Below are 113239 nucleotides of genomic sequence, written 5' to 3'. Positions count from 1 at the left end.
GGTGAGATTGCTGCCTGAGCTGATGGGTGGATATTTTCTGTCAAACCAGCTCGGAAGTGTATGACCGGACGTGAAGTGAAGATTTCTAAAATACACAAGAATTCCCACTTCAATGTGCTTTGGGTATTCAGAAATTACGAAATCGAATATGAGCAATGCAGCTATTGATCGTCCAGCTGCATAGAAGTTAATCGGCCGCATACCAGAAAAGACGAGGGCGTTTTATTTGGAAGTTTCACCGGATGTGTTGCACGCGCTGCGGGAGCGCGACGGTCCTGGCCGGGTTCAGCTCCCGGCCGCTAGGAGGAACAAGGAGGGATCCTTGTCTGGTCCTGGTGTGGAGAAGGAAGCGGTCTGCATCCTAACACAAGAAGGGACCAAGCAAAGCTACGACAGGACAACGCTTTCACTTTGACTTCGAAGACTTTCCTTACATGGGGACGAGGAATGACATCCACAGCAAGCGAAAGGAGGGCGTTTGCTCATAAAATCAACCGGTGAGACAGCAATCGAAGTTATTGTTTAAAGCTACAGTCCGTACCGCCCGTAGTGCGTGAGAGTGACCTGCTGGACCCTAAGTACACATAGCAAGTATGCTAGGATTTGAAAGGTATCACGAAATATAAAGCTTTTAGCTCAAAGGAAAGTGTATCCCCCTCTTTGCAGTAATGAAACTGCGGTTTAGAGAAGCGGTTTGCGTTCTCGCGCTTGGGCTCCCAACACTTTTGTGACTTTAATGAACTGCTTATCAGATGAAGAGCATTGTTGTGAGGAGCACAGTGGATACAACAGAATGCTCCTCTGTTGTGGTGCTATCACGCTTTTTAACTCGCCGCGCTTTTGCCGTGTGAACTCCTCACAGCAACCTGTTTCCACACGTTGCAAACCGGTTTTCCTTTTCTTTCAGGTGTTGCCTTGCGCCGACTACAAGTCTTGTATCGTTTCCCCATTAATCTGGGGAAACGATTGTCCGATTCCAGTAGAGACCATTAAGGCACGTATCTGTCAACTCTGGCTTGGAATATCATTACTGGTGTGTGTTGCAGTCAAGTCTCCCTCTTTGTTGTTATTGGTGCTTCAATCGGTCTGTGTTGGTCTCTGATGCTGCAGAAAGTCACCCTCCCTTTTAAAAATAATTTCATTAAGTATTAGAAAAGATAAATAAGACCCCTTGGCTTTCATTGCGAGATAACTTCTACTTAAAGTTGTGAAAATTAGCACGATGGTAGATTTATTTACCCATAAATAGAAAAAAAAAAAATATATATATATATATATATATATATATATATATATATAAAGCTTTCTTAAATGAATCCTGTGCTGTTGATGTTCTAAACTTTGGTGTATTCTGCATCCTAGAGTGGCCCGTATCACATCCTACAGGGATATCCTCAGTCTCCCGCTGCATTCCACAGATCCTGCCTCTTTAGTGAGTCCAAGACTATTGTTTTGTGCCGGATGCAGGAAAGGGTGGGAAAGGCTGTTCTGGCCATTGCCTTTGCAGTTGTTAGCTTTTCTTTTTCCTGTTTCAAATAGAGATGTGCAGAGCTGCAGCGTCCACATCGCAAAGAATGTAGTGCTGCCTCATAGAATGGAACACAAACGACAGTCCTGATTCATAAGCCCACGTCATAAGTAGGAAGAGCAGATATGATAGGTCTTCCTCTCTGTCTGAACAGTTCTTGTGTGTAAATGAAAAGCGAGCCCGAACCTCAGCTTGAGTGTGGGATCATGACGGAAATGTTGAAGCCTTTGCAGCTGTGTGTATGAGAGAAACAGACAGTTTGCAGATCCAAAGGAGCAGCTGCTTGCTATCTCTGTAAGAGGGTTGGTTTTTTTGCCCCCCCCCCCCTTGCTTTTGTCTGTCTCTATGCCTACAATTTGCTATAAGTCCATAACGACCAGGAACAGAGATCTGGACCTGTGCCCGCTCCTGGTAGCCAGCTCGCCACCTCTCTGTGAGATCTGAGTCCCTATTCGGAGCAGCTGCTGCCCTTCGGCAACTGGTAGCACTGGATGAAAGCTGGGTGATAGGAGAAGGGCCTTGTAGATCACAAGGATATGTCTTTGAACCTTATAAGCTGAACCACGCATGTGTAGATGGATCTGGGAATTCACTGAGAGTATAAGATACTGAAACCGAGAGATGGACCATCCCTCTAAGTGAAGATTTGTTTACATTGTCATCGTAACATAAGATCTATGTTGATTTTTTTTTTTTTTTTTTTTTTTTTTTTTTTTTTTTTTTTTTTTCTCCATCACCCCCGCATCCTGTAAAGTGAGGGACAAATCAGTTTTACTGCCGAATTAAATCACATTTCCATGACGGTTTTGATCTTTCTTTTACTTTAGGACGGTTGCTGCAGAAGTCAGAAAACAAGTGTCCAGAGACTATGGATCACCTCAGCTCTCCAAGAAACGAGGAGGTGCACATCACCCTGTGAGTCACCATGTGTTTAACATACCAAAGTTACAGGCCTGGAGGTTTGAAGACTAACTTTGTGAATTAGCAAGCAGGCTTTATGGGAGGCTGGCTTTGGAACTTTGTTTTCCCCTGTTCTTGGCACCCAGGAAAGCTTTCACCATAGATGTTCACAAAAAAAACGAAAAAGGGGTTGTGATATAGAATTTCTTTAGTCAAATCAAGGATCTCTGTATGTTTTTTTTATTATTATTTGAAGATAAATTTGCAAATATTCCATGAACAGCCAACAAAGGAATTTGGACAAGGGTTGTACTAATCTGTGGCAGATTCCTGGTCCAGGCAAAAACTGTCACTACACAAAAAGCCTTTTCTTTTATAAACAAAAAGTCTGCAAAATAAAGAGACGAGTAGTGTTTTTTTTTTTTTTTTTAAAGTAATTTCCTCATTATCTTTGATTTGTTATTGTGTGGATGCCAGAAAACCCGTACTGGTCTACAATAATGGCAGTCTGTCTCCTTCTTGTTCCGTGCTATGTAAATCACTCTGATCCTGCTGATCAGATTACACTCTGCCATGATGTTGGCGTTATAATTATGGGTACGTAACTCTCTAATGCTGACTGACAGTTGCCCCTGACGGAGGTGGTTGAGCCCGTGGATTTCGAGGAATATGTGAGCAGTCATGCTCCTGGTGTGGAGCCCGGACCCCTCAGACAGCTAATGGAGTTCCCCAAGGATGACCTGGAGCTCCTCCAGTTGGAAAAAGAGTGCACTACACTGGAGCCCCCGATGCCTGAGGAGGAGGAGTAAGTCCAGCTGTCATTAGCCAACTTAACTCTTACAATTATTCTCAGAATCCCTCTATGGCCCTTACATTACCACACACACAGAGCATTAAATACACTGTAATGGAGGGCAGGCATCACTGGAGACAGGAATAGAGGTTTTCTCTTTGACACCAAATGTACATAAATATTACAAGCATGCTTTGCTCAATTATTTATATGTTTTTCTTTCCATGTAGCTCATTGGATCCCAGAGTGAGAGATGCCTTAGCAGTCTACACAGATGAATGGCTCGTCATTCAGAGAAAGTAGGTTGTTGCAGTTGTGGTGCCAACTGAATGAACAAATAGTTTAATGTGTTGTTAATTGTTGATAATGCGTTCTACTTTTCCCTGTTCTCTTTTCCCACTATTGACTGTTGCGTGAGTACTCTAAAGCCTTTTTCTGGTATCCCGTAGATACCAGCGCTACAGCACCACATACACCCCTCACAACTCTGAGCGTCAGAGGGAGAGGCAGCGAGGGCTGGTCAAACAGACCTTTGAACTGGATGAGGCTGCTGCTGCTGAGCGCCAGGAGGACCAGGTAGCTGATAGTGATGTCCAAGGGTCTATATTAAACACTTAGTGGCCGGCCAGTCAATTCAGGGACATTAAGTAAGGTTAAGTGTTACTAAGAGAGAAAGTCTAAAAGCAACCACTCCCCTGAAATTTCCATCATTTCATGCTTGGACAAAAAGATGGAGATGGTGGCCAGCCATAATGACGGGAAGGGCAATTTAAGTTGTATTCTAGTAGGCACTCCGATGGATAAGTAGATCTATCTTATCCATTACTCACTCTCCTTATGAATCATATTAAATGGGTTATAATGTAAAAGGATCTGTAGCATACTGTTCTACTTATAACACATCTGTGCAAGCAGGATTTCAAAAACAAACCAAAAAAAAGCATATGATCTCATCCATCCATCCTGTATGATTCAGGATGACGCAAAGCGGCGGTCAGTAAGCCTCGATGAGACTCCTCGGGGGAGTTGGGCCTCCAGCATATTTGATCTGAAGAACTCTTCCCCAGATGCTCTGCTCCCGTCTGTGCTGGAGCGAACAGCTGCAGAGGACATGGACCATCGCAATACTGAGGCACGGCTGCAGGGGCGCCACAGTGACCTCCTTGGCTTGTACCCTCCACCTGATGAGGTTTGTATTAAACCAGCCTGTGAAGTTGACCAAAAAAAAAAAATGGTGACTTAATCACGTACATAAGTATTCTCCATGACTCATTACTTTATTGTCATGATATTTATTATGCTTTGTTCAGTCAATCCAGGGTTTTGGTATTTTTGGTCTGTTCCAAACTCAGAGCACATGACATGTATGTATTTTCACATGTATAATGATGAAAAGGGGAATAATGATGCGTTTTATAGCACACAAAATGATGCATAATTTACGAATGCTACAGTATAATCTGATAAATCTGTTGCAGATTATAAACTGCTGAATTATCATTATGTGCTGTGTTCACAAAAGCTAACTTTGTACTAAACCGAAGGCGACAGCTGGACTAGATAGCTGGTTTACATTCGCACGGAGAAAGCCGTCTGCATCAATGTCAGCCCCCAAAGAATGTGGGAATTGTGGGTATTTAACCAATGCAGATAGACTTGCGTGTGGTCCTCTAAATTGTAAACACCCTAAAAAGACCCCATTGATGCCGTTAACTGTTGGTGGAGTGCTGATTGGTTAAAAGTTGGTGTTAACCACAAGGGAAAGAAGCATCATCAATCAAAGCTCACTTTAAAAAGGAAGAAGCCTGAAGATAATTGGAAGATAATAACGTCTTACTTTGATCACCTTTTATATCAGATTGCTGATATGAAATCCTTGCCTCTAACAAAGTTATTTGGTGCTGATCTATATATTTAAGCATTCGATTTTAATGCACATTCTCTTTCCACAATGGCCTCTTCTAGGGAAAGAGCCAACAAAGGAAAAAGAACAAATAAAACAGGCCTACAATACAAGTTTTTCCACATATCTTAAACAATGCCTCCATGTGGCAGAGACAAATTACAACAAGTAGCCATGCCTTTGGTGGGGTCTGCTGAATAAACACTGCAGTCTTTCGTAAGCGAAAACGTCATCAACAGAAATCCAAAAGTAAAGGTGTTTACTGACCACATAATGAAATGCAATGTTTTGACAAAAGTCACTTTAAACTACAACCAGCAGAGGACTGTGGTAGAACCGTTTGAGCACATAGTTGCCATTTGTTCGGCTCACAGTAACGTTAAGAAAAGACTACCATAATCTCTTCAGATTTGGTTGCATAGTTTCTCTTTTCTCAGTGCTCTTGCTTTCTCACCATCTCTATCTTTATGTTTGCATACACGTTGCCGTTTCACAAGCGCTACGTTACCATGACATCTGTGTAAATGTTATCTCTGTGTTCTGTGTGGCAGGATGAAGCAGTAGAGAGATGCTCTGTACCTGAAGTCCCTAAGGAACATTGTGGCCAGAGGATCATGGTCAAGTGTCTGTCTCTGAAGTGAGAAACATGTAGAACATAATGACATTTATATCTCCATTCTGTAATTATTGTTATTATTATTATTATTAATACCCAAATGCCCTTCCGTTTTGTTTGTTATGTGTTTTCTACAGATTTGAAATTGAAATTGAGCCAATATTTGGATCACTTGCCCTTTATGATGTGAAGGAAAAGAAAAAGGTATATTTGTGTCTATCTTCCGGTAAATTCTTTATGATCATTCTTATAATCAGTGCTTGGACACTCAGTGAAACAACTTACGTAATGCTGAGCTCATACTTGACTAATTGAATTTCCCTGGTCTCAGAAAGGTCTAAGTGGTTTTACAGTTCAGATCACTGAGTCAAAACTCAATTAGGTTCCTTTGATGTACATTTCCATGATCATCTTTCCGTCCCCTCCCTTCAGTGTTTCCCACTTATCTTTCCCCCAACAGATCTCTGAGAATTTTTACTTTGACCTAAACTCGGATCAGATGAAAGGACTCCTTAAACCTCATACGCCTCACGCAGCCATTTCCACACTGGCCCGTTCTGCCATTTTCTCCATCACATATCCCTCCGCTGATATCTTCTTGGTCATTAAGGTACAGAGAAAGTTTGAATGCATTATGTAACTTAAGAGAGGATGTTGCTTTGTAATGTGTGATTGTCTTTGTGTGACAAATCTTTGCCAATCGATTGTATTTCAGCTGGAAAAAGTCCTTCAGCAAGGAGACATTGGTGAATGCTGTGAACCCTACATGGTCATGAAAGAATCTGACTCTTCCAAGGTAATTGTGATAAAAACGTTTTTTGAGCTGTTGCAATGCTGAATGATTGCTGCCAAAATTGCACAAATTGAACTCTTTTACTGTCTAGTCACAAATATTACTCAATTTTTTCTGGGTAGTTGCAATTTTATCAACATCTTTGGCATGCCAACTCTGTCGCTGATATGTGTGATAGTTCAATATCTTTGGAGCATATTTTTTCCTCTGCAGCACAAGGAAAAGTTGGAGAAGCTGCGTCTTCAGGCAGAGCAGTCGTGTAGCCGTCTTGGCAGTTTTCGCATGCCGTTTGCCTGGACGGCCATTCACCTCCTTAACATTGTCAGCAGTGTGGGGGGTCTAGATCGGTCTGACCCAGACTCTGACTCTGGTATGTCTGACCCGAAACTCCCTCATTGTCATACATGCTGTTCAAAACCTCCCATTCTCATATAAACACAGGGTTCAGCCATTCACTTGAACAAAATGCTCTAATTTGACATGATTTGACCTTCTGCTAGAACGAAAGGGCCATGGAACATGGAACGAGAGAAAGAAAAAGGGGTTTGAGAGGATGAGTGTCGGGGACGAGATGTGTAACTTTGCCACTTTCCGCCCAGCAACCCTTACTGTCACCAACTTCTTCAAACAGGTCAGACTCTCTCTCGCAGCAATACCTCAGTGAGACTGATTTAATCGGTAATGTGGTTTCAGCTGTAGAGACCTCGATGTAAAATGGAAACGGTACCCATGATTTAACTGTTAAAGTTGATTATTCTCTTTGTAAAAATGTGAGATACCGTTGGCAAAAAAACTTGTGTGGACTTTTAATTAGATTGCATTGAGTACATTTCAGGAAATAGCTCAAAAATACTTGGTCCATAAACTTGAAACTGCTGGCTTGTTTACTGAAAGGACCAGTACACACATTGTGTCATTTATTAAGAAACAAATTGAATTCCTGTTCTTTAAGTGGCTGTAGAGCAATCTAGAAACTGCCTTTTTTTATGCAAGTGTCTGAAGAAAGTCAATTCAGTGCAGTTGATATTTGTTATGAATAATAAAAGTGCTTTTGACAGTGTCCACTCTGGTTTTAGAGCTCTTAATACAGCGGTGATAACTTGTTAAGGTGACTAATTACCTACAATTGACTGCACAAAAAGGCTAATTTTTTTCCATTAATAATCAACTTTAGGTCATCCTCTGACGTTGTTTAGAGTCCTGGTACAGAATCCAAGGTTTATGTTTGTCATGTTTAAGCCTCCAACATTTTCTATCACTCCGAATAACTCTACCATCCTTAGATAATCAGCTGACCTATGGAATGGTCAAATCTTGGTGCGTGTCTGTGTTTGTTAAACTGTCTCATGGCCGGTTTACCCAAGATCTCGCTGTACATTATCAGTTTTAGCAGCTGATACATGACTGTTGTAATGCTTTATGCTACAGCATTAGCTAGGACTCCCTCCACCATCTCCAGTTGGTTCCAAACACTGCTGCAGGGCTTAATCCCCACCACTGGATCCCTGTTAGATATAACATATATCTGAAAATCATAATGCTCTCATTTAAAGCCTCAAAATGACCTTGCTAATGGCCAAAACATTTTTTTTTTAAAGATTTGTTATGCACAAAATTATTAAAGTGTATAACTTTTAATTCTTTCATTGCCTTTTGCGATTTCGTCAAAACAAACAAACAAAAAAACCTGTGAGAAAGTCCTCTATATGACAGTCCTCTCACTGCAACTCATCCGACACAACATTTCATAGTCATGCTCTTAAGCAACCACCGCCCAACTCATTATTTTCTCCGTGTAGCTGAAATACTACTTGCTGCTGAGCTGATAAATTTCAGGGGCTACATTTTCCCTCAGGTATCCACCACTGGGTTGTGCAGTGAGTCTTTAGTTCAGAAAAAAGATTTTAGCCTTAACATAAAGGCCTAAGATAGGACATGTTACATAAAAAGTCTTTTCTGCTCAAGTTTTATTACTCGTCTGTTATCTTATTTCAAGTAAAAGCTCTGTGTCTTTGTGTATATGAAGGAAGGGGATAGACTTAGTGATGAAGACCTCTATAAGTTTCTGGCAGATATGCGCAGGCCATCCTCTGTTCTCCGACGACTCAGGCCTGTCACAGGTAAACACAACGCGCTGTAATACCCAAGATATCTATGTAGAAATTGCGCAGATTCATGTGTATTGTTAATGGATGATTTTTTATTCAATTTGCTGTGTATTTGTTTTTATTCCTCAGCTCAGTTGAAGATTGACATTTCTCCAGCGCCGGACTCGCCTCATTATTGTCTGTCACCAGAGCTGCTTCATGTGAAGCCCTATCCGGACCCCCGCGTTCGTCCCACCAAAGAGGTGCTGGAGTTCCCCGTCCGGCACGTATACACGCCACACACCACGTACAGGTGAGCGCTCAACTATCAAAGGTGAACACACACGCACACACAGGCTGTAAGTTGACCCTCAGAACAAATGCACATGCATCCGTTGCATGCATGCTTCACCCTCTGTAGCTGTGATTATTGATTTTTTTTTTTTTTTTTGAGCTAGTCGGTTGTTTTTTTTCGTTTTCTGCCTTCAAGTCAGTTTTATTCGAAGAGGACAGAGGTTCGCAGCATTGATTCCAAACTGAAACACCTTTTTGTTTTTGTCTGATATTTATTTAGTTTAATATATAAATACAAAAACAAGCAAAAATGTTTTCTATTTATTGTATGTGTTTTAAGATAAGGCAATGTTTGAAAACATTTTTAATAATTTAACAGCTTAATTTGAGTGTCTCTCTTTGAAAACAGTGTCATCATTGTAAAGACATCAAAGATACAAAAAAAATGTAACATGTGAAATAAACGAGAGCCACTATAAAAAAGGACAAACATATTTTCTTGCACTACAGTCGATCTACAGTATAGCAGGGTCGGAAGGGAGTGCAGTGACGTTAAGGAGTTAAGATCTCGAGGGCTTTTTCTCGTTCAAAGCGGTAGTGGGTCAGTTGTCCATCTTAAAATGGTCATGCCATAGCTTCACTCTGGAAGAAAGATAAAAATAACAAATAAGTTGTTTATACAATGTAGACAAAAAGAGAAAGTTCAGAACATCAAGTGTCTTCAACAAGTGATGTACCATCATCTGTAGTTTGGACAGCTCCTCATTCTGAGTCTCAATGTTTTCTTTTTGGAACTGGGTTAAAAGCAGTAAACCCTGCAGGACATCGGAGTGCTCCTCTGCTCTCTCCTAAAAGCAGGAATAAAGTCGAAGTGAATCAAAGACTGGATTTCAGATATGACAACAGTGAAAAAGTTAACGGTTATCAGGCTGGTGTGACAGCAACTGAGTGTTTCAATTTTCTTTTACCTGCAGCTCCTTGAGGCTGGTTGGTACAAAGTTGTTAAGAGACATCTCCAGTGTCTTTACTTTTGTCTTCAGTTGCACCTCGTCCTTCTCTATGCCGTTCAGCCGGTCTTTCATCATTTGGGTCTGAGCCTGTTGCGTGGCCACCTGGGCCTATCAAAAGAGCACATGTCTGTATTATTCTCTTCCTCAACAATGGTTCCAGTGCAGCTGGCATCTGCTTATCCTAAATAATAACATGCTGCACCCCGACACTCTTAATCCATATACAGAAGGAAAACACAATAAAGGAAAGAATAATACAATGTTTATGAGTTATAAAAGAATGGAATAGTTTCAAAACTTTAACATGAACATAGAATTGTTATTCCATGTCTTTTTGCAAATCATCAAAGAGCTCCTTGTTATGTCTCCCCAGAAGTTTAATCTGATGAGGGCTTTCTTGAGACACTGCCATAACTTTCCCCTGCCTCTGCAAGTTTTTCCTATGTTATCTAGCTTGGAATAATACCACTATTCAGCTTCACCTAAGGAATCCACTGTTTACATATTTCTGTGTTTTCTTACCTTTAACAACGGTATCACTTCTTTTATCTGTTTCTCCACCTCTGCAGCCTGCTCAGCCTGCTTCCCCAGCTTTAGGAGAGTTCCCTCATGTCTCTTCAAAGTCTGCCGGATTTTTCCTATCTTTCCTTCCATGCTTTCATAAACGTGGTTAAGCGATTCGCTCAACTGTATGACACCGAACATGAGAACATTGACTTCTTCCTGCGATGCAGCCTTGTCTTCTATCTTGCCGTTCTTCCTGATTGGGCCTGCATGGACTGCTCCTAAACTCCCGGCCACACAAAGCAGAAATATGCTCCTGATCATTTTTGATAACTATTGCTTCCTGAGAGCTACTGTTTAAAAGTTTCTGATTTCTTTTGTAGCAGCCAAGCCAGTCATCAGCTACTGGATGATAGATCGACAGAGTCCCTTGTGCCCCTTTTTATAGGGTTTGCACATGCAATACCGTGGTAGAACATTAGCTCGGTCGTCGTTCGATAACGGGTCGAGTGCGTGGCCTTGGTCTCGGCGACCTTCTTTTAAAGCTTAACCCCTAAGATTCTAATTTTGTCCAAAACTCTTGCAACATACGTACCAGCGCACGTCGCCCTCTTTTTTTTGACCTGAAAATAGGTCTGACAATGAGCTGTATCTCATTTCTGCTGTGTACATCATTGATATTTCCATCATATGTGATGAGTCAGTGCCCCTTGACATGCTTATAAAATCAGCTGTTTCAAAATGTGAACAATAGTTACCTCTAATGTTTGACTTGGACCGGAGGCGGTGACATTGACAGAGTGAATCCACTACAGGGTCGACATGAAACTCATTTTCTTACTCTTTTTCTGAGACTAAAACTAACATATACTTTCACAGTTTGTCACAATTGACTAATACAAAGTTACATATGTTGTTATTAACAAAGTCGAAAAACCGAAATTAGGAAGCAAATAGAATTCCCTAATGGCTTTGCAGGTGTCCATTTATTAAATGGTCTTGTTGTTGTTGTCTCCCGCTGTTTCTTTACCTTATCTCTCAGGAACTTGTTGTACATTTATCCACAAAGTCTGAACTTTAGCAGTCGTCAGGGGTCAGTGAGGAACATTGCTGTGAAGGTTCAGTTCATGGCAGCAGAGGACCCCAGCCAAGCTTTACCGGTGAGTTGCATTGTAGGACAGTCGTGACGTGACTTCAGTGTTCTCAGGAAGATTAAATCCCAGGCATAAAGAATAGCTTCAGGCAGTGAAATACTATATGATATCCTCTGGAAAGAGTGGATTTGAAAGTGTGTGTTCTTTACCAGCACGGGAGAGAAATGTAGTCGCAGCATATCTTTCATATTTCAGTCCAGATTGAGTCCATACTTATGCATCGTCATTCTTTGTCAAAGTACAGATAAATGCACTTTATTTTGTGTTGTGGTGGTGAGTGTTGAATGTAGAATTTTAAAATGTACTCATGTAAAATGTCTTAAATTTTTCAAAAAATTGTATTTAAAAAGTTATATAGGTTTGTAATATAAGTTTTTTTAACTTATGAGATATGAATAAATGAAGTAAGAATTACAAGTGATTGCTCCTTTAATCTTTTAAGTTTGGAAAAAGATTTTTAGCAAAATATGTGGAGAGCTTTGAAGTGCATTGTGTAACCTGAGAGTCACAATGACACTGTTAGAATAGTGGCCCCTGTTGGTCATAGGAAACTGCATTTACGTGCTGCCTTTTTAACCAGGTCATCTTTGGAAAGTCGAGTTGTTCTGAGTTCATGAAAGAGGCGTATACTCCTGTCATCTACCATAACAAGTAAGGCTCAGTCACCCTCTTCTTAAGTCTGTCCAACCGTTATCTCACATTGTTGGTCTTTAACATAGTTTAACTCTTGCTCATAAGGTCTCCTGAGTTCTATGAGGAGATGAAGATGAAGATTCCTGCCAATCTGACAGACAACCACCATTTGCTGTTCACCTTCTATCACATCAGCTGCCAGACCAAACAGAACACTCCTCTGGAGACCCCTGTGGGCTACACTGTGAGTATGCTCCATGAGCTCACATTTGATACCTCCACCCACACTTTGTTTGATAGCTCTTTCTGTTGTCTTGCCATCTGTGAGAGATCACACGCCTTTTTCTTTCTGCCTGCAGTGGATACCTTTGATGCAACACGGCCGACTACGCACCGGCTCCTTCAGCCTGCCAGTGTCTGTGGAAAAGCCTCCACCCAGCTACTCTGTTCTCACCCCTGATGTGAGTGTTTTTTTTTCAACAGACTGAGTGAATATCAATTCGCCCGCCGTCACCTGTTTCTTTGTGATGTGACTGAGTGTTAAATGAGCTGGATGTCACTCTATGGCAGGTTCAGCTCCCAGGCATGAAGTGGGTGGATAATCACAAAGGAGTGTTCAATGTTGAGGTGACAGCAGCCTCCTCGGTTCACACTCAGGTACACAAATATGTTTTTCATCCTGAGGTTCTGAATGTCCACGTGCTTTTTTTCTCCTATAGGTGAAAGCCATCAGTGGTGATGTTTAGGTTTTCAGAATAGAAGTATAAGAATAGTGAAATAGATCTTCAGACATATGAAAACTGTTCTGCCAAAGTCAAAATTCATCACGTTCACCCGGCACTGGTAGTAAGTCTGTATTGTGGCTGTCTCTCTAGGACCCCCACCTGGATAAGTTCTTCACTCTGGTGTATGTCCTGGAGGAGTACTCCTTCCCTTTCCGACTTAAGGACGTCATCATAAATGAGGCCAACATGGAGGGGGAGCTGAAGGCCAGCATGACGGCATTGAAAGGCGCTCTGCTTGACACCTGCGTCAGGTTTTTGCATCAGCTGCTCAACAAACTCATTCAGCTCATTGCATATCCCCCGGTCATTGCTGGCCAAATCGGTAAGCAAACAAGTGCTCATTTTGGAAATTAGGCTAAAAGGCCAATTTTTACAGTAATACAGTAGAAGTAAATTACAGTACATGAAAATAGGGAGACCACAACAATTTTCAATTTCCGCACAGGCTGATGCCACTGTGAGTAACACTGTGAGTAAGCTGCAGTTTTCAAAGTCTGTCTCATGCTGCTTTCTCTCTCAAATGATCTACAGTGAATCTTGGTCGGGCTGCTTTTGAAGCGATGGCTTTGTTGGTCAACCAGATCCACAAAAACCTGGAGGGGAACCAAGACCAGCATGGCCGCAACAGCTTGCTGGCCTCTTACATCCACTACTGTTTCCGCCTGCCCACTGCTGAACCTGCAGTGCCTCCAACAGGTGAGTCACCAGACTGAACTCCGCAATCTGCTCATAAAAGGCAGCAAATACAAGCTTTAAAGAGACCATGGGCTCTCATTTGACTGTTTATGTCAGTTTATTTGCTCATATCTTTGTTCCTTCCACGTCCTGAGTAGCAGGCCCCCACTCCTATGAGATGCCCATGCAGTATGCTACCTTATCCAGGGCAACAGCCCGCCCAAGCAGCCTGCTGCTGTCTCGTTCAAAGAGTATCAGCAACTCCAACCCCGACCTGGCCAGCACACCAGTTTCCCCAGACGAGGAGGTCCAAAGGATTATAGGAAGCAAGGTGAGTTACAAATGTTGTGTAAAGGTTCTTTTGAAAGGGACGAAAACAGTTAAGTACTTGCATTAATTATTAGCATCAGACCTGTGTCCCATAGTCAGCAGTTTTACAGTTGCTAAATTGTATGTTTCTTTGGGTATTCTTTTCAGTTTAACTTCGCATTGAAAGTCTTGTTAAATAAAATATGATCTGATCTTACTGTTATTGCAACACAATGATTATTATTATTTTTTTTAATGTTTTCATTATGCCCAATATTTAGTTTATAGATTTGCTCTAAGCAGTTCTTTTTTTATTTAATGATATTGTCTTGACTCTTCACAGCAGTATCAATAAACTCAAGTTGACCGAGAACTCTGTGCCAGCAGTTAATCGTGCTGTTTAGTCAATACAATTATGCTTTGTGCCTCTGCCCCTTGTGTTTCTTATAATTCCTCCAGTTCTTTGCTCTCCCCAACCCGCTTCCTTTCCTCCTCACTTTTCACGTTCTTTAGTTTTATTTCCAGCCTACTTTCCCCCCCAAATAATATTGTGTGTGATTATTACCCTCCCTTTACTCACCGTGTCCTTGCCTTTGCCACACTATGTTTGTGTGCATTTTGTGCGTGTGTCCCGTGGCTTATGGCAGGGCATTGACCGCTCCCACTCCTGGGTAAACTCTGCTTATGCCCCTGGGGGCTCCAGATCAGTGCTACGCCGGAACCCCAACTCCAGCTGTGAGCTCAAGCAGGTGCCAAATCCTTCCTCCTCCTTCCTCCTCCTCCTCCTCCTACTCACCTTCATGTCCACATTCTTCGCCACCTTCATCTTACACAGGCTCTGATCAGCTGTTGCGGGTCATTGCTTATCGCAGCTCTGTATGTTTGTCTGCCTCACTCTTTGCTAGCGTCATCCAACTTATCATGACTCCATGTTCTCCATCATTCCAAATACATTTGTTTCCCTGCTGCCTAACAATCAATATGTGTAGTGTTTGATTGACAAAAGCTCTGCCTGGTGCTTGTCAGATTTCTTGTCAGCCTTGCACGTATCAGAGTTCATAGAGAGTTCTTTGGCCAGTCACCCACTCCTATTTACCCATTTTTCACAACACTGTCCTCATCTTTGTGTGTTCACCTCACCATAACTTCATGTCAGGCAAGCGACCGCAGCTGCAATCGCATGTCTGCCTTTCTGGAGAGCGTGGCCTTGTTTTCAGTTCCCACAAGGCAGATTACTAAGAAGGTAAAACTGGTATTTACTGTAACAAACTGTTAAAAAAAAAAAATTACATTCTTTTTTTTGGCAAACTAACATATTAAATTCCACACGTTCAATTTCTTTCAATGTCATTAACATTCATCAGCATTCATTACATATTAACAACAGTATCTAAGGTGGTGTGAAAGTTTGTTATCATGACTGAATTTGTAGTATGGGTACTAATTGAACCGATACTTTTATTTTTGCAATCAGTATTTGACCAATCAGCTAATATGTAAATAGTGTTTTGTCACATTTACGATTTTGTCCCTAACTCGCTATCAGGCAGTTTGCACTTAGACCTTAACAGACCACGTATACATTTCATGACTCGGTGAAAAACATTAATCACATTCCTCTAAATAGCTCATCTGGTTTCTGAAATGGTTTCCCTCATGTAAGCTAAAACCTGGTGTTTTGGTTCATGTCTAGTTGCTCCACGAGGAGCTGGCATTACAGTGGGTGGTCAGTACCAGCTCAGTGAGGGAAGCGGCGCTGCAGCAGGCTTGGTTTTTCTTCCAGCTAATGGTCGGTATTCTTATTGGAATTTGCTGTCATTTTGAAAGACTCTCTGAACCTTTTTGCATCTCAAGAAAATATAACAAACTCATAGCAATTAAGTTCAAATGAAAAGGAAGATTTTCATTGCGTAATATTGTTTTCACCCCACATCCACAGACTAAGAGCATGGCTCATCACTTATTCCTGACCTCTAAGTTGGACGTTCCCAGGCGTCAGCGTTTCCCGGACCGCTTTGTTGATGACATCGCGGCACTCGTGTGCGCCGTCAGTGCTGACATTGCCAGCCGATATCACAAGGTACAGATCACACAAAGCTACACCAAAGAACATTCTTTTCTTATATGGAAGTTTAAAGTCTAATTGTAGCTTCAGTGCTGTCAGCCCTTTTATTAACGATGACTTTGGTGTGCTGAAGAACAGAATGTGAGCGGTGTTGATATTTTGTCAAATGACCTTATATCTAAGTCATGGATTAAAGATTGAATTATTGGTTGAGTTAAATAAAAAACGCAGTAATTTATGTCTTTATGTCTTTCTTATAATGAATGATCTCTTTGTTGATCTTTCTCTTTTGAAATCCCTCTCCCTCTTTCTCCCTCAGGATGTGGAGCTTGTGGAGAGGTTAAACAGCAGTCTGGCCTTCTTCCTGAATGACCTGCTGTCTCTCATGGACCGGGGCTTTGTGTTCAACCTCATTCGCTCCTACCACAAACAGGTGCCTTAAATGTCTCCTCATCATTTTCAGCGCATTTTAAGCACACCAGTGTCCCCACTCTATAATTTATGGTCTTCTGTAAATGTGTGTGTCTAACAGATTGCTAACAAGCTCCACACAGCTCAAAATCCCAGCTCTCTGAGTGCCCTGAGGATGGACTTCACTCGTATTGTCTCCAGCCATGAGCATTATGTCATCCTCAACTTGCCCTGTTCAACTCTGAGCCCTCCAGCATCCCCCTCCCCTTCCACCTCTTCCACCACCTCCCAGGTACGGGAGCCAGCTTGAAAATGGAATAAAACTGATTGAGAGTTCCAACACTTGAATGGACTTAAGAACTATAATCAAAAATTGTCTCGTATTTAAAACTTGTATTCACAAAAGTTGTTTTTATAGGTTATATTTTCATCTACTTTTTTATTTCATTTATTCATTTATTGTACATCCCTTGTATCTACAGAGTTCAGCATTTTCTAGTATGGTGCAAGACCAGGGTGTTGCCACCATGTTTGAGCTCTCGGTCCCTTTTCGGCATCAGCACTTCCTGTCTGGCCTCCTGCTTACTGAGCTCTCTCTCATTCTCGATCCTGATGGCGAAGGGTGGGTTCTTAGTTGGTGAACAGTTTTGATATATACTGATAAACACTTTCAGTATTTTTTTTTTTTTTCAGGATTGAATTATTAGCATGAAATACAAAGAAGCTCAAAGTTTTCAGTGAGAAATGCAAGAAAAAGACTGAACTCTTTCCGCCCCTGCAGGGTTTTCTTCCTTCATAAAAAAGCCATCAGTGCTGTTCATTCCCTGCTGTGCAGCCACGATGCAGACCCTCGTTATAAGGACCCTCAGGTCAGAGCCCACATTGCTCAGCTCTACCTGCCTCTCATCCCCATCGTCATGGAGACATTGCATCAACTCCACGACTTCTGTGGTCAGCAGATTAATAAGTTCACCTCTTTTTTTTTTTGCGTTCCACAGCTTTTCCAAAAATCTTTTGTTTTATTTTTTTACTAATATAACATACCTGAGAATGCTTCTCTTATTTCTTTGAAGACTCCTCGCCTGCTTGGGTCCGCCATACCTCTGCCCACACTGACGATGCTGACCCAGACAATGGAAACACTATCAGTCAGTCTGTTGCCATGGCAATTGCCGGCTCCCCTTTGCCGCATGCCAAAGCCAACCCATTTGCACTCCCCTCTGTGGTAAGTGATAGCGGCTGGGGTCAGACTGCTCCCCTGGGCCCTACAGACTGACGGGTCACACATTGGCCTCTGTGTAGGAGGCAGCTGCCTCAGTATGACAGATGCTCACTCCACACAAACACTCCCTTAAAAAGCATTAGCATTTTTCCCATGTTTTTCTTTTCAGAGGTATGTTTGCTCCTCTCAGCCTGTAGGTGGCTCTCTGTGCATTACTTCTTAATTTTCTTTAAACAGCCATTTTGTTCTATTCTCAAGCGGACTGCAAGGTTGGTACTGAGTTTGTATGTTTGTCTCCACCAGGCTGGGCGCCAGTCCAGCTCTCTGTCTGCCGAGTGCAGCAGGACTCTGCTGGTGTCTTTCCTCTGGGTGCTGAAGAATGCAGATGCAGCTCTCCTGGAGCGTTGGGTGTCGGATTTGTCTGTCCTTCAAATCAACCGCTTGCTGGACCTCCTGCATCTTTGTGTCTCCTGCTTTGAATACAAGGTACAATAACCAGGAACTGTCACCCAGTTTTGGAGTATTTCATCACTGTTACTCTATCACGCAATTACATTTGGAGTCAAATTCCTCAATTGTATTTCACCACAGAGAAGCTGTTTGCAGCAAATATTTATTTAGATTCACTGTTTATTTGACTGTTTAAAGTTAAGTAATGGCTAAGTCTAAATCATTGAAGCACTCTGATCACTGTTGTAAAAATCGAATGCAAAAACATTCGCTGTGGCAACACAATCTGAAACTTTTCATGTTCATCGCACTGCTGAAAGACATTTTGATACAGTATATATAATGCATTGTATGCTGAAGGTCTTTAAGCTCAGAGATCATATGTGGTTTACCACTTTAATTTCATTACTATTTGCACTGTACTGCATTTCAGTCTTTTTTCCCCTTCATTTTTGTTAAGAAAAATGTAATTCATAGATCAGCAGTGGTGCAGGAGTGTTTGTTTCTTAATGTTTTTTTTTGTTTTTCAGTACATTACAGATGACTTTTGTATTTTATTTCTTGTAAAGATTCCCATGTCAACTTACTCCTCCCAGATCTACAGCCTTGTACTGTTGATCTTTCAAAAACTGACATTTGCTTTATGTCCCATGATGGTTTCTGATTTTTTCAGGGGAAGAAAGCTCTGGAGAGGATCAACAGCCTGACGTTTAAAAAGTCTCAGGACATGAAGGCCCGGCTGGAGGAAGCCATACTGGGCACTATTGGAGCCCGTCAGGAGATGGTCCGCCGCTGCAGAGGTAAGAAGCAGCAGAACACAGTCGTCTCTGTGTTTTTCAATTGTTTATATGCGACTTGTTCACAGAAAACATGTTTATTCTTACAGAAAGGAGTCCTTATGGCAGCCAGGAGAATGTCAGATGGAGAAAGAACGTCACTCACTGGAAACAAAATACAGACAGAGTTGACAAGTATGACCTTCTACAGTTATGACATGAATGCTTACTGCAACAGTTTTGAAAATATTACCTGATTTGTGCACATAATACAAAATATTATTCATAGATTGCTGGATTAGAACTGAAATCAAACTCGAGCCTCTGTTTAAAATGCTGCACCCTCAGACAGATGCTGCTTGAATGTGACATAATGCTGATAGTTTTGAATGAACCCCTTCCAGAACTAAGGCTGAGATGGAGCAGGAGTCTGTTGTGGATGGAAACCTTGCTACTGAGGCCTCTCTGGTCGTACTGGACACATTGGAAATCATAGTAAAGGTGAAAATAACACAATAGAAAATGACCTGCACTCTCATAACTGTCAACACAGAGTAATGTCTCCTAGCGTGGAATTCCCTTGCTGTAGTTTCTTGTGTCTCTGTCCTCTTTTAGACTGTGGTTGCATCTGAATTGAAAGAGAGTGTTCTTGGCGGGGTGCTGCGAGTGCTTCTCCACAGCATGGCAGGCAACCAGAGCGCCCTCTTTCTGCAGCATTGCTTCACTACACAGAGAGCACTAGTTTACAAGGTAAGAGCAGTTTCTATCAGTAGGTCCAGTGTCTCCGGGTGTGATCCTGGACCAAAAATAAATTCAGCTTTTCCCTCTTAAGCCTCAATTAACAAAAAAAAACCCCAGCTGTTTCAAAAAGAAACAAACGCACTCAGATGTCTTGTGTATTTCTTCTTTTTTCTGGCAAATTTTTTATTATTCTGCACAGGAGAAAAAAAATACAGGATAAAGTAACCAGAGTGAAATGAAGTGAAATTAATATTTAATGCCTCAGTGTAAACGGTAAAATTTATAAATCGTAATTGTATGTTTTTTTTTTTATGTGCAGTTCCCAGAGATGCTGTTCGAAGAGGACACAGAGCTTTGTGCAGACCTGTGTCTGCGTCTCCTGCGACACTGCAGCAGTAGTGTCGGCTCTGTCAGAAGTCACGCCTCAGCTTCTCTTTACCTGCTAATGAGACAAAACTTTGAGATTGGAAATGTAGGTTTAGATGTTGTTTTGCATTGTTACTGCAAAGACATGTTAATGAACTAGAAAAAGGATCTTCATAACTTACTCAGGTTATTGATACAGACTGTAATGATGGAAGTAACGGTGTGATTTATTTATTTTCTTCTGCTCTTGCCTTAGAACTTTGCACGAGTAAAGATGCAGGTCACAATGTCTCTGTCCTCGCTGGTTGGAACATCCCAGAACTTTAATGAAGAACACCTTCGTCGTTCATTAAAGACGATCTTGACATACGCTGAAGAGGACGTAGAGCTACGTGACACTCCCTTCCCAGAGCAGGTTCTTAACAGCTTACTCCGTTGAAATGTTCATGAAAAATACTTCCCTTTAAAATCATAATGCTCAGTTCTAAATCTGCTCATATGGGAAGACTTAACAAATGCGATATGTGTGCTCTCAAAATTGCAGGTGCAGGATCTGGTGTTCAACCTGCACATGATTCTAACCGACACAGTGAAAATGAAAGAGCATCAGCAAGATCCTGAAATGCTCATTGACCTAATGTACAGGTACTGAAGTGCTTCTGAATGAGGCTAGGAAAAAAAAGTAAGGTCACAGATAAAACTTGACTTTTTTTTTTTCGTTCTCTGTTTCAGGATTGCGAAAGGATACCAGAACTCTCCTGACCTGCGCCTGACGTGGCTGCAGAACATGGCAGGGAAACACTCTGAGAGAGGAAACCATGCTGAGGCGGCTCATTGTCTCGTCCATAGTGCAGCACTGGTGGCAGAATACCTCAACATGCTGGAGGATTGCCGCTACCTCCCAATTGGTTGCGTTACATTTCAGGTTAGTGTGTGGAGTTTAATGGAATTACCCATTCTACTTAAACAGTTCATGTAGACAATTGAGGTAATTCAATAGCTTTATTGCTCATTCTGACTTTGTCATTTCTCCAAACAGAATATTTCATCCAACATACTGGAGGAGTCAGCTGTATCCGATGATGTGTTGTCTCCAGAGGAGGAAGGCATCTGTGCTGGGAAGTATTTCAGTGAGTCAGGCCTGGTGGGCCTCCTGGAGCAAGCAGCTGCCTCTTTTAACATGGTACCACTCACTTTCTCCGACTTGACAGGCTGCAATGTTAGCACAGCACAAAGTTACTGAAAGAAAGTTCTGTGATCCAGAGGTATATGACAAAATTTTGTTCCACTATCCTGTAACCACAGGCTGCTATGTATGAGGCCATAAATGAAGTGTACAAGATACTGCTGCCCATCCATGAAGCTAACAGAGACTTCAAAAAGCTGGCTACAGTCCATGGGAAGCTACAAGATGCCTTCAACAAAGTCTACAACCAAGTTAGTGGACAGTTTGGCCCTAAAATCAAATAACAAAGAAGCACTTTTATCCTGTTTTCAACCTAATGTATCTTTTCTTTTTTCCACCTTTGCAGAGTTCAGGGTGGGAGGTAATAAGATTTTTTTCGTATATTGATGAAACAAATTCAACAATAAGTTCTGTTTCGTATTGACAGTGTTTTTCTTCTCCCCCATTCCTTGTTTGTTTTTCTTGCTCCACTCCTGTGCGAATGACGTAACTGGTAAGTGATACAAAACACGCTTCAATCTACATTAGTAGCACCAAACCCTTTCCACTCCTGTTTGCTTCACTCCTGCAGTTCAAAACTACATCCCAGCCTACATTTGCATTTTCCCCTCTTTCCTACAACACTTCTGTTATAAAAAAGTAGATGTTTTAAACTTTTTCTTATATGTAATGATTCTCGTTCTGCCAGTTGATTCTAATGAATTCAATTTTTTTCTTTATGTCCCATTTATAGTGTTTAGAGAATGTTTGGAACCTACTTTCGAGTGGGTTTCTATGGTTGCCAGTTTGGAGACTTGGATGAGCAAGAGTTTGTCTATAAGGAGCCTTCAATCACCAAATTAGCTGAAATCTCCCACAGACTTGAGGCAAGTTAAATTTTCATGGGGCTGATAAAGGGGCTACTAGTGAATTAAGAGAAACTCGTAACAAACGCTGAATCTCTTTGTTGTGCAGGAGTTCTACTCAGTCAAGTTTGGGGATGATGTGGTTGAAATTATCAAGGACTCCAGCCCAGTTGACAGAAGCAAACTGGATCCCAATAAGGTATTGTGATGTGTGTATTTGTGGCTTATAGAAAAGCTTCTACACGTCTTAATGCTTCTGACCGTACTGATGACTGTTTCAGGCCTACCTCCAAATCACCTACGTCGAGCCTTACTTTGACACATACGAGCTGAAAGAAAGAGTCACCTACTTTGACAAGAACTACAACCTGCGTACCTTCATGTACTGTACCCCCTTCACGCTGGACGGCCGTGCCCACGGCGACTTGCACGAGCAATACAAACGCAAAACTATCTTGACAACATCTCATGCCTTCCCCTATATAAAGACACGCATCAATGTCATCCACAAAGAAGAGGTAGGTGTCCGCTTTGGAGGAATCGGATGTTCTGTTCTGTAAATGCAGCGCATGTTGTCTTGTTGTTTGTCTTCGCTCCTCCAGATCATTCTTGTACCCATGGAGGTGGCAATTGAGGACATGCAGAAGAAGACTCAGGAGCTCGCTTTTGCCACAAACCAAGACCCTGCAGACCCAAAGATGCTTCAAATGGTGCTGCAGGGCTGTGTGGGCACTACTGTCAACCAGGTGCCTCTCTCTACCTTTGCAGTTGTTGAAGCAAAGGATTATTTACTGTTGGAAATATTAATCCCATTAAGATGGGGCTTCAAGTCTGGGTCAGTGTTTTAGGTAGTTATAGACATTCCTCAGCAAATATGTAACAGTTTCTCCCCCTCACAGGGCCCCCTTGAAGTGGCGCAGGTCTTTCTTTCCGACATTCCTGATGACCCAAAGCTGTTTCGCCATCACAACAAACTGCGCCTGTGCTTTAAAGACTTCACTAAGAGGTGATGACACACTCCACACCTCAGACACAGACTGCTGCGTAAATGATAAAAGTAAATACAAACTGTGTGCGTTTTCTCTGCTATGTTTTTATGCAGGTGTGAGGATGCCCTGAGGAAGAATAAAGCCCTGATTGGACCAGACCAGAAGGAGTACCACAGAGAGCTGGAGAGGAACTACCACAAGCTGAAAGAGGCTCTGGGTCCTCTCATCAACCGCAAAATCCCCCAGCTGTACAGAACCCTGCCAGCTCAGGCAACACAAACACAACGGTAACTTGAGACATTAAGCGCGCACACGCCTACACACAGGGCCGCACAAAATGAGCTCATGCTGCTTCTTGAACAGCAATACAAGAGCAACATAAAACCTAATCACACTCCCGGAAAAAGACTCATACACACATTAGTCACTGGACATGCAAACGCATTTCACCAGTTTTTAGTCTGTCAAGCTTTTACAGTTCTTGATGGAAAGTCGATGCATTTCCTGAAGAACTTAAACCTGTGTAACTGTGGAAACTATCGCCATATGTTTTTGTTTTCATCATCTTTTGGCTGCAACTCTGAGTTAGCGTCAGAGCGCTGCTGGTTTATAATCAAAAACAAAACTAGAGACAATGGCACCTGCTAGAACAATGGTAGAATAACGTTGGAATTAAAGCTTTAGAGCTAGTTTGATCTTCTTAGCTAAATTGAAATCTGTTTTTTTTTTTTAAATACTAAATTGAGAATAGACTTCCATTACTGTGAATTTCTTATCATCATTAAAGTAACGTACTGCTTAGGTCAGGTTTTATACCCCAAATTAGTTCAAAACTAAAAAAAAAGAAACCCTTCATGCGTCACAGAATTCAGTCCAACTACCTTTTTTAAAAAAAAGGCCTCCAGTAACACGTCTCTTTTTCTTTCCCTCACAGGAACTCCTACAGTAGGTCCAGTCTCCGCAAAGTCGACTGTTGAGGTGCAGAAAACTGGAAGACGACGCAGAGCGACAAGCTCTAGAAATTAGCACCATCTCATCCCGTCTGTTGCCCCTCCCCCAACAACACCGCACACCAACTGTCACAAGCACCATCCTCTTCCTCATCTTGCCCGTTATTTTACCCCCTCCGGCTGCCTGGCCACCCAGTCATGACTTAACCCCCCCAATCCACCACACACAGCTAGTTGTCACCTCTTTTCCTGCTAAACCCCCCCCCCCCCCACACACACTCTCACACCTCTGTTGGAAAAAATCTCAGCTGTTTATACTGGAAGGTTATCTGCTCTGTAAACATTGTCATTTGGAGTGAGGCTCTTAAGATGCCTGCATTTAAAAAAAAAAAAAAAAAGGGCTTTCCAAAGTACCGTAATCTTCTCACTGACAACCTAAAGTAATCTCTGAGCTTGATCTGGCTTTAACTTTTACAAGACAAGAGCTACCAAATATTTTGTATTGAAAAGTTTTGAGGTGTAGCATTTTTCTTTTTGCCTTTTGAAGAGGCTGTAGGTGGTCTGTTTTGTGTCATGGCTTTTTTTTTTTTTTTTTTTTTGTATAAAATATTTTTCTAAACCATCCCTGGTAGCAGTCACTGCCAGACGTAGTTCTAAAATGTTCACAGGGAGTTTTTTTTCGTTGGTTGTCAGTAGACCAAATAACTGACATTCCTCCCTCAAGTTGTCACGTTTATCTGATCATGTCTTGTTATGATTATTCGATATTAAGTTAGTGGGCTCTTTCTGTGCAAGCGAGGGCCTCAGAAAATGGGATGTTTTAAATGAGTTGTTTTTTTTTTTTTTTTTTGTTTTTTTTTTTACTGTGAAATTTCCTCTGTAATGCACTGCAGTCACATGAGATGTTTATCGCAGAAGCACCCACACGAATATGTTCCAAGTGTGGCATCTACTATCAAGCTGCAGTGCTGTGTGATAACAGAATATGCTTTGCCTGTGTAGGCAAGTCATTTTTTTCTATTTTTCGTGAACTGCTCAAAATGTTTTGTATCCCTTCACCACTGCTTGCTGAAAATTTGCATGTAATGTAGCCTTTTCCTACTACTGTATCTGTTAAATTGCACTATTCTAAACATATTGTGGCACATTAACACTGTAACTACTATCCATGCTTTTGTTATTTTACAAGGCTGGAGACTGTTTTTTTTTTATTTTTTTATCAATCATATTTTTATTTATTTACACTGCCATCTATTAAATATCTCTTCCTACTTCACTGGCCAGCTTTTCACTCTGGTGCTGTACAATAGACACTGGTTACACATTGTAGCCTATTTAGCACTTATTACCACCACTGTAAGTTTATTAGTTATTCACTGTCACTAAAAAAAAAAAAAAAACATTTTTAAATGACTGTGTTTCCTTTATCTGTTTTTACCCATTTATGAGCTTTAAGTAGGTATTCTTAACTTAATACTCTTGGTATCACAGCGAGATATAATATCTTAATCTTTTCTGACTTTGTGAATTGCATCAAACACATTTGTGTTTCACAAGAGACTTAAATTTGGCAGAAATGCCTGCATATTATTGTCAATTGTTGTTTAGTATCTGTAAAATATAATGATTTTGTTAGAATGCAAAACTTTCTGTTAATAATTTTGCAGTGATGCTATATTTGAAAAAACAAAGCAAATGTTTACTTGAAGGTATTCTTGTGTTCTTAGGCTTGGAAGTTCTAGAGATACTTGATGTCCTGCTTATACTAAGAGTTATTCCTATTCTTACTTTTATAAAAGACCTGAAGATTGCACCATATTGGCTCTGTAGGCGGAACCCAAGGGGACTTTAAAGTCATTTGAAGTTCTTGGACGTCAGTAAGGTTCTTTCAGGTAATTGCAGACGTCCCTGATAGAGGTTGAGTGCACGAGCCTTCTGTTTGTCCTGGTGGCTGCTGGCCCTTTAAGAGGAGCGGGAGGGGGCCCGGAGCATCTTGGCTGCAGTGTTTTTGTCTCTGACAGTGAGCGCTCCTGGGCCGAGAAGGCTGTAAGGATTTCCAGAAGGAAGGTAAGAGCGGCAGATAAGTTCCATTTCCTCTGTCTGAGAAATACCTTTGACTCTTTGTTGAACTGTGTTTTAGAGCGCTTTGGACGACGCGCCTTATTGGGACTTCTTTTGTGAAGCGACGGTGCTTCCCATTACGCCGGTCCTTTTCCCCCCCTGAATTAACGGATCCTTAATACCAAAAACCTACCCTAGATACACTTACACCTTTGTAGTTATGCCTAAATGTTGAGACCAAGTGGGTTTCGTAATTTCCCATCAGCGTTTGTGAACCTTCAGAGGAATGTGTAACTGTGTCTCGTGGTCGCTCCTTGGTGCGTGTCTTTTTGTTCAGAGCATCATCGGAGGCGTCGCACGGCGACAAGAAGCGCCGTTAACCAAAGATTACCCTTAATAGCTTAAATCTAGACAATAATAACATTGCTCTCTGGCCCCAAAGTGCGTCTGCCACATCGAAGCGCGAGTTCATCCAAATCACATTTTCTTTGGGTTTCCTCTTGTTATTTCTTATCTCGCGAAAAGCGGAGCCTGTGTTGACCATCACTGTAAAATTCATTACATGAGGTCTGTTTGGTCATTTTGATAGATCATGCAAAGGACTTCGTCTCGCAACCTCGTCCTCTGATAAAACTGCTGCCTGTATTAGGCTACATTATCAGTTATCAACACCGTCTCTTCCAAAACAACTCGCTTGGGTTTATTCAGTCTTCGTAAAGATATCTTCCACATGTCTATTTGCAACATCCGAGCATTTTTCATTTCATTGAAAACTGGAAAACTCAATTAAGCCCGCGAGGACTCTGGGGAGAGGGTGGGTCTTAGGCATCCTGCAAGTTCTCATTACTTCCAGATGTTTTTCTTTGCGCTTCTTGCCCCTCACATTTGTTGGTCCCGGCGGCAGAGGCAGGCCTGTTGTCACCGAGAGTAGTTTTTATGGGTGAAGTTAATGGAGTTGTATGTCAACAGGGCAGGTGGAGTGTAAATGAACTCGAATGAACTGCTTTTGTATCTGTAACACTTATTTTTCTTGAAGTATATTGGTGATTCTTTCTCAAAAAAGCCAGTTAGTAAAACCTTATTAAGCACGTTACTAATACTAATACTAAAGAGTTCCACCGAAATCCTAGATATAATTCTTATGTATTATATTGATTGCATTATTTGTTTAAGAACCCATACTCTAGATTTTCATGAGACATGATGCTTTATGACGCAGCCTGAGTTGCTCATTGACCTGACTGGTCTGTAAACACGTCAGATGTTGTTTTCATGTTGGACATGCAGAACTTGGGCAGAACTTGGCAGGATGTGGGGGTGTAGTCATCAGCCTGCTACACTGCATCATACAATACACCACTGTCCTGCTGTTGTGTAATGGCTCGCAAACTATTAAATCACCTAACGCCGGGGAATAGCTTGGAGCAGCTGCATGGCACTGAGAGGGTCTTTACTCTTATGTTGTCTCGTGAACAGGATAGTAACAGTTCTGAAAGTGTACCATCATATTTTAGTGCAGTTCAGGAGCTCAGAAAGTAAAGTCCTGCAGAGTTTTCCTCCTTTTTCCACAGCAGTTTTAACAAAAATGGAACATTATTCTTCATGAAAGTAGTATGTACTCTTGGGCCATAAAATGGACCAAATAAGTCGTCGACAGATAATTCCCTCTAATTTGAGAGCTAGTGAGTATGATTGCATTAACAGTGAAACCCGTCTCTTCCTGGTGTATGAAGTACCCCAAGGAATTCCATCAGAGAATCCTGAGACTGCAATTTGAGAATCTATGGTCAGATCTGTCTGCTGCTGGAGTTTCCCTCAGCAGGTTTTTGGCCGAGCTGGAATGTGATTGTCTCATTACGGTGTTGGGACCCAGGGGTGCTGTGATGGCATGCAGGGCTATAAACCCCATTTGCACACTGGGCCACACGCCGGGCACTTAAATGGTTTAGCGAGACTAATGAAATTACACCCTGAATCTTCATGAGACTTTCTGTCCCAATTTTGATTTACTACAGATTAGTTTTTTACAGTTTTACTGCATGATTCATTTAATGATCTGTTCTGTTAAAACATTACAAAACATTATACTGTGTATCTTCCATCTCTTGATATGAGAAAGGTTTGTTGTATAAGTATCTATAACTTTGTTTAATTCCTTTTTTAGTTCATACAGAAACTGTCAGGTTGTGTTTTGATGTTATTGTGGCTGCAGGTACACTGTTTGAATCAGAAATTAGCGGAAACCCAACTAGTTTGTTGTTTTTCAACGTTTTCAAAGCAAACTACACGAGTTATTATCACCAGCACAATATAGTTTTTGGACACTAAAACAAGACATTTTTATGCAAGAGATGGGTTACTTTATAACTTAGAGATGAATATAAAACCCTATTATACTGTTCTAATGCACCATCTCATTAAGTGAACACAGCAAGTTAATACTCCTACTTAACACTGCTCATTTACAAAACCAGTGTAGGGATGTTTATAGTGAGCATATGGTCCAAATCTGGCTTTTGAGGTCCTAGGGACAGTAATGCATTCTCTTCTTGAATAATCTCACTGATCTCCTTTAATACATGAATGACTCAGAAGGCGGGTGGACTGCTCTGTCCTGTAAATGACATAAATGTACTGGAATTGTCTGTGAGGTGAATGATTTCTTGTCATGGTTTGTTGCCTTTGAGTCCACTGAGTATTTTGATCAACAGGTCTCTCCATATCAGGAAGTAATTGGTGAAATCCCTGAGAGGGATCCACTCGACTAAATCACTGCCGTATTAAATTTCCATTTCCTCTGCTCTGCTTTGCTGTGCTGTCCAGTCTGTACCACAACACAGACCGACGTGATCTTTTCACCCCATCATTGCTCTGTTTTTTTCTCCACCAAAAACCTTCCTGCTGTCTGGTCTTCACTGTCCTTCTCTCCAGACATTGCATTTTCCTGACAACAGTGTCGCACTCTGCTTCTCTGTTCGGCATCAGTCTTAATCTCCACCTCCACAGCTGCTCAGGAATTTTGTCCCAAAAGTTATTTTTTTGAGTGTGTCCTTTTTCCGGTGCCGCTCCTTGCCGCTCAGCCCCACCCTTGCTCAGTTTCCTGTTGAAGGTCAGCACAATGACCAATAGTAGACTGGCGGGTGTTTACTCTGCTCCTGTTCCAGGAGTAATGTGAGCTGGCCAGCCCCTCCTTTTGGCCTTACTCTGGCTACGACCAAACTGTTCCAGCCCAGCACCGTCTGCTCTTCCACACCACCGCTCTTTAATGTGAAAAACAGGGCTTTTTGCTAAAGGGCAAAGAGTTCTGGAGGTGACATCCCATATGGGTTATGATTTCACTGTCCTGAAGTTAAAGCTCACATTAGCCAAACACCACATGTGCCTTCAAGCATTATAACGCACTGTATTAATATGTTGATATGAGCTCATCTGGTTTCAGTGCACTCGGTGAAGGCTCATTCTGTTATGCGCTGACGTACTCTGCTCAGCCACATTATGCTTGGTGACAACAAAGAGATTTCTTGTAATTTTTAAAAAATGTATTATTCATTCAGAATAGGTTGGCTGAATGAAGCCCTCTGTGTTACAAAATATGGAGAAAAGCAAAGAAATATAAGTAGATATCTCAGCAAGTATGTCTTCTTTTGTGACCTTTGTGTAACATTTAAAGTGCTTGTTAGAATCTATTTTAAGGTCTTCTTTGTGGCCTCTTAGTCTGGGGAGAAAAACCTCAACAATAGTTTTTTTTTTTTGGTTGAACTTGGCACTGCATGTCAAAGGAATTCTCTATTGTCAGACTATTTTTGGGGGAGGAATATACAAATGATTGTAATCTTCTAGGCAGAGCCTTTTATGACTTTGAGAAAAGGTCAGACTTTATTTACTCTTCAAGAAGAGCACTTGTAGCTGTCTTTGTGAGCTTTCTGACATTACTCCTGCATTAACAGCAGCAGAGTAATTTTGGTGTCAGTAGCAGAACTTGCTGCAGAACTTGCTGCGATTCATACTGGTGGAGTCCAAACCTGAGAAGTGGCATGTTCTTCTCATTTGAGAAGTTTCCACCTAAAACTCTCAGCAGCCTATCTTTTTCTTTCCCCCTCCCCTTGCAGTTTCGCCTTTCTTCCTTCACATTCTCTCTCCCACTGTCCCTCACATACTGTACCGCTCTCCTCTGCTTTCTCCCTCTTCTAGCCATGCTCCATTTTTTCTTCTCGTTTGTGCTCTCCTTCTTGTTACTTTTTCTCTTGGGCTGGGAGGAAGTTACTGTGTTGTTTTTTTTTGCCCTTAGGGAATACATAGATGAAAATCCCTTTCCTGTAACCCTTTCTTCATCAGATCTCAAACTATCATCTCTGCTTTGCAACATCAATTAGCTTGGTATGATGATAGTGGCACATAAACTAAGAAAGCACTGAGAATCTCAGAGCTTTTCTATGCTTAGCTGACAGTAGAAAAAGGTGTGTTCTCCTCAGCAGGCTGTGGCTGAAGTTTTGTAGGCAAATTAAAAACGACTAAATCATTTGGCTTTCATATAATTTGTGCCCTTACGTGAATAAATCAGCTTAATAGCTACAGCTGTGTTTGTTGATCTGTGGGAGTCCTCAGACCTCAGACAGCGTTGATGTGTTGAGGGATCTGTGTGTTTTCATGTGTAGTGTGGGAGGTGATGGGAGTTTAGTTCGGCTCCTCTGTTACGTTTGGTATTTGTCTTACACAAGTATTTGCAATCTGTGCCAATATAGGGTTTATGACTAAGTGCTCTGCATAGATAAGTCTGTCGTTTATCTGTTTGACGGGAACTTTTTGCTTATTCCTGTTACAGTTAACTTTTTTTAAATATGGTGTACAAGTTCCTTAAATCCTATCAGAATATTTTCATAAAAATAATCAGTTTTGTCAGTTGTGTTGAGCCTTGGCCCTCTCTAGCTAAAGACATCAGCCACTTTGAGTGAGTCCTACTCTTTTATTTCCACCTTCTGTCAGTGTGTGGGCCCATAACAGTGCTGCATCAACTATTTGTTTGTTTTGAGGCAAATTTCCTTGCCGCACATATACATACTGTTTCTCTGAGTCTTTCTGTCTCTGAGATGCCCCTCCTTTCTTTCTATTAGAACCAGCTGTGGAACTAGGAGCTCAATGAATGGCTCTTTGTGATTTGGCTGCCGTTCCAGTCTAAAAGATCTATTTCTCCCACTACCCCTCCACCCTCTGTGGTCCTAGCATGACACCATTATGAAACAATGGAGTGAACAACAGCTTGTTATGTCATAATTTTATGCAAAGGTAACCCATCAGTGATTTTTAGGCTACACGGCCTTCAAACAAAATGTCGACCACTCTTACACAGCAGTCCGACTCTGAGCCGCTGTAGCCAAAGTATGAAAATCAGCAGACACCGTCATGCAGCTTATCCATGGACACTCACAAGAGTTAGGTCTGTGATGGGAGTGCATTAAAAGGCTCGTGAAATCAGTCTAGCCTGTGAAGGTGATGGTTGTTCCCACGAAACTGGAGGGTGTGTGTCTGTCCCACTGGATTTAGGAGTGTTAGACACATAAGTCAGAAAACTGAACACATTACCCAATCACATGGCAGGGAGTCTCCCGCTCCCAGCCTTGAATTGATTAGAGTGCCCTGAGCTGGAGTTAGGAAGGGGGTGGGGGTGGGGTGTTTCAATAAGCTGGGAAAGGAGCACTTAAACATGGATCAGGCTTCATTCTAATAGATCAGAGCCACTGGCATCTCATGGGGGTATAGTCTTTACATCCGGCTTGTCAGTCAAAACCACTGGAATGTTTTGGTACTTTTTTTTTCTGGCTTTGCAACCTGTATTTATAGTTTAGCAGAAGCTACTCTTGTAACCTGTCATAAGTCCGTCGTTGTCTTTGTGTCAACAGAGCTGCAAACTTTTAATGGTGTTTAACTGATGTCTCCTGATGACTGAGTCCAGATATCAGCTTTGTTTTCATTTTTTCTAAGCCTCAAACTTCTACAGTAAGACAGTGACAGCCAGTGTTCAAGTTTTCTTTATTCTTTTTTCCCACAGGTGCTGACTGTAAGTGGGCAAATAAAGGAAAGGAGAGGAAGGAGCCTGGGGAGGAGACATCCCATCCTCACAGCGGCTGGTACGAAACAGAAAATGAGTCTCTTTTCTCCTAATTCACAAACCATTCCCAAGTTCTGCAAAATAGCCATCACCAGAGTCTTAGTCAGTAAGGCAGTGGAAAAATCCATAAAGATCTTCCCTGGGTGTTGGAAACCGTGGTATTTCTTAGTTAGCAATACTGCGCTTTAATCCTTTGTAATGGTAGTAATAATTAGGTAACTGTTGAGTCTGATAAACTTAGGAGAGCTGACCTCAATATGCAGCCTGGCATTTGAAATGACTCGTCTGGGTGGTCTCAATCCTCTGACACAACAAAGAGACAAGAATGTTTATACATAGTGTAAATCATACCCAGTTTTTAAACCTTCAAATGTTAGCAAGAGTTTGGACATAAATTAAATGAATAAACCTAAAGCTTCACTGCATGCGCAAAAAACAGTTGTGCAATGCAAGAGAAGTCGCAGCACAATGCAGTTATTCTCGTTACATCTTACAGGACATACCACAGACATGTAATTTGTGCTGGATGACCTGCATCTTGCCCCCTGAGGGTAAGCTTAATCTTAATAGCAGGGAATGGAGGGAGTAGACCAGGCAGTGTTAGCTCCCTTTAGTATGGTATGCAGCTGTATAAGGAGGTAGGAGGGGGGGGGGGTATTTGGGGCAAGGCATTTGTCCTGGATGAGGCTAGTCAGGGAGAGTCATCCGAAGAATTGTAGTATGGCACAGGGGAAGGGCAAACACTGGTTTCTGTTCAGATGTCATCTCAAAGGAACTCTGTTTGAGAGCTGAGAGACCAGGGGAAAAAGGTCAGCGCCTCCGCCCCAGCCATACTCAGACACTCAGGGGAATACATACACACATGCTAACACATCTGAAACACCCAGTTAGCCACTGAAGGAAAAGCAGATGTGGAGGCCTGGTGGTGTGGGTGTTTCTGGGGAGTAATGTGGGCAGAATAGCTCCCACAGAAGTAAAGAGGGAATGTATATTTGAGGTAGTGAGTAATGAGTGTGAAGATATGACTTGAAGGAAAACAGAACTGCATTTTGGAATCAAAGAAAATTGAGTGGACAACGTCAGCCTTCATGTCTGGCAGGGATGTTTGGTTGCTAAACTGCCAACTCTAATTATATCTCATCAACTGTCCCCTGTCAGTACCGTCCTCCACCCTCCTTCCCACGTTCTCTCACCCAGTGTCTCACTTCCAGACACTCCTCTTGTCTGTGCCCTGCTCTCACTTTCTCACACATTTTGTCATAGTGACACTGTATGTGCCACATACAGTTGCTACCCATAATCAGTCTGACACTTGCACTGGAGATAAACAGACACTTGAAGTAAAGTATGAAGGCAGGGAGCCAAAATTAATTTTTAAAGTTTCGCAATAGTATTCAGATTTATTAAGAGCATCTTATCTGTGATGAAAAATGGATTTTTTTCAATCTGTCTTTTTTCTCTTACAACCTGCTACAGTATGTTCAGTATTTATGTCTGAACCATCTGATAAATGCCTCATGTGTAAGCTGAAAGATAGCTTATTCTTGGTGCTCTGTCAAATAAAAGTTTACCAGTGTGATTTGTTCTTACCACCATAGGGCCAGGAGTGCTTTAAAGTCCCAGTTTTAAAATGGGTCTATATGTGAATGCATTCAGTATTATCACAGTTCTATAACAATGGGTCATTTTGGTATGGGGGGGGGGGGGTGATTGATAAAAGGATACAGAAAAGGGAAACCTAACTTGACTGAAGCACTTCAAAATACCAAGTCAGTTTAGTCAGTCTTTCCAAGTGCCCTACTTTTCACAAATGAGCAAGCGTCACTGAGGGTCACAAGACAAGAGAGGGAGAGCAGAAGAAACGAGACATACTCTTAAACTGAATCAAATTGAGTATGCCTCTAGAAAGAAAGTGGTGGGTTTCAGCTTCTGATCTTGGCTCTTTAAAGCCTCAGCAATATAACGATGTTCAACTGACTAATGCTGTGGGTGGCTTAAACATTACATTCCCACAAAGTGATGACCTAGAAAGTTAATCTTTTCCAAGCAGACACAAACTGGCATGAAGGGGCAATACATTGTTGTTGGTAGCATGTTACTCTCCATGAAAGGAAAAAACCCAATCTTTTGTTTATAAAAAGTCCAAATGTTTAAGTTAACTTTGGAATGAAGAGTACATTGAAGTAACTTTTCAGCAGTTGACTGTTTTCTGTGTGAACGTAGTGAAAAAGTTAACTGGGAGAAAAGTAAGAGAAAGTGACCAGCTGAACTGCTGATCGTCAGCTGACGTTAAGGGGGGGGGGGCAGAAAAGCCCAGAGAAAAGACGAATAGAGAAGAAATTTTAGGTGGCAGATGTTGGGGAAAAAAAGCGAGTTGGGAGAAGGAGCAAAGACTGTGTGCAAACCCTAAATTGAGAGGCGAAGTTAGTGCGCACAGATGATTCCTAATAAGGTTGTAACTGGCAAATCTCTGTCCTGGAATTAGCTGCCAGGAAACTTTCCCTAGTAACTCTTGTCTGAATGCTATGAACAGAATCAAATACACAATCGACTGTGCTCCAAAAAATGAACAGATAAAATTAGGGATGGAGGCAGGAAGGTGACTCGGTCAGTAAAAGAAACCCAAAAACTTTCTTTCATTGTACAGAAAGAACAACATGGCCAAAACCGCAGCAATTTTTGGCAAGAACTCAAACCAGAAGCAGTGAAGAAGTCACTCTTTGTAAACACAGATCTTGTTGAGTTTGGTTTCAGGATACACAACTTGCATATGAGTGCTTTGACTTTGTTTTCCTATAAGTACATACAAGAAAAGCTTTATTTTTTATATTCAGTATGCTCTTTTATGATTTAAACTTCTCTGTGTCTCCACAGGTGAGAGTTTGTGTGTGACTGAGAAGCAGCCACAGGCTCATTATGGCTCAGGTACTGCACATGGACCCCGGCTTTCCAGGTACTGCCCCTATTTAATTTGACCAATAACAATAGATATAATGTCAAGAATTCTGAAATACCACTGAATCAAAAATAAATATATTATTGGATGAACAAATTAATAAATGCTTATTTCACTTATTTCTTAGCACTGGTTATTACAATCTCTTATCTTCAAATGAAAGGCATAGACCTCTGACTGAAGCAGACAGACAAAAGCAACTGCACCAAAGACAAGTTTGTTGTAGACCGCAGAGCTGATCCGATTTAGCACCAGCCCAGTAACAGTTTTAGCTGACTCAGTCAGATAACTACATCTCTTTGTTTGATTATAAGAGGTGGAAGTAAAAAGAACCGGGATATAAATGTGTCACTGGAAAATAAAAGTCCTCTGAAAAGTTCTTTGAAAAACGCCACTCTAAAAATGAATTTATTCAAGTATTTTGGCTCATGTATATAAATTTGTATTTGATTTAGATATATGTTTTTATAATGACACTCATTAATTACATATTTATTAATTTATGTATTTTTTATTTTTTGATAAAGATTATCTTTGTTGGGATTTAAACAGCCACACAGCCTTCCATTTAATTTAACAGTAATTTGTATAATATATGCACTTCTTGCAACGCCATGTTAGAGTGAGCTGCCTCATCTCTCTTCGTACCTTATTTTGGATTTTTTTTTCGAAATAAGGTACATAGGTAAATGCACAGTATTCCAGAGATGATACTGTTTTCTTATGTCTGAGCCCAAGATTAGACGCAGATTTCCGTTTGTTTAAAGTTGATTTCCTTCCCCTGCAGGGAAACTCAACCCGCCTGCTCCTCCTTCCCTGCACACCAAAGAGCAGGAGGCGCCCTACTCAGTGGAGACCCCCTATGGCTACCGTCTGGACCTAGACTTCCTCAAATATGTTAACGACATAGAAAAGGGGAACACTATCAAGAAGGTGCCTATCCACCGCCGGCCACGATATGGCTCCCTTCCTCGGGGCTATGGCTATACTGGTTCCTGGTGGACCTCCACAGAGTCTCTGTGCTCAAATGCCAGTATGGAAAGCCGGCATTCCTCCTACTCCTACTGTGCTCCGGGCTACCACACATCGCAGAGGCCCAGCTTTAGTACTGCTCGGGTGGAGAAAACCCTCTTAGATGCTCGCAGGAAGCTGGAAGAGGAGAAAGAGGGGCGGAGATTTTCCAGCCTAGGCAGCATGCACAGCAGTGTTGCAGGCTCTAACACCTCCCTCAGCAGTGCTCACAGCTTTAACCGTGCACAAGGTGGAGGTGGATCCTTTACTCCCATGAGCTCTGGCCTGTCTACCCCAGTGACTCCAACCCCTGCCCACTTGCAACATGTCAGAGAGCAGATGGCTGGGGCCCTGAGGAAGATAAAGGAGCTAGAGGAGCAGGTGAAGACCATCCCTGTGCTCCAGGTTAAAATTTCTGTGTTGCAGGAGGAGAAAAGGCAGCTCAGTGTCCAGCTTAAGAGCCAGAAGTTCCTTGGCCACACTCTGGGTTTCAGCCGAGGTCGTCCACGTGGGGAGCTCTACATCGACATCCCTGAAGAGGAGGCAAGCACTGGAGCAAAGAGCAGCAACAAGGCCCCAGGACCAATGTCTCCTACCTCACCTGAAGCCTCCAAGCAAGACTCTGGGTGTGAGATTGAAGACACAGTGATTGTGGGTGGAGCACGACCGGATGCAAGACGGGAAGTGCGCACCATCGGAGTGGGACCAGAGTTCACTAGAAGTAGTCGTCATGTTGGTGTCTGGGTTCAGGAGAAGGATCTGGGGCTGCTGTCTGAGACAGAGGCTCTCAAAGATCAAGTAGGTCAGCTTGAGGGCAAGTTAAAGAGGACAATACAGGAGCTGCAGGCTGCACAGCAGCAGGTCACAGCAGTGCAGAAGGCCCCTCAGCCAGAGCATCCAGTAATGGCAACCAACATGGGATGGCAGGAACCGCAAGGCTGCAGTCTGCACACCCTGGTCAGCTTCACACAGCAGCCACAGCAGAGGGAACAGAGAACTGTGGGGATCCAGGTGTACACACTGGAGAAGCCCACTGTGGTGGAGGTGGGCACGCGGCTCCTAGCAGAGACCTGCAGCACCCCGCCCGCTCAGCCAGTGGGTGGAGTCTTGGAAGGCCATAACAAAGGACAAATTGAAGGTCTGAGTTCATCTGGTGATTTGGACAAAGGATACTAAGTTACCAGTTAATTAGCTTAAATGAACAGTCAAATGCACTCCAGCACAAGAGCCTTTTGTGAAACATAACTATTTAATATATGTTGACAGTGTCAGAGATTACATAGGAAGTTTAATGAACCTTAGAAACACTTATCAACCTAAAATATAATACAACCACATCTAATTCCAGCATGAAAAAAATCATAGAGTGAATCAGCACCTGTTTGACAAATAAACCATACTTTATCAGATTATGTATGCCGTAATATTTATTTCATTGCATTTGTCCTTAAAAATGTTTAGCAAAGGTTTAAAAGTCTTCTCTCTGTCTCTCAGAAGCTCCAGTTGAATTGCCAATTGCAGTCAGCTCCAAGCAGGTACGCGATGTCCTGAAAAGCGGGTTGTCTTCCTCTGTACCTGTTGGTAATCCAGCCATCGCTGTAGCATCTGGTAATCAGATTGGTTTGGTACATTCCAAAGAAGAGGGGACACAGGCACATACAAATAATGAATCGATCCAGTCACAAGAGGGCTTATTGAAAGCAGGTAAGTGGATTAAACCCCTTCATCAACATGCTAAGCTGTTCTAACTACATCATACTCCATCTTTATGTTTGACTGGTGGTTTTTTTCTTTTTAGATTCCGCTCTACAGTCTTCTCTGAGATCAATAATGAAGCGGAAAGCTGAAGGTGAACCAGGCTCTCCCTCTACAAAGAAAAACCTTCAGTTCATTGGAGTCAATGGAGGGTAAGTGTCTATCACTGCAGACCAGCAATCAGCCATTTATATTCACTGAGCACTGTGGACATCAGGACTATACTGTTAGGGTTAAAAGGAGATGAGAAAAGTAAGAAATAAAGAATAGTCTAAATGTTACACTTCCTTCATAAACACATTGATAAAACAACAACATGTTACAAAATATATACAGATAAAAAGTACCTTGTTTTACAGCTTTGAGTCCACTTCATCCGATGATAGCAGCAGTGAGAGCTCAGACGAAGGGAGTGACTCCAGTGAATATCACGAGGCCAGAGAAAAACTACCGGAGTCTACTGTCCAGCACCAGCACACAACCCTCAACAAGGCTTTTCAGCCACAAGAAGAATGCACCAGTGTACCTCAGCAAACTGCAGTACAAGTACCAGCTGTCATTCCAGACTCACGGCAGAGTTCCAGCCAATCTGCAACTGTCGACACAAGACTGTCTGACAAAACTCCTTCACCAGCAACAGACAGTGTAGCACAATGTGCCTCACAGCCATCAGCAACAGATTTCACCTCAATTTCTCTATGTCCAGCAAGTGATTCTGCCTCTAACGAAACTGTCAACCAGTTGTCAGAAAAGCACACACCATCCCAGGAAGTCACTTCCAAATCCACTTCATCCAGCACTGAATCCACACCTGGGCAAAACTCCATTAAGTCTCCAGATACCTTTTCTCCAGCAACTAGTGTCACTAAAACCACTGAGAGTATCAAGCAGCAGGGTGACGTCCAGTCAGAAACATCTGCAACTTCCAGTCAGTCAGAGTCCAAGCAGGAAAATGAGAGCATTGCAAATGACACTGCAACTGCCAAACAAGTCAGGTAAATAAATGTGCAATTTACAGACAGTCTTGTCAGTCAGTTCGAATCTATGAGCATCAGTAATGATTGTTTTCTTCTTGCTTTTTACAGAGTGGAGCTGAGCGAAAGCCTGATGTCAGCTGTGTATGCCCTGCAGAAAGCCCTGGGGGAACCCAATGCCTTCAGCAAACAAGGAGCAGTATGTGTTAATTCTAAGTCTCTTATTATTCTTTTCTAAGAAATCTGAGAATTTCTAATGGCTTGGGACTCTTTTCCTATTGTTGTAAAACTGGGATTGTTTCTATTATATGATATTTGAACCTTACTGTATAAACAAAATGTGTTGCTTGTCTAAATGTCTTGGTTTTTCTCTGAAAACTAAGCTATTAACCAACTTTAAATGTGTTTTTTTACATAATTATTGGTGCTGAAAGAGCAAACAGTACTTTTTCTATGTTATTCTCCTGCTGTTTTGCTTCCTTCTAACCCTTATATCAATTTTGATTTCGCTTAAATGAGAATTCCTGACAAAGCCGTGTTTTTACATTTTTCTGGCAGTCTGTCACGTGTTTATTTGTCTTAAGCATTCTCACTGTCTCTGATCTCAGAGGGCGGCCTACACCACTGTGCTGCAGGAGTGGCTGCGTGTGTCCTGTCACAAAACCGCCGACACAGCTGTTGTCAAGGCCTACATGGACATTTTCGCCTCAATCTCCCCTCAGCTGCTGGAATTTGTGATCAACATGGCAGATGGCAACGGGAATACGGCACTTCACTACACTGTTTCACACTCTAATTTCCCTGTGGTGAAACTTCTGCTGGACACCGGTGAGCTCCTCTGCGTGTGTTTCTGTTTGTAAGAAAAGATGAAGATCTGGTGTGAAATGAGACTGTAACAAACCAGATGACACAAGACTGAATGAAAGTCAAGGGAGATAACTTTTGTTCATTTTTAAAAAACATTCAAAACCAAATCTCATCAGACATAAGCTCATAAGCTTTTCTTTGTTTCAATGAGTCAAGTATTTAAGTGCGTGTGTTCACGAAGCAGATATATAAACAGGATTTTATTTTAAAAATGGTTTTAATAATAATTTAGACATGGAAATGATTTTCTATCACTTTGAAAGTGTTGTGACTACAATTAATAACCATTAAACAATCATAATTAATTGTAAATCTGCTCCTGTTGAGGCTTAAGATTGTTTTTTCTTTTGACTGCTCAATCGGTGTCACACGTAGTCTTAAAATAAATCTGTCTCATACAATGCCATTGTCATTGTATGATCACCTGTCATAGTAATTGTCCTCTTTACCTGACAGGCCTGTGTAACGCTGACAAGCAGAACAAGGCGGGCTACACGGCAATCATGCTGACAGCTCTGGCCGCCTTCCACTCTGACAGCGACCTCCAGACTGTCCTGCAGCTGCTGCGCACAGGGGATGTCAACGCCAAGGCCAGTCAGGTGCGCCCTCTACTGCTCATTAGGGTTCACTGCATCTCCCCACCTCTTTGTCCAAGCCAAATATTATTTCCAGATGTTTCAGAATCTGCTTCTGCAGCATATATATATATATATGAATGTAGACTCAATGGCAGCTGCATATATCCTCATTGTGGAACCTAGAGTAAGAACTTTGAATGATGTGTGTTTGTAGGCTGGCCAGACGGCGCTGATGCTAGCAGTGAGTCACGGTCGAGGGGACATGGTGCGGGCGCTACTGTCCTGCGGAGCTCAAGTCAACATCCGTGATGATGACGGTTCCACTGCGCTCATGTGTGCCTGTGAACATGGTCATGTGGACATTGTTCGTCAACTGCTGTCTATCCCAGGCTGTGATGCAACTCTCACTGATAATGTAAGCAATTCTGTTTCACCACCTTCACAAATCCTGCCCAATTCCACCATCTTAGCACTCACATCTTCTTACATCTTGCAGGATGGCAGCACTGCTCTGTCCATCGCCCTGGAGGCCAGTCAAAACGACATTGCTGTACTTCTGTATGCTCACCTCAACTTTGCGAAGCCTCCTTCCCCTGTGAGTAAAATACCAGCACACTCTTATCACATAGTTACCATCTAGCATCAGCATTCAATAATTAATTAAATCTGTAAGAGATTATCAACTAGCTGTTCATGTCTCGACTCAAAAAGTATCTGACAAAGGAAATACAGGCCTTGTCTTCATGAGAAAAATGTCAATGAAGTTGCATATCAGCTTAAATTATATCTTGGAAAAGAGCAAACATAACAAAGTTGATGCCAGTGTTGAAGTATGTGAGAGATTTTTCTTCCATTAGCTGTAATTATTATTGAGATAATGTGGATGATTTGAAGCTTTGACCACTGCCATGGTAAGCTATGTTCAAACTGATATTATAATTCTTTTTTGTTTTATTAAACCTTCATTATTATTATGTATATGATAATCCAACATACGTTACTGTGAGTCTTTATTGATTTTAGGCTCAGAAACAGAGATGGGTAGCTCACAAGTTACAGCTATGCTAGCAAGATATCAAACATCTAGTTTTAGTCTTGGTCAGTAATAGATGAAGCTATAAAGTGCCATGTCAAAACTACACTAAGAGTTTGGTTAGGTTACCAACCGTGGCTAACTGTCTTATTGTAGGTGCATCTGCTCTCATCTGCCCTGTGAAACTCTGTTATGTTAGTGGATCATTTTCCATGCAACTCTAGGCAGCTGTGAATGTGACACAACACCAATCAGCCACAGCATTATGACCACCTAACCTGGTTCTCACGCAGATGGATGTTTCTCATCCATCTGGAATTTTGTCGGTTGCCTAGCTGTTCTCTGCTGTGAGTAGGCGGGGGTTGTATTCAAAAGAATTCAATGTGTGTGTCACGTACTACTTCGACCAATCATATCGAAAGCGGACGTGACGCGTTGGAGCGCGACCAGTCTCTCGGTCTGTGGTGGAAAATAAACAAAACACACAACAGCAGCGAGCAAAGCAGGAGCTAGCAGCAGCTAATCGTCCGGCAATGGCGGTAAATGATAGATGTTTGACTGTGTTCGTTGTCGCGCCGGATGCTACGTCATACCTGTTAACACCCCGCCCCACGATTGTGATTGGATCTAGGCATAGAGGCGGGCCCAGTTATGGGGTAACCGAAGACTTCGGGCTCAACAAGGCGAGCCCAGACCCTAGTGCGAGCTCACGAAGTGTAACGAAGATGCACGAAGCACGAAGGGTCTGTGTGAGAGCCAGGCTAATGACCACCTGCCTGATGTTGAGCATGTTATCCTTATGCTATGTGCAAACCTGAGTTTGAACAGAAGCGTTTGGTACTTGGAGGTTAGCAATAGGTCCTTTGGACCCTGGGGGATGTGCAGTTGGGTCTTTGTGGACTGGACTTGCTTCCCACAGATGTCATCAGAACCCCTTTGATTGGTAGGAATCACTGATTCATTGTTGTGTTCTTTGAGATCTTAAGCTTGTTTTTGCAGAGCACACTGTTTTCCTGCTGGGGGACACAGGGCAAGATGACAAAGTGATATCTATGCGAGTGCCAGTTTCCCAGCAGAACATTGCATTGTGCAGTGTTGCTCACTACACCCGTCAGTGGTTTTAATGTTGTGGCTGATTGGTGTATGTTTGTTATACAACTAACCTCCCAAAACACACTTTCATTGAAGGATTAAATAAAAGTTTGGAATATTCCTTTCTTTTTTTTCAACTTTGTCTAGGTTTCACCAAAGTCTCCTCTCTTGGGTTCTTCTCCTCCTGCTGTCGAACCAAAATAAACCACTCCCCTGCAGCTCACAGCAGCTACATGACTCCACATATGTTTTGTTCAGAGTTTTTCTGTGCATTTGTTTTCACCCTCAATAATTTAGGTACATTGTGATGTGCAGATGATGACATGACAGCTTGCATTATCCTCATAGTTTTTTTTCATACACTGTTGTCTTTTTGTAATCTCAGTGGTGATCACTAGTATGTTGAGTGATAAAGTGAGCATTTAGCAGCGGTGCAATGCTTACTCTGGTCTTGCAACAATTCACCTGTCTGCACTGTCTGTAGTGGCACTTACAAGTCAAAACTGTTTCTCAAATTTCATTATACTGGTCATGATTATACATTTTTGGTTTTATTCCATATTAGTTTTCTGTTAGTTTCTAATAGGCGTATGTGTTTAATTCTAATGTGTACAATAGCTCTTGCACAGTAGCACCATTATGTGTGACCATTACTGCCATTTGGAATAACAAAAGCCACCCTTTTCTTAGATAAGTGTCCTTGCATCAACTAGCTCATTGGTGCTACTAAATAAAAAAAAGACAACACCTCAACCGTATACACAAGATTTATTCACATCAGAGTATTTTTATATTGAGTTTTTTTTTAAATTCTGACTTAATTCAGGACTTCTGAGGCTCGTGATTTTTTTATTTTCCAAGCTGTGGAAGATTTATTACCAGGAGACAAACATTAATGTTATGTATTGACCACATTTCACAAATTCTCTGAAGGCTGCGGTACCATGGTCTTTTTTTTTTCTTTTATATGTGAAGGTATTTTGGTGGTAGGGAAAGATTAGAAAGTATCTGTGTATGTCATAAGTGCTTAGAAGATTTAAGATGACTTGGTTGCTAAATAATGGAAAGCACTGGTGAAGCTGGTGGGATTTGTCAGAGAACCAGAAAGTGACAGATTTGGGTTTAAGAAAGCATGTCCCATGTAAGATATGAATATTGAAATAATATATGTCAATACAAACTCATAATTATTTTGCCTAAAATGTAACTCTTTTAACAAAAGTACATAGGCTATTGATGTCAAAATTTCTATGACTTTTTTTCAAAGATTTTGCCACAATTTTTCTTATTCCCTTTTCTGTGATTGAATTTTATAAACTTTGAATTTTTTAATTTAAGTATCTATCTTTTTATACATGCAGAATTTTAAAGCTCACACTTGCTTTGTGTAATCTCACAGCTATGTAGTTTGTTTTCTGAACGTTTCTGTAAAATTCTTCTCTTCTAATTTGTGCATTTTGGAAAATAGTTACATAATAAATGTGGACCACAAGTCTTGCTTGCTTTCAGTCGGGATCATGATTTCCACAGTTGCGTGCTCACTAACCATTTCAGTTACGGGTAGTGCCTTTTGCAGAGTTTCCACCAGAGGGAGGACCAACACAACACGCGCGTGAGTTTCCCCTCAGTTCCGACAGCCTTAACTACTTGTCAAGCCCCGTGGATCATCGTGACATCATTTCATTTCGTGGGAACACTTAAACTTACTCTCACTTATTTAAATATCAGCATTATTATGATTAAAAATGAGAAATGTTTATCCCATGATGTCAACAACTAAGACATAATACTTTACTTGGTGTTAACCTTGTACCACCCTTACTATAATTTGAATACATATTATAAGACTGATAACACGATTGCATAGTTTACAATTCATTCAGATGAGGGGAAGAAGCTGAACACACTTAAATAACGATGACTTTCTATAGTAAAATAATGACAACTCTGATGAAGACAGACTGAAATTGTAAGATGAGGATAACTCAACTTTTAGATTGGCTGTTTGTGCTTTGTTCTTGCCTGGAAACAGGATGCTGCCACCAAAAATAGGGAAATATGATAACAACCCCTTAGTAATTGTGACCCTGATGGCCATTTAGGGATTTAAAGAAAGTACTGAGAGCATAGCTTATATGAAGTTACTACCTGCATTCCTAGAAAAAACTAAAATGATAGTTCTCCAGGTAATGGGGGACAGATTCCCTTCTACTGCAATGACTCCACATTAATTTGACCTCTTTTCACAAACAATAATACAGTCATCTGTAGCAAGTTTACACAAGTCACAATCTATGAGATAAACACTGTCACAGCAGCATCTGGTGTCCTCAGACAGCTGCTTGTTTGGGAGGAGTTGGGGAGATAAGAACCCACTGGATCCAGCGCCTTTAGTGTACACCTTAACAGTTGCGTCATGTTTGAGACCAAAGATGCCTGCCAGTCAATGAGAAGCGAGCCAGCTGTTTTTCTTTTTTTCTCCTTGTAAGAATTACACTCCCTTTCACTGACCACCACCGCACCTCTCACAGACTCAACCTCTGTATGTTTCAGTTTGTCTGCAAAAGGTCAATTATTTAGCTAAAATTAGCTTTATTGTCTGCCCAAGGAGGAAAGTCATGCCTTAAGCTGTATTAAACAGCCTGGAAAGAGAGCAGATTAAATGTGTTGCTTCACTTTTTCTTAATTCTGTCATTACCACAAAAAGGAAAATAAAACTACATATTGGTTCTAATTAGCATCCTGGTTTATTTATGCAGAATATATTCAACTAAGCCACCTTGCATTGTGTACACCACATATAAAAGTTGGTCAGACTTCTGGGAAAACCACAGTATTTGAATAAAAAAGTAGTAGTTCTCTGTATGTCTGCACGATTATTGTCCACATTATTTGTTAAAACTAAAATGTTCCATCATGAATCCAACATGGCAGATGGGGATGGAAATGTGTCTGTCGAACACATTTGTCGAAATATTTTATTCCATTAGATTCATTCAGGAGAAAATATATTATCTGCTCAACTATACAGTACAGAGTAATGTGGTCAAAATCTAATCCAAGTAGCTTCTTAAGATTTTTCTTCTGTGACTTAAAAAGTAACCGTCCACTACAATGGACGTCCCATGTCAGTGATTACAACCAGGCTGTCTGACATCATGTAGCAATTCAGTTAATTGACATTACTCAACCAGTATTTATACCCAATAGCATGTTCATTATCATTTATTTAAGAATTCATATAGTGATTTTGAATAATTTTATATGTTTACGCACTTTAAAGTTAAACTGATGGTGTTTCTAGGTATATACGTTTTTGTGCGTTTGTGAGTGTTCAAGGAGTTAAGTTTTCATTCGGACAAATATTACTTGTGTAGGTCAATCACTCAGCTGCTGAAGTTTCATGGTGATAGATTTTAGTTCAACTTTTGACATGTGTGTTTTACATTGTGTTTTAAACCAAAACAGGTCTCCGGGAACAATGCAGAATTTCACAAACAATGCACACTTGCATGTTTTCAACTTTCTAACTTTATTGCTTGTTTGTTCATGTCTCATTCATAGCCGTAATGATTTAAGATTTTATTCTGGTTATGATAGAAATCTTGAGGCCAAAGACATTACTTCCTGATTTATAGAGTAAAAAACAAAAATATCCAAAATTCTCTCAGTAAGAACTTTAGACAAGCATTTCGGCAAAATGAAACAGTAATTTTTATTGTCGCCTTTCCTTATATTCACATAACTATTGTGGAAATGTTTTATTTGTTGTGTATTCAGGTAGTACCTTATTTGTTCACGTGTAAAATTTCAGTAAAGTCGTCATACAAAAGATAACTGTTTATATGTAAATAGTCAGCTGTGGAAGTTTGATTTAGTGATGAGAACATTTATACTCAACTGTGCACCACTGTGGAGATTTGCCAAAAAAATACAGTTTTATTTCTGTTCATGTCTTCAGACTGAATCCAGAGTTGTTCAAACACATGTGATGACATCGTAAAAGCACAACACGATCAGCTGACCTAGAACAAGAGTTATCTTTTCACCATGTGTGAAGATCCACCCTTGGAGCTATAGTGTAATGGCTCAGATAAGACTTTGAAATGCAACACGTTATTGGCAGGGAAGGCAGACTTATTCTGGAAGGTTTCCAAACAAATCTAGTAATATTGTTTGGTTGCAGAGCCTAGATTTGAAATCTGGTTTGATAAGTGTTCTTTGCAGGTTTATACATTTTGTATTGATGAAAAAAGGTCAGGCCTGACCTGAATAACAACTGCATTCAGGCATTTACACCAACCCTATTATTTCTTTCTTTTTTAGAAAGTGAATATTTTGTTTGAGAGGAATTGCTGAAGGATCTCGTTTCCATGTGCAAGCTTTTTCTCACGTATGATTTATTCTAATAATAAAACAAATCAATATATAGTTGCTTATTTTCATTGTAAAGATGATGAGATTTGATGTATTGTGTAGCTAAAAACAGATGCAGAGCCACTGCGTGAAGGTTTTGCTTATCTCACACTCACTGCATCGCGTCGCTTGGACCGCCTCCCTTCTATTATCTTGGGGGCGGTTCTGGGTGTGCCTGTGCTCTGTCTTAAACATAAAACCCTCACAGTCATACTGCTCATTGTACTCAACTGACAATCAGAGACAACATGACTACTCTTACTGCCAAAGACAAGGATACCGTCAGGGCCTTCTGGTCTAAGGTGTCCAGCAAGTCTGCGGACATCGGCATGGATGCTCTGGCAAGGTAAAAGACCCAAAATCTACTAAAACTCTTAACTTTGACCGATTTATTGGTTTATATTTACACACTCATCCACTGTCACATTATTCCCAGGATGGTGATGGTTTACCCACAGACCAAGACCTACTTCTCCCACTGGAAGGATGTGGGGCCCGAGTCTCCCATGGTGAGGAAGCACGGAGTTACTATTATGGGTGGAGTTGCTGATGCTGTTAGCAAAATCGACAACCTGGCTGCTGGCCTCCTTAGCCTGAGTGAGCTGCACGCCTTCACTCTGAGAGTGGACCCTGCCAACTTCAAGGTAAAGATCCAAAGCCTTTAAGTGGATTTCTTCTCAATCTGTGCCACATCATAACATTTCCAGACTATTTTACCTTATGAAAGACTTTTACTACAACATACTGTCGGATGTAGATGGGGGGGGGGTCAGGCAAAGAACTAACATTTGCAAACATAACATCGGTCTGATTATGCATTTTTCTCAGATTCTCGCCCACAACATCCTTGTTGTCTTGGCCATCATGTTCCCCACCGACTTCACCCCTGAGGTCCATGTGTCTATGGACAAGTTCCTGGCCTCTCTGGCTCTGGCTCTGGCTGAGAAGTACCGATAAACAGCAGGAGAGGAAAAAGATGGAGATGCATGATTTTACTCTGCATATGACCAATAAACGCATCAATGCAATAAAAAAACCCCACAAAACTGTTGTTTCTTTTAGTTCTTTTGTTTTGTTCATCTCTTTACCATAACAAGGTCTTAAAATATGCGACCGTCGAACTCTACACAGCACAAGATCAGTTGCATGAACCCAATGTTTAATAATCATAATGCACGAGGGTAATTCAGGATCCTCTGAGACTTTTTTTCATTATTGACATCTACAGTTCATTCTGATGTCTAACATTAGAAATTATTTTAAAAAATCCGACATCTCTGAAATCCCTGAGATGTTGAAGACTAGTCTTGGAAAACGCTTGGCTACATCATTTTCCTTTACGGGCCAAGTTTAATCCCAAATCTTTCCAAGAAACTGTTGACACTCCATAACGAAGCCAGCATATTGTAATTCCCCGACATTTAACTTTTTCTATTTATAATGGAAATTAAGATATTTATGTAAACATCATAACGAAATAAATCAAAATCTTTAAAAGAGAATATCAATGTGAATAAACCGGAAAGGCTACACCTGATCAAAATTCCTGTCACTATAGCATGCGACACATGCACGATCTAAATGTTAATATGATAGTAATAACAGTAATGAAAATAAAAAGAAGAAGAAGACGAATGTTGTCGCTGTTCACTTAAACCAGCAATAATAATCTAATATTATGTACAAGTTAGAAAACGCCAGCATCGTGGTCTGAGTTTTAATATTAGTTTTAAGATCCCCTGTTTTCTCTTTTTTTTGTGGTTCTGGATAACCTTTATACTGATGAACGATTTTCATTTGTTTCAAGACAACATCTGAAGAGCTTCTAAGTGAACGGTCGGTTTATTTCATGTAACCTACATGATCAAGCCCGGGCACTTAAAGCAAACCATCGGGTTCAAGTCGCTGCAGCTCTTTAATGTTCTTTTTTAACGAGAAAACACTGAAAAACAGACTGTCAGTTTAAAATGAATTGCTCTCATTTAGGCACGAAACGACAGCAATAAATCTCTTTCTTTCTTTGTTTGCTCTGTTTTTGTTTGTCTTTATTTGGGTTTATATCGTATTCTTTTTTTATGTGTTGTCCTTCCATCAGTTATCACAATAACCAGGGACAGACAACAGGTTTGACCTATGATTTTTATTAACTTTTGGTGGTAAATAAATTCCTCTGCTGAAGCTGCTGGTACTGCTTTCTCAAGCGGGACCAGCCAAGGACCAAGGACCTTCTAAGAAGAGGCCCTGGCGTCAGCTGTGAAATATTGACCAATCTGAGCAGGCAGCCGACGAGGAGCTTTAACACAACAAACAAACACTGACAAGAATAGATGGTGCTTTGATTATTAAACATTAATGCCACAATCAGTCCAACTGAGTCTGAGTTATCTGAAGTTTGTCTTCTCAGAGTGTAAGCTCTGTTCATTGTATGCACTCTTGAAGTTGTTGATGTTCTTCACAGATACAATCTTTTCTTGAGCTTGAACCGTGGGGGTTGATTTGACACGAGTAGCACAGAGGTTTCCAACGCAGCCAAAAACAGAGTCAGACAGATCTAGAGAGACATCCAATGAGGCATATCACTTGTTAAGTATTAATCGAAGAAGTTCACTTTCCAAGGAAATAAGGATCTCTATGCAAAATGGTATGGATGCCGAGCCACGGGACGTACGATGTCATCATACAAACTATCCATTTGACCATTTTTCTGGCCCTATATTTTTCCGTATGCGGTGCACAAGATGCGATCTTTAAAGGAAACCCTATTGATAGCGCGGTGGGATGGACAAGAAGATGATGCCACTGGACCACTGTTAAGACAGGGGCGTATCTGTGATGTTCACGAGAAAATAGCGAGTTATTTTTTCCTTTGGCTTATTATTTCAGGAAACAAAAACTGATCAACTTCCTGTGGAGAATAATCACACATTTGTTTTTAAATTAAGGAAGTTGCCTGCATTGTAATGCCAAGTTAAACTGGCCTTAAAAACTGCTGGTTGGAGCTTTATTATCCTGCTTGAACCTGTGACTTAATTTTAGCTCAACTCTGCTGTTTTGTGATATCTTATCCAAACCCAAATTCTTCAGTGTGTGTGTCAGCTATTAAACCGCAGTAGGAAATGTTTGTTGTTTTTATACAGATACAATCCCCAAAGTGATTTGCATAGTAGTCCTGCTAGAATCAACACTTTTGATACAGTTATCGATAGTTGTTAATGAATAAAGTATTTTTCTATTCTATCATTTATAATTTTTAATCTTGGAAAGTGATTGAGCATTTTGTTGAAGAATCATTGCTGCAAGAGTTCGTTCTCCTGTCATCTGATTGGTCTAACATCTTGACGTCTTGAAATGCAACACGTTATTGGCAGGGAAGGCAGACTTATTCTGGAAGGTTTCCAAACAAATCTAGTAATATTGCTTGGTTGCAGAGCCAAGATTAGAAATCTGTTTTGATAAGTGTCCTTTTCAGGTTTATACATCTTGTATTGATGAAAAAAGGTCATGTCTGACCTGAATAACAACTGCATTCAGGAATTTACACCAACTCTATTATTTCTTTCTTTTTTAGAAAGTGAATATTTGTTTGAGAGGAATTGCTGAAGGATCTCGTTTCCGTGTGCAAGCTTTTTAAAATGGATTTTTCTGCGATGTTCTAACGTTTGATTTATTCTTATAATAAAACAAATCAATATATAGTTGCTTATTTTCATTGTAAAGATGATGAGATTTGATGTATAGTGTTGCTAAAAACAGATGTGAAGGTTTTGCTTATCTCACACTCACTGCATCGCGTCGCTTGGACCGCCTCCCTTCTATTATCTTGGGGGCGGTTCTGGGTGTGCCTGTGCTCTGTCTTAAACATAAAACCCTCACAGTCATACTGCTCATTGTACTCAACTAACAATCAGAGACAACATGACTACTCTTACTGCCAAAGACAAAGATACCGTCAGGGCCTTCTGGTCTAAGGTGTCCAGCAAGTCTGCGGACATCGGCATGGATGCTCTGGCAAGGTAAAAGACCGAAAATCTACTAAAACTCTTAACTTTGACCGATTTATTGGTTTATATTTACACACTCATCCACTGTCACATTATTCCCAGGATGGTGATGGTTTACCCACAGACCAAGACCTACTTCTCCCACTGGAAGGATGTGGGGCCCGAGTCTCCCATGGTGAGGAAGCACGGAGTTACTATTATGGGTGGAGTTGCTGATGCTGTTAGCAAAATCGACAACCTGGCTGCTGGCCTCCTTAGCCTGAGTGAGCTGCACGCCTTCACTCTGAGAGTGGACCCTGCCAACTTCAAGGTAAAGATCCAAAGCCTTTAAGTGGATTTCTTCTCAATCTGTGCCACATCATAACATTTCCAGACTATTTTACCTTATGAAAGACTTTTACTACAACATACTGTCGGATGTAGATGGGGGGGGGGTCAGGCAAAGAACTAACATTTGCAAACAAAACATCGGTCTGATTATGCATTTTTCTCAGATTCTCGCCCACAACATCCTTGTTGTCTTGGCCATCATGTTCCCCACCGACTTCACCCCTGAGGTCCATGTGTCTATGGACAAGTTCCTGGCCTCTTTGGCTCTGGCTCTGGCTGAGAAGTACCGATAAACAGCAGGAGAGGAAAAAGATGGAGATGCATGATTTTACTCTGCATATGACCAATAAACGCATCAATGCAATAAAAAAACCCCACGAAACTGTTGTTTCTTTTAGTTCTTTTGTTTTGTTCATCTCTTTACCATAACAAGGTCTTAAAATATGCGACCGTCGAACTCTACACAGCACAAGATCAGTTGCATGAACCCAATGTTTAATAATCATAATGCACGAGGGTAATTCAGGATCCTCTGAGACTTTTTTTCATTATTGACATCTACAGTTCATTCTGATGTCTAACATTAGAAATTATTTTAAAAAATCCGACATCTCTGAAATCCCTGAGATGTTGAAGACTAGTCTTGGAAAACGCTTGGCTACATCATTTTCCTTTACGGGCCAAGTTTAATTCCAAATCTTTCCAAGAAACTGTTGACACTCCATACGAAGCCAGCATATTAACCTTCTGGGCTAAAGTGTCCGCCAAGGCTGACGACATCTGAGAAAAACGGATTATCAGACAGATGTCATGAATGCAGATCATGCACATCATGTTGTACATGAATCACTTGGAGCTACCAGAAATATTTGGATTGTTTAAACCGTATGAACATAGAAAAAAAGCCTGCATTCATGACAGAAAGGACAAGTTTCCACAGTTAGTCCAGAGACTTCTCAAGTGACATAGTTTTAGGAAAACATCAGTTTATGGAGTTACCTTGAAGTTGGCAGGGTCCACCCGCAGAGTGAAGGCGTGCAGCTCACTCAGGCTAAGGAGGCCAGCAGCCAGGTTGTCGATTTTGCCCATAACCATCATGTTCCCCAAGGACTTCACCACTGAAGTCCACGTGTCCATGGACAAGTTCCTGGCCTCTCTGGCTCTGTCTGAGAAGTATCGATAAACAGAAGCTGAAAGACACAGCAGCATGATCACTTGCGTGTGAAGAATAAATGCAGTGACAACGTTGTCTTACTCTTTGTTGAATTAATCTGGGTATAAAGTTTTATTCATGTCCAAAACGTCGCTGTTGTCTGACTAGCAGCGCTCAGGGATGAATCAAAAGAATTTCTGACTCAAGAGGATACAAATGTTTCTTATGGGCTTCTATGTGTGAAAATAACGTAGATTGAATGTTTCTTGGAAGCAAAGTAAGTGAATGCAACTTGGGGCAAAATGCATTCAATCAAAACAGCAAACGCTAAACGACAACAAATCATGTAAAAATATGCCGTTGTATTCACGGTCGTGTAACAAGTTGTATATATGTGATTATATGAAGCACAATTTAACTTTTTCACTGTGGTCACGCCATCTGCGCTTCAGAGAGGCACGGTAGTACACTTGAAAATCGAGTGCCCGTCTACATCGCGTCGTACGGTAAAGCGTGTGAGCCCAACGCATGATGTACATGGGCAGATCAATAAACTCAACAAAAAAAACCTGATCAAATTGTTTTCTGCAAACACCACCAGACTCTTGTTCCCATGTCCCCAGCTACCTCTGTGGTGATTTCCAAGTTCTTTCACTGCATCATTTTCATCATCTGATGCTGAAATCATCGGTGACATCACCCCATCTCTATCTATCACTCTCCTTCTACTTTTTGCATAATGTGGTTTCATTTCACCATTTTTGCTTTTAACTTGCTTGATGTCCTTGTGTGTGTGTGTGTGTGTGTGTGTGTGTGTGTGTATGTGTGTGACCATATTCCTTACTGGACATCCAGCCCTCCCTGCACCAGCCCAAATCAACCAGTCATCTCTACCTTGTCTGCACCTCTCATCAGTCCAATAATGGCCAAACGGGGAAGAGACAAAACCAAACTGAAATTATCTCCAGAACACCTGACAGTGAGCAGGCTAAACAGTAAGGAAGCTAACTCAAAACTGTGTATCAATGAGGCCCCAGGCATGACCTGATTCTTGACTTCACTTGGAATGATGTGACCTTGTGGAGCACCATAGACAGTGGCAGATCCAGAGCTCAGAGCAACAGTGACAAATATATATGCAGCATGTAGGCTACAACAGATCTCCAGATACTCCTATCCTGGCTTTCCTGATGCTTTACTGCTGCATATTCCTAAATATTGAGATTTCAAACACAAGGTTCACGGGTACTTCTGACATGGCTTTTAATTTTGCTTTACTGCAGGAATTTCCTGTAAAGACATGTTAATCAATAAATATGTTATTAAATAAACAAAAAAAAAACATTTTGTCCATTTTTTCAGCTGTTGCCCAGATGTTAATACCATGTATTTTATTGAGATGTGGTTTTATGGGGTTAAATATACTGTATCTCTCCATTATTTAGCTACACTTCTTCAATTTTTTTATTTATTTCCCATTTTTAAATTTCACATCTCCATGTTAAACTTAATTGTCCAGCTTTTTAGAAAAAGTTTGGATTCATATGACACAGCAAATAAAATATTTCTTGATAACAATATTATGCTGTACACAGCTAAATAGATCGCCTATACCCTTAAAAGTCAGAGCCACACAGTTCAGTGTAGGCATTAGGATGGAAAATAAATTTTAGTTTGAGTTGTGTTACTAAAGTCTTAACTGTATGTCCTCATTATGTGATCTTCACTCATACATTGTTCTGTTAAATCACTTTTAAATATGTCGAGAATTGCTACATCAGATTTATCAATATTCAGTTTCTTTGGGAATCTGAGAGGACATTTTATTAAAATTGTCAACAAAATCTTCCATGCAAGTGGCCACTATGACAGGGTTCTTACAAACTTTCATGCTGCAATCCCCCAGAATGGACCATTTGCCCATTTTGATTACCACATGCTTAAATGACAAACCCTCCGAATATTAAATCTACAACTCCTCGTTCCTTCTCATTGGTAATTTCTCTTGATTTGATCTGAAAGAATGACAGAGAAAAAGGGAAAATATGGGTGAGTTTGTTTTTGCATACTAACATGATCTTTTTGTGCTTGCCTTTGATTCTTGTTTAGGCGCTGTTTGTTTTTTTAATAACAGTGTCTTGGAAAATATTTTCATGAAGTGGACTAAAAAATTCCCTAAGTTGCTGTTGTTACTAACTGTTCTACTTACGTTGAAAGTTAACTTAATTTAGCTTTTTCCTTAAATATTTTCCATCTAGAATTGTCTTCAAAACATTTGGAAAGGTAAGAAACAGACTCTAATGCATTTCCAAATCTGAATATGCACTAAGAGAGGCAAATCATTTTTGACAATAACATAACATTTTAAGCTTGCAAATAATTTTCTGTGTACTATTTGTGTGTAAAACATACCTGTTTACCTTTTGTGCAATTACATTCAAATCTGATGAAGACACCAGAAACCAGATCTGCTATCCATCTTTTTATCCTGATCTTGGGTCTACATCCCCATTGTTAAAATATGATAACATGCATTGAAAATCACCACAGAGGTAGCTGGGGACATGGGAACAAGAATCTGGTGGAGTTGGCAGAAAACAATTTGATTTGTTTCTTAATGAAGTTTTTAAATCTGACTATGCAGAAATGAATGGGAATGTGTGAATGAATGTGCTTCAATAATTTTGTTCTATCATTTTGTTTTAATGACCTGTCCAGGGTGTACCCCGCCTCTCGCCCATTGACCGCGGCTCCAGCCCCCGATTTAGACGGGCACTCGATTTTCAAGTGTAGATTGCGCGACTGTGCCTGTCCGAAGCGCAGATGGCGTGACGTCAGTCGCATTTCCAAGGAGTCAAGGCAGCGTTAAACTCAACCTGAATGTCAAATAGTGAAATTGGTCCACAGTTAAACGTAGCAGAATTTCAATAAAGGCTCAAACCCCCTAAAACTTAACGAAATACTTTCAAAACAGTAACACTCACATGCCTTGAATTACTGAAACTGCTGCAGTTGCTCAAAAATGGTAAAATTACATTTTCAGTACCCCAAACCGTCACATGCACATATGTTTACCTTTGCATATTATAACCCATCTATGTTTTTAATTACGTGAAACTGTCACATATATGATAGCCTACTCCACAGCTTTTACATTTTCAAAGACGTTCATAGGGACGTAGGAAAAGTCAAAGGTGGGAATCCTATTCGAGTCCCATTGTTGTCCAACTTTGCTGTCAATCCGGTTAATTAAAACGCGCGGTTATGCTTAAATGTGGATTAATAGATTCTTACAAGCTTTCAAAGGAACAAAACGTTATCCATTTCTGCTCCTTCGTCACCGCTTTGATTTGGGAAGGTTTCACTTGGTCGTCAGCCTCTCCCTTGCAAGTGATCTGCAAGCTTGCTTGCCATTTCATTGTTTTCTGTGTAACGAAAACTGGATTGATATCAAATTCGGAATACTTTTCGGTGCAAATGTTGTTATTGATCCTTTTTATCAGGACTGTGCTTCTTGGCGCTCTCCAGGGTCCTGATTCCTCCTGATTGGAGACACCTCAGAGGGCTCTGCAGCACGGTGCTGACACGAACACTGTAGTGAGAATGCAGTGAAGATAAACTAATCATGTACTTCTCCGAAAAATTACATTTTTTTGCCGGTATTTTTCTTTTTTTCTTTTCCTTTTTATTAGTAATCTTTTCTATACATAGATGGCTGACTGTTGTGGTGCACCCAAATGTCTTCGTTAAATCACCAGCAGGTGGCGCTGTAGTTGATGATTTCTCAGCATTCATTGCAGGTTACTTAGGATCAAATTATTGAATTTATGACAATGCTGACATTGTTTTGGATTCAATTTAATTTGATTGTTGAGCGTGCTCAAAGTGTCCCACCATATGTTCAGGGGGCTATTCCAGCTTTGAGTCATTTCTATACAAGGAACCAATGGTTTTCAAAATCTGAGACAATAAGTCTCCTGTTAGATAAAGTGTAGACAACATATTCAGTTCACCTTTTGGCTCATAGCTGATCAATTCCTGTATGGATCATGATTATGTTGTTCAATCCCATACACAGTTAGCTAATAAACTTATAACAACATATTGCTGTCTGACACATTGAGACTACAAAAATACATCAACTGTCTGCCCCTAGGTATTTATTTGTTTCTGACTCTGTAAAAACAGTCAGACTCCCCAGGGATTAATGTATCTGTGCTTTTCAACAACATTACAAACATTTGAGAAAAGCTTTTGCTAAATCATGCATACTCACCTCCATTCAATTAGCCTCCACCACCACGTCTGAAACTGATCAGTAAGAAGCTGCGCAGCACTCATCCAAGTTATCATTCAGTAACTTTCTGACAGTTGTTGCCATCACACCAATTAAAAACTGAAATATGTAAGACTCTGTGTATTTTTTTTTTTTTACTTTAAAAGTTTCCATAAAAGTTAATTAAGGTTTGATTTTTAGATTAAGTAAAAACAGTTTAGCCTACATGCACATTTAGTCATATTTGTGTTTAATTATCTGTAACGTAACATATCTGGATCTTAAAATTATGTTCTGTGCCTCGATTAAAAATCCTGTCCGTACTTTATTATTTATTGTTGTGAAACATCTTTCCATCTAGTACCAGACAAATAAGTAATAGTCTCTATAGTCTGTAAACTGATGTAGTGCTGCCAATGTTTGCAGCAGTTTTTAATTAAATTAATTTCATGTTGACAAAGTAGATTCAGATTTCAGTCAGAGTTTTAAGGAAAACTATGTTTTGTGCATTTTGTAAATGCACAACAAGGGGGCATTTGGGGAAAAATGGACAGGGTACTATAATTTGATAGACAAGACATAAATTATGTTGAGCTAAGTCACATAGGGGCGGCGATACCGTCATAGTTGAAACTATAAACATTTGGAGTTGGAGAGGAGTTGGAGAGGAACCATGGAGGTGGATCTTTGATTTAGAGAAGTGTGTGAGCCATGCAGGGAATTCAGTCAAAATACATGGCAGGATGACAGCAGTACGTCATCATATTTGGCTTTTGTCAGGGTGGAATCTGCTCGAGCGCACTTCCACGTTGCTGTCATCCAAGAGTGAAGCTATTTGATGTGGCCATCTATGCCCTCATGAGAGGCTCTCTGGTAAGGCTGCGATACAGTTCACGGAAAGCCAAGCTATTAGATATTGTTGATACATCCAGGAATCTACAGAACCTGAGCTTTTTGCATAGAAAAGGAATCAAGCACCTTATCCGAGTGCCTTATCCGTAAATCAGGCCTTTTTGTTACTTTTGTTTTATCAGGGATTCACAAATATTTAGAGACGTTTTGCATGATCATTCATAATTTCTTCAAAGAAAAAAAAACACACATCTAATAAATTCAGCAAAGCGAGGAGAAACGTTATTCCAACCACAATTAGTATCACGGTTCTTCAAATCCAGTTGATAAAAGGTCGTAAAACCAGAGAGAAAAAAAGTCGTCATCCGTTGGTTTTTGGTCTTAAAATCTAAAACGAATTAGGTCATTTGAGGCCAAAACACTAATGAAAAAAGTATGCATGAAGGCAATTGCAGAATGGTCCTTTGGATCATTTATTTGGGCGGGGTAAGCCTGAATGCCCAGATAAGGAAAGTTTATGTCACAATCTAAGCTGAGCAGCTGGTGGAAGCTTGCTAAAAACAAGACAGAGGCAAACTTTATGTTTGAAGACACTGTACAGCTTCCCTAAGTATCTCGATGTGTTTTGTACATGTCAGTTTATCCCTAATCGGTTTAATGTAAGGGGAGCACACTTAAGAAACTGTCTTTTTATTGATTACATGGCGCCATGGTCAAGTGGACAGACGAGGAGCGCCGCACTGTCAGATCAGTTTGGGAAAAAGTTGACATTGATGAGATTGGACCACAAGTGTTGGCAAGGTAGAGTTTGATTTTCAGTTATTCGTCTTTAAAGCATGCATGCCTCCAGCTAGATAATCGTATCTTGCTTGTCTCCCTTAAATAAAATAAAATAACAGCGAATTAGATTTTTGTTCCAAAGGGACGCAGAAATACTAAAGAGAAATTGCTTTATTTTCAAACCTTTATGTTATTTACAGGCCTTTCATTCATTCAGGACATTTCAGCACCATTTTAAAGCAAATTTCATGGCTTGAAAATGACTTCCATTTCCCTTGGTACCAATATGGATGGTTACAGTCTTACGTTTTTTCCTAGTTGTCAGTTGTGTTTTAATTTTTATGTGTTTGCGTGATACAAATTTGCCAGTTTCACACTTCTGATATTGACAGAACTCTGATTGTCTACCCCTGGACCGAGCGCTATTTCGGCATGTTTGGAGATATCTTCACAAACACTGCAATTTTGAGTAACGCCAAAGTTGCCGCCCATGGGAAGGTCTTGCTGAAAGCTTTGGACATTGGGGTGAAGAACATGGACAACATGAAAGCGGCGTACGCTGATCTGAGCAGGATGCACTATGAAAACCTCAACGTAGATCCCGATAACTTCAGAGTAGGCAATAAATATCCTGCATCTAAAGTGACAAATTGTTTAAGTGATACATTCCACATCCGCACAGACCGGATTCATTTTGCTTTCGTTTTATCCACAGCTGTTGGCAGACTGCATCACCATTAGCGTCGCCTGCAAACTCAAGAGCAACTTGGACCCTCGGGTCCAAGCAATCTGGCAGAAGTTTCTTACCGCTGTAGTCGAAGCTATGAACAGTCAGTACAAATGAGGAGCCACACACAGTGTTGGGTTAAGTCTACGAATAAAACTGATGTTTCAACCCTGGTCTGTTTTCCATCTTATCTTTGATGCCATAATCGTGAAATGTAACACTTCAGTATGTTTTATAACTGAGTAATTACTTTAAATGTGAGTTTTTATTAATTTCATGAGTGATGGCTTTCTACAAGTGTGCGTTTCAAGAAGCCTATTCAGTAACGTTGCAGTTCTTCATTCGGGATTTAACGACTCCTAGAGGCTTTGAGAGGTTTTACAGATTATTAAGAAACTAATGTGATTATTACAGGTCTTTCACTGTGGTTTCAATAACAGATTCAGATGAGCAACAGTCAGCTTCTTCAGATTGCAACATGCTTTTCATTCTGAATGGGTAAAATATAGCCGAGGCATCTGTTTAAACACAAAATGTGTCAGATTTGTTGCTTTTTTTTAGTGCTTGGGGTAGGCTAGAGTATCTGCGTTGGATTTTGTTGGTTTGTATATGAGGCAAACTTTTCAGTTGTTTATTATGAGGGGTAAAGATGGAAACTCATTATCACATTACTCGACACCCTCTGATTACACAATTTTACAACAATAAAGCTATACTGTTAAATTATTACAGTGACGCTATTGTGTTTGGATTTAATTAGTAAATGCCTGGATTTTGCTTCGTGAATTTTTACACACAAAGTATCTAAATTGACTTATATCATCGTCACACCATGTGGAATAGAGATCTGCGTCATGGCAGCAGGGTTTTCTCAGGTCCTTCCAGTGCAAAGCAGAGGATATTTGTTTGAGGTCTTCACGAGGCTGTGATATCATGAACCTATCAATAAGCCTGTTTTTGTAGGTAAGAATATCCCTTTTAATCACAATAGGTGTGGTACTGTTTTGTTTAAAGATGCTATGCAATTAAATTTGCGATTGCTCTGATGTAAACATTTCTGCAGGTGTGACCATCCAAGTTGGGATGTATTCATAAATTCATAAGCGATATTTCAAAGCACATCGTTTATCACGTAAGATACAAAATGTAAGATTCAATAAGAATAAGAAAAGATACGTCAAGCCTAAGGCTTGTATCTCAGTATTTAGCTTTTTATTTTTTGCAAAGACCAAAAAGTTTGATGTTTTAGATTTAAAAAAAAACGTTTCTGACCATGAGCACCACTCTTACACTTGATATTCTTTCATGTCTTTGACATATTTGGACATAATGGTAATATCAGTTTCCCAGTGGGCAACAGGAGTACAAGGAATAAGTCCAGGGTTGCTCCTCGCATTCCACTTATAAAATCTTGACCGTGGACTTTAGGTTCTTCTCACAATTGACTGAGTAGTTGACAACTATCTGAAGGAATATCAGTCATCATGAACAGTGTGATGTTCAGTATGCATGAAAGTACAACTGCAGTTAAATGAAGGAGGCCAAAGACACTGTCGAAAATAAACTAATATTGCCTTGAATTACGGGAAAAAGTTTTGTTGAAAGCAACAGAAACTATAAAATTATAAGGAAACAAAAACACAACTCAAAGGCAAGGCAAGTTTATTTGTATAGCGCAATTCAACAACAAGGTGATTCAAAGTGCTTTACAGATACATTCAAACAGTAGAAATAAAAAGCACGATTTAAATTTTAAACCAAAAGAAAAGAAATAAGAACAATAGATAAAATCAGATAGAATCAGTAGTTAAAATATGATTAAGTTTTGAAACTCAAGCTTCAGATTTGGAGCTTTATTCAAATGCAGCTGAAAATAGGTGTGTCTTCAACCTGGACTTAAATACACTGAGCATTTCAGCTGATCTGAGGCTTTCTGGGAGTTTATTCCAGACATGTGGAGCATAGAAGCTGAATGCAGCTTCTCCATGTCTGGTTCTGACTGGGAACTGATAAAAGACCGGATCCAGATGACCTGAGGGGTCTGGAAGGTTCATACTGGGTCAGGAGGTCACTGATGTATTTTGGTCCTAGACCATTCAGAGCTTTATAGACCAGCATCAGAACTTTAAAGTCTATCCTCTGATGGACAGGCAGTCAGTGTAAAGACCTCAGAGCTGGACTGATGTGGTCCACTTTTTTGGTCTTAGTGAGGACTCGAGCAGCAGAGTTCTGAATAAGCTGCAGTTGTCTAACTGACTTTTTAGGTAGACCTGTAAAAATGCTGTTACAGTAATCAAGCCTACTAAAGATGAATGCATGGACTAGTTTTTTCAGGTCCTGCTGAGACATCAGATCTTTTAACCTTGATATATTCTTAAGGTGATAGTAGGCTGACTTTGTTACTGCCTTAATGTGTTTTTCCAAATTTAGGTCTGAGTCCATCACTACACCCAGATTTCTGGCCTGGTTGGTAGTTTCTAGGTGTATAGATTGAAGTTCTGTGGTGACCTGTAATTGTTTCTCTTTGGCTCCAAAGACAATTACCTCAGTTTTGTTTTTGTTTAGCTGGAGAAAGTTGTGGCACATCCAGTCATTAATCTCTTCAATGCATTTACCAAGAGCCTGTACAGAGCCTTGGTCTCCTGGTGACATTGTAATATATATCTGCGTGTCATCTGCATAGCTATGGTAGTTTATTTTGTTGTTTTTTATAATCTGTGCCATTGGGAGCATGTAGATGTTAAACAGAAGAGGTCCCAGGATGGAACCTTGGGGAACTCCACAAGTGATTCTTGTCTGCTCAGATGTAAAGTTACCTATTGACACAAAGTACTTCCTGTTCTCTAAGTATGTTTTGAACCAGTTTAGTATAGTTCCGGAAAGACCCGCCCAGTTCTCCAGTTGTTTGAGTAATATATTGTGGTCAACTGTATCAAATGCAGCACCAAGATCTAGTAAAACTAAGACTGACATTTTTCCACCGTCTGTATTCAGACATATGTCATTAAACACTTTGGTCAGAGCAGTCTCAGTGCTGTGGTGCTGTCTGAAACCTGACTGGAAGGTGTCATAGCAGTTATTTTGTTTTAAAAAGTAATTAAGCTGTTGAAAAAACGCTAATGATCTTACTTAAAAATGGGAGATTTGAGATGGGCCTGTAGTTGCTCATTTGTGCCTTGTCAAGATTGTCCTTTTTCAGCAGAGGTTTGATTACAGTTTTTTTTTAGTGGCTCTGGAAACACACCCGACATTAAAGACAAGTTCACGATCAGTAAACTCAAGCTTCAGATTTGGAGCTTTATTCAAATGCAGCTGAAAATAGGTGTGTCTTCAACCTGGACTTAAATACACTGAGCATTTCAGCTGATCTGAGTAACAGGTCTGACTCTGACAAAATCTTTGAGACCCTTTTGAAAAAAGCTGTTGGCAGGATGTCTAAACAGCAAGAGGAGGAGTTCAGCTGACGTAAGATGTACTCCAGGTCTTTGCTGTTAATGGAACTGTGTCATGGTGTTTAAACGGGTTTTCGGTGGACACGGTACATATGCTGAACCTGCTGCTGATGTACCAACTGCTTGTCTAATATTTTGGATTTTGTCTGTGAAGAATTTGGCAAAGTCATTGCAGGCCATAGTGGAATGAAGTTCAGTTGCCACTAACACAGGAGGGTTTGTTAACCTGTCGACTGTAGCAAATAAGGCCCGAGCATTAGGACTGTTTTTGGTGATGATGTCAGAGAAATAGGACTTTCTTGCATTCCTGAGTTGTAAATTATTAGAGTGAAGTTTCTCTTTATAGATGTTGTAATGAACCTGGAGATTTGTTTTTCTCCATCTGCGCTCAGCTTTCCGACACTCTCTTATCCCATTTTTCACTGGTGTGGAATTTCTCCATGGAGACTTCTTCCTTCCAGAGATAACCTTCACCTTAATGGGAGCAATAGCATCCATAACATTTAACATTTTAGCATTGAAGCTACTGATGAGCTCATTGACTGAACCCCCGGACAGGGCAGGTGTTTAGGAGAAGACCTGGTTAAAGATCTCACTACTGTTTTCAGTTAAACACCGTTTTGAGATCACTGCTGTTGAGACATTTGTGTGCAGTGAAATCGTATTCTCAAAGAAAACACAGGAATGATCAGACAGGCCCACATCAGACACAGTAACCTCTGAAATGCTCAGACCCTTAGAGATCAGTAAGTGTAGAGTGTGCCCCCTATTGTGCGTGGCCTCTGTTACATGCTGAGTCAGCCCAAAGTTGTCCAGAGTGTTACTCAGGTTTTTAGTCCCTTTGTCCTGAGGGATGTCCACATGGATGTTAAAATCACCAACAATAATTACACAGTCAAAATCAACACATATCATAGACAGCAGTTCACTGAGGTCATCAAAAAAAAAAAAAAGAAGGGAGACAGAGGGAGTGTGTTTTCTTCACGTATCGTGAAACACTCACACTTGTTGCTGTTTGTTCAACATTGGATGGGCGCTGTCCTCTCGTTACTTATTCTGGTCCAGAGCAGGGACAGGAGGGGAGGACCTCGGACAGCTCCACGTGGACGCGGGTATCTGCTGGTTCAGGACCTCCGGTGTTCCCGTGATATACTTTCTACAGCAACGGTGTACCTCATTCCATGGTTACCTGGATGTTTGTTATTCAATTCAATTATTTAGGTCCATGTTAAGCACCACGTCACTGTGAATATTTAAGGATACTAAAAGTATAAAGGAAATGTACATTTTTTCTGTCCGCAAGAGGGCGCCACAACTTTGTAATAGAAATCCAAAGGAATCAAACGTCTTTAACAGTCAGGAGAAGCTAATAACTGTATTGTCACACAGTTATTTCAAGGTAGTACAGTTGAACCTTTTTAACTACAAGTGTGGTTAACTTTAATCGGGATAAGGAAACCTCGCAGACTCTGACTGTGGTGGTATTTGTGTCGCAATATTTACAAATCAAGTTTGTTAGTATAAATCCAAGAAAAAAAGTAGCAGTAGATAATTACATTGTCCTTCATGGTGCAGATTACAGAAACAACCCAAATTCTGTTGGATTAATCACGTCACAGCATATTCGTAACTAAAAGAGCTTTGTCGTTTGTGCCTTTGTAGGCGAAAAACAATGAATGAAGTATTACCTGCGCCAGTCACAGTAAGTATTGCCATTGAACCATGAACAATCTGGAGGATGCAGGATTATAACAAAAAATAAATAAAAAAATCACTGATCCTGAAAAGTATTTAAACCTCTCAAAAATCTGCAACCTTTTCAAAAGCACACAAAGACGATGATCAGCTCCAGTCTCAGCCTGAAGATAAACAGTTATAGAGGTGAACAATGAGCTGAAGGTGGACCTTATTTTGTTTTGGGCCTACCTGGCAAATATGAAGTCCATTAGACCTCTGAAGTAACGTTCAGTGCATTAAGCCTTGGTGTTTTCTGACTGTATGGCGTGTGTCTCCAGACGGTAATATCCTCCCTATCACGCCCTCTATTTCCGCCCAGTTAATGCAGAAAAATCTGCTGTCAGCGCATTAGTTTACCGGTGTCAGCTTTGGTTTTATTAAAAATGAATCCATATCAAACAGTGGAGATTAAAAAAAAATGCTCACATTATTACAGCTACAGATCTGGCGAATATGTGAGTCATCAGGCTTCTAGAAATCTCCGCTGTGCCGTAATGTTGTGGCAAGAAAATGATCGCATTAGATTGCCTTCACACTGATAAAACCATACGTGTAATTAAATGAAACAGACAGCAAGTGACCTCTTCGACTTCAAATGCACTTGTGCTGCAAAGTGAGGCTGCTGCTTGCATTGCTGAAAACATTATCTCGCTCCCCTCCGCGGAGCCGCCCCTTGACGTTTAGATAAGGCAGGAAACACACCACTTAATGGCAACAACCGTCACCGCAAATGACCCCAGTCATCACGTTGGTGTCCACTGATAAGCAGATATTTATTAATTACAGAAGTTAGATTTTTAAATCAGGATCATTGGACTGCCATAGGCCACACTAGATTTAAGTTCGGTCAAATCTTCAGGCTGTCAAAGAAATAGCTTTGCAATTGGCTTTTTTATGGGGCTTACTTCTAGTGTTTCATGGCATATTGATACCTTTATACCCTAAACATAGAACAGTCAAGGAAAATCCTCGTGATAAATTGTACGGAATTTGACAAGCAATTTGCCTTCAATGAGCTCATGCAATTTTGCAATTGAACTTCAAATCTCTCGTTTCTGACTGTCTCTTGTTTAAAAAACAACTCCTACAGATTTTTTTCCACTTCTTGCCTCTGAAAATGTGTATTTTGAGTTCCTTAATTGTTGATTGAATTTAAACAATATGTGAAGCTCTTCAAACAGTCACCTATGATCGACTGTTGGTTTCGAGAGAGCCTCTGTGACCGTGTTCTTTCGTTTATCTCCTGCTAGCTGTAACAGATCACTTGGAACCTGTCCAAATGCACATATCTTGGAGGTAATTCTGGTGTGACCATGCCCTGTTACTTATATAAAACCCGCTATAGGTTTGTGATGTGGGCATTCAAACCAAACAAACTGCAAGATGAGTCTCACCGCCAAGGACAAGGAAGCAGTCAAGTCCTTCTGGGCTAAAGCGTCTGGCAAGGCCGACATGATCGGCTCTGATGCTCTGTCCAGGTAAACATGGCACCACACTCATTGATACAGCTTGATTTATTTTTTTATGCATTTGCTAATTCACTTGTGTTTTTTCCCAGGATGCTGGTAGTGTACCCTCAGACCAAGACTTACTTCTCCCACTGGAAGGACCTGAGCCCCGGCTCTGCCCCGGTGAATAAGCACGGAAAGACCGTGATGGGTGGAGTTGCTCTTGCTGTGAGCAAAATCGACGATATTGCCGCAGGCCTTCTTAACCTCAGTGAGCTGCATGCCTTCACTCTGAGAGTGGACCCTGCTAACTTCAAGGTACAGAGTTTAACAACTGTTTTGTCCTTGCTCTGTAGCTTCAATTATTCTCACACAGTCTCAAAGCCACCAGTCGTGGTCATATCAAATCAGATTTGATCAAAATATTTCTGTCACTATAAGGAGTTTCCAAGACTTTTCTCCTCTCCTCTCTACAATCCTCATATTCACGCATCTGGTTAAGGGGTTGCTTTTCATATAGATTAGCAAAATGGTCTGTGACTGCTTTTTACACGACAGTGCCCTGAGTGGGATTGGGTTTTCAAAGTAACTCTTTCGGTTATGTGTTGCACATGGATCCAGGTTTTTAACAGCCTCTGCTGGTAAAGATTGTGGCATTTCTGAAAGAAAGTTGGCTTTTCAAAATGAACAGCATTTCAGAAATTGTACACAAAACTGACAGAGAGTTAGTTCACCCCCAAAAGAAGGATAATCCGTGAGAATATTATTAAAACATGACTGTTAATGTGTATAGCAACGCACTCTGAGCCATGCATAGGGGTCATTTACACGTACTGATCATACAACATTGAGTCAACATTTACATTTAAAAAAAAAAGAATTCGTTACATTTAACACTATGTGACCTTTATTGATGGCGTTTCCACTAACCCTTTCACTTATCACTTGTGCCCGATGTATCTCAATCTTGAGGTAATTTATTAAACAAATATTTAAAAAGGAAGGTAAAGAGGGGTTTATAATCCTGTTATTCCGGATATGTTTTGCGAAAAAACTATTTGGTCATTTTTACATATATATATCATCTTTTCACAGATTCTCTCCCACAACATCCTCGTGGTTATGGCCATCATGTTCCCAGATGACTTCAGCCCAGAGGTCCATGTGGCTATGGACAAGTTCCTGGCTGCGCTGTCCCGCGCCCTGTCTGAGAAATACAGATAAACGGCTCAGGACAAGCAGCAGATGATGGACAACGGCCTTAGATACACCGTGTCAGTCTGAATCTGAATAAAAGATCAAATGCACTGAACGTGTCCTATTTTTAAAATATATATATATTTTTAATGTCGTTTTTCTGCTGGTTTGTCAGGTTGAAAGGGTTTCAGGTCAGCAACACACTCGGGGAATATGTAGTGTTTCACAATTTAACGCGCACGCTATTTTGATGAAGCAGGTGGGATTTTCAGACTCGCTCCAGGAAAAATCTAAAAAACTTCAACGCATCAAATTGGAGAAAAAACGTGAAGTGAGATTAATATTACAACTTGTCTGTTTGACCACATTTCTATAGGAATTTGTGCCCATTATGTCCCAGTCGCAAGGCTGACATTACCACTGACGTCATCTTGCATTACTTCTAAGTAGTTAAGTAGTTGCCCTTGAGCAAGGCACCGTATCCCCATGCTCCCCGGGGGCTGTGAATGACTGCCCACCGCTCCAGGTTGGCATCTATGAGTGTGTGACCCTGTGCATGTGTGTGTCAACAGGTACAAATGTTTCGTGTGTATGCATGACCAATAGATCTGATCTTGATCTTAATAAACAGACCTGTAAAAACTCCCATCTGGCGCCCCGGTTGCCCTTAGCTCGGGTCGTACCAGATGTCTCAGAGCTCAAAGCCCTTGAGTAGTATCTCTTATTATTCTTGGAATCTGATGAAACTACTTTAACAAGCTCCGAGTGCTCCCATTACCAATAATATCACCACACCAATGTTTAACTCTCCCTTTCAGCCCTTGGCATTTTTCTCGGTCTTCTCGTGTTCCTCCCTCTTGATGCAGTCGCCTGATATCACTACTGCCTTCCTCAGAATTTTGTCGACCACCACTATCCAGTTTGTTAGGTATCACCAGATTCTCAGTCTGGATCTCAAATTTTCAGAAGATCTTAGCACTTCCATTTTTGACCGCTTTGAGGTACCTCCCATTTTGATTTTAAGGCTCAAAACCGATGGTTGGAAACGTTGCTTAATATTACGGTTCACCAATATTAAACATCCTCCACTAAGTAAAAAAAAAAAACATAAGCCACTGTATGTTTGAGACTGTATTGCAATTATTTATGTGGGTAAAAATGTAATAAGAAAAAATAAATCTAAGGCAGAATATAAAAAAAATCATTCAAAGACTGTTAAACTTTCATCGGTGATCATTTTTGTTTAATTTTTCTTCAGCTTTATTGACAATAAACAGAGACAACTAAACAGCTTGTATGTGCATTGATATTCATGAGCTTATTTGTGATAGTGGATTAAAGGAGAACAGAAACAGAACAACATGTGGAGGTCCTCTGCTGAAGCTTTAGTGGTACTGCTTCCTCAGAGCGGACACCACCACTGCCAGGAACTTCTGAAAAGCAGCGTGGACTTCAGGAGTGAAGTTTTTGCCCAATTGACTGCCAACCACAATGGTCAGGCAGTCGGCCAGGAGCTGCAGTCAAACACAACATAATATCCATAAAACAAAAGAAGAAACAACACGAACAGTGACGTCATCGGATATCAATACCAGTCTTTCCAATTACCTTGAAGTTGTCAGGGTCCACTTGCAGTTTCTCGGAGTGCAGCACGCTCAGCTCTGCATATGTTTGTTTGATGTTGTCCATGTTCTGCACAGCTCGTTCCAGACCAGCGAGGACCACCTTTCCGTGAGCTGCAACCCTCGGATTTGATGTGATAGCAGCAGCGTTGTACAGGTTTCCAAAACGGCCAAAGTACCTCTGAGTCCAGGGGTAGACAACCAGACACCTGAGGAACCCCCCTAACAGCTAAATCACTCTGTTACATCAACTCATTTCGTATTAAAAAAATATCTTATTTTTCTGTGCTTCTGTTACGGGACAAATAAAGAAATAAATATCACCTGGCAAGAGCTGCAGGGCCCACGATGTCATAGTCTATTTTTGAGAAGATGTCCTGGATGGTAGCGCGCTCGAAGTCTGTCCATTTGACCATTTTGACTCTCAGACTCTTTGCCTTCGTGGTCGTATGGCCCACCACACGCATCTTTTAATGGAACAGTTTTGCTCCCCCAACGTTATCAGATGGGTGGAGTTTGACAGTGTGACGTCAATGAGCTTTGATTTTCTGGAGTTGCAAAAGTGATAAGGAAAGACCAAAAGCCCACTGCATGAAATGTATCTGATGTTAAAGAAAAAGTCAGCGGACGTGGTCAGTCTTTGCACGCTCGTAAGAAATAAAGGATTATTGACTGTAAATGTCCGGCTGAAAGAAGACTTGGCAGACATGAAAATTGTCCTCAACAGCAGCTCCTCAAGCGTTATGAAGATCTCTCAAAGTATTATTTAGACACCAGCTGCTTTTTCACTCATTTTCAGTCAAATAGTTGCTGCATATCATTTTCAGAGGAATGCGGCAATGGACAAGTTCCTGATGGAACTGTCTCTTGTCCTGTTTGAGATAAACAGCAAGCAGAAGCAGGAGCACAAGATAAACCATATATAATCTCAGTATAATTTTGAATAAAATATTAAATGCAATTGAAACTGCAATGGTATACTTTTGTGATCTCGTGTTTCTCTTATTTTGGACAAGAAGGATTTTAAGTTACAGAAACAGCATTGCGGTCACCAACACTATGAGTCTACATCTACAGGTCAGCATTTAAAGGTGCATAATCTTTGCTTTAATGAAACAGGATTAAAACATTCAAACATACTTTTTTTCCTTGGACAAGAGGAACTGTATCTTTATAAGATATGTTTGTGCAGTGTACATGACTTCCATATGAATTTACATGGTAATTTGTTTGTTACTGTTTTTTATTTTCTCTTGTCTATAACAGGCAAGTGGGAAAGCAATGCCCAAAAGACACTGCACATGTGTTCAAAGTATCCACATTTGTGGCTTTATACATGGCGTTTTTGTAAAACTTTGAATGAAGAGTAATTCTCCTCACACAAGTAATCATCTTAAGGAATTTCAATGTGGCATCTATGACTTCAAAGTTCCTAAATAGCAGTTTCCAGGAGAAATTAGGGAAATCTTACAATCCACGTCATCAAGACATGTATGCAAATATGTTGCTAATGCAGCATTGAGAACCTGATTGGGAAATTGTAAAATATTGTATGTGATCAAAAGGATTTTAGGAAACTTCCCTTTTATATAATTTCTTTTACATGAAATCCGTAGAAAATAATTCCTAATCATCCCATTTCTGTCATGCAACATATAGTTAAAACTGCAAAATATATGCTATTATTCACAAATTCAATTAATTATAACAAAAAATATATTTTAATCATCTAAATTACGCACCGAAGATGTTTCATTGTGATATCTATTTTTTTCCCAGCTATTCAAGTTTTAAAATGTCCTTCATGATAAATTCCATCACATAAATGATGAAACTCCTAAAGGTACGAGAACTTGGCAGGGACGGTTTAAGATAGAGTAAGATTAAAGTACCAAAGCAAAATAAAAAACTTTAGCTCAGCAGCCATAGCTGTAACATTACATGTTGTGTGTATTGTTGTATCTTACAAATTGTTATTGTCATAAAATGATAGAACTTTAGACTCCTCTTCTTTGATCTGATTTAAGAGTGATTGATATTTTCTCTGGAATAAAACAAGATGTTGACAAGTGCTGTTGACATAGTATTTGTACCACTACATAAACAACCCGGACAGTTTATTTGCGTTTAATCTTTTATTGAAATTCAGAGAGTATATAAGGCCACTGCTGTCCTCCATCTGGCCCAGCTCCTGTCTGCTGTCATCTGTATTTCTCGGACAGAGCACGGGACACTACAGCCAGGAACTTGTCCATAGCCACATGGATCTCTGGGGTGAAGTCATCTGGGAACATGATGGCCATGACCACAAGGATGTTTTGAGAAAGAATCTGTAAAAAAACAAAAAAAAAAAGGAAAAAAAAAGAACGCCATTTAATCTCATGGAATTTGTTTTTGAGTTTCAATTCCAATGAGGAAACAGTGAGACAGTTGTCCGTGTATCACCCTCATTATTACCTTGAAGTTAGCAGGGTCCACTCGCTGAGTGAAGGCATGCAGCTCACTGAGGTTAAAGGATAAGACCGGTTTTTTGACATTGGGCCCTTGATTTCACATTATAGCATGATGTTCTACTCACCCCTGCTTGTTGTTTGTCATTTGGAGCTGTTCCGAAGATATTCGCGAGGCGTCTGGCTGCTCTCTTGAGATATTCGGCCATGAAACGGTTTCCTATGGGCAAGCTCATACAGGCACAAACTATGCTGTTTATAATTTATTAATTACTCTACACTAGCACTGATAACGTGGAGGTGCGTCGCTTACTTAAAAAAATCCGGGTTATTGTAATTTTGATTTTTTTGTCGTAAAGTGGGTGTTACTGACGTCATCGTCGTGCTACTGCCACAGACAGCCCACAGACCTGCTGCCTATTTATTCATTCGGCTAAAATTCAAAATTAGTAACCCGGATTTTTTTAAGTAAGCGACGCACCTCCACGTTATCAGTGCTGGTGTAGAGTAATTAATAAATTATAAACAGCATAGTTTGTACCTGTATAAGCTTGCCCATAGGAAACCGTTTCATGGCCGAATATCTCAAGAGAGCAGCCGGACGCCTCGCGAATATCTTCGGAACAGCTCCAAATGACCAACAACAAGCAGGGGTGAGTAGAACATCATGTTATAATGTGAATTCAAGGGCCCAATGTCAAAAAACCGGTCTTATCCTTTAAGAAGCCCTGATGAAAGATCGTCGATTTTGCTCACAGCTTCAGCAACTTCACCCATCACGGTTTTCCGTGCTTGATCACCGGGGCAGATCCGGGCTTCAGGTCCTTCCAGTGGGATAAGTAAGTCTTGGTCTGCGGGTACACTACCAGCATCCTGGGCAAAAACAAATATGTAAAAAGATATGAAAATATCAACATATCCACGTTAGTTTAGGTTTCATGTTTCATGTTTACCTGGTCAGAGCATCAGGGCCGATTTCGTCCACCCTACCAGCCACTTTGGACCAGAAGGTCCTGACTGCTTCCTTGTCCTTTGCAGTGAGACTCATCTTGATTGTTGTTGTGGCTGTTGCAAACAGAAGGGCTTTTTATACACGAAACATGGACACACGCAGGTCACCCCGTGAGATATGTGCGCTTTGACGTGTTCCAAGTGATATGAAAACTAAACACAAAACTAAACTTGGGCAAAGATGACCCTCTAGTTATCAGATGAGCTTCACACATCAAACTTGAATTAATACAAATTCACGCACACTTAAGTCCAAAAAAATGGAGTGACAGAGCTCCAAGTCTTTCAGTGTAGATATTGAAAAAATACTGAAAGAGGAAATACAATACCCGAAAGTTGGATCCGTTAAAACCTGTCACATTACATAAAACTTACATAAAAATAAACAGAAAATAAGACATCGTTAGTAAATTGGATTGCTTTTTTCAAACAAGTATATATGTACCCTTATTGTGTTGTAAAAAAATATCAATAAGAATATGAATATCAACATTTTGTTATAGGGTTGATTTTTATGCAAGTTTTGTCAATGTGATGACCAGAACTTTTTTTTAAAAAAGCCGGACATTTACAGTGAATAATCCTTTATTTCTTACGAGCGTGCAAAGACTGACCACGTCGGCTGACTTTTTCTTTAACATCAGATACATTTCATGCAGTGGGCATTTGGTCTTTCCTTATCACTTTTGCAACTCCAGAAAATCAAAGCTCATTGACGTCACACTGTCAAACTCCACCCATCTGATAGCGTTGGGGGAGCAAAACTGTTCCATTAAAAGATGCGTGTGGTGGGCCATACGACCACGAAGGCAAGGAGTCTGAGAGTCAAAATGGTCAAATGGACAGACTTCGAGCGCGCTACCATCCAGGACATCTTCTCAAAAATAGACTATGACATCGTGGGCCCTGCAGCTCTTGCCAGGTGATATTTATTTCTTTATTTGTCCCGTAACAGAAGCACAGGAAAATAAGATATAGTTTATTGGGTGTTTCCTCAGGTGTCTGGTTGTCTACCCCTGGACTCAGAGGTACTTTGGCCGTTTTGGAAACCTGTACAACGCTGCTGCTATCACATCAAATCCGAGGGTTGCAGCTCACGGAAAGGTGGTCCTCGCTGGTCTGGAACGAGCTGTGCAGAACATGGACAACATCAAACAAACATATGCAGAGCTGAGCGTGCTGCACTCCGAGAAACTGCAAGTGGACCCTGACAACTTCAAGGTAATTGGAAAGACTGGTATTGATATCCGATGACGTCACTGTTCGTGTTGTTTCTGCTTTTGTTTTATGGATATTATGTTGTGTTTGACTGCAGCTCCTGGCCGACTGCCTGACCATTGTGGTTGGCAGTCAATTGGGCAAAAACTTCACTCCTGAAGTCCACGCTGCTTTTCAGAAGTTCCTGGCAGTGGTGGTGTCCGCTCTGAGGAAGCAGTACCACTAAAGCTTCAGCAGAGGACCTCCACATGTTGTTCTGTTTCTGTTCTCCTTTAATCCACTATCACAAATAAGCTCATGAATATCAATGCACATACAAGCTGTTTAGTTGTCTCTGTTTATTGTCAATAAAGCTGAAGAAAAATTAAACAAAAATGATCACCGATGAAAGTTTAACAGTCTTTGAATGATTTTTTTTATATTCTGCCTTAGATTTATTTTGCCTTATTACATTTTTACCCACATAAATACTTGCAATACAGTCTCAAACATACAGTGGCTTATGTTTTTTTTTTTTTACTTAGTGGAGGATGTTTAATATTGGTGAACCGTAATATTAAGCAACGTTTCCAACCATCGGTTTTGAGCCTTAAAATCAAAATGGGAGGTACCTCAAAGCGGTCAAAAATGGAAGTGCTAAGATCTTCTTAAAATTTGAGATCCAGACTGAGAATCTGGTGATACCTAACAAACTGGATAGTGGTGGTCGACAAAATTCTGAGGAAGGCAGTAGTGATATCAGGCGACTGCATCAAGAGGGAGGAACACGAGAAGACCGAGAAAAATGCCAAGGGCTGAAAGGGAGAGTTAAACATTGGTGTGATATTATTGGTAATGGGAGCACTCGGAGCTTGTTAAAGTAGCTCTGAGGCATCTGGTACGACCCGAGCTAAGGGCAACCGGGGCGCCAGATGGGAGTTTTTACAGGTCTGTTTATTAAGATCAAGATCCGATCTATTGGTCATGCTACATGCATACACACGAAACATTTGTACCTGTTGACACACACATGCACAGGGTCACACACTCATAGATGCCAACCTGGAGCGGTGGGCAGTCATTCACAGCCCCCGGGGAGCATGGGGATACGGTGCCTTGCTCAAGGGCAACTACTTACTTAGAAGTAATGCAAGATGACGTCAGTGGTAATGTCAGCCTTGCGACTGGGACATAATGGGCACAAATTCCTGTAGAAATGTGGTCAAACAGACAAGTTGTAATATTAATCTCACTTCACGTTTTTTCTCCAATTTGATGCGTTGAAGTTTTTTAGATTTTTCCTGGAGCGAGTCTGAAAATCCCACCTGCTTCATCAAAATAGCGTGCGCGTTAAATTGTGAAACACTACATATTCCCCGAGTGTGTTGCTGACCTGAAACCCTTTCAATCTGACAAACCAGCAGAAAAACCACATTAAAAAAATATATATATATTTTAAAAATAGGACACGTTCAGTGCATTTGATCTTTTATTCAGATTCAGACTGACACGGTGTATCTAAGGCCGTTGTCCATCATCTGCTGCTTGTCCTGAGCCGTTTATCTGTATTTCTCAGACAGGGCGCGGGACAGCGCAGCCAGGAACTTGTCCATAGCCACATGGACCTCTGGGCTGAAGTCATCTGGGAACATGATGGCCATAACCACGAGGATGTTGTGGGAGAGAATCTGTGAAAAGATGATATATATATATGTAAAAATGACCAAATAGTTTTTTCGCAAAACATATCCGGAATAACAGGATTATAAACCCCTCTTTACCTTCCTTTTTAAATATGTTTGTTTAATAAATTACCTCAAGATTGAGATACATCGGGCACAAGTGATAAGTGAAAGGGTTAGTGGAAACGCCATCAATAAAGGTCACATAGTGTTAAATGTAACGAATTCTTTTTTTTTTAAATGTGAATGTTGACTCAATGTTGTATGATCAGTACGTGTAAATGACCCCTATGCATGGCTCAGAGTGCGTTGCTATACACATTAACAGTCATGTTTTAATAATATTCTCACGGATTATCCTTCTTTTGGGGGTGAACTAACTCTCTGTCAGTTTTGTGTACAATTTCTGAAATGCTGTTCATTTTGAAAAGCCAACTTTCTTTCAGAAATGCCACAATCTTTACCAGCAGAGGCTGTTAAAAACCTGGATCCATGTGCAACACATAACCGAAAGAGTTACTTTGAAAACCCAATCCCACTCAGGGCACTGTCGTGTAAAAAGCAGTCACAGACCATTTTGCTAATCTAAATGAAAAGCAACCCCTTAACCAGATGCGTGAATATGAGGATTGTAGAGAGGAGAGGAGAAAAGTCTTGGAAACTCCTTATAGTGACAGAAATATTTTGATCAAATCTGATTTGATATCCGAGGGTTGCAGCTCACGGAAAGGTGGTCCTCGCTGGTCTGGAACGAGCTGTGCAGAACATGGACAACATCAAACAAACATATGCAGAGCTGAGCGTGCTGCACTCCGAGAAACTGCAAGTGGACCCTGACAACTTCAAGGTAATTGGAAAGACTGGTATTGATATCCGATGACGTCACTGTTCGTGTTGTTTCTGCTTTTGTTTTATGGATATTATGTTGTGTTTGACTGCAGCTCCTGGCCGACTGCCTGACCATTGTGGTTGGCAGTCAACTGGGCAAAAACTTCACTCCTGAAGTCCACGCTGCTTTTCAGAAGTTCCTGGCAGTGGTGGTGTCCGCTCTGAGGAAGCAGTACCACTAAAGCTTCAGCAGAGGACCTCCACATGCCCTCTCTTTTTTTTCCATGTCTCAGAATAATGATATCTCTCAATAAAAAAAAGGTTTGTTTTAAAATTCTTTGTTTGTTTCAAACATATTCAATGTATTTTTCAAAAAGGAGAAAATATTTAAAAAAAATTGCGGATTTATCGGAAAAAAACAAAAGTAGCCATAACATTTTCACACATCAAAATTTGAAAACGATTAATTTTGACCTCCCAAAAGAGCTGGTATTGCTCTCGTATGGAAGTTGATGGTAAAACCATTCCATCGTTTAGATGTTTTGACTGTAAAATGATGGCTCCGTGAGTCACATATTTGAGATAGAAAAGACTGTGTCAGCAATAATCAGTAATTAACTCTGTTATTACACGCACGTAAATGCGTGCAGTAACCCTGAGGTTTAGGGTAACCCTACATTTTTGTAAAACACAAGACTATTGTAATTTGTCTATATAGTGTACTTCATGGTGTTAAAGTATCACTGTTAGTATAAAAGTAGTAATAAATGCAGTAGATGGCGCTATGCATGCCTTTAAACGGACATTACGCAACAACCTGCTGCAGCTGCTGTCACTCAGCCGAACACTCAGCCTCCTGATGCAGCACAGCTTTAACGATGTGGAGCAAGTTAATTCAATCGTTTGTGGTTGTGGTTAATGAATTCGGATAAAGACCCAATCGATAGCACGATGGAAACCTTCCTCCTGAGGGCAGACGCTTCGTGATAGGTGAGATATATAGCCTTAATTAGATCCTCTGTACTTTGGCTTAAAACTATAATGTGGACATGTATTTAGAAGACCAGTGTATAGAACAAGTCTCATCTGTCCACTGATTTGCCTTAAATGTGGAAAGAGCCTTCGTTGTCTTTAATATCCATTATCATTTAGTATGGAAGTTGGCATTTATTTCAGATCTATTTATATTCTGTGAGTGAACAAAGGGTTTCAAAATTTCAATGAAACATCAAACAACTGTGGCCAGGAAGAGGAGGAACCAAATAAAACTAGTCTTAACTAAAGGGAAAACAATGAAAACCAACAAGGCCACAATTGCAGCCAGAGAATTAGGTTAAAGGCTTATTAAAGGCACACAGGTAAGTTACCCAGGGAGCATGAGAACAGGTTGAAGGCTTAAAAATATAACTTTTATTGGTCTATAAAAGTTTGGTTAAAAGGAATCACACTCACACAAAACCGGCCACCAGCAACTGCAAAAGAAAGAATTACAATTAGGAAATGGAGAAATAAATAAAAACAAAAACGGAAAAAAGTCATAATGAACCGATTCAATAACAAACCACAATGGATGCCTTGGATGCCTGGCAGACAAAGACAATGTGGTTGCAAGACGAAACCGCGGCAAACGAGCAGCAGAGAAGTGGAGCAGTGACGTTGAAGCAGATTAAACACCATACAAAGCAGCAGCAGCTCCAGTGAGCTGATTACCGTACCCTGTAGGGAAAAAAACGCTATTGCTAAATGGTCAGCGTGAGAGATCAGAGAGAGAGAGAGAGAGAGAGAGAGAGAGAGAGAGAGAGAGAGAGAGACACTATGCCTATTTGCTATCTCCCCTATACAGCACGGAGGATGATACTTACCGAAGGAGCCCATACAGCCGCATGCAGTGGGGCACCGAACAGCAAGCAGTCAACAAACACCATGAGCACACACAGAGAGACCAACAAGCACAACGATGAAGCACCGGGCAGTCATACCTGCAGGCCAAATGATTTTTGACCCGGAAGTGAGTCCGGTGGCAACAGAAACGCAGATAAAGAACCTGTGGGAGGACTGGCGGTTTTATAGTCGTCACCTCTGTGATTGACCGCTAGCAGCACCCATGGCAAGCAGCAGGAATAACATAGAAGGGCACTTCAAACCACCTCCGTCTTAAAACAGACGCATCAGCAGTCAGATGCCAAGAGGAGCTGTCCAAGGTGCTCAATTCTGACCCTGCAGGTCCAAGCTACTGTATGTTAAAATAGCAACACTATATACCAACTCAGAACTATAGTAATGTCAAAATCTTTTTAAAGACCATCCAAACTATCCACGATTCAATCTCCTCAAGGCTGGACTATCAAAATCCACTCTGAATCGGTCTGACTCGGTCCAACAGACAAAGTGCAAGGAAGACCTTTTATCGAAGTTATGGGACACTTTCACTGACTCCCAGATATCTATTGGTTTTATGCTTGTATTCTATTTGAAGGTCTTCACGGTTGAGCTCCGCGTTATTAAACTCTCTTTTTAATCTAACATTCATGTTTTCGGACGGTGGGAGGATGTCGGAGTACACGGAGAAAACCCATAGTGAACACGCAAACTCCGTTTCAGATGTCATAAACATTCAATTGGAACTGCATAAATCAAAGTAATGAAATCAACTATTTCTTTGTTATTTATATTATTATTGTTTTTGTTCATTATTATATACCCCAACATGATGGGTAATGTAAGGCGACAGACAAAAAAGAAGAGGCAGACGTTTGGACAATTAATATTTATTCGATTTATTCACCCAGCCCTTCAGTTTAAAGATGGTCCTGACATTGTTTTGGATGACATGTCACTCGCGGACAGTCGATGCTCCTTGATCGTTGGATTTTTAGCGGTATTTCTCGGACAGAGCCAAAGACAGGCACTGCAGGAACTTGTCAACGGAGACATGGACTTCTGGGGTGAACTCTCCAGGGAAGTACATGGCCAATACCAAGATGATGTTGTGTACGAGCATCTGAACACACATGCAAGACGTTGAAATAAAAGGAAAATCTTGATAGTCTATATTATACATCACATTTAAAGCTGTGACACGGTGACGTGTCTGAAATGTGGGCTAGATCGTGAAAGGTAATGCTTACCTTGAAGTTGGCAGGGTCAATTCGGAGCTTGAAGGCATGAAGCTCGCTCAGCTTGGACAGACCTCCGACAAGGTCATCCATCATTCCGACGGCGTTTCCAATGGCTGCCATGATGGTAGCACCGTGCTTTTTCACCTGAGGAGACTCAGGGCTCAGATCAGACCAGTGAGAAAAGTAGGTCTTGGTCTGAGGGTATGAGGTCAGCATTCTTTAAAAAACAAAAACAACAAAAAAAAAACGTAAATGATGAGATTAACAAAAATACAATAAAGTTATTAAAAACGTGAGATATATATTATAAAAATGATAAACCGACCTGCCCAGAGCCTGAGCTCCTATCTCGGCACACTTGGGGGATGCCTTGTCCCAGAAAGCCTTCACCGTGGTCTTGTCCTTTGCACTGAGACTCATGTTTCCCTTTTCTACAAGTTTTCTCAATTGAATGAAATTTTCTGTTGTGGAAATTCTAGTGAAGACGGTTTTAACTGTCTGTTTTTTTTTTTATATCAAACTAAACTGCACCACGCCCAGTATCAAATCTAAACCACACCTCTATGACGGAAAATACCAGAAGTTTCTGAGCTATTTCTTGAGATAAAACTAACCACACCCTCTTCTCAAGTTATATTTCCATCAATTGGTATTTAACTTTAAATTACGTATTGGCATAACTTACTTATTCTTAATGTATACAAAAGAATATCCGTGCAGAGAAAAAAAAATAGGAATACATCATTTTTGAGGTTGCGCGTATAATTTCGGATAGGTCTGCGGAATCATGTTCAAGGGTTTTGATGTGGACAAAACAATCCTTTAGTGTAATTTCTATTTAGTTATTTGCATATATCTCACAAAATGCTCACTCCAATGAGCTCTTCATTTGTAGGTCTATAAGCCTTAGTTCATTTGATTTAAGAAGGAATAGACACATAAAGTTATGGAATTAACGGCAAGAAAGCTTACTTAACTGTTTAACGTCCTGGGTGAGAAAAAGGAAAAAGGAAAGATGATATTTAAAAAATAAATAAATAATGTAATTCCCTTGGGACAAAGATGATCAGAATCAATGATGTTTTTCTCAAGTGGTTTTGTTGACGCTTTATTGTAAACATCTCAAAATATGAAAATGCAATGACATAATCCATACTTTATTTTGCATTTCATACTTAAACTGAGCGTTACACATAGTTTAGGTTGGTTTACATCAATAACTGTTTTAATAAGGTACCCTATTGTCACTGGAAATCGCGCTCTACCAAATGCTAGAGGAGAATATTAAAGGGTTAATGTAGCAAATATGACATGAAAGAGCCTGCCTTTTAATTTCCTCACTATTGAGTGTTTGTGATTAGCTCGAACATCAGAGCGTTTTATTTGACGTCTTTAGTCAGTTTTGTAGATTTTCAGATCAAAATATTATATCATCAAGCAGTCACAGCTTAATATCAGACCATTTGGGTAATAACGGCATTTTCTTGGCCATCCTTAGTTGTTACCTGAGAAAGACGCTACATCCAACTTGCTGTAAGGTGGTCTAATTAGGACCGAGAGATGTAATGCATGCTTAATAAAGATATTTTTTATAAGGTTTTTGATCATAGACTTTCTCAATAAAACTCTCATTAGCATGGTAGAGTTGGCAAAAAGCACTATCACATCCGAGTAGGCTCTTCCTTAATTGGAAACCATTTTCATGCACATAAATGGCACTGCTTCTAAGTTTGGCCGATAAGTCTTCCCACTCAGAGAATATCACTGAATCCCAGAATTAACAATTAACATTATCTGTCTATCTAGAAGTGGATAATATAATAAAGCCAAAATAATAATGAGCCTGCTTACTTATTAGCCCATCAACCCTTGGCATTTACAGGACTTCTTTACAAAGTTGAAAGCAACCTAAATGTAGGCTAAAGGACTGCGAGTGGTTGAGGGCAACAGCATCGAATAACCTGTTTTGTTGCACAGACATGATTAAGTTGTTTTACAGCCCAGTCGGACGTGAGAGGCTGCTGGATGAAGGTGTTTCGCTCTTTGAGATGATGGACCTCATAGTTCAGTCATAAGTTAGTTACTCGTGGCCTTGTGAGAGTAAATGTGGTCGCTGATTATTCTGGCTTCTCTTAAAATGTGCAATTAGATATTTATGGGTGCGGTCCTCTGAAATTAATGATAACATAAAAAATACTAAACCACAAGGGCGACGGCTGGAAATTATTCAGCTGTTAATACATACCGAATATCTTATAGCTTTTATGTGAACCATATAAGACACGTTTTAGTCTAATCCCTTCAGTCTATCTTAACAGAAAGCTTTAAAACGTCTCTTCAGCTCTTTATGCTTCATTGCAAATTAACTAATTCAAGTATTTCAGGAGGTCAACTGTGTGCATCAAATAATTGCAAAGCAATTCCTCTCAATGGAATTAGAGCAGTTTTTATGTTGGAATGAGTCGTATCTGAACATCTGCACATGAAATAAGACATTCAGCCCTATTATCCTTCTGGGTAATAACACCTCATCAGAGATAGTCTAATGGCATCACATTAATCCTGCCACCTGTCCTGAGACTGATTTTTGGATTTATGACGGTGACTGCATTAATCATGTAACCCTTCATAGAAAACACAGAGATGACATTATTTTAGGTGTAAACGCGACCTAATAAACACAATTCGTGTCTAATTCAGTCACACATGAAGCTAATTAGATGCATATCATGTGACTTTTAAGGTTGTCATTGTCTCATTGTCGTGAGAAACTACTTGTATTTATCGAGCAACAGTTCGTCCTTTCACTATCACCGATACAATGATTTATTCTTCTCACAGTAAGACTCGAGACTATTGTTTCTGTTATTTTTCATGACTGGATCGATCTGAAGTATGGATATTAATGCTGTCATTCGTGAGAAGAAACTAACGAGAACAAAAATGCGAGACACCTGTTGAATATTACCAACAAATGTAATTTGTTAGCATTAAACTGTTGTGTCTCACGAACACAAAGCCTCACTGACACTATGAGTAAATAATGGCTTTCTGGATTCACGACACTTTTGTCATCAGACTTTCTGAAAGTCGTGGGTTGTTCTTAAGGACATTGAGAACTACCATATTGGTACATAGGTCCACTGTGAAGTTATATCAACCCCCCTGTTAGCCACAACAAAATGCTGTAAATTCCAAATAAACAGCAAGAAATACAACAGGGTTTTTTAATATTTTATTGGTTCTTCAAAGTAGGATTCCTCGGTGTGGTGAATAAACCGTGAAGTTACATTACCACCGTGCCACGTGCTTTACTTCCAGTCCTGTTTGGTCAGTTTTGTATGAATGTTGGTTTTATTTGTTTTTGTTTATGTCAAATTAATCTGCTTTGGTTACAGAATGATCGGTTTGTGATGAATACATTTGCATTGTTTCAAAAAACAAAGAGGTGTCATGCAAAGAGTTAGGCTATGTGGGGCTGAGAACAAACACGAAGAGACGAATATCTGAAAATTAATTCAATTTATTCAGCAAGTCATTCTGTGCGCAGATGGCGTTGATCCCATTTTGGATGGCGTCTCATTTGCATACAGTCGATGCTCCTTGATCGCTGGATTTTTTAGCGGTATCTGTCGGACAGAGCCAAAGCCACGCACTGCAGGAACTTGTCAACGGAGACATGGATTTCTGGGGTGAACTCTCCAGGGAAGTACATGGCCAATACCAAGATGATGTTGTGAGCGAGGATCTGAACACACACGCAAGACGTTGAAATAAAAGGAAAATCTTGATAGTCTATATTATACATCACATTTAAAGCTGTGACACGGTGACGTGTCTGAAATGTGGGCTAGATCGTGAAAGGTGATGCTTACCTTGAAGTTGGCAGGGTCAATTCGGAGCTTGAAGGCATGAAGCTCGCTCAGCTTGGACAGACCTCCGACAAGGTCATCCATCATTCCGACGGCGTTTCCAATGGCTGCCATGATGGTAGCACCGTGCTTTTTCACCTGAGGAGACTCAGGGCTCAGATCAGACCAGTGCGCAAAGTAGGTCTTGGTCTGAGGGTATGAGGTCAGCATTCTTTAAAACAAACAAACAAAAAAAAAAAAACATAAATGATGAGATTAACAAGAATACAATGAAGTTATTGAGGTCAGCATCCTACATGAATCGAATAGATGAAAAATTGTGAATATGCAGATCAAAAACGTGATCTACGCAAAGCAACGTCAAAAAACTTCAAGAAAACTAACCTGCCCAAAGCCTCAGCTCCAATCACATCACTCTGAGGGGAAGCTTTTTGCCAGAAAGCCAACACCACAGACTTGTCCTTTCCAGTAAGACTCATGACTGATTTTTTCTCCAAGTATTCAGAAAGAATGATCTGAAAATGCAAGTGCAGTCAATTTGTAACTGCCCACCTTTTTTTAATTTAAGTATCAAATCCAACTGCACCACACCCAGTATCAATCTTGATACACACCTCCATTAACGCGAGTGCCAGAGGTTTCCAGACTAACCTCTGAGATAAAAAAAAACCACACCCTGTTCTCAAGTATTCGTATCAGTTATTACATGCCCAAATTAAGACTTAAGAAGATTTTGTTATTTTTTGTCCTAAAAATGTATAAGCATGTTCAATGGTTCAAAGACAGATATCTGCCGTTATTTATATAGAAAATACTGCAAAGCCTTTAATAAAGAGTCATTAGTTCACCAGCTTCTGAAGTTCAAACGGTTTCTTATTTGGATGTAATGGAGAAAACAGCTAAAAGTAATAAAAGTAAATGTAATAATGTGACGTTTATTGTAGATATGTTCTACAAAATGTGACAGCCTTCTGTGGCCCACTGGTTTTAAAATTGAATAAGATTAAACCGGTGATGCAAAAAATAAATTGGTTATCTGTTTAGTTCTTTACCGATTAATATGTTTTACTCATGTTGTATAAAAGTTTGATAGCCTTGTGGGTCCAATGCATATCTTTAATTTTTTTTTTTATCAGTTCTGTCCAGTAGGTCTATTGGCAACGATCTTATCGAACAACCCAACACCTCGCCGACTCTTGTCCAATCAGGCGCTCCCAAAGTTGAGAGGAGTGGCATTGTAAAATTAATAAAAAGCTCTTGAAGATTAACCTCCACAAAAATTTTTTGTCATCCGTGACTTTCTAAAGATTCTTTTCAAAATACAGAGAACCTCAACAACGTCAACATGGTCGAGTGGACAGATGCTGAGCGCAGCGCCATCACAACCCTGTGGGGAAAGATCGATGTTGGGGAGATTGGACCCCAGGCTCTGACCAGGTGATCTTTCACGATATTTAGGATACTTATGAATTAATTAAACACCTCATAAAAGTTACTTGACTAAGTTTTCCTTTGTTAAACACTAATTTAGCCTAATAATCTTATCTGTTTTCTTTTAAAACAAATTTCCGCACTGTAATGTGACCATTTTCTGTCTCCTGAATCGTGTAATTCCAGACTCCTGATTGTCTATCCGTGGACTCAGAGACACTTTGGGACATTCGGCAACCTGTCCACCAACGCTGCCATCCTGGGAAATCCTAAGGTGGCCCAGCACGGAAAGACAGTGATGGGTGGGCTGGAGAATGCTGTGAAGAACATGGACAACATCAAGAATGTCTACGCCAAACTGAGCGTTATGCACTCCGAGAAGCTCCACGTGGATCCCGATAACTTCAGGGTATGTTAACAATTCCAAGGACCCCATCATCATGATCACGTATTAATGTGTCGCTAACCAGTTTTCCTAATATCATCATTATACTAACCACCGTTATGCATCTTATTTCAGACTCTTGCTGAATGCATCTCCGTGGTTGTGGCCGCCAAGTTTGGCCCCAGCGTTTTCACCCCAGGTTTCCAGGAGGCCTGGCAGAAGTTCCTGGCTGTGGTCGTTTCTGCCCTGGGCAGACAGTACCACTGAATGGCATTTAACATTCAAAATAATTTGACGAGCAGCAGTTTTTTTTCAGTTTACAAAATGTCCAATTTACTGTCTAGGAACTGTTGCAAAGTCCAAATAAAATTCACGATAAAAGCCTACTTATTTTTGTCTGTTTATTTATTAATTCTATGACCATAATCTCCATTTATTTCCGTCTTATTGTTCTAAGCTTCTTGAGACCACGTTGCAGTGTGGTGTGCAAAGATTTGTTCGAAAAGCCAATGCATATAATCAATTGTTCCTGATGAGGTAACATTGTCAAGGTAAATAGAGCTTATTCAACCGTGAGGCCATACAACTCAACCGTAGACTACAAATCAAGGCTATAGAGAGCTAGAAGTTAATAATAATTAGGCTAGTTATGAAAATATTAGAAAGAACACTGTCGGTTATTGTGGCGTCTTTGAAAGTTTGCGATTTGTTGCACACTTGGACACCAAAAAAAGGGATGCCAGGCGTGCATAAGTTCAAAATTAAACTTTTACTTGGGTTCGTTCTTCACGTACACACAAGCACATTAGCATACTGCTCACTGTTTTCATTTTTCACTCGACACGCACGGTCTTCCTGTCTCTTCTCCTGGACCCCTGTGCTGTCCACAGTGCCTGTACAAATGTCATTTATAGACACCCCAAATGTACCTGACCAAATCTAGCTGCTAATGTGAATTAAATAAAATATTACAAAAATAAACTCAGGAACAAATGAATTAAATTCAGTTAATAAAGTAGAACATTAAATGCATTATATTGGGGGGTGTACTCTCTTCAATGTCTCAACATGACCAACATTATTATGGGTCCCACACTCTCCCCTCCAAAATGAATGTCGTCCCGACATTATCAATTTCCCAGAATTCTCAAGTCTTAAACTGTTGAGTCATAGCGGTAGGTTATATGGGAGCCAGTCTTTTGGGATACTGTCTGTAGAACCACAGTCTTTGACATGACATGTATCTCCCTCTTCATGCCACGTGTCAGCCGCAGACATCACTGGCCAGGTGATATCCGACGTGCTCCTCTGCCGCTGAAGCAGATAATGTATCTCAGACTGAAAGGTTTTAACCACTTTTCTACCCCATAACCCATTACACAGACCCACATATACTACTGTATGCTTCACATATGTCACAGTCTTCTCCTATGTGTCTGCGGTCTGGATTCTGGTGCTCTACTCATTAACTAACTGTACTATTCTGCATGAATTTAACATTATCCTTTAGCTTCAAATGCTACTTTGAACTCTTGTCTTCTCAAACTGTCACTATAATAAACACAACATGTGACTCTGAACATGGCTATTACTTTTAGCTGCAACCTTTACTTATGTCTAAGTGTTACTGATGGTTGACCTAATGTGTTGTATGTGAATGTCCTGGGTGGATTTCTTTTTCGCAAAGGATATTTTCGTGGTGGAGCTGCCTGCGGCTCAGGACCCCTCTCGTCTGCTTCATCAGATGATGACATCTGCTCGGACCTGTCCTCTTCCGTTTCTCCATTCTCCATCTCTGGTTGCATCCTGTTTTCTTCACCCATGTCTGGACACTCATCTTCCTCACCATGCTGCTCTGGCTCTGTGTCAGCTCTTTGTGGCTGGAATTCCTCTGCGTCCACTCTCAGCTGACTCCTGGACTGGTGTAATAGTTCTGCTGGCGGTGTGGTGATGAACCTCCAGTTACTCTCATCCTCTGAACTACTGTCAGGACCTCTTTCTTTCTGCTCCTGCTGCCTTCTGCTCTTCTTCTCTGTGTTTGGCTTGTTCCTTTTCTTTTCCTTTTTCCTCTGCTCTTCCTCTTCTTCCACGGGCAGGAAGGCACAGGGCAGCAACAGGTTCCTGTGCAGGACTCTAGTCTTTCCTGGGCCCTTCTCTGGTTGTACTGCATAGACAGGACTGTCTTTATGTTTCCTCTCAGTTACAACATAGACTTGCTCCTCCCAGTAAGATCTGAGCTTCCCAGGTCCCCCTCTGTCTCTGAAGTTCCGCACTAATACACGACATCCTGGCTGTAGTTCCACACCGTAAGTTTTACGGTCATAGTGCTTCTTCGCTCTGTTTTGCTCCTTCTGAGCTGTCTTTGATGCCAGCCTGTATGCCTCTTGCATCCTCTTTCTCCACTTACTGGCATACTCACTGTGTGAGGTGCTCTGATCACTTGGCATCAGGCCAAACATAATGTCCACTGGTAGCCGAGGGTTTCTGCCATAGAGAAGATAGTACGGGGCATATCCTGTTGCTTCGCTGCGCGTACAGTTATACGCATGTACTACTTTGGCTAAAGAGCTCTTCCAATCTGACTTGGCTTCCTCTGTCAAGTTTCTGAGCATGGAAAGGAGTGTTCGATTGAATCTCTCAGCTTGACCGTTTCCAGCTGGGTGGTAAGGTGTTGTGCGTGAGCCTTGGATGCCACAGTATTCTTCCAGCTTAGAAAACAGCTTGTTCTCAAACTCCTTTCCCTGGTCATGGTGCAACTTTGCAGGAAATCCAAATTTGAGCACGAAGTCTCCAAAGATCTTTTCAGCAGCCGTTTTTGCAGACTTGTTGGTGCACGCGTATGCCTGAGCAAAGCGAGTGAAGTGATCTACGACGACCAGGATGTACTCATACCCTCCTTTACAGCTTTCCAAGTGCAGGTAGTCTATTGAGACCATCTCAAACGGATATGTCGTTACAACATTCACCAGCGGGGCTCTAGTTGGCTTGTTTGGACGCTTCCGTTTCAGACAGCTGCACACCTTGGTCACATAATGGTCGACATCTCTCTGCATGTGAGGCCAATAGAATCGGTCACGGATCAAGCTGAGTGTCCGCTCCACTCCGAGGTGTCCCATCTCCTCATGTAGCTCTTTATAGATCAGTTGATGGAATGTTGTAGGCAGGACCAGTTGAGCTCGACCCACTGACTTTCGATACAGGATGCCATCTTCGTTGACATACAACTTGTTTCTCTCTCTCATCAGAATAGAGGTGTCATCACGCCGGTCTCTCTCTCTCAGATTAGGCCACTGTCCTGTGATGACATATTCTCGCACTTTGCCAATGACTGGGTCATCCTCTTGTGCTTTCTTTAACTTCTCTGTGGAGAGTTCTGCCACCGGGGATGTTATCCTCTCCTGTTCAACATCACACGCTGTGCTGATGGTGGCTGGACACATCCAGGGCTGACGTTCATGGGATTCAAGCTGAAGTGCCTGTGTGACAGTTGTGATTACCTCTGGCTCCATCTCCTGTGAACATGTGCCGATGTACTGCTCCATATCCAGTGGCATACGTGACAAGCCATCAGCATCACCATTTTCTTTTCCAGGGCGATACTTGATTGAAAAGTTAAAGTCTGCCAGCTCAGCAATCCAGCGGTGTGTTGTGGCATTCAGCTTCGCTGTGGTCAAAACATAGGTTAAAGGGTTATTGTCGGTGTAGACAGTGAATGAGGGTGCATAATACAAATACTCCCTAAATCTTTCACAGATGGCCCACTTCATCGCTAGAAACTCTAACTTTCCAGAATGGAGGTGGTAGTTGGTTTCTGGAGCAGTTAGTGTTCTGGACCCATAACCGATAACAACCAGCTTGCCTTGTTGTCTCTGGTACAGTACTGCACCAAGCCCTTCCTGAGAGGCGTCACAATGCAGCACAAATGGCTTCTCAAAGTCTGGATAACCTAGAAGTGGTGGACTCAGCAGGTACTCTATAAGCTGGCAGAGTACTTTCTGGTGTTCTTCCATCCAGGTGATTGGCTGGCTCGAGTGTAGCTGGTCCGACTTCTTGCGTTTCCCTTTGCTTTTATTTACACTTGTTCCTTTAACTTTACTACCTGGAGTCTTCTCAGTAGACAGTAGATTGTACAGTGGCTTTGCAATGCGTGAGAAGTTTGCAATGTAAGGGCGGTAGTAGGAGAGGAACCCTAGCATCTTTCTCAGGTCTCCCACAGTCTCAGGTTTTCGGTCTTTGAGTGCTTGGACTGGCGCTAACTCAGCAGGATCCATAGAGTAACCATCCTTGGACACAATCTTTCCCAGGAACTTCACTTTGTCTTTGAACACTTCACACTTTTTAGCTGTCAGCTTTACTCCATGTGCTTGATAACGGCGTAGCACGTCTCTCGTATCACGCAGATGGTCCTCAAAAGACTTGCTGTGGACAAGATTGTCATCCAGATATGGCTGCGATGATTCATCTCTTAAACCTGTCAGACATTCTTCCATACTGCGCTGAAACTCTGCTGGAGCTGAGGACAGGCCAAAGGGGATCCTTACCCACTCATATAAGCCCCACGGTGTTATGAAGGCGGTAAGTGGTCTGCTGCTCTCCTCGAGGAAACCCTGATGGTACGCCTTGCCCTGGTCCAGCACCGAGAACCATGCACTCCCACTCAGGCTGTTCAGCATATCTTGCACTCGAGGGATGGGATGACGGTCAGGGATGGATTTCTGGTTCAACTCTCGATAATCCACGCACAGACGTAAACTCCCATCCTTCTTTCGGACACAGACTATTGGTGAGGAATACGGGGACCTGGACTTTTGAATCCATCCTCTGTTCAGTAGGTCCTCCAAATACTCCTTCACTTCCTTGTGAAGCGGTTTAGGTACTGAGGTGTAGGTGCGCTTTACTGGAGTTGTGTCATGCAATCTGATCTTTAACTGCAGAGATGGAATGCAACCTACATCACTCTCGTCTTTTGAAAATGCAGCACATTCTTCACGTAACAACTGTTTCACCTTTTTCTGCTGGTCTGGAGTGAGGTGATCCACTGACACTGGAGGGTCCCACGAGTCATGTTTGCATGTTTCCAACTGTCCATGTTCCTCTTTTTGATTTTCAGGTGTGTTGTCTATGCTAACTTTGTTTTCACTAGCACTGGCTGTGCTCTCACTGGAACTGGCTACAGGTCTTACATCCACTGGGTAAATAGCCTTGACCTGCTGTAGCTGTCCCAGCACTGTGCGAGGGGTCAGAGTAATGTCGTGGTTGCTGTAGTTGGTGACGGGGATAGCCACCCTAGACCAGTTTCCTTTCTGCAAACAGAGTACAGTTTCTGTGATGTTCACGCCCTCTGGCCATTTTGGGATCTCAGCTGGTTCAAAGAGGACATCCTGTTTTGTGGAGAGTGGACCTGTCCTCACAGTACACTTAACTTCCCTAGTTTGGCCAGCTGGAATCACTGTCTTCACTCTTCCAACCTTCACCACACCCTCCTTGTCATCCTGATCACAGCTCTTCACGATGTGGACCAACACATTTGCTTTTTTACAGTCAATGGAAAAGGCTTCTCCTACCACAGCAGGCGTAACTTCTGGATGTTGCTCCATTCCATTCATAACCAGCTGCTCGATCACATTGTAGCCGATGATCGGTGGCTCTGCTACTTCTGGCTCATTAGAGACTAACACAGGTACCAGTAGCTCTGGCTGCAGGTGCTTACTTGATCTCAGCTTGAACTTCAACTCGACCCAGCCAGCAAACGGTATTGGTGTCTGATTTGCTGCTTTGCCAACAAGAGTCTCATCTTCACTCAGAAGTTCATCCATGCTCCGTAACTGTATGTGTGGGAGGCAGGATTTTCTCCAGTTTTCATTTATGATTGTTACCTGTGAGCCTGTATCCCACAGCGCTCGCGTTGGTACTCCCTCAAAGAAACAATCGACCATGCACTTCTTTCCGATGAGGGCTTTCAGCTTGGCTTGGCGACGTAATGAGAGGTGGCTGGCGTAGGTGTCACCCACAGTCTGTTCAGCGCTCCCACTTTTCTCTAACTCTGCCTCTAGCTGCCTGATTCTCTCACACAGAAGCTCGTGCACCTTGTTGTCTGGTTCAGGTTGGCTTGGAGTCAACATTTTTGGTGGAGTGACTGTTTGAATTGTCACTTGCTTGCCATCAGGTTTGCCTGCCGGCCTCGTTTGTCCTCTACAGCCCCTGGAGAAGTGCCCTGATTGTCCACACTTGAAACAGTGTTCACACTGGTCACCTGTTCCCTGCTCCTGACAGACTTTACATCCTCTCCGAGCGCTTGTCCTGACTTGCCGGGTCATCATGCTTTTCCGTATTTCAGCCATTTCTTCTCTCAGTTGTCTGACTGTTTCATAGAGCTCCGAGTCTCTTGAGTTGGTGACTGTCGGTGTTTTTCGGCTCTTGGGCTTCACAACCTCAGCTGACTGCTCTTGGATCCCAACTCTGTCTTCAGCTGCACCTTGAGATGGCTGACTAAATTGCATTTCCGTCTGTAGTTCAGTTACTTTTGGAGCCTTGCTGCTTGTGTATTTTCGTTGCTTGGACTGTCTTTCTAATTCAACACTAGCAGCTTCATTCATTCTGTCGATGAGTACTTCATCTGTCACCCTCTGATCATCAAGATAAGGCTTTAGCTGAAACTTGATATGGTCACTTAACAGTCCAGTACTCACTGACCTCAGGAATTTCTTCTGGATGAGCTCGGCACTGTACTGTTCATCTGATTCCACTTCTCTTGAAGCAAGTAACAGCCTTTCCTTCAACTCAATAGCTCTGAAGAGGAAGTTTTGAGGGGACTCACGACTATCTTGTGTAATGTTTATTAGTCTGTGGTACAAGTCTGTAGAACTGTCCTCTTTGAAATGTCCCTTTAATATGCCTTTCAGCTGGGGAAGGGTAAGGCCACTCTTTATCTCAAGCATATCACGAATACTCAAACCTGGACTGATTGACTTGATCACGGCCTCCATGACCTCAGCCTCACTGTGTCCTTTACTCAGGCCTCTGTCGATCTGATGCATCAGGTTCGTGTATGACAGTCTGTCCTTCTGCCCCTTTTCCCCAATCTGACCACAAATCTTGAATTCTCTCCTTATTGTCACTTCAGGGAGTCTGTTCACAGCAGTAGGCAACACGTTTTGAGGAGCTGAAGCTTTACTTGCTGATGCACTGCTCACTTTTTCACTCAGCCTCCTAACTTCATCCTGCAGAGCTTGACTGTTGATCTGAAGCTGTCTGTATTTTTCTGCTAAGCTCATTTCTTCCTCTGTTTCCTGGCTGATCTGTGTTGTCTCTGTTGTATTCTCTGTATTTTCTTCACATTCTGTGTTTCCAGGATTTCCAATCAATTGTTCAACAAGTTTCAGCATCCTCTTTAGAAAACCCGTTGAAACATCCTTCTCTTCGTCATTAATTACATCGTCAATGTATTTTGTTATTTGTCGGATTAACGCTCGCCTGCTTGTGACATCTCCACTCGGGATTTTAACTTCCACACACACCTCTTTGAGCTGATCAAGTTGCAAAAGCCACAATCTCTGTGATACCGTTTCTGCAAACTCTTCCAGATCCATCGTGTGTGTTGCAGCCCCGACACTGCGCGCTCCCGTCGTCATCAATTTAGGCAATTCCGTCCTCGTTTGTCACACTGAGCACGACGTTAATCATCCCAGCGGTGCCTCCAATATTTGTTGCACACTTGGACACCAAAAAAAGGGATGCCAGGCGTGCATAAGTTCAAAATTAAACTTTTACTTGGGTTCGTTCTTCACGTACACACAAGCACATTAGCATACTGCTCACTGTTTTCATTTTTCACTCGACACGCACGGTCTTCCTGTCTCTTCTCCTGGACCCCTGTGCTGTCCACAGTGCCTGTACAAATGTCATTTATAGACACCCCAAATGTACCTGACCAAATCTAGCTGCTAATGTGAATTAAATAAAATATTACAAAAATAAACTCAGGAACAAATGAATTAAATTCAGTTAATAAAGTAGAACATTAAATGCATTATATTGGGGGGTGTACTCTCTTCAATGTCTCAACATGACCAACATTATTATGGGTCCCACAGATTTGATGTAAAAAAGGGTAGGGGTCATCTGAAATAGACGATAACAGTGCATCAAAATACCAAAAGGAGGAATCTCATCCTTTCACAAGAACTCCGGACTTTATTTTTTCTTAAAAAGTGTCATCCCTTTAGCCAAGTTTTAGTGGTGACAGAAAAAAAGGGAAAATTATGGCAGCATTATCCCAGAGGATAAAATCTGATTCAGCCCAAACATGGACCGGAAAGAACTCTTAACTCTTAAATCTATCTTGAAGTTAGTTAAAAAAAATAAATTAAAAAAATCAATAATATTACTTTCTCAAGCATTTGAACTATGGAGGTTGCGGTGCAAAACTATCAAATCCACTGAGGGCGAAAAAAGACAATGCTTTTTTTACATGTTGACTACTACATTAGCCTTTAAATCCCTTAAGCATTTCATATAAGATATATTAGATAGATTTATTATTAAAGACTCGTGGTCCAGATCCCATAGAAAAACAATCAATGATAAAAAAAGAAAAAAGAATAAAAGTACACAAAAAAGAACATTCACAAAATAATAATAATAATAAAAAACTAACATATTAATATGTTTTTACATAATTTATTATCATTATTATACAGTTTTTACAAAAAGACTGCATTTGCATTTCCTTTGAAAACACGGTGATTTGGTGTGAGGCATTGGTTTGTATATCTACACGTTATTGCTCTTGGTGAAATGGGGGGAACTTAAAGTCGACTTCCTTTTCCAGCCGGACATTTCTTCAAGTGATACATAACATTGCCAACGGCAGATGGATGAGCGGTTATAGCCAGGGTTAAACTAACTGTATTTACGTTAAAATTGTGAAGGGTCAGTGTCTTTGAGAAGCGAACATTCACCTTAAATAGAGGTTCGCCTGAAATAAGCTATCATTCTGTTGCTGTCAGCTCGTGGACACACTCAATTGTGGCACAGCTAACGTAGCATTAGCTAGAATGCTAACATGATGCTTAACCCATCAGACGGGTTGTCAGATGACCGAAAATCCATGTACAGTCAGCCACATAATAACGTATATAAAAGCGGAGACAAAACCAGCCCCATAAGCGTTATACTGGTTAGTTCTGGCAGCAGAGGGAACAAACTTCTTTTTCGGTATCCCTTTCAAAAAGTCGCTGAATGTCCGTCATCTCTCTCAGGTAGGCGTAGTATTAGCACAAACCCAAGACGAGCAATCTCAAATTTACTCAATAAGCGGAAACCCATGCTCTTTTGGTATTAGTTTTACACAGTTACTCTCTTATAGCTACCACATACAAATGCAATGCACTAGTATTGATACAAATCTCATAACCAAATGCAATAGCCAGATTTAGTTAGGTAATGTTTTCTTGTGTACGTTGTTCCTCTTCCTTTATGTGCTGTTGTGATTGTTTTTGATCTTAGCTTGTTGTCTCTATGGATTTAACGTAATTTCCCTTAAATAGGGAAAGGTAGTGTCCTATGTAACCAAGTCAATTTGCTTGCCGTTTTTCTTTAAAACACCGTGATTAACTTTGTTTATTTGGCAGTCTAATTTACTTGATGCCAAATGGCAGTATGCACAAAAGAAGTTAATCTTCACTGGCATTTAAAGCCAGAATGTTACAGTTTCGACTGGTGGAGATGGAGCGGATGGAACATTTTTATGGCAGGCTCATCAAAGTGTGCAGCAATGGCCACAGACTACCTTTTTTTTTTTTTTTTTTTTAAAGTTATAAGGAAAAAAAACCCCACAACAATAGGAAACTATGTCCTCGTACCAACGGACTATCAGTGTTTATGCGTATATGTCTCTGATATGATGTATATTTGACAAGGTAAACCTAAAATGTTTCACGATTGACTAACCCTTACCAACATCTGTCCTCAAGCAAAACAGAGAAGTCCATATGCACTGAACCCGACTGGAGATGTTCTTGAAGACCAGGATGGTGATTCAAGGTATGTTTGGCCTTCATATTATATTAATGTGTTTCTTAATTGACTGAAATGTACACAGATTATTTTGAAATCAAAATGAGTTTATTAAGCTCATTTCCCTTTCCTTCCCCCTTGCTTTTGTTTTTTCCACCAAAAATCAAAGTGTTGATGCATTTTAATCACTGTTAAAGTTAATATTTAAGAGCTTAAAGCAAAACTCTTAGAAATGTAAGCGTTATCACTTCATTTGTCTAAATATTGTTATTTGCCCAGCTGTTGTTTGAGCCTGCTTGTTTATCTGAACTGTTGAAAAGTAAGAATGCTTCTAAAGCACAACTTTAAATTACTTTATATTTCATTTGCTTTGTGATATGCAACATTTTTTGTGAAAAGTCTTGGCTTTTGCTTTACCTTCATTGTGCAGCCACTTCACAGATGGCGATGCTGGTCAGTCCTAGTCATTAGTTGGTTTAAGTTGGCTCCAAGGTTTTATTAAGCGGGAACATGTAAGAATTTAACCATCTTCTATCAAGGAACCGAGGCCTTTGGGACCTCCTCTTTTTTGCACAACTGACTCTATTTCTAAGATGTTTTTTTTTTTTTAAAGAGATAATAGGTGCATTGATACAAAACTATAAATTACTCAGGATAGCCAGCCTTGACTTTTAAAGAAATTCATGTTGTCACAGGGGGCATTGTTGAATAAATAACACGGGTGGATTGCCATATTTGTATTCGTTAATAACCTGGTATCAGTTTGCGTTTTCTCCCCGTGTATGCGTGGGTTCTCTCTGGGTACTCCGGCTTCCTCCCACCGTCCAAAAACATGCGTATCAGGTTAATTGGTGACTCTAAATTGTCCCTAAGAGTGAGCGTGCATGGTTGTTTGTCTTGTTTGTCTCTATGTGGCCCTGTGATGGACTGGCAACCTATCCAGGGTGTACCCCGCCTCTCGCTCAAACACAGCTGGGATAGGCTCCACCCCCCCCACCCCCCGCCACCCTGAGTTGGATTAAGTGGGTATAGCTTTATAAAGACCACCCTGAGCCGGACTGCATTATTTAAAGGGCTAGTTATGACTGCATGAACAAGTTTTATTTTATAATTTTGGATATTGTTTGAAATTGCAGTTGCATTCATTGCAGTTTTAAGGGCTGATATTTAAGCAAACGATATGAGCATTACTGCTAATTAGACTTATTTAGATTAAACAAGTAATGTGCTTAAATCATTGCAGACCAGCATTTTCACATCACAGTATCACATGTTTGTTTGGGTTGTTTTAATGTCCATTTTCTGCATTTAGCCCAACTGTGTGTTGCATTCTCCCTTTTGTTTGCTTTTTTTCTTCTTTTTTTGTGGCCCAATTCCCATTTCAGGGAGCAAACTCCTCTAACTGATGAACAGTTGGTAGCAGGGTAAGACCAAATCATTCTCAACCACCTTTCCTTCGCTTAGATCACCCTTGTCTTTTTTATCCCTTCTTTCCTATTTTGTGTCCTGTATGGATCTCCAACCCTGATCTTAGTAAAATCCCATTAAATGATCAACAGGGGATGAATCAATGCTTGGATTAGAATCATCGGTTTAAAACTACTTTGAACTGACATTGGTTATATTAATTATAGCATGTAGATTCAGCATTGCAATTTAAAATTCAAATCAAATGCAAACTAAAGTTAAGCAAATACTGCACACTCTTCTTTTCAAATTGTGGTGGTGGAGAAAGTCCATAGAGTTTAATTTTTCTGGAAGTCAACACTTTAATTTTTATCCCTTTGATCGCAGCATGAGTTATTTGAGTCAAACCAGCATGAGTCTTTCACATTCCCCATTCATGTATCAATTGCACTTTTTTCTGCCAGGAGGCCTCTTCCTCTTCTCTCCTCTCCAGTAGCCACAAAAGCTTTTTTATTTATTCTCTCATTGTTAAATGACATTAAAGTCAGATTCATCTGATGAATGCAACCCCTCTTGTAGGCAGATGTGTGAAAACTGTAAGCAAACAGCTAATATAATCCTTCTCACTTGTATCAAATTTTCCTGTGGTGTGACCTCCCTGCCTGCACTACGGTTTCTTACTGAGTCTGTTCTTTCTTGTTCGAGGTTCTCAGACATCATCCTCGCCACCATCCTTGCTACCAAGTCTGACATGTGTGGAAAGAAGTTTGAACTGAAGATAGACAATGTTCGTTTTGTGGGTCACCCTACCCTCCTTCAGCATCCTCCCATCATCCAAGTAAGAACGGATTAACCCTGATGAAGACATTCACTATTTGGTTTTAACCACAAAATATTAGCAAGGTGTTTTTGCAATTGAGTTTGTTGCTGCGATTTCTTCATCTTCAGGGTTTTAAAGGGACACTATGTAATAAATTAAGTCATTTATTAGCTCAAATCAACATATTCATTCATAAGTTAGTTCTCATTGGTGTAAAATGATCTCTGTCAAAAATCTCACTTATCCTCCTGAGTGAAGAATAACTTGTCTGTATCTACATAGAGCAGGTAAGCTCTATGGAGGCTGCCATGTCCTTCCGGTCTATGAAAAATGACGAAGTGCCGAGAGGGACATAAAGCACTTCGAATCGCGATTTCCCCACCAGGCCTACAAGCAGAAATGACGTCATTGTGACGTCATTTCCGCCAAATGGCTTATTACAGCCGCTAATGCTAAATAGATTTTATTCCTTGGCACATATGTCTTTGTGTTCATTAGCTTTCTTTTTGTAAGTGCATCATCTTCTTCTTTTTATTATTATTCCTATGCTCCCCCTGGATATCTTCTTTTTGGAGTTATGCTCACATTTGTAAACTGTTATTTTGTTGATTTACTAATAAAGTTAAAAAAAAAAAAAAAAATGCTAAATAGATTTTATCTCGTAAATGATCCCACTAATAATGCATTGATTGTTACCAAACTTCTGCCGTAGTACACATAGGCTCTTAACTCACAAAACGAGGCATTAGAAAGTTTGTAAGTTTACCGGGAGTTTATTTACCGCTGCTAATGCTCCTATTGCTAACGCTGCTAATGCTAATGCTGCGTCGACGTCACTTCCGGTAACTCCCGGAATATGACTAATTGCATTGCTTGCACACCAAAGGAGATGTTATGTTATCTGACATGTTATCTGTCATCTGTATTCATAGTGTTGTTGTATGTGTGTTATATAATCCTTTGTACTGTGTGTCTTGATTTCTTTTTGTTTGTATGGACCTTGAGTCTGAAGCTATAGCTTCTTGAATCTTGACACATTCCGCTTGCCGTAGTTCAAGAAGTTGCAGCGCACATTTGAAAACGTGAGGCGCTAGAGAGCAAATTCATTCAACTTTGCAAAATAAAATTGCACCACTAGATGGGGGAAGAAATTACATAGTGTCCCTTTAAGACAGTTAGTGTCATTTAAGATGAATTGCTGGCTCCCTGTGGCTTTAATGGTGCTTTCACATATCTAAATATACATTTTCTGTCCTCCACACTGTCTCCACACAGTCCTATCCTTCATATGTAGTGTCTTTTTTGCAAACTTGTGATCATGAGGGCATGTTGCACCCACTCCTTTCCTCACACTGATTACAATCACTCATTTGACATTAACTCTAGGCAGGTTGGTTATATACAAACATTCCTGGGGCGATAATAAGGGGCAAGAATAAACTGCAGTCAGTACTCATAGGATTGTCATGAACTTCTTTAATTAACTTTCATCTTTTGTAAATTCCTCTAGATTAAATAATTCAATAAATCCATCAAAAAACAATATTTTAATAGTTCAAAGTTCAATTATATACTTTTGAAAAATGTAAGCTATGATTATGATCTTGATCTTACATGTTTTTTTAATGCTGGTTGTGTTTTTGCTTTCCTTATTTGACAATATCACCAGCCAGTGTCACAGACTGACCTAGCTGTCATATTTCTAAGTGAATAGTTGCATAGTCTGACACATCACTGAGAGCGTTAGTGATAAATGGCACAAATGGGATCAGAGTTTTGCATTTTGAAACGTGGAGTAAGAATTGCAAAAGCTTTGTTGGCTTTGGGACTCGCAGAACCTCAGTCTGCTCTTTTACTAACTTGGATCTGCTTTTGGCAACAATCTGTGATCCTCTCGGATATTTTATCATTTTCATCCATCTTTTAAGGTGATTGGCAAAGTTTACTGGCTTTTTATATTTGTTTAGTAGCTCAACTATCAAACAAACTGGGTTGAATTTGCGGCTCTCTGCTTCGTAGTAATCTTTGTACCTCTGTGATGACAAGCTACAGAAACCCATCTTTAATTAAAAAAAGTCATATTCAGGTAGCTGTAACCAGTACTTAGTCTATTTATAGTTATTTCCTTTTCCTGTTTTCTTACCTGGCACAGCTTTTTCCTTTCTCCTCTGATTTTGGCAGTTTCATATTAATATCCATACATTCTGTCTGATTTTTTTTTATTTCATGTGAACTGCCTGCTTCTACCCACTTTAAAATATTTTTCTAATGACAGACAAATTTTAAGCTAATTCTATAAACCAGGGCTTGGCAATTACTGTGCTGAGACTGAGTCGCAGCAGATAAGGATTTTACCAGCCCTCCACCCACATCTATTTTAACTGTATTTGAAATTAAATAGCACATGAGCATTAAGAGATCATTTGAAATACCCTCGCTAATTCCAGTCTATTGAGTAGAATACACAGTTGCTGCCCCTGTTGTTTCTGGAAGTAGATCCTGTAACACATCTGTAAAAAGCTGCACATTCCCTAATTAGATCAGCTGTTTTGTTTCAGTGTTATTCAGTAGCCTCATCTCCACCAAAGCACCTTGCAATATCTAGACTGGACAGACTCATCGATGATGAGTCAGGAATTTTTTAATTTCATGAACCTTGATGCTTTCCCAGCAAGCCTTATATATTTGTACTGTAGTTAAACATCAGATGTATCATACGAATTCTCTGAAGTTTTTGTTCTTTAAGAATGCAGAAGACATCCAGCTCTTGGCCGCTGACCTATACGGCAGTAACTGAGTAACTTGTTGTTGCCCAGAATAACAATAAATTAGGTGTAGTTAAAAGCTTGGATATGTTGACTCATTTAGAATAAATGTGAGCGGGCCTATTGAGATCATTTTACCCCTACCCCCATCACACACACCCACACACACAGGAAAGATATATTACCGTATTAAATGGAAAAATTGATTCTCAAGTCCACTTTTTAATTGCAAGGTACAGCCTTTTGGGATGCGTTTTACTGTAGCTATTAGGTTGCGTTTAACTATAAAAAGCTTGTTATGGCTTGTTTTGTTTGACCACATCACTGGAAATTTGAATTTTGGCAGGTTCGACATAACTTCAGCAGTGCCCCCTACTGTTCTTTTAGTGTAAAAATTCACAGCTCATGTTGTCAGGGTGCTTTGCTGGGAGTGGAGATCATGACGAGATGTGAAAACCATGCATGTTTCATTTTTCTAGTTTCTTCAAAGTCCTTTAAAAAACAAAACAAAGTAACAAAATGTTAAATTTTCTAAATGAATTGAGTGAGTTTGCTGCTTTTCTTTGATTTGTGCTGATTGAACTGTTTATTTGTTTTTCTGAGTTTGAAAAATACAAGACGCTTGAATTTGTCATGCTGGACTTTCGATTTGTTTTGTGCCCTTTTTATATTCTTTTGACCATTTCAAAGATCAAAGCTATTTTGAGAAATTTGAAAACAATCTGTTGGCCCACATTAGTAATTGTGACTTACACTGTTGACCAAATTGTATAAAAGTTGCAGACTTATATTTTATTTTATTTTATTTTATTTTATAAAGCAAGTTTTGTTTTTTAGTTTTTTTTGCATGTGAAAAAAAATTGAAAATTTTCTCTTTTCTCTTTTCAGGTTTCTAAAACAGATCCTTCACCTAAAAGAGAAATGCCAACGATGATCTTGTTTAATGTGGTGTTTGCACTACGGGTATGAAAAATCTTCATATAATTTAAGTTTTAAGTTGTAATTGACCTTTATAATAAACCTCCCCTTTTGTTCTTTGTATTAGTGTTAGTATTATTGTATTAAAGCCTTAGTTGATACTTCAATATCAGGATTTACGTTTAACATTTTATCATATTTTTATTATTTTAATGATGTTTTACTTGTTTTAGCTGACTATGGGTGGGACATGGAGAGTTTGCATTCCTTTAATCTGTATTCTGTGAATGGGAGGGGTGTTTGCGAGTGATAACGCTTAACTATCTGTGAAATTATGGGAAACTCAAAGAGGAGGGGCCAGTTTATTATGCTTAATCATGCTTTTCAACAAGGCGCAGCCCCGTTCCTGCCCGTGCTGAGTCATGGTACCCAGTAAGACCACAGCTCAGATGGGGCTGAAATTGCTCAGTCATGTTTTGTACATAATATCTGCCCAGCGACGGTGATAGTTGTAGTGTTGAAACATCCAAAAAAACAAAAATCTCTTTATATATTTAAATTATAGTTTTAGGATTGTGTATTTAATTACCGGTAGTTGTAGTCATTTTTCATCTAAATGTTACATGTTAGAATAATTCAGAACATCATATGTTGTAGTTTTTATTTTTTAATACATTATATAACAGTGACTGGAATTCTGCATCAAATGCATATTTTGACACTTGACACTATTGTTGTTAGTAAAGTTTCCTAATTTGGAGCAGTGTATTAGGGCGGCCATGATCATGAAGTCATTTGCCATATAAATAAGTGCATTGGAAATTAAATGAAATTGAATTAAAAAAAATATATATATATAATTTGATGATTTAATCATCTCTGTCCATTTTTATGCCACTATTATACCATAAGACTGCTAATAATTGAAGAATTCACCTGACTGTTATTAAATATAACAAATATTTATTGGAGATAAATACAGGAATGTTAATACAAATATGGCTTTTTGCCTTTTAGACTTTCTAAACAACATTTTCACATGATAGCTATAATATGACCTCTGCCGAGGACAGGGGTGCGACGAGATAATGTCATCAAAGGAGTGTCAGTTTCAACAGTCAGTCAGTAGATTCTGTTAAATAGTGAAAAACATGGAAATATGCCTTTTTTGCCAATGTTACCAAGCTGTTTTCTGACAAGTGAATGAAGATGATTATGCAACAATGATCACAATTATCTCAAATGATTGCATGTACATGTTTATTTGATAATTGTGACTGGCTCACTGTGTAGCCTACAAAGTTTTTATTTCACACGAGAAGCTCAAATGTAATTTAGACATATAAATGATTTATAGACGCATAAATGAAATCAGCTACAGATGAAAGAACAGAGGTCGTAGCTGCCATGTAATTGGTAATCACGTAGCTCCCAACACAGTACCAAAATACTTTGGTTGATGTCATTGTTGACCTTTTCAGGCAAATGCCGACCCATCCGTCATCAGCTGCATGCACAACCTGTCTCGGCGCATTGCTATAGCCCTGCAGCACGAGGAGCGCCGCTGCCAGTACCTGACCCGAGAAGCCAAATTGATGCTGGCTGTCCAGGATGAAATTACCACAATGACTGAGAGTAAGAAACTCACTCATTATCCATAACAAATTAGTAGCTTTGTCTAAACCTAACAATTGTATATAATTTATCGTATATTATTTTTTAGAGCAGTGTAGCTTAACAGCTTGCTGACATTGTGGTTGTAATTTATATGTTTGAGTATATTCATACTGGGCTTCCTCTCTCCTGATGTCAGCAGATGGAAGCCCCCAGTCCCCATTTAGGCAAATTCTTCCAAAATGTAAGCTAGCTAGGGACCTGAAGGAAGCTTATGACAGGTTTGTGCTTCAGCATGTTACACATTTGTTTTCTTTTTCTTTTCTGACCCCTAACATGACATACTGTTCTTTGAGCTGACTCTGATTTTGGCTTTTCAGCCTTTGTACAACTGGTGTGGTGCGACTACATATTAACAACTGGCTGGAGGTGAGTTTCTGTTTGCCACACAAGATCCACAGGATTGGTGGCAACTATATCCCCCCAGAGGCATTAGAGCACAGCCTGAAGGCTATAAGGTATGTTTGAATATTTAATGCACATTATGTATTTTTTTTCCTGGTGTCATTGATGTAGTGTTTTATTTGACTAGCAGTCCACTTGAAGTTACTTATTCACAAAAAGTTACACAGGTTGAACAATTTTCATAAATGTTCTATGTGAAATAAGACTGAAAACTTAAGTTCTTGTACTTCTGACTGTGATACTTAAAGTGACCTATCATAAGCAGCCACAAGTTCTCCCCCACCAAACATAATCACATGTAAAAAGTTATTACATTTGTTAATAAAGATGAGGCTTCTTCTTAATCCAGTATTTATTATTGTAATGACTCTTACAACTCTTTTACAATAACATCCCACTAGTTTTCTTTTTTTCTTTAGAAAAGAAATGGAAAAATTCTTCTTTTAAAGAGTTAAAAAAGAAAAAGATTCACTTCCCCACATTTACCTTCATGACTAACTGTCAGTTAGCAATCATCAAACTGTTTTTGTTGCTGCTCACAAGAACCACAAATAATGTTTGACAGTAAGCTGTGAAAATCCTCACCTGATGTGGCTCAGGAAAAAGACAAATGATACGTTTATGTTTTTAACACACACAAAAACACACATGCTTTAAGCTTACCAACACGTGTAGACTTTTACAAAACTTTTTGCTTTAATTTCTCTTTAATTCATGTTGTTGGATAAACAGTTGATCGATAGGCCAGCTTGCCGGCTTAACAAGTCTCTGACCCTTGAAAGGGCTTTTCTAATTTTCGATCAGTGTGTTATGTCAGGGAAATGCTGTGTCTTAACCAGTTGTTGTCAATGTGGGTTTGTATTTTAGGCTTAAGTAGATAAGGGCGTCTAAAGAATCCATAAGTTTTCTGTGGATCATACTGCCCTCTACTGCCAGTTTGGCATACTTGCTGTAGTTTTGATAAGCATTTATCTCCTTGTTTACAAGTTTAATTTAAGTTTAAAGACATGCAAAGTCCAAACAAGCATGAGTGTATTTAGGCCACAAAATTTCACCATTTCTTGGCTTAGATATATTTGATATTTGATAAAACAAACCAAACCCAATGATTTGCTTAAAAAAGCCTTCTTAAACCTGAATAATTTTCTGTTAAACTGAAAACTTGTTTGTGTCTAAAATATTACCTTTTACATTACAACAGGCCTGAAGGGATTTATTAAAGTAGCCAGTTTGTTTACAGAGACATGTATAGACTTGATGTGGAAAGAGGGGTCTCTGGAGGTAAAAAGGAAATGCAGATGATTGAGAAGTAGTATGGTGTCTTTGGTCCTGCAGGCCATATCATGCCCTGCTGCTACTGGAAAGTGAGAAGGCGTTGCTCAGCCAGCTTCCACTGGACTGCTCACCTGCAATGGTCCGCCTGATAAAAACTTGCTCGGCAGTGAAAAATCTGCAGCAACTCGCTCAGGATGCTGACCTGGCCTTGCTACAGGTGAGGAACATTCGCACTCACACTTCATACGTCCTGCATCTCCTCTGTACTTCTGATATCTGAATCGTAGATGCCACTCTTTGACTTTGCAAGCCATATATGTAGAAGTTTACTTTAAAACTAGCTTCAGTAATTACAAGAAGTTGCATTGTATCAAACATTTTTTGTACTGAACATACACACACACACACACACAATGTATTCATAGTGCATGTATAGTAGAAGAAGGATCAATAGTCCCGATCCCCTTAGCAATATGTAACACCATTAAAATGGGTGCCAAAAACTCTTTTCAGCAATAGTAGAGATGTTGAGTGAATCATGAGTTGAAGATTTTTGGCCAGAATTGATTGTATTTTAGGCAATTTACTCCCATCTAGTGGACATTATGTAGAATGCATATCTGAGGGAATTCCCATTTGTGGTAAAAACAAACACATTTATTTTCCTGCAATAGCAAATGTTCAGTTTTAAAGGATTTCTCATTTAGGTCGTGTTATTGTCACGTCACAGATAACTTAACGTTTCCTCTCTTAGATCTTTCAAATTGCTGCTCACTTGGTTTACTGGGGCAAGGCCATCATCATCTACCCACTGTGTGAGAATAATGTCTACATGCTGTCTCCACATGCCAACATCTGCCTGTGAGTATGTTTAATCTGAAGCATGATGCTAATGAACCATAATAATGTTAAATATTCATCAATGTCATTGCCTTAAAAGTAAGGTTTCAGAACTCTTCTACTGTTAGAGTGACTTCAAAACAAAATAACTTGTTAATTCATCTTACCGTGCACTCTATTAGAGTTGGGTAATTGACAGTAATGTTCGTCTGACCAGAATAGCAACACTGTTAGAAAATATGGGAATAAAGAAAAACTAAAATTGAATTTAAAGAAATGTTTCAATAGAAAAGCTCTGTGTTATACTCTGCAATTTCTCCCTGAATAGATACTCCCCATTGGCAGAGCAGTTTGCCCAGCAGTTCTCTGGTCATGATCTGCCTTCCATGTTAGCCAAGTTCTCACTGCCTGTCTCACTGGCAGAATTCAGAAACCCTCTTGAAGCTCCAGCGCAGGAGGTAAGATCATTTGTAACAGCTGAATGCAGTGAATTGATTACTCTGAAATATCCCTAGTTTTTCATTTATCAATGTGGTTGATTATTTCGGTGAAATAACCTGATGTAAACATTTTATATAAACCATAATCTGTGTAAAATAGATTGATGAAGCCCCAATGACACCCCCTACTGTTTTGTAGACTCACATTTTGAAGCCTTAAGTTCAGTATTTGGGACATCATCAATTTAGTCTGTTTTAACCTGAAGTTATGAGCTGGATCTGACTGAGAACAGTGAACGTTTATCGCAACTAACCCTCTTTTAAAGCATATTGTGCTCTGTTGTCTAATTTACACTGAGAGGGACCATAAGTAATTAAATAAACGCCATGCTCTATTAAAGAAAACGTGAGACTACACATTAACTTTTTAAGAAAATGTTTGAAGTCACAATTAAAGTGAGGATTATACAGCAGACTTCTTTTGCAGTAACAAAAGTCGCCACCTGCTGGTCTGTAGGGAAAAGGCAGGTTTAGGAGACCACTGCATTGGTTTAATTTGTGACATATCCATGTCTTTGCTTCTGCCATTTTTAAAAAGACTCGCGATCTCCCGGTAGTCGCGTTGTATTCTGGGAAATATATCATACCCCTTCAAACGGAGTCTGCCTGGCCGAAGCCCTCCGTTTGAAGGGCTACAACGGAGGGGTAGGGCTAAGGGGAAGGGCTTTGGAAGAGTATTGGGACAACACTACCTCTACACGTGAACGCGTAAAACGGAGGGGAAGGGGTGAGGGGTAGGGCCAAGGGGTGAATTGGGATTGGGCTTAAGTCTGCGATGGAACATCTGGGGGCAGATGTATAATACTTTCCACTACCATTCATTGCCATAAATGGAAGCAGACACTCCCCTAATTTGTCATTTGCGTATCGAGACATTGTTTGGACCACAACTAAATGGATGCAATGAAGAACAGATAGGAAGGAGCACAGTTTTACCCGTAAAGCAGAAGAAAAAGGAAATCTGTTTTATTTGATGTGTGAGACTGTTATCACGAATAGAACAACAACAAAAGTAAAAAGCAATCAGCTCTGTAAACCAAAGGACCCTGCAGAGGTAAAAAGAATTGGCAAACGTGTAAACCAGCAGCTAAAACACACATCAGTGCACATAGCACATCAAGTCTACAAGAGGAGGACCAACAACTCCTGTTTTATCTGCATGATGGATGGCTGCAGTTATTTATAGAGCCCACAGCTGCTGGAAGTCTGTTGTGAAAACTGACAATGAGAAAAAAATCGTACTAAGAACCTCTCTCTGAAATTGTCTTTGATTTTTTTTTTGTTAAACTACGGGGCCTCTTTTTCAAATTTACTTCATATCAGAAACATAAAAACATGTGTACATATGGATTGAAGAATGCAAATGTGCGGATTCTCACCCCACATTCTTCCTTTATGAGTATCTGTGTGTGAGTAAGAAAATACGTACACGTGTTTATAAATTTAAATATAAATATAAAATTATAAATGGTTAAAACACATCAGCTCTATCGTCTGACTCCTTAATTTTTCATGAGAAAAAGAACAGTATCACGGCTCTTTCTCAATACTCTCTTTTTTTTTTAAAGCTTGTGGACCTGCAGCTAATTTAAAACTTATAATTCAGTGTTTATCCTGTCCAGAGCTGTAACGTTTTCTGCTCTGCCTCTGACCAGGCCCAGCTGATACAGATGGTGGTGTGGATGCTCCAACACCGCCTGCTTATCCAACTGCACACATATGTTTGCCTGTTGGTACAACCCAGTGAGGATGAGCCTGGAATGAAGGATGAAGAACTTCCACTGGCTGCACGAGTGGGAGGCCGAAGTCTCAGCACCCCGAGTGCTCTCAGTTTCGGTTCACCAAGTGTGTCCTCCCTTAACTCTTTCCTCTGCTCTCACAAATGTAACAAATAATTTTGAATGAACGTATGACCACATGTGTTCTCTATGCGTGTAGCCAGCAGTGATGACATGACCCTAACAAGCCCCAGTATGGAAAACTCCAGTGCTGAGCTGCTGCCTGGTGGAGACTCGCCACTCAACAAAAGGATGACAGAAACCCTGCTCACAAGCCTGTCAGAGCATGAAAGGCAGGTTATTCTTAACATCCCTGCTGCACAAAATCCAGAGGATCTGCGAATGTTTGCCAGGTAATGGAGTTTGCCTTTTAACAGTTTAGCTTATAACTCATAATGCTTGTCTCCTTGAGAATAGATACAAAAATATACAACAAAATGTGTTAACTGAGTTTTGTGAAATTTATCTGGAGTTAATTATCCTACTGTTAATTATTTGGATATTGAAAATCAGTGCTGTATGCCAACTACTGCACAGTAATGAAAAATGTCATCAAAACTTCAAAAGTCTTGTCTGCTGTTGATTTACACTGCTGATGAGGGTGAAACTCGAGCTCTTAACACAATTTTGGGCCTATTTTGTTGTCTGTTTTTTCAGGCTGCTGCACTATTTCCGCGGACATCACCACCTGGAAGAAATTATGTACAATGAGAACATGAGGCGCTCGCAGCTAAAAACGCTGTTTGACAAGTTCCGCAGTGTCCTTGTGGTGACTAACCATGAGGATCCCATTATTTCCATCTTTCAATCACCCACGGACTAGAGGCACAGAAATGCCTTCAACACTTCCCAACTGGAAAATGTGTCAGTTTAAGAACAGGTGCTCACAGCTAAGTGCTCTTGCTCAAAGATGTTCTTCAACAAGAAGCGGGCAGATTGTATTAATGTGTGGAGATTTACAAACTGTAGAAAGTATTTTCTATTTGAGCCAAAGGTTTGTTTACATGATTAAATTATTTTGTACATATCATATGCCTTAAGGGGTTCACTGTGAATACTGGAAGGATTAGTGCACGGGTTGTTGTTGGGGTTCAACATAATCTCCCCATCCCACATCTGTTGGATCATCTGTGTCTGCTTCAGAGGGGCATAATGAGTAATGATCATTCCAGACCTCCAGCTACCTCTTCTTCGGAATCCCAAAGGTGGTAAGAGAGAGACTGCAAGAAAGGGAAGAGTCTAAACATCTGACAGGCTGTTTGCTCTGAGGGAAACGGAGCGCTCCAAACATCTGTGAAATCACTGAGAGGGGAATTTAAATGTTTATTGGAAAACACAGATGAAGCTGAGGAAAGACTACTGAATGATTACAAGTACGACTTTTCTTTTACTGTCACTGAAAACCGGAACTTTACTGTAAGAATTAGCATCAACTAATGTTCATTAAATGTGAAATGTTTCAAAATTAGCAGACAAAATGAGTAAAAACGTTTATTCCATCATCTTAGCTTCTCAAAACTGAAAATATTATGAAAATATAATAGGAGTAACTTTAAGCATTAATTTCTCAAGTGTAAGACCTGGTTTGTCTTGACAATGCAAATAGAAAAGGGTTTTATTCTGTCTAAATGGTTGATGTTAAAAATGGGAACAGATGGCAGAGTAGTTTCAGGAATATTCCTGTTAAGGCCTTTTGACATTTTGCTGTTCTGCCTCAAACGGCACATCTGAGGGATCTAAATTGTTTATTACATTTCCAGACAGAGATTGTCTTTCTGCCTCTTTATTCACAACACTAACACATGGGTGACCACGAAGATAAAACCTCCATGGCTTCTTGGCCCATTCCCCATGGGACTCTATTCCAATGCGTGGTGCCGATACTATATCCTGGGGTTTTGCTGGACCAATGTCTGGATCCCTCTCCAGCCACGCCTCTGTGTCAGAAGCTAAGTCTTTACGGTCAAAACAACGAAGTATATTTAAAGCCTGGCAGAGCTTTGAGGGTCCATTGCACAGCTCTTTGTCCTTCAGTTGGCGGGCTCCCTCTTTGCGTCTGGCTGCCCTCAGCTCCCTCATGACGGGTTTGCCCTGCAGGGGCTCCAGTGAGCGCAGCAGCACAGCAGCACCCTCCCCTGAGTTAAACAGCATACAATATGCATCACTCAGCAAGGCTCCACTCCGTCTCCTTCCTTTTTCTCATTGCCACTCAATAATAAAACATAAAACTGCTTAATAGCTTTAAAGTCTCATATTTGACAGACACACACATGCTTTCAAACGCCTCTCTGACATCAACTTTGCATTTGCAGGCATTGGTTAGCATATTAGATAAATACATAGACGTGGCTAAATTCACACAAAATGAAGCAACCTTTTTGTGGAATGATTTTTACCTTCACTGGACACATTCATACAGAGGTAGATACCATAGATTGGATACACATAGATTGTGCCTGGCTTCATAAACATGGCTGTGTTCCTCTCGGTACGCTTGCCTCCTGCTGAGTGTGACGCCTTGTCCTCCCCTCCAAGGTAGGCTTCAGTTTCCACTATTCTCCCCCGTAGCTCGGTACCATCTGCACACCTACGGACCAGCACCTACCACGAGAAAGCACATTTAGTTCATATCGTGATTCATTATCAAGATGGCATATTAATAAAATTGTACTTTTTTCAATGATGATCGAAGAGAAAAATAGAAATGAAAAAGATTTGGCCTATAATGAAGATTTTGACTTGTATCGTAAATACAGCCCATCATATTTGTTTATAGCTGTGTATTTTGGTCCTCACTTGAAGCCCAAATTCGGTCCATGCAAGGCTTTGGTATGTTTAGTTCAGGTTTTACTTTTTTTCAGTTTATTAAAGCTCAGAAGCTAAAAAGGCATTTAAAAAAAAAAAAAAGGTCAATGAGTATTAAACAATCCCAGCAAAGTCCAATCTGTTTAGTGGTACAATGAAGCAGCCCCACTGGTCAATACATTACATTGATTTGTTTTTAACAGACGGCTACTTGCTACAAAAGCATACTATGTTTCCATGGGTGGAATCACAGGGGGGGTCAGAATTCCCCTGTACAGGAAAACAAAGTGGTTTGCCTCAATTTACCATTCAAAACCCAACTATATTGGTCTATATAATTTAAGTAATGCATTTAAACATGCAAGTTCTGGGCCACCGCCTCACGTGCCTGGAAGTGCTTTGGTTTTTACTAGTCTTCACACCCACACACACAAAACTACCCTCACCATAACTGTTTGTTGAGCAGTGTGTGATGCCAATTGAAACCAAAGGGTGTGTCCATCTTTTTTCTTTGTTTAGAGTAAAACACATTTACAGTTGTAACCAGACCACATTTGTTTCGCACCATGAACTCGCGGTTTATTCATGTGTGCATGTGCAGCCACTGAGTGAGCACAGTGCACCAGATGGGGCCACATGTGTCCCTTTATAGGCACGATACGTTTCCAAAAGCAGCATAGTTTGCTGCAAAAATCACAATTGCACGTATGATATATGTACGTAGGAAGCTTGGCTGCATTGGAATGGTTGCATATGGTGTCTTTTGTTAGAAGTAATATTTCTTAAATCTATCTTTAGACTAACTTGCCATAAACAGTCAGTTTTTACACATTATTTCTTATTAAACTAAAATGATGTAATATTAAGGGCGAGATGACAATATTACCTTGCCCAGGAAAGCTTTAGCCAAACTGATGCAAGGCTGCTTGAAGAAATCCTCCCCCAGTCTGTGCTGCAGGTCATTCTTGGTGAAATAATGACTTCGTTCTGTCTCGACATTGAGAGCATTTTCACATTTAATGTGCTTTTTCTGCTTGGTACATGAACAGTTCAGTTCTGTTTGGTTGCTATGGTTCCTCGGCGACGTTGACTGCTCAGGTGCTAGAGCTGCTGCTAATGCTAGCATCTTTCTCTTTCGTCCTGCCATAACCTTATCGTAAATAACGTTGAGCTCAAACGTTAAATTCTTCCACAACAGGGTGGTCGCGTCTTTATAAACTTAACAATACCTTAACGCATTTTAAAACATTTCCTTAGAACATTTATTCGAGTATTTTGAGAGTCGCTGGCATACAGGAAGTAGATGATTGCTTTGTAGTTCTTAAAGGGACCACTCACTATTTTAGACGAATGGGTATGAAATCACTGTTTCACCGTTCATTGTTACCATTTAGAAGCAAATTTTATGTTTCTTGATTATCTTTCTGCTATGAAGGATACTCTTTTGTTTGTGTGTCTGTGTTTTCAAAAATGAAAGAAAAAAAATCCAACACACCGTTGCTATTTGGAGTTTTCCTCTTTCTGTGCACAAGAACTACTTTGCAACCTGTGGCCTTTTCTTGCTGCTGTCTTATCTTTTCAGCCTCATTTGGATAATGCTAGGTTATAAATAGAGTGCTCGGCCGCTCTGGACTGCCTGTGCCCAGGAAGTGGATGGCGCCAGTTTGGCCTCAGGCACTGTGCCTCCAAGTGGCTCTTTTGGAGACAAATTGCGTGTGACATAGCAGTAGCCTACCACAAATTTCAGATTCGTGAATAAAGTTCTGGTGTACAGTGTTGCTCTTTAGGAGGGAGCTTGTTGATTGTAGAGATCACAAATCTGGATATATTTCTGTGTCAACAACATGAGCATCTCCTCTAAATGTTTCTTTGTATTTAGTCACAGATGCAGCTGGACACCATTGAATTATTGCAAATGGTAGAAAAAGCATTTTGCTGCTGTAGGCGAAGCTCTGACGGACTTGATGTGAACTCTGTTTCTAAATAGCTTCTTTAGGTTGTGTTCACTGAGATGACCCTCCTCTCCTTCCCAGCTTATTGTAGTGAGAGCTTTTTTTCTTTCACTAAGAGAGGAATCTTAGTCTGCAAACTAATCATTTATCATTCTCTATATTCAAGGATATTTTCCCTGGCTGTTCCTTCTCGGGCCTCCCTATGGTTATGATCTTCCTCTGCCTCCTGGGCTTAAAGTTGGTAGTGTATTGCAGCAGATCCCTGTGTTATGAAAAGGAATACTTCTCTTGCACTCCGCTGCTCAGTTGATGCTTTGCTGCTGCTTCTATTTTAGTCCCTATGCAATAACCTTATGTGACAGAAGCATTATGCCAAAATTAGTTTTCTGGTCTGCATGTCTACTCCTTTAGATGGCAGCTCCAACGTTTTCAGTGTGCATTGTTATAAGAAATATATTGGACTGTTGCACTTATACTTCTATGTCATGTTAGAGGCAACAATTTAGTATATGTATTGTATACTCAATACTTTATGTCCAATAAAAGATTACCACATTTTCATTACATTTGAAAAAAAAAAAAAGGATTATTTACACCAGTCATTATAAGAAAATAAAGATTTTCAAATAGCAAAACACAGTCCTCTCTCCCTTGAATAGTCAGATTTTCTGTGTGGCACTACAGAACTGGATGAACAGCACACACCACTTGATTGAAAAGTATGTACATCCATTTTTGTTGTGATTTCCATAGTAAAAGCTTTCATTATTTGCTAATTTATTTAACAAATTAAAACCTGATAATAACATCATTCTGCAGTATCAGAATACACTTCTTATTGACTGAAAAATGTGAAAAAACAATTCAGTGATTGATACCCAAAAGACCTGCACAGATTCATTGAGGATAGGTTCCAGACTAAAATCTGCTGTTAATGTTCAGCAGAAGTCTTTTGGCATGAATTGTTGACTTTGTCACGGCCGGTGGACTAGTGAAGGCCATTGTCTGCGAAACCTGTGTTTCCACTGGCTGTGAGCAGGAGCTGTGAAGTTTTGGCCATGTCACTTTCATCGTTGCTGCCATTGATAATCTTAGCAGACACATTCTGGCTTTGAGATCGCTTTCATCTCCAGCAGGCATCTGACTGGTTGTGATGCTGAGCAGAAACACCAGACAGTCATCTGTTTGTGCAGATGGACGAGCAGAATGCTGCCCGACCAGAAATATATGACTAAACTATGAGTCAGAGTGAACTATAACGAATATGGATTTATCTGCTGGGTTTTATATGATGTTGTTATGCAGGGTTAGTTAGGAAGTAGCTTCTTGTATTTGTTTTTGACTGAGGTCACAGTTAGCTTAAGTTTATGTTGGGTATGCTGCTATCTTTGGTTAATGACATGAAACACTGGACTGAAATAGAATAAGTAGCTCAAATACCATCCCTGCAGAAGTCACACTAATTATATTAAAACATCAAAAAGGTTTCCCTGAGTAAATTGCAACTTTAAATTAAATGAAACAAGGTAACTTTAGTCTTGAACATTGGTTTGTTTATGATATTTTGAATGTTTTTCTCTGTCCAAATATAATTCTCAGTAATATAATCCTGCATCTGTGACAACAGTAAACAGATAAACTATCACATACTTTACAAGCAAATGAAATTATGCATTGGCAGTGTTTCAGCTTTAAGTGA

The 113239-nt window shown here is 40.5% G+C and overlaps 15 protein-coding genes, 1 long non-coding RNA gene and 1 pseudogene across 21 annotated transcripts; 11 read left to right on the top strand and 6 right to left on the bottom strand.

The window, feature by feature from the left end:
- The first annotated feature begins 308 nt into the window (after positions 1 to 308).
- On the top strand, positions 309 to 25261 carry dock6 (dedicator of cytokinesis 6). 4 transcript variants are annotated; one of them, XM_075454743.1, is made up of 50 exons: positions 312 to 497; positions 2356 to 2443; positions 3055 to 3233; positions 3452 to 3520; positions 3671 to 3797; positions 4198 to 4410; positions 5676 to 5761; positions 5878 to 5944; positions 6201 to 6350; positions 6456 to 6536; positions 6747 to 6903; positions 7034 to 7164; positions 8560 to 8653; positions 8771 to 8933; positions 11471 to 11588; positions 12163 to 12233; positions 12321 to 12459; positions 12575 to 12676; positions 12786 to 12872; positions 13091 to 13322; positions 13532 to 13696; positions 13834 to 14006; positions 14632 to 14733; positions 15141 to 15227; positions 15678 to 15773; positions 15924 to 16064; positions 16369 to 16482; positions 16582 to 16752; positions 16943 to 17082; positions 17242 to 17411; positions 17534 to 17685; positions 17986 to 18168; positions 18806 to 18932; positions 19019 to 19103; positions 19313 to 19409; positions 19524 to 19658; positions 19969 to 20121; positions 20272 to 20430; positions 20560 to 20660; positions 20748 to 20940; positions 21055 to 21198; positions 21321 to 21452; positions 21548 to 21562; positions 21942 to 22067; positions 22156 to 22245; positions 22328 to 22564; positions 22649 to 22792; positions 22946 to 23052; positions 23149 to 23322; positions 23970 to 25261. In XM_075454743.1, the coding sequence occupies exons 1-50, from the start codon at positions 448 to 450 to the stop codon at positions 24010 to 24012; spliced, it is 6360 nt and encodes a 2119-aa protein (XP_075310858.1). In that variant the 5' UTR covers positions 312 to 447; the 3' UTR covers positions 24013 to 25261. The 4 variants fall into 4 exon arrangements, with proteins under 4 accessions (XP_075310857.1, XP_075310858.1, XP_075310856.1 ...); XM_075454741.1 differs by lacking the exon at positions 14632 to 14733 and having other exon boundaries at positions 313 to 497; XM_075454740.1 differs by lacking the exon at positions 15141 to 15227 and having other exon boundaries at positions 313 to 497.
- Positions 9539 to 10752, bottom strand: angptl8 (angiopoietin like 8). The gene is made up of 4 exons (XM_075454577.1): positions 10447 to 10752; positions 9883 to 10032; positions 9652 to 9762; positions 9539 to 9556 (listed from the first exon to the last, which is right to left on the bottom strand). The coding sequence occupies exons 1-4, from the start codon at positions 10750 to 10752 to the stop codon at positions 9539 to 9541; spliced, it is 585 nt and encodes a 194-aa protein (XP_075310692.1).
- Positions 25262 to 25948: 687 nt separating the features above from the next.
- kank2 (KN motif and ankyrin repeat domains 2) lies at positions 25949 to 43273 on the top strand. Its single transcript, XM_075453775.1, has 13 exons — positions 25949 to 26052; positions 32093 to 32171; positions 35027 to 35105; positions 35896 to 37257; positions 37614 to 37823; positions 37918 to 38026; positions 38234 to 38869; positions 38960 to 39047; positions 39457 to 39676; positions 40172 to 40314; positions 40508 to 40708; positions 40790 to 40888; positions 42566 to 43273. The coding sequence occupies exons 3-13, from the start codon at positions 35069 to 35071 to the stop codon at positions 42620 to 42622; spliced, it is 3162 nt and encodes a 1053-aa protein (XP_075309890.1). The 5' UTR covers positions 25949 to 26052; positions 32093 to 32171; positions 35027 to 35068; the 3' UTR covers positions 42623 to 43273.
- Positions 43274 to 47028: 3755 nt separating this feature from the next.
- Positions 47029 to 47868, top strand: LOC142370805 (hemoglobin embryonic subunit alpha-like). The gene is made up of 3 exons (XM_075453288.1): positions 47029 to 47180; positions 47271 to 47478; positions 47663 to 47868. The coding sequence occupies exons 1-3, from the start codon at positions 47083 to 47085 to the stop codon at positions 47789 to 47791; spliced, it is 435 nt and encodes a 144-aa protein (XP_075309403.1). The 5' UTR covers positions 47029 to 47082; the 3' UTR covers positions 47792 to 47868.
- Positions 47869 to 50606: 2738 nt separating this feature from the next.
- On the top strand, positions 50607 to 51468 carry LOC142370779 (hemoglobin embryonic subunit alpha-like). The gene is made up of 3 exons (XM_075453253.1): positions 50607 to 50847; positions 50938 to 51145; positions 51330 to 51468. Exons 1-3 carry the CDS (start codon positions 50750 to 50752, stop codon positions 51456 to 51458), a joined length of 435 nt encoding a protein of 144 aa, XP_075309368.1. The 5' UTR covers positions 50607 to 50749; the 3' UTR covers positions 51459 to 51468.
- A 6471-nt stretch (positions 51469 to 57939) lies between these two features.
- LOC142370806 (hemoglobin cathodic subunit beta-like) lies at positions 57940 to 59126 on the top strand. Its single transcript, XM_075453289.1, has 3 exons — positions 57940 to 58247; positions 58619 to 58841; positions 58942 to 59126. Exons 1-3 carry the CDS (start codon positions 58156 to 58158, stop codon positions 59068 to 59070), a joined length of 444 nt encoding a protein of 147 aa, XP_075309404.1. The 5' UTR covers positions 57940 to 58155; the 3' UTR covers positions 59071 to 59126.
- Positions 59127 to 64565: 5439 nt separating this feature from the next.
- LOC142370808 (hemoglobin subunit alpha-1) lies at positions 64566 to 66897 on the top strand. The gene is made up of 3 exons (XM_075453291.1): positions 64566 to 65620; positions 65701 to 65908; positions 66686 to 66897. Exons 1-3 carry the CDS (start codon positions 65526 to 65528, stop codon positions 66812 to 66814), a joined length of 432 nt encoding a protein of 143 aa, XP_075309406.1. The 5' UTR covers positions 64566 to 65525; the 3' UTR covers positions 66815 to 66897.
- Positions 66898 to 67983: 1086 nt separating this feature from the next.
- Positions 67984 to 68832, bottom strand: LOC142370807 (hemoglobin subunit beta-like). Its single transcript, XM_075453290.1, has 3 exons — positions 68734 to 68832; positions 68396 to 68618; positions 67984 to 68301 (listed from the first exon to the last, which is right to left on the bottom strand). Exons 1-3 carry the CDS (start codon positions 68823 to 68825, stop codon positions 68173 to 68175), a joined length of 444 nt encoding a protein of 147 aa, XP_075309405.1. The 5' UTR covers positions 68826 to 68832; the 3' UTR covers positions 67984 to 68172.
- A 1746-nt stretch (positions 68833 to 70578) lies between these two features.
- Positions 70579 to 72035, bottom strand: LOC142371893 (hemoglobin subunit alpha-1-like; annotated as a pseudogene).
- A 613-nt stretch (positions 72036 to 72648) lies between these two features.
- Positions 72649 to 73503, top strand: LOC142371337 (hemoglobin subunit beta-like). Its single transcript, XM_075453988.1, has 3 exons — positions 72649 to 72792; positions 72869 to 73091; positions 73186 to 73503. Exons 1-3 carry the CDS (start codon positions 72650 to 72652, stop codon positions 73312 to 73314), a joined length of 495 nt encoding a protein of 164 aa, XP_075310103.1. The 5' UTR covers position 72649; the 3' UTR covers positions 73315 to 73503.
- A 718-nt stretch (positions 73504 to 74221) lies between these two features.
- Positions 74222 to 75853, top strand: LOC142371891 (hemoglobin subunit beta-1-like). Its single transcript, XM_075454634.1, has 4 exons — positions 74222 to 74226; positions 74644 to 74757; positions 75461 to 75596; positions 75691 to 75853. Exons 1-4 carry the CDS (start codon positions 74222 to 74224, stop codon positions 75817 to 75819), a joined length of 384 nt encoding a protein of 127 aa, XP_075310749.1. The 3' UTR covers positions 75820 to 75853.
- A 561-nt stretch (positions 75854 to 76414) lies between these two features.
- On the top strand, positions 76415 to 78553 carry LOC142371340 (uncharacterized). The gene is made up of 2 exons (XR_012768013.1): positions 76415 to 76567; positions 77421 to 78553. It is a non-coding gene; the product is annotated as an uncharacterized LOC142371340 (long non-coding RNA).
- LOC142371339 (hemoglobin subunit alpha-A-like) lies at positions 78330 to 79191 on the bottom strand. Its single transcript, XM_075453989.1, has 3 exons — positions 79022 to 79191; positions 78706 to 78913; positions 78330 to 78578 (listed from the first exon to the last, which is right to left on the bottom strand). The coding sequence occupies exons 1-3, from the start codon at positions 79114 to 79116 to the stop codon at positions 78450 to 78452; spliced, it is 432 nt and encodes a 143-aa protein (XP_075310104.1). The 5' UTR covers positions 79117 to 79191; the 3' UTR covers positions 78330 to 78449.
- Positions 79192 to 82201: 3010 nt separating this feature from the next.
- On the bottom strand, positions 82202 to 83122 carry LOC142370984 (hemoglobin subunit alpha-A-like). The gene is made up of 3 exons (XM_075453539.1): positions 82953 to 83122; positions 82572 to 82779; positions 82202 to 82444 (listed from the first exon to the last, which is right to left on the bottom strand). The coding sequence occupies exons 1-3, from the start codon at positions 83045 to 83047 to the stop codon at positions 82316 to 82318; spliced, it is 432 nt and encodes a 143-aa protein (XP_075309654.1). The 5' UTR covers positions 83048 to 83122; the 3' UTR covers positions 82202 to 82315.
- A 717-nt stretch (positions 83123 to 83839) lies between these two features.
- LOC142370983 (hemoglobin subunit beta-A) lies at positions 83840 to 84770 on the top strand. The gene is made up of 3 exons (XM_075453538.1): positions 83840 to 84005; positions 84186 to 84408; positions 84520 to 84770. The coding sequence occupies exons 1-3, from the start codon at positions 83914 to 83916 to the stop codon at positions 84649 to 84651; spliced, it is 447 nt and encodes a 148-aa protein (XP_075309653.1). The 5' UTR covers positions 83840 to 83913; the 3' UTR covers positions 84652 to 84770.
- Positions 84771 to 93048: 8278 nt separating this feature from the next.
- Positions 93049 to 108548, top strand: nprl3 (NPR3-like, GATOR1 complex subunit). 3 transcript variants are annotated; one of them, XM_075453518.1, is made up of 14 exons: positions 93049 to 93644; positions 94359 to 94428; positions 95787 to 95825; positions 96514 to 96646; positions 100282 to 100356; positions 101793 to 101946; positions 102128 to 102206; positions 102306 to 102443; positions 103726 to 103882; positions 104420 to 104526; positions 104834 to 104963; positions 106661 to 106850; positions 106944 to 107136; positions 107441 to 108548. In XM_075453518.1, the coding sequence occupies exons 1-14, from the start codon at positions 93449 to 93451 to the stop codon at positions 107604 to 107606; spliced, it is 1827 nt and encodes a 608-aa protein (XP_075309633.1). In that variant the 5' UTR covers positions 93049 to 93448; the 3' UTR covers positions 107607 to 108548. The 3 variants fall into 3 exon arrangements, with proteins under 3 accessions (XP_075309633.1, XP_075309632.1, XP_075309634.1); XM_075453517.1 differs by having other exon boundaries at positions 93053 to 93644; positions 102125 to 102206; XM_075453519.1 differs by lacking the exon at positions 95787 to 95825 and having other exon boundaries at positions 93053 to 93644; positions 102125 to 102206.
- mpg (N-methylpurine DNA glycosylase) lies at positions 108073 to 110905 on the bottom strand. Its single transcript, XM_075453520.1, has 3 exons — positions 110475 to 110905; positions 109180 to 109384; positions 108073 to 108918 (listed from the first exon to the last, which is right to left on the bottom strand). The coding sequence occupies exons 1-3, from the start codon at positions 110733 to 110735 to the stop codon at positions 108467 to 108469; spliced, it is 918 nt and encodes a 305-aa protein (XP_075309635.1). The 5' UTR covers positions 110736 to 110905; the 3' UTR covers positions 108073 to 108466.
- Positions 110906 to 113239: the final 2334 nt, after the last annotated feature.

The sequence above is a fragment of the Odontesthes bonariensis genome, chromosome 21, assembly GCF_027942865.1.
Source record: "Odontesthes bonariensis isolate fOdoBon6 chromosome 21, fOdoBon6.hap1, whole genome shotgun sequence".
In the NCBI taxonomy this organism is placed as follows: domain Eukaryota; kingdom Metazoa; phylum Chordata; class Actinopteri; order Atheriniformes; family Atherinopsidae; genus Odontesthes; species Odontesthes bonariensis.
Note: the sequence above shows the minus strand (reverse complement) of the source record. Positions and strands in the feature narration are given on the sequence as shown.

Bases quoted from the DNA above. Each gene is read 5' to 3' on its own strand.
- dock6 (XM_075454743.1), top strand. From the start codon at position 448: ATGACATCCACAGCAAGCGAAAGGAGGGCGTTTGCTCATAAAATCAAC. The intron at 12,873-13,090 runs GTACACAAATAT...CTGTCTCTCTAG, and splicing joins CCTCCTCGGTTCACACTCAG to GACCCCCACCTGGATAAGTT. The intron at 15,774-15,923 runs GTCGGTATTCTT...CCACATCCACAG, and splicing joins GGTTTTTCTTCCAGCTAATG to ACTAAGAGCATGGCTCATCA.
- angptl8 (XM_075454577.1), bottom strand. From the start codon at position 10,752: ATGATCAGGAGCATATTTCTGCTTTGTGTGGCCGGGAGTTTAGGAGCA. The intron at 10,033-10,446 runs GTAAGAAAACAC...CTCTTTTGATAG, and splicing joins AAGTGATACCGTTGTTAAAG to GCCCAGGTGGCCACGCAACA. The intron at 9,763-9,882 runs GTAAAAGAAAAT...TCCTGCTTTTAG, and splicing joins CCAGCCTCAAGGAGCTGCAG to GAGAGAGCAGAGGAGCACTC.
- kank2 (XM_075453775.1), top strand. From the start codon at position 35,069: ATGGCTCAGGTACTGCACATGGACCCCGGCTTTCCAG. The intron at 39,048-39,456 runs GTATGTGTTAAT...CTCTGATCTCAG, and splicing joins CCTTCAGCAAACAAGGAGCA to AGGGCGGCCTACACCACTGT. The intron at 40,315-40,507 runs GTGCGCCCTCTA...GTGTGTTTGTAG, and splicing joins TCAACGCCAAGGCCAGTCAG to GCTGGCCAGACGGCGCTGAT.
- LOC142370805 (XM_075453288.1), top strand. From the start codon at position 47,083: ATGACTACTCTTACTGCCAAAGACAAGGATACCGTCAGGGCCTTCTGG. The intron at 47,181-47,270 runs GTAAAAGACCCA...CATTATTCCCAG, and splicing joins GGCATGGATGCTCTGGCAAG to GATGGTGATGGTTTACCCAC. The intron at 47,479-47,662 runs GTAAAGATCCAA...CATTTTTCTCAG, and splicing joins TGGACCCTGCCAACTTCAAG to ATTCTCGCCCACAACATCCT.
- LOC142370779 (XM_075453253.1), top strand. From the start codon at position 50,750: ATGACTACTCTTACTGCCAAAGACAAAGATACCGTCAGGGCCTTCTGG. The intron at 50,848-50,937 runs GTAAAAGACCGA...CATTATTCCCAG, and splicing joins GGCATGGATGCTCTGGCAAG to GATGGTGATGGTTTACCCAC. The intron at 51,146-51,329 runs GTAAAGATCCAA...CATTTTTCTCAG, and splicing joins TGGACCCTGCCAACTTCAAG to ATTCTCGCCCACAACATCCT.
- LOC142370806 (XM_075453289.1), top strand. From the start codon at position 58,156: ATGGTCAAGTGGACAGACGAGGAGCGCCGCACTGTCAGATCAGTTTGG. The intron at 58,248-58,618 runs GTAGAGTTTGAT...TGATATTGACAG, and splicing joins GGACCACAAGTGTTGGCAAG to AACTCTGATTGTCTACCCCT. The intron at 58,842-58,941 runs GTAGGCAATAAA...TTTTATCCACAG, and splicing joins TAGATCCCGATAACTTCAGA to CTGTTGGCAGACTGCATCAC.
- LOC142370808 (XM_075453291.1), top strand. From the start codon at position 65,526: ATGAGTCTCACCGCCAAGGACAAGGAAGCAGTCAAGTCCTTCTGGGCT. The intron at 65,621-65,700 runs GTAAACATGGCA...GTTTTTTCCCAG, and splicing joins GGCTCTGATGCTCTGTCCAG to GATGCTGGTAGTGTACCCTC. The intron at 65,909-66,685 runs GTACAGAGTTTA...ATCTTTTCACAG, and splicing joins TGGACCCTGCTAACTTCAAG to ATTCTCTCCCACAACATCCT.
- LOC142370807 (XM_075453290.1), bottom strand. From the start codon at position 68,825: ATGGTCAAATGGACAGACTTCGAGCGCGCTACCATCCAGGACATCTTC. The intron at 68,619-68,733 runs GTGATATTTATT...GGGGTTCCTCAG, and splicing joins GGCCCTGCAGCTCTTGCCAG to GTGTCTGGTTGTCTACCCCT. The intron at 68,302-68,395 runs GTAATTGGAAAG...GTTTGACTGCAG, and splicing joins TGGACCCTGACAACTTCAAG to CTCCTGGCCGACTGCCTGAC.
- LOC142371337 (XM_075453988.1), top strand. From the start codon at position 72,650: ATGCGTGTGGTGGGCCATACGACCACGAAGGCAAGGAGTCTGAGAGTC. The intron at 72,793-72,868 runs GTGATATTTATT...GTGTTTCCTCAG, and splicing joins GGCCCTGCAGCTCTTGCCAG to GTGTCTGGTTGTCTACCCCT. The intron at 73,092-73,185 runs GTAATTGGAAAG...GTTTGACTGCAG, and splicing joins TGGACCCTGACAACTTCAAG to CTCCTGGCCGACTGCCTGAC.
- LOC142371891 (XM_075454634.1), top strand. The intron at 74,758-75,460 runs GTGAAAAGATGA...TTGATATCCGAG, and splicing joins GATGTTGTGGGAGAGAATCT to GGTTGCAGCTCACGGAAAGG. The intron at 75,597-75,690 runs GTAATTGGAAAG...GTTTGACTGCAG, and splicing joins TGGACCCTGACAACTTCAAG to CTCCTGGCCGACTGCCTGAC.
- LOC142371339 (XM_075453989.1), bottom strand. From the start codon at position 79,116: ATGAGTCTCAGTGCAAAGGACAAGACCACGGTGAAGGCTTTCTGGGAC. The intron at 78,914-79,021 runs GTCGGTTTATCA...TGTTTTTTAAAG, and splicing joins GGAGCTCAGGCTCTGGGCAG to AATGCTGACCTCATACCCTC. The intron at 78,579-78,705 runs GTAAGCATTACC...ATGTGTGTTCAG, and splicing joins TTGACCCTGCCAACTTCAAG to ATGCTCGTACACAACATCAT.
- LOC142370984 (XM_075453539.1), bottom strand. From the start codon at position 83,047: ATGAGTCTTACTGGAAAGGACAAGTCTGTGGTGTTGGCTTTCTGGCAA. The intron at 82,780-82,952 runs GTTAGTTTTCTT...TTTGTTTTAAAG, and splicing joins GGAGCTGAGGCTTTGGGCAG to AATGCTGACCTCATACCCTC. The intron at 82,445-82,571 runs GTAAGCATCACC...GTGTGTGTTCAG, and splicing joins TTGACCCTGCCAACTTCAAG to ATCCTCGCTCACAACATCAT.
- LOC142370983 (XM_075453538.1), top strand. From the start codon at position 83,914: ATGGTCGAGTGGACAGATGCTGAGCGCAGCGCCATCACAACCCTGTGG. The intron at 84,006-84,185 runs GTGATCTTTCAC...GTGTAATTCCAG, and splicing joins GGACCCCAGGCTCTGACCAG to ACTCCTGATTGTCTATCCGT. The intron at 84,409-84,519 runs GTATGTTAACAA...ATCTTATTTCAG, and splicing joins TGGATCCCGATAACTTCAGG to ACTCTTGCTGAATGCATCTC.
- nprl3 (XM_075453517.1), top strand. From the start codon at position 93,449: ATGATGCTTAACCCATCAGACGGGTTGTCAGATGACCGAAAATCCATG. The intron at 100,357-101,792 runs GTATGAAAAATC...TGACCTTTTCAG, and splicing joins ATGTGGTGTTTGCACTACGG to GCAAATGCCGACCCATCCGT. The intron at 103,883-104,419 runs GTGAGGAACATT...TTCCTCTCTTAG, and splicing joins CTGACCTGGCCTTGCTACAG to ATCTTTCAAATTGCTGCTCA.
- mpg (XM_075453520.1), bottom strand. From the start codon at position 110,735: ATGGCAGGACGAAAGAGAAAGATGCTAGCATTAGCAGCAGCTCTAGCA. The intron at 109,385-110,474 runs GTAATATTGTCA...TTCTCGTGGTAG, and splicing joins CTAAAGCTTTCCTGGGCAAG to GTGCTGGTCCGTAGGTGTGC. The intron at 108,919-109,179 runs GTAAAAATCATT...TGTTTAACTCAG, and splicing joins TATGAATGTGTCCAGTGAAG to GGGAGGGTGCTGCTGTGCTG.